Source organism: Thamnophis sirtalis, unplaced genomic scaffold, assembly GCF_051295495.1.
Source record: "Thamnophis sirtalis isolate CommonGarterSnake01/CBP01778 unplaced genomic scaffold, rThaSir2_p1.2 scaffold_8, whole genome shotgun sequence".
Classification (NCBI taxonomy): domain Eukaryota; kingdom Metazoa; phylum Chordata; class Lepidosauria; order Squamata; family Natricidae; genus Thamnophis; species Thamnophis sirtalis.
Genome location: NW_028261388.1, coordinates 34741657 through 34862193, shown reverse-complemented (window position 1 = coordinate 34862193; position 120537 = coordinate 34741657). Strand labels below are relative to the sequence as shown.

Below are 120537 nucleotides of genomic sequence, written 5' to 3'. Positions count from 1 at the left end.
AGAAAGAGAGAAAGAAAGAGAGAAAGAAAAAGAAAGAGAACTTATGATCACAATTGAGCCCAAAATTTTGGTTGCTAAGCAAGAGCATTGTTAAATGAGTTTCACCACATTTTACAAGTTGGCCACTCCCACTGGTCACATGACCACCAAGCCAAGCCCACAAAATAGGCCACACGTACAGAATAGGTTCTAAAAATTTTTGAAACCCACCACTGGTATATGTGTATGTTTGTGAGGGAGAGAAAAAATAATTAAGGTCATTGATCTAAAGATGAAAAACTTTAGATAAAAGACAAAAGTGTTTATTATCCATTTTGGGTTTCTTACAAGAACATCTTTTTGTGTAAGTTTGTGATATCTTAATGATATCTGTTGCAGTTTTGTGCTTTGTGGTAATATCTTACTGAGATTACTTCTTTCAATATCTACACAGGAATTATCATCTACTAAGAACAGTGAAGTAGTTACTAAATTTTACTGAGTTTACTAAGTTACTAGTTATTAAGGTTCTTGATAAATGACTATCAGACTTTGAAAACATGGTATCACTGGATCATGTTCAACAATTTTGTTGAATTAACATTAACTAAAAAGGTTTTTAAATTGGATTTTGAATAAATGTGCAATTAATTGTTACAGTTTTGAATTTTACTGTTACTATCTTCCTTCCATCATGCAAACTGCCCAGTCACATGACTCCTCAGCCACGCCCACCAAGCCACACCCACAGAACTGGTAATAAAAAATTTGAATTCCACCACTGGGTGGGGGGCTTGAGGATCAGTTTGTAGCACCAAGGGGGCGGTGGACTGAAAAAGTTTGAGAACCACTGTTGTAAATCATAGCTTATGACTAAGTCATTACAATTACATACTCTATATGTAATTAGTTACTGTGCATTTGAAACAACTTCATGCTGTGTAAAAAGCTAATCATTGACTGTTCAAGCTACATCCAATTACCAACCCCAACCCTGACTAGTATGGTTTAGGAAGATAGAGAAATACTATAATCTAAGTCCAGGGAGTTTTCTTCTCCAATCTGCTAAAAAGGAAATTTATCCAAGTTGTATTCATATAGTTCACATGGTAACCAAGCAGAGGTGGTATTCAGCCAGTTCTGACAGGTCCTGGAGAACTGGTAGTGGAAATTTTGAGTAGTTTGGAGAACAGGCAAATAGGCTGGGCCCACCCCCACTGCCTGCCAGCCGATCTTCTTTTGTTGCTCTGAACAGGAGAATGGAGCTGGAAAGCAGGTTAGTAGGGTGGGGAGGGAATGGGGATTTTGCAGTAACCTTCCCCTGCCATGCCCACAAAGCCATGCCCAAAAAACCACACCCACAGAACTGGTAGTAAAATTTTTTGAATCCCACCACTGTAACCAAGACATGGTATGGTTTCTTAAGTAAACTCACATTGACTGGCTTCAAACAATGAACCAACCAAACAAAACCAACCAAACTATAGCATTTAAAGTAAACTGTGAAATGTAACATCAGCTGCTGGAATTAAAGAGCTAAGGATAAGCAAGCACATCACAAAATTGGTGCTGAATTCCACCCTTTTTGTAAAATACTTGCATAAGAATAAAGTCATCTCTGCCTTCAAATGAGACTATTTAAGTAAGGCCTTGTCTCCCTTCTCCTTCTATACTTCGGATTATACCACCAGCTGGTTTATGAGTGGTGATGATGGCTATTAAAAGGTCTAAGAACTCCATCAGCCTCACTTCCTGAAAATGAGTTCTTCAGCTACAGGCATGACCTATTTAGAAGTGCTTAAGATACAATAATGATAAAATGTCAGCAGGCAGAATGAGTAATGACAACTTTGAAATTTATCTCAGATTGAAAAGGTTGGGGGATAATGGTACTTGTGCACAGTCTTTCAAAAACAGTCTTCTAGGCTGCCAAATAGGCTTGTACACTTAAAACCGTACTAGAGATTAGCCATATCTTTGCCTGTTTTTGAAAGCCATGAAGAATGCAACATTATTTTCCATTTGTAATGAAAGCATTTCTTTTGGTCTTGTTCTGTTGTCAATTTATTAGTGACTATCCAAACTGCAGCCTTTCTGATCAAAGGAACAATGGACCATTTTCACAAGCGAAAATGAAAAGTGCTTTTCAAATACAGAGCAAACTGTCAATCAGAAATTCAACAGGAGGCTTTACAAGAAGGATTTCAGCTGCTTGCTCACCACCTGGCCATTATTTCAGTATCATTTTCAAAATTTGCATAAAGATCCACAGGGATTGACTGCCCTGATTTCACAGCGAGTGAAGGACTAATTATTGTGATATACTGTAAAATCTGATGTACAAAGGTTCAATTCTTTGGATGCCTCTGTTTTTAGATCCAAAATACAAAAAAAGGTAGACAGCTGTTATATTTGCTATATAACCTATATATCACCTTAAATTCTTAACAAACTCTGAATTCAGTATGGAGAGGGGTATCAAACTCGTGGCATTACATGACTATTATGACTTTTTCTACCTTCACTAAATGGGGAGGGAGGGGGGTGCAGGCAGTGGACCACAGGTTTGACACCTCTGGTATAGAGCCTGTTTTTAGGTCATGCAGAGTTAAGGTCCTGTCACACTTCCCACTCGATTGTTTAGCCTGTTGCATTAAGAAGAATGCTTTCTGTTGTATTTGTGCGACCCAGTCCCTATAGTTTATAAATGATGTAAGCTATTGCATAAAACCAGATCATGGTGGTTCATTCTATGTATCATTAAGGAAACTATGTTTTAGCACATTGCATTCAGTATTTTGTTTCAGTTTACATATTGCTTTCTAAATTATAATGACTGAATTCTTGCAAGATGTTTAGTAAAGCAAAGCATTGTGAAACCAGCATTTGTGGGTCTCCCCCCCCTCAAAGGACCTGAAATATGACCTTTTATGTCTTCTTCTGCCCCATCACTTTTATACTTGTAAATACAGTAGTTACTGCGTTCTGTTGCTACACTGCTTTATTCAGCTTATTAAATTTTTAAAGATTGTTAATTTTTTATAAATATGGCAAGTATGAAGAAATCTCCAGTTTCATCTTTATTTACAGTAGAGCCCTAGAGTCCCACATGGATCATTTAGACATTCTTAGAAAGTAGTACTTCTAGCCAAGTATGTTGTTTAGAAATATGCCCATTAAGGTTGCGGAAACAGAAGTGATAAGAAGGGAAGAATTGTTTTTTTTTTTGCTGGAAGATTAGAAATGGGAATATCTTAGCATTTTGCTACATGAAAAAATCCACAATCACAAGCTCTCCTATAGTGGCCATTTTGTGATAACATCCATAACATGCTCTCAAGTTTAAAATTGGCTCATCTGCCCAAAAGTTAGAAAAATGTGCTTTAGTGTTAATTCATTCTAAGTAGATAAAGCTCACTACCTTTTGATAGAGGAAGTGTAGTCTGTCCATATAAAAAATAATGTAGGAACCTAAATAAATAAGTTCTTAATTGTTAACTAGGTGTTGGTTGGATTGAAAAAATATTTTCTCTTTTGAGTTTTAGTGGGGCAGATGTCTGTTTCAGAAAATGGAATCACATGTAATAAATATATAAGTTTTATGTGTTTTGAAAAAAATTATATCTCATATTTTGATGAAGTTTTTCACATTTGTGAATGGAGAAAAAATGAAGTAAAATAAACAAATACAACTCATAAACTAATCCTGGCAATCTACTCTGATAAAAATAGCCAAATCTGTGTCTTTTGACATAATTAAAGAGAAAATACATATTAGAGAAAATACATATTAGAGAAAATACTAAGCACTTCCAAGTAACTATGATAGTTTGTTACAATTGAGCATTTGACTGTATATCCCTGTAAGTTGATGAAGGGCTAAGATTTTTTTCTGCAAGTTTTTTCCTGTATGTTTTTTTAACTGTAATAATTTAATGAGTGCCTATGGTTAAGACATTTTCTCTTCTCCTGGAGAAATTCAGAAAAAAAATATTGATTTAATTCCTCTGCCCATACTTTTGATCAAGCATAGTATTTATTTGTCCAGCTCCTGTAAAGATGGCTATATACTTATCTTAGACAGAAAACAGAGCAAAAATATATAAATATATAAAAAAGGGAATAGAAAGTGAGGATCAATTGAGTATGGTAGTAAATTGCTACACTACAAATTGGGAAACCATGAAAGTCAGCTGGTGATGACTTTGCTCTCTTGCTGTTTCTTACAGTTCAGTCCACCTCCCAAGATTGTTCTTGTTGTGGAGAAAATAGAAGCATTATTATGTTGCCTGGAATGGTACAAAATAACACCAGAATATCAATCTAAACTTTGCACAACTTGAAGGTTGTATGCCAGTTGCAGCCTCTCCTGGATCAAGAGATCCTGTGCTCAGTCATTCAAGCCCTAGTCATCTCAAACTTGGATTATTGCAACATGCTCTGCATGGACCTATTCTTGAAGAACATTCAGAAGCTACAGGTGGTGTGGAATGTGGCAATGCAGGCAGTTCTTGGAGCCCAAAGGTAGCTCATGTAACACTTCTGCTCCCTGAGCTTCAGAGACTGCCAGCTTGTTTCCAGGTGCAATTAAAAGTATTGGTAATCACTTTTAAGTCTCCTTGTAGCATGGGCTATGTGAAACAGTGTCTCATCTCACTGGGATTTTACCCACCTCACCCGTGCTGGTAGAGGAGCTATGCTGTGAGCCCCATCAGCCAGAATATTCCAAATGGGCTCTTTCTCTGCCATTGTGCCCTTTGGAATACCTTGCCCCCTGGAGTAAAGGCTGGCTCCAACTCTCCTCATCTTCTGCAAGAACTAAAATACCTTGTTCTTGAGGGGTTTCACATGGGAGGTGGTTGATAGATTAATAACAGATCCCACCTCGCCTCCTCTCATCCTACTCCCTATCTCCCCATCTTTTAATTGGGGCTCAATAGTAGGATTTGGATTGTACTGTATTTTATTTATGTCTTTTAGGTTTTGTATACTTTTATTTTTTTAAGATTGTAAGCACCCAGAGTTACCCTGTGGTAAGGTGGGTGGCCAATAAATTTTACAAATAAATAATAATGTTAAAAATAATGGTTATTTGCAGTATTGTAATTCATTTCATTTACAGATATAAACATTTGATTGGATAGGAAGCAATTAGAAAGACTGTATACCAGCACAACAGTTGTTTGCGACTATGGAATCCTATACCATGCAACCTGTCATAGAAAGTTTTCTAGTCAACTTTCAAACTGTAGTAATGATGCAACTACTGTTCCAATGTCACTTGGATCTAGATACAGCTGACAGGCTGTCCCTAGTGCATGTTACTTCAACTGAAGAATAAACAGATGTAGAAGTAAAACTTTCAACAGCTGGCTCACTGACACTGTTTTAAAGTATAGTTTACAGTTTATAGCTATTGCTTTGCAATAGAGCAAGAATTTGCCCTACAGTTTGCCATCTATTGGGCTAATCTTTACATTTTCTATTCCTGCATGGTTTCTATCATGTGGTAAATTTTAATGTGATTTAATGGGTTTCTTTATACATACATATACACATACACATAAACACCAGTGGTGGGCTGCAGCCGGTAGGCCCTGGTACAGGCGTACCGGAGCCTGCCTGGAGCACCCAGTACCGTTCCGGTATGGTGCTCCGGAGGGCCCACCTGCCCGCCCGAGCTCCTCACCTGTGTTTTAAGCCTTTGGCACTTCCGCACACACACATGGCACGTACGGCACCTGCACGATGCTCCTCCGAGCAGCTGGAGCATCGCGGAGGTTTGCGGAGGCATGGCAAGCAGTATGATGCATGCGCATGTGGGTGACACCAGGCCCATTCCAACTGTACCGGTTGGAACGCGAACCAGAACCCACCACACACACACACACACACACACACACACAGCCTACTTAAAACAAAGTGAGTTCAGTTTTACAGAATTTAAAAACAATAAAAACATACTTTAAACAGTGACCATTAAGGGAACCCAATTATCCCTCCGTAGCCTGAAAAACTCAGAAGGCCCATCCACCCTTTTCAACCCAAAGCAGGAAGGAAATGCCAGGTTTTAAAATAATGCTTCAACACAGGCAAGGTGGAAGCCTTGTGGATCTCTGGGAGAAGTCAATTTTGAAACAGAGAAGAAAATTGTAAAGAATTTTCATTGTGTTATGTATATAGCAACCCACCCAACACCTAGTCTTCTTTCTAAACAACGATTTTGTATTCAGAGCACATAATAAAAGAACTAAACTCTTGGTGCTAATTCTTTATTTAGAAAGCAGTATGGTGTCATGAATAGATTTTACACAATCCAGACAACCACTAGAAGATTGTGGCACTGCTTTTGACACTATCTTGTGTCTAGAAAAGATAAATCTTATTACATTCTTTTCCAAGAGGCAGTGTTATTAAAAATAGACTATACTAGTCACAAGATGTATTATCAAGAGTCTTTATTATTTTTTGTTTTAACCTACCAGTTAAAGAAATATTTGCTTTTTTATATAACCAATGTGGATACTTCATGTCTTGATTTTAAATATCTTAAAACAAAATTCTATTCTGACCGGAAAAAGGTCCAAAGACATGAATCACAAGAAATATCTTATATATAATCTTTTTTTGATTTTAATTTGATTTTATTTAACATTTATAGGCCGCCCTTTTCCCTGAGGGGACTCAGGGCGGCTTACAATAGTAAGGGAAGGGGAGTGAAAGACAAAATACAGAAAAGAAAAAAAAATGTGAGATAACAAAAAGTACTAAAACACAACATTCACTCAGCATTCGGGAGGGGCAAGAAAATTTATCCCCAGGCCTGACGGGCTAGCCAGATCTTGAGGGCTGTGCGGAAGGCCTGGACTGTGGTCAGGGTACGGATCTCCACGGGGAGATTGTTCCATAGCGTCGGAGCAGCAACAGAGAAGGCTCTCCTCCGGGTGGTCGCCAGTCGGCACTGACTGGCGGATGGAATACGGAGGAGGCCCGCTCTATGCGATCTGATGGGACGCAGGGAGGTTATTGGCAGGAGGCGGTCTCTCAGATAGTCAGATCCACTACCATGGAGCGCTTTATGGGTGGTAAGTAAGACCTTGAATTGCACCCGGAGATCTACAGGCAGCCAGCGCAGCTCGCGGAGGATAGGTGTTATGTGGGCGAACCGAGGTGCGCCCACTATCACTCGCGCGGCCGCGTTCTGTACTAGCTGAAGTCTCCGGGTGCTCTTCAAGGGCAGCCCCATGTAGAGCACATTGCAGTATTCCAGCTTAGAGATCACAAGGGCTCGAGTGACTGTCGTGAGAGCCTCCCGATTCAGGTAGGGCCGCAACTGGCGCACCAGGCGAACCTGGGCAAATGCCCCCCTGGTCACAGCCGATAGATGGTGATCAAAACTCAGCTGTGGATCCAGGAGGACTCCCAAGTTGCGGACCCTATCTGAGGGGTAATCATTCTGAAACTGGCAGCTTTCATTAATTATATTGATTTATATAATACTTCCCATATCAAAGGAGAATAATCAGTTTGAGAAGTGCCTTAAGATTTTGAGTGGCCCTAATTCAGCAAAGATTTGAAGCCTTTGCTAAAACATAAAATGAAAATGGTATAGAAATCACTAGTTGTATTTTGTAATTTTGGCACTATAATTGCTGTTTATTTCTACATAAATCTAAGTCACATTAGACATTATTTTAGAAATATTGCACACTTCATTGTTTATGTACTTTAAAATTTTATATGCCTCATCTTATGAAGCATAACCCTGGTAGTTTGTAAATCGTAATAAAACAATGAAAAAGATAAAACCAACAGCACATCCCTCAGGCCTGATAAACAATGGTATGAGATCAGCTTCACCCTACCCTAAGACTACTGGGAAACCCCAGGATAGAGGCCTGTAGGAAGTGTTTCCCAAAGGGCAAGGGCTGCTATGGAGAAGGTGTGCTACCTAAGTCACCCTGGAGGGCAACATTTAAGAAAAAGGATCTGGAGAGTATATCCACTTTATTGGGCCTATAACCTTAAGAAAAGAGGATGCCTCAAATAAACTGATCTTGTGATATTCGTGGCTTTAAAGATGATAACCATCACTTTGCAACATATCTGCAAAAGAACTGGAAGCCTGTGTAACTCATATAATAGCACTGCAAGTATGATATACTCTAAACTGTGCACCACTGCATTATGAACCATTTGTAGTTTTCATATGGTCTTTAAAGGCAATTCTTCCAAAGCACATGGCAGGCATTTAACCTTTCCAGTCTAAAAACACCTATAATTGCGACATGAGATGGATCCGTGCAAAGCTCTCTTATCCATAACTGCCACCTGCTCCTTTAGTAGGAACCATGAGTTGAAGAAAATCCCCAAACTGTACACCATCTCTACCCAAAGGAGTTCAACTCCAGCAGAACTCAAGGACAATATCTCATCAGGCCAGGGATCAAAAACTCAGACAAACTCCTTTTTGCTAGGGTTGAGTTGAAGCTATTTTCTTCCCAACTAGTCTACAGGTAATGAATCAAAACCAGGACAAAGTTGCTTGGTTGATCAGGGATAGAAATGTATAACTGAGTATTATCAGTGTGATATCAATCCGTATCAGAAGATGACTTCTCCCAGTGGCCTCATGTAGATGTTAAAGAGGGGAAGTAACATTTTAAAACCCTGAGACAGCCCACATTGCAAAAGACCAGGATTTGGCCTTTTCTTCCTTCTCTGCACCAACAACATGGACCTCCCACAGAGAAGGAGAAGCCACTACAGAGCATTCTCCTCTGCCAATCCCAGAACTGATCCAGAAAAATATCATAATCAATGGTATCAAATGCCATTGAGAGATTCAGGGCAGCTAAGATGGATACAGCATCTTCTGCAGGTTACCAACAAGCATAACAACACTGTCTCAGTGGTGCAGCATGACCTAAACCCTGATTGAACAAAGTCTACACTGAGTTTGATATTTGGGTCATATAATTTATTATTTTTTACCATTGTGTTAATGGTACCTATGCTTCTCTAAACATGGTTATACTTTATCTGTTTCAGCCAGGATTGGATCAAGAATGATAGGACATAAAGTTAGTATTACCACAAATTCCATATCCTTATTTTGCACTGGTTCTAAATCTCCAGCAAACTGCTTTACAATAGTATATGCAGGAGGCCTTTTTATAGCAAACACAATTACCGACAGTATCTAATGTACTGTTATTCATTGTATTTATAGCTATTCCTGCTTTAATTCTATCCTTCTATGAGAAATGCAATATTATCATCAGATTTTCATTTGATAATATACATCCGGAAAAAAAGCAAAAAAGCAAAAAGAAAAGAGAACAGGTCACCCTGCCAAGGCCACAAAGAAAGATAATTAAATGTTAACACCCCCCCCCCCAAATTGTTTCTGAGTTTGGCCTTTGTCTGTGTTTATGATATTGAATCCGTATTTTTGGCCTTGCATATGATTAACCGTGGCAACTGCATTCCTTTGATCCTTTTAGATCATTCTGTAATTTTTAATTCCAGTAACTGAGAGTTCATCCAGATGGTAGATGCTAACAGAATTTAACGTGTAATTAGTCCCTCTTTTCCTCCTAAATGTTTTTGCCCAATTAAAAAGAGAAAATTAAAGACTTGGGAAAACAGGAGAGAGGGAAAGAGAGAGATATGATACACTAAACATATCATCTTACCTTCTACCCTATTAAATTCCACAATTAGTAATGGTGAAACACTGTAAGACCAAAGTCCAGAAGCATCCCGAGACTTTGGTAACACCTATTAGTAGTTACATAATTGTTGGTGGTTATTTTCTCAAGTATTTATGAGAGGAATACAGTCAGATACGGAACATGTTATCTCACTTTAAGATATGGGACTTTCCTATCAACAACTTGATCCTTGGATAAATAAATTTATTTATTTTCAAATGTATTGTATTTATGCACTGCATAATAATATTCAGTATTCACATATTAGTGACATATCAACTACAGTTACAAATCAGTGTCATTTTAATTATGCACACAAATTACCCTACCATCTCCAACTCTCAGCATGTAAAAGACATTACTGGTTAAATGACAAGATTATGAGTTGGAAATAAATGCAACCTGTCTTGCTGAAAATAGCTGCAACTTAAACTCTTTGGACAAGCTTTCAAAGAATCATTCATTCTTCAGAGTTAGAATTAAACAAACAGTTAAAATATCCTTTGATTCAAGCTCATATTGTTGTAAATACATGGATGTGGACAAGTGGCTTTCTTAATAGTGGTAGTAGTTTCTCACTGTCTACTTCCAGGGGGCTTTTTAATGGTTAATTCCGAAGTTCTATGCTTCCCTGGAAGCATTTATACAAATATTAACCAGGTGTAACTCTGCTAGCTGTTTAAAATTAGCCAATGGTGGGTTATGTTTCCACCTGCTATGCTCTGTTTTGGAGATTTAGCTCTGTTTATTTCTGGCCTCTTCCCAGTTTATTTGAACCACAGCAAAAAAAAATATTTTCTTAAGAGTTATTATAATGCTGCAGATCTAGTGATTAATCAAATTTCCTGCGGATGGATTTATGAAGGCAACAGCTGTCAAGAGCCAATGCAAAGGACAGAAACTAGGCTTCATTACAGAAGCAATGGACAGGAGCCAGCCACACATCACATGTGAAATGGATAGAACTTAGTTCATAACTAAGCATAGAAAAAAAATGAATTTTGGATAGTCATACACATGAGGCAAATAATTTGAATTATCATGGTGATCGCTCTATTCTTTTTATTTGTTAAGAGCCAAGGTGGCGCAGTGGTTAAATGCAGCACTGCAGGCTACTGCTAGATCAGCAGTTCAGCGGTTCAAATCTCACCGGCTCAGGGTTGACTCAGCCTTCCATCCTTCCGAGGTGGGTAAAATGAGGACCCAGATTGTTGCGGGCAATTTGCTGACTCTCTGTAAACCGCTTAGAGAGGGCTGAAAGCCCTATGAAGCGGTATATAAGTCTACTGCTATTTACTAAGATCTTATTAGAGCTTGGTATTTTCATTTCTAACTGTAAGTTTTCTAATTCTAGCCTCAGTTTGGATGAAGCTTGATCAAACACTTGCAGGGCTCAAGTACTTTTCTTTCACTCGTTCTGAAAGAGCTAAGCTCTTTAGGTGACTGTCTATATATGATAAGATTTACTGCATGCAGACAAAGATATAAAATAATCTGCCCTGGATTGAAATAAAGGATCTTTAATCTTTGTTTTTAGCTTTTGCTCTTGATAACTGTTGTCTTCATACATCAGAAAAAGGATACTTTTGAGGCAAAATGGCACAGAAACAAGAAATGTCTATAGCTCCAAATTGTTGGTTTTAGTTGGTTCATTAAAAACTTTACTGTCTGGCTCTGGAAAGTCCACAGTACAATGTATTGTATGTCTACAGAAATGTGTGCCTTTTGTTTGTGTATTGAGAGTTTTTTGTACAGGCTAACGGGAAGTTTCAAACACCAACAATAAAAAAGATGCCGCTATGTTATGTGGGATGCTGAGTCAAACCTAAAAGAAAGAAAAGCTTTCAATCAGGATGTTGTTGCTTGTTAACACTTTTCAAAACCCACAGCAGAATATTGCCTTTTTATACTGTTTGGTGGTCTGAAATGCAGTATGTGACTGTCAACACATTCTGGATAGTTTTGACAACCTAACCAAGATGGATTTCAACTTCAAAGTTATTTTCTGCTAGTAAAATAAAATGAATATTTAGCTTTCTTGTTCTGCTTTACTTTGCTTCATGTTAATTTACACTATAGATGGAAAAGCTGTGATTCTTTCACTGTTGGAGAACCACAATTCCCAGCCTTTTTAATTGAAGTCATGTCTAGTTAACATCTAGGTAACTTATCATATACATTTATAAGATAGCCCTGTGGTAGAATTATATCCGTTTTGTAACTTTATACGTTTTTATTTGCAAAGAATTTAAAAAGTCCACTATATTTCCAGTGGGAAAATAAGTTCTGATCGATCTTATTGATGTATGAATACTACGTTTCATACTAGAAAGACCGTGCTTTGTTTTTCTTATAACAATATTATAATTGCCTACAGCAATTGTGTGCAGCTGTTGATTGATAACTACAGATTAAAAAATCATTTAAATTATAAATAATAGAATCTAAAAGCTTGAGAAGGACTCTGAAGCAACTCCATAATTTGTGCCTGAAGTATAATTTCTGCTCTGACAATATACAAAAAGTAATAACTTAATATGAAAAGTAATCATTAAATCTCTTTAATCCATTTTATATGTACAAGTTTAGCAAATGTAGTTTTTGGACCACAGCCTTTGCACACTACTCAAAAATCTATTTTTGAGGGCACCATGGTATGCATCCCATTTGAACATGATAAGCACCCTCTATTAATCTCAATTATTCTTTGCTGTCCCTAATATTTTCTTAGTAAGAAACCCAATATAATGTGTCATCACTTGTGAAAACTCAAACTCTTCTACAGGGTTCAGTTTTTCAACTATTTACTTCTGTAAACACTTAACAAGCAGACTACTCATTTTTATTTGCCTGGCTAAAAATAGTTAACACTTCTTGTCTAGATAGGAACAGAATAACTAATTTAAGCTGCTTCCTTTGGAAGTTGTCACACGAGCAAGCTATTTGCAGTCACATCAGTGCTCCTAAACGCTAGACATTTTAACTTATTTTCATTCAAATAGGAATGGGCATTCAGTATGTGCATGAATGTAAAAGCATTTAAGGATCCTGTGAAATTCATTTCCATTAAATAGGATTCTAGCTGACGAATCATTTTACTTGAAAGGATATTGAAGAAGACACATTCCAAAATAGCTATTGACTCCACTTTGTTTCCAGACACAAAATTCAGTTCGTTCCTTACAACCTATTTAGTTCTTAACAGCCAATATGTCTGGGACACTGTTCTCACTTGAACCACCCCTTCACATTTGCCCAAGAGAGCCCTTAACAAGTTCTACTTCCTACAAAAAGGCAGCACTGGCTACTGAAGTCATTCCCATGACGGCATCTTATATTTGAAAATATCTTTTCTGAAAAATAATATTGATGATAAACATTTTATCTTTTCAGTTTATTTGTTTGTAAAATATATAGGCTGCCCATCTTACCTCAAGTAACTCTGGGTGGCTTACAATTATAGGCATAAAAATATTTTTCCTCAGCTACTTAATGTTTTAATGAAGTTGTTTGTTGCAGTGATCAGATGTTGAAGGCTTTTTGAATTACATTCAATAGATGGAGATTCCAACAGAAAAAAGTACAAGTTACCTGATAAAATATCTTCTTTTAATAGCCTTATAAAAGGAGAATCCCTTTTGGCGTTTAACATCTGCACATGTAGAAGAGTGTATACAACTTGTGATTTACCTCTTTTTAGGTATGCATATTTTTCTCCTGTGCATAAAACCTTAGTATTACGCCGAAAAAAACCATGACTTGACATGATGAAATGTTCTTCCAGATGATTGGTAGAAGTTGATGTTATCAACTGATTGGCAGGAGGTTTAATTGACTTTCCTAAACCATGCAATCCAAGGTGTGAATTTGGGAGTTTCCAAAAGATGCAGCCTGTGTGAATAAAATGCTGTCATTTTTCATCGTGATGTTAACAAGTATACTGGAGCCCAGGGGATTAAATGAAATAAAATCTCCAAATGAGTTAAGCAAGTTCAATTGCCTTCCTAACCTTAGTTTAGCTCCATGCTTTTCTCTCAATAATTAAGACAGAGCAGGTTAATATTATTTACTGAAGTTAAAACTAATCTGGCCAGCTAGTACAAATATTTCTGTGATGCTAATTTGAATTTTGATAGTGACTAACAAATTATTAGTAGTTTTAGTTTGCAATTTGTTTGGTGTGGGATCCTAGTAAATGTTACCCAGAGTGGGTAGTAAAACTGTTCAGTGCCCAAATATTCTCCCAGACTACTAAATATACTGTAGATGGCAAGAAGTGTATATCCATTTCATCCCTCCTTCCTCTCCCTCCTATAACGTATCACAGGACTATAAACCATCATGTACAAAATTTAGTATTTTGATGAGCCCTTTGCAGGATTATCTTGCAGTCCAAGTTTGTGTTTATGGGTAGGTTTATTTTATTTTTTTATTTTTTGCTTTTAATTTGATCAGCAATACATCTTTATATTTACTCTGTAAATTTTACATTGCTTAATAAAGAGTTAGAATCCAAACTAATTAATAAACCCCTCTCCTTAAAATGCCACATACTTTGAAATGTGCCTTCTTTCCCCACCCTCCCCAACTTCTTCTAGGACCAGCAGCCAAATTTAGAAACAAGGGAAACTATTGATGCCTTTTACGTCGCTATCATCAATGACCTTGGTGAAAGATGTATAAAAGCCAGGAACAGCAGAATCTCCTTAGTTGGTCCTTTTCTTGCCAGGGTAGGTATTAACCTCTCTTCTTTCTGAAGATATATGAGTATATTTTGAGCCTGGTACTCTATAAAGTTTGATTGGTACGATATGTTTTTCTGCTAAGATATAAAAGTTTAGTTTTGCTACCCACATAAACAGAGAATGTTGTTTTAGTAGCGCTGACCTACTGCCAATAATGTATAGATTGGATGCATTAAATGCTTAATGTTTTGAAAGGAGATTGGGATCTGTGTTGTATTAAAAATGGACTGATACATTTTTAGTCATATTTTCTATTTTTTCCAAATATCATTGGGAGTCATTCTGTGATACAGTTTAAACAGATTGTGTATTGAGATTAAGTCAGAGCTGAGCTGGAATCCTTTAGGAATAAATAGTTTAAACCAATTCTTATTGCAGGCAAGAAAATATTGATCATAGCAGTGATATACAGCTGTTTGTTGGGATTTTTCTTTGGTTTGTATTCTTCCTGTTTCTTTTCATAATACTCTTCTTTTTAACACTCCAATATTTTCATGTTATTTTCCTTTATTTTATTTTAAACAGTCAATACTAATTTGCGCCACCAGTTAGAATTTCATTTCTTCCTACTTTTAATATTACTTAATATTTCTGTCCAATGTTTGTTTATCCCAGGAATTACATCATATTGCCATGGTTTGTACAGCACATTATGAGAGCTTTCTGAAATTAGTCTAATACTTGAAGACTATGGAATATCTCAACAGGATGAGGAACCCTGTGTAGAAAGGATTGTTCCTATTATTTCCAATTTTAATAGCTGAAAATTCATAAAGATTACTCAGATGTTCTGTTTTGGGATAAAAATCTTGATACAGTAGTCCAGTGTTTCTCAACCTTGGCAACTTGAAGATGCTGGCTGGGGAATTCTGGGAGTTGAAGTCCGGATATCTTTAAGTTGCCAAGGTTGAGAAACACTGCAGTAGTCCTTATTAATGAACATATAAAAGAAACCCTGGAGAGATTTTTTTGTCACTGATAATATGAAATTACAAGCAGAGGTCAGTTGCATTCAATGTAGTTTTCAGTGAATGAGACATTTGTTGTACACAAAAGGAACTTCTTACCTTCCACTTTTTTTAACCAAGGCTTTTTAAAAAAATAAATAAATCTTATACATTTGTACAAAATGAGAGAATTATTCATTTGCATAATACCAAGAAGGTATTATGTCAGATGTATAAAAATCAAGAGCACAAATAAGAACTAACGCTGATTATTCTTTTGAATGTCTAGTTTTAAGAGGAATCAGGGATAGCTATTATCATCCTTCTGTTTAATTTATTTACAAAACATTAACATTAGCAACATCCAAAAAGTAATATAAAGGGCAAAAAGCATTTCTTAAATTTCTCACTCCTTATTCTTTCAAACCTAGTACATGTGGAGAATTGTATTTTAAAAGGCTTCAAAAGTTTTGCAAAAGTATCAGACCTATCAATTATTTAAAAACCACAAAGCATGGATATACAGGATAGAGTATACAGTATATGTACAGGATATATGTATAACTGTATATCTGACCTTATGGAAAAATCTGGAACAAATGCCTTTAATAAAGTAAGTTAGTAAGTTAAAGCATGCAAGTGAGACACAGTATTAATCTATAAAGTGTCATGGCTACTTTGGTTTCAGCTAAATTCATGTTATGAGCAAAGAGGATACTAGAACTTGTAAACATGGTTTTTGAGAAATCAATAATTATTCTGCGCAAGCCAAAAGTTTAATATAATAAATTTACTCATATTTGTTATATTTATAGGTGACCCTATACCAGGTTTGAGACAAGTTTAAGAGTCAGATTTAGGCAAGGCATAAGAGCCATATTGCACTTTTATATGTTTCAAGGCAGGAATTATATTGTAAAACCTTACATTTATGTTATTTATTTCCTATAGGAATACTATATAAAATACATAATTATAGAATAGGTGATGGTGGGTTGTAATAAAATGGACTCTGTTCCATTTTAGGTGGGAATGCAGTAAAGCCTCAAAATTTTGAGGAAAATCTTTGACAAAATAATAGCAATAACTAAACAATGAAGATGTTCATATCAAATTTAAACATATTATATACAGTATATTTGATGGATCTTACAAAGCAAAAATCATATTATTTCCTGCTTCTAGCAGCAAAGTTAATTTTCATGGCTATTGAAATATCTGCAACTATTTTTGCTTGAAAGATGATTTATTAAGATTTAATAAGATATCCATTTGTCTGAAGTGGTGTAGGGTTTCCTGCCTAGGCAGTGGGCTGGACAAGAATACCTTCAAGGTCCCTTCCAATTCTGCTATTCTATAGTCTGATCTATTGCTCAGCTTCAGAAGAGGAAATAATTGTACAGAAATTGGCAGAATTTTATCTTTTATAATAGCAAAATTAATACTCATCAAAATATGGAAAATTTAAATGAGATGATATAAGAATTTAGAAACTTTTATTTTGCATAACGAAACAATGTAATAATACCATTTTGAATGTTAGAAATTTTATTTAGTAAGTCTTCAAGTGACTCATAGTGGCTTTAGATCAGGTTCTTTTAATAAATAACAGCTTTCATTATTACTTTTATTTTTGAAATGTGCATAGCCCTAGTATTTATGTTTACTATAAAATAAACAAAAACTGAACAGTCTCCTGGCCTGCTTGTTTTGAAGATGAATGAATGAATGAATGAATAATGTGATCCTGTTGATACCAACATTCATTTATAATGGAGAAAAACCATATATTTAAAAGATTGCAGTATCACTTTTATTCAAATTCATAGTTAGAATCCAATTAGAGTTTCTAAATCCCAAGTTATCTTTAAATTCAAACTTTGAGGAAAAAATAAGCAATATGCCCTGTGACTAGTTCATTTTGTATCATAGGTCTTCTCATATTTGAGCATTCTCAGAACCTGTAACAGTTTATGGTCCTATTTAATCTGTTTCTCCTTTATGAGAAAATTCTAGCAAAATGTTACAAGATTTCTGTGTTCACTGCAAGAAGAAAGAAATGCTATACCTTGGTTTTTGTAATCCACTCAGAGAACAGTAATAATTATAAAATATAATGGTACATGAGCAATTATATACTAAATGTCACAATATATCCAAGGAATTTTTCCATTCACTCCATAAGAAATCTGAACAACAAAAGGTATTTGATTTTCTAAATTTCAGGTATGCAGTATTGTATTTGCTTCATCAATTTATATAACTGCTCACTTAATACAAAAGTGAGGGTTCTTTCATAATTACAGTGCAAAATAAATTAATTAAAATAAATTAATAAAAAAGACATACAATATATAAACATACCAAGAACAGGGAAAAAATTCATCCAATGGTCATTCTGTTGCATATTGACAATATCACCTCTGATAGAAAAGGCAGAAATAAAGGGTGAAATAGTAATGATCTAGAAAGCAAAACTCAAAAAACCCTTTAAATCATCCATGTATATTTTCTTTTATTTATTAAATTTATATAGCCAAATGTGACTCTAGGCAATATATTCCTATACTAGTAAGGTGTTTTGTTTTATATCAGAAGTTGTATTTGCTATCTGAAAATGTCATTTTACCCAGGACCAAGTGCCACTGAATTCACTGGGATCTAACCACAAATAAATCAGTTGAGATTGGATTTACAATTATTTAACATTTATTTGTTAATATTAATTGTTCTGAAAGGGATTTTTGTTCATTTATATATCAATATTTTCACTCCCAATTCTTTAGCATATTTCATAATGATTCCTTGTTTCAATAAGGGGAGTACTGATATCATTTTAAACAAAATGAAACCACCATGATGAGTGGCTCTAGTTTTCAGCCTAAGAAAATTCAAATTTGACTTTTAATGGCTATATTCTTTGTTGAATTTTTTTGACTTACTTTAAAAATGGTACTCCTTGAAACCCAAAAATCTTCCTCTGGTAATATATATATTCCTCTGGTAATTTATATATGAACAATATTCTGCCTGTTTCAGTTGTTTGTGACTAGTTGTTAGCTATGTTGCTGTCAATCTGCACAAATACTTCTGAACTAAATGGTCTGATTCAATAAGGCAACATTATGTGCCAAAATCAGCCCTCCTTAACTTCTATAACCTCCAGCTGGCAGAATTAGTAAGCAATTATAACAGTTGTAGTACCAACATATTTGGAGGCACTAGGATGTGTTGGGAGTAGAGCAGGAGTTGGAAGCTGAATTCTCCAGAGGGGAGGGAGGATATATCTCTTCAAGGTCAGCCAGATTATCACGTTATGGCACAATAGTGGGATATAAACAGCTTTAAAAAATTTATCAGCAAATAGTTATGTATTATGTACAAAATGGTGTCCATATCAGAAAGAATGTTTCCAGAAAAGATTGAGTCTGATCATTATTTTTCTAAAAATTTAATGTTGGGTGATATAGATTGAAAATGTTCCAAATGAATCATTTGAGCTTGAAAAAAGGAGACTTGAAATAATTTCAATAATCTGAATGTGTATAGAATCAATTATGTGCACAATCAAATCAGTACTACTAAACTATTGTGAGCAGTCCTATAGAAACCAGAGCAATAGAGACATTTAAAAAATAAATGAATGCATGTATTTGGAACTGGAGAACAATGTTACCTGTGGGCTTTAGAACTTGCATTTAATAATTTAATTACTCATTATTAAATTTATATTATTTTAGAAGTTTCCTTTTGCTGCAGAAAATGATCAGTGTGCTTCCAAATTTATTAATTAACTTGCTTAATGTATGGCCCACTTTTCCACTAAGAACACAATATAGTATTTGTGATAATACTCCAGTATTTTTCCATAATAATGATTCTGCAAAGTAAATTGGCTAAAAGATCAAGATTAGCCCAAGGCAACTGGTCAGATTCCTCAACTGGTTGTTGAGAAAGTGGCGGCCTCGCAACTCCAGCGGTCCTTGGATGAAGCCGATTATCTAGACTCCTTTCAGTCTGGATTCAGACCTGGCTACAGCACGGAAACCGCTTTGGTCGCACTGACCGATGATCTCTGGAGAGCCAGGGATGGAGGTCATTCCTCCATCCTAGTGCTTCTTGACCTCTCAGCAGCCTTTGATACCATCGACCATGGTATCCTTCTGCGACGGTTGCGAGAGGTGGGGGTGGGAGGCACCGTTTTTCGGTGGTTCTCCTACCTCTCGGACAGGTCACAGTCGGTGTTAGTGGGGGAGGAGGGGTTGACCCCTAGGCCCCTGAAATATGGGGTTCCTCAGGGTTCGGTCCTGTCCCCCCTGCTGTTTAATATCTACATGAAGCCACTGGGTGAGATCATTCGATGGCACGGGATAAAACACCATCAATATGCGGACGATACACAGCTGTATCTGTCCGCCCCGTGCCAACTCAGTGAAGCGGTTGACATGATGTGCCAGTGCCTGGAGGCTGTTAGGGTCTGGATGGGGGTCCACAAGCTTGTACTCAATTCAGACAAGACCGAGTGACTGTTGTGTTTCCCTCCCAAAAATTTGGTCAATATTCCATCACTCAGGCTGGGGGGTGAAAACCTACGCCCCTCAGACAGGGCTCGCAACTTGGGGGTCCTCCTGGATCCACAGCTGACCTTAGAACACCATTTGTCGGCTGTGACCAGGGGGGCATTTGCCCAGATTCGCCTGGTGCACCAGTTGCATCCCTACCTGGACCGGGAGGCGCTCGCAACAGTCACTCACGCCCTCGTGACCTCAAGACTGGACTACTGCAATGCACTCTACATGGGGCAGCCCTTGAAGAGTATTCGGAGACTTCAACTCGTCCAGAACGCAGCTGCGCGAGTGATTGTGGGTGCACCTCGGTACACCCACGTTACACCTATCCTCCGCGAGCTGCACTGGTTACGGATCAGTCTCCGGATATGCTTCAAGGTGCTAGTTGTAACTTATACAGCCCTTCATGGTATTGGATCTGGGTACTTGAGAGACCACCTGCTGCCAATTACCTCCAACAGACCCATTAGATCACACAGGGTTGGCCTCCTCCGGGTTCCATCTACTAGCCAATGCCATCTGGCTACTACCCGGGGGGAGGGCCTTCTCTGTGGCAGCTCCGGCCCTCTGGAACGAACTCCCCATAGGGATTCGGACCCTCACCTCTCTCCAGGCCTTCCGAAAAGCCGTCAAAACCTGGCTTTGCCGGCAGGCCTGGGGTTGATGAGTTCCCTCCCCTCTCGACTTGTATGGTTGCGTGACTCTTGCCTATTTTAATTATTTGTACTTCGTTTTATGTTCCCCTTTTTCCCCTTTTGAATTGTTCGCCGCCCTGAGTCCTTCCCAGAGAAGGGCGGCATACAAATAATAAAATTCAATTCAATTCAATTCCTTTTCTGAAAAGGAATTTGAATCTGGATATATCCAGCCTTAGTTCAATATTTTAATTTAAAATTGTTATTTCAAACAAGAAGCGTATTCCTTTTCTATGCTTTAGTGTCCTGCTACTTTAACAGGAATGATTTTTCTGATGCAAATATATTTCTTAAGCTCAAATATACAGATTTTCCCTTTATTTGTTCAGGGTCTATGTTTGGCTATGTTGGAAAATAGAAAATAGAATAGAATAACAGAAGGGACTCTGTTATTCTATTAAAAAGTTGAAAAGGTGTTACTACTTCTGTTTGGACTACTTTGAGTTTGTTATTTTATTTTTGTAGGCTAGCTTGCTTCATTTTTCTTTTGTGACCGTACTTCCTTCACTTTGCTTGCCAAGATGATGGACATGTCGGAGTTCGGGGAAGCTGCACCTTTCCTCCGAAAAAGTGAGAAGGAAATCATGGTGTTGCAGACAGTGGCCTTTGATGGTAAGATATAATGCGATTCTTCTGCCCATCATTTCTCCTAGACTGGTAAAGCACATACCTGATCGGACACAATATAATTGAAAGTTCTGATATAAAAGGTACATTGTAGGTCTGAACTTGGATTTTAGCCATTTTGCTGTCCAGATAAAAAGTTATTCTGGTTGAATCACAGAACCACACAAGTTATATCAGGCAATGTTTATAATAACAGGTGAGGACCAATTATTTGTTGGTTTGTTTTATATTTAAATAAACTATCCTCTTTGAAGAAACATTTGGATGGAAATTCTGGGAACTGAAGCCCACCCATCTTTAAATTGCCTTATTTGAATAGATTTTGTAGGCATTACTTGATCTATGATATGTGTTGAGCATTGAAAAAAGCAAGCAGCCTAAATACTGCTAAGAGAACATTGTATAATATACAGCTGTTGCTGTTATTTGACAATTTTAACTATTTAGCATGCTTGAATAATGACAAAAATGTCTTCCTTTTCAAGGAAAGAAGAAATGTTGGATCCCTGATGAAAAGAAAGCATATATTGAAGCAGAGATCAAAGAGAGTGGTGCTGGCAAAGTTACGGTAGAGACAACAGATGGGAAGGTAAGGAACATTCTCTGCTTGATAGGTCACAAGTGCAAGACCTACAAGACAGAGAAACAACAAGCCGCCATAAAGAGTTGGTCCAGAGACGCTTTAACAATAAGGTCAATTAGTCCAAGGCAAAAAAGAAATGGCACGTATAGCTGGAGATTGCCTTTATATTTCTATGCCTTTCTGCCTGTCCGTCCATCCATCCGTCCATCCATGCATCCATGCATCCATGCATCCATGCATCCATGCATCCATGCATCCATGCATCCATGCATCCATGCATCCATGCATCCACCATGCCTGGTGCCCTGACACGAGTGACCTCAAGCTGGCCATGCCCACCCTGGCCTGATGCAGCCCTTAATGAAATTGAGTTTGACACCCCTGAGATGGCTGTAGAAGAGTAATTATATAAAGATGGGCCATATCTTAATTGATTTATGTGCTTCAGTTTAAAGATGGATGGGTGGTCAAGTATAGGGGATTCCTGTTGTTGTGGAAGCAACCTTACATTTTTATGCTGCTATCTTTGGAGGGAATCAGGGTGGGCACATATGATTTATTTATGTAGAGACTCTGGGTCATACTTATCTTTCTAATCTTGGTTAAGCTACAGTACTTGTGACAGCTCTGAATATTCTCAGAGGCAATGAGCAATAAAATCTTAACTCTTTTATGTCACATGCATTAATACAAAGCAGCTGAGTATAAGTAGAGTATAATAAAAAGATCTGACTTTACAAAATGATAGAGGTAGATTTTGTAATTCTCTATACATTCTCTAAAAAGCATTGTAAACAATCGTAAAGATTTTCAGTAGTTAATAGCCACTTTAATGATTGTTCAGTTGTTTACCGGTTTTTAAATAAACATGCTTCTTTGCTCAATTTCATAGGTTTTTAAATTTTTCATGCATGAAATATGCTTTCCAGTGGTTGGAATTTAACTTTGAATATAACTTACAGTCTTCATGTCAGATGGCTTTTAATTTATTCTTAGATGGCCAGCATCATTATTAATATCTGAACACCTCAAATCTACTATTATCATTATTTGAATTTCTACACCATAGTTTATAAAACAAAATTACACACCTACCATTTACAATCAGCAATAATGTCTCATAATTTTTAAAATAAGAGACATTTTAATTTTCTATTTGATAATCATCCTAAGAGATATTGGTACAAGACTGTGCTGATCTGTTTAAATTTTAAGTTCCATTTGTTAATAATGTATACTTTGGAATAATCTTTAATAATGTCATTTTGTAGTGAGGCTACAATATCCACAAAGATAGAAAAATACAAAATTACTCACAACAGATGAATGGATTGCGAAGATAGTAGCACTTGCTGAAATGGTTAAATTGACCTGTTTATTAGGGGAGGAATATAACTACTTTTGTAAAAATACCAGAAACCTTTTATTGACTGTTCCTGAAAATGGTCAAAAATGAATTGGTGATTTTGGGAAAAGGATTGTTTAGGGAAAAAAGTTATGTGTTATGTGATTTGGGAGGGTGGGAATAGTAATAATTAAGTTTGTAACTGCTGCAAAGACCAGAATTCACTTGTTTAGATACTTTTCTTTCTCTTTTTTCATCCTATTGTTGATTTTTTTTCACTTTTTGTCCTATCATCCAGCCAGCCAGCTATCTGAAAATCTGTTCGGTATAATGGTTAAGGCACGAGGCAAAGACAACTGAGTGATCTTGTGTCAATCTCTTTTATCTCCGCCTTAAGAAAGAGGCAATGACAAACTACTTCTAAGAAAGCTTGTCTAGGCAATCTCCAAGAATCATACACAACTAAATGGAGGACAGAGATATACATAAATACCTTTCAAATTAATAATAATGGGAAATATAATGCATCCAATTTCTTTTTTTTTTGCAGACTCTTACTGTAAAAGAAGATGATGTTCAGCAGATGAACCCTCCAAAGTTTGACATGATGGAAGATATGGCTATGTTAACCCATTTAAATGAAGCTTCTGTGCTATATAATTTGTATAGACGCTACTCTAACTGGATGATTTATGTATGATTTCTTTACTTTGTCATCTTAAAATATGCTATTTGAATAACATATTTTTGTAGAAGAATGCCTTAATATTTTTTCCTAAAGAATTGTTCAGGAATTTTTTTATGAAATAATTTTTGTGATACATTCCTCTATTTCCTTAGCAATATTGTGAACTTTCTCTTTATCAGCCTATTTAAAGAACAACAATTTGGGGAAGGCTGTTTCTAAAATGGAAGAAAGCAAATACGTTAGGATCAGTAAAGTCAATGGATACTGTGTTTTGGGTCAAAGATATTAGAAAAGATTCTTCAATAAATAAATTACTTTTCATCACATCTTTTTATTCTGAAAAAATTCTAAAGAAAGAGAGGTGTGTGAATATGGCAATTGAATTACGACATTGTCTTAAAGCAAAGTTGTACAACCCACAATCAACAGTCCTGCAAAGTTCTTGCGGGCCCCATAACTCTCTCATCAGCTGGCTGTTGAAATTAAGCATATTAATAACTATAAAATTGTCTGAAGATTATTTAAAGTATGTTTAAAATGATGTTTCTTTATTTGGTTGCATAGATTTTTTTATATGTTGCATTTAACCCACCTTTATTATTTTTATAAATAAGTCAAAGTAATGAATATACCTAGTACTCCTTCCTGCTCCTTTTTCTCCCAAAGGTGAACTGGGCTAAGAGAGGTGGACTTCCCAAAGTCACCCAGATGCTTTAATGGCAAATGCAAAACAAGCTCACAGTCTCCTGGTTTCTAGCCTTTATTGGATCTAACTTAAAAATGTTGGAAGATTTATGTGTCTATTTTATTACATATCCTATTTTATATCCTTATTCCTTCTGTCACGAAGAGACAATATTCTTCTTATTAAAATTTTTGGTATCCATTCTTTTCATTTCTAGACTTACTCAGGCCTCTTCTGTGTGACAATAAATCCTTACAAATGGCTTCCTGTCTACAAAACAGAAGTAGTTTCTGCTTACAAAGGAAAGAGACGCTCAGAGGCTCCTCCCCACATCTTCTCCGTTGCAGATAATGCATATAATGATATGTTACGTAGTAAGTAAATCTATTTGATCACAACTCTTTAAAAAAGTTATGTGTATGCATAAATGTAGTCCCAAGTGTTCCCAGATTAGTTTGCTAACATTTAATGACAAATCACCAATATACAGCAGTACAGTTTTTAATTAATATAATGTAGGTGTACTGAACCTCTGCTGGACTTAATTCCTCAATTTTATTTTATTTTTTAAAAGTTGCACATAATGGAGTCAAAATTTCAACGGTGGCCTTTCTAGTGATGTCATCTTAATTCTGACCTACAGATATATATATATATATATATATATATATATATATATATATATATATATATATATATATATATATATATATATATGTGTGTGTGTGTGTGTGTGTGTGTGTGTGTGTGTGTGTGTGTGTGTGTGTGTGTGTGTGTGTGTGTGTGTGTGTGTGTGTGTGTGTGTGTGTGTGTCTGTCTGTCTATCTATATAAATAAATAAATAAAGAAAAGGCATATTCTATACTGGAAAGCATAGTCTGCTTTCTAAAATATTTTTAGGGCATAGAAGATATCTTATTTGGAATTACTTTTATTTATTTATTTGATTATCTATGGATTTTATATGCTTCTCCAATTAGACACATTTATGAGCAGTTATGAACATTTATATTCCATGATCCATTAATTAGAGTAAAACAAAGCTAAAAACATGGAGAAATTAACAGAAAAGCAAAACAATCCAATATAACAATAAATCCTCCTAGATCAGTATGATATCAATTCTTAGCACTATACCGTCAGGATCATTCAAGTATCCATTGATTCTCAAAACATTTTGGAACAGTGTGGTCTGAAAAGAATGGATTACATATTTCAAGGACTAAAAAGTGAGGATGATACAATGCCAACCCCTGGAGTTCTTGGTGTTAGCATCTCCTAGGTGTTAGGAGTAAACTCTTCAATAGATGTCATAAGGCAAGCATATCGATGTAAGGTCTTGCAGAGCCATAAAGAGAGTCAAAGAAAAATTATTGTATACAATTATATTTTTGATTACAATTATTTGGAAACCTGCTCGAAGCCATGCAACTTCTAAAGTACTGATGTCAGATGGTCAAACAAAATAGATGTCATTATAATTTGAGCCTGTCATTTTGGATCTTCAAAATCTTCAAAGGAGCCTGATGGCCAGCTGCAATAATCTAATTGTGATGAAGCCTCAGGCCATGGTGATAGATGGTGGCATTTCACCCAGTGAATTCATAGATATATTAAATTGGAGAGTGGGTTGATCCCTTAGGCATGCCACGATGTAAGGTAGTAGATAAAAAGTGAAGACTCTAGAAGTGTAGGAATTATGATTCTTAGCTTCACTCACATTTGGCACGTTAAATATATGTTGCCTTTAGTTGAGTTAACTTTAAATATCAAAATGATGTATGATTATCACCAGCTCAGATCTACCTCCTGCACTGCTGCAATGATAGATTGTGATTATCATAATCCAAGCTGGACCATATTGCACATTTTGTCACATCAGATTTCTTCCATCAGAGGGCAGTAGTGATGCATGCTTGACATCCGGGAGAGAATATTTGCACTGCTTTCAACATTTATGGATATTACCATACAAGGTTTACAGACTAATTTAAAGAGCAGTGTAGTACAAATGGATACTTTCTTTACTGACACTAGAAGGCATAATATACTAAATAATATGTTATACATTATAAAAATGTATGTTGAATAATATACACAAAAGCCAAACAATATCTGTAATTCTTCAGGCTCTAATAACATGTTTTACCAAAGTGTATAATTATCTCATATTTAAATATGGATTGTCTCTACTTTAAAAGTAGAGGACTATTTTTCTAAGGCAAAACTAATGGCTATTTTTCTAAGGCAACACTAAGGACTAGTTTGATTTAATCTCTTAAACTCAGTTATTTATTTAATAATATTTGTAGATCATCCCAATCCTTTCTTTTGAGTAATTTTTGTTGTTATTAAAAAAAAGCATAGTGAGAAGTCCTCAGGGACTCTAAATCAGTGGTTTTCAATCTGTGGTCCAAGACAAAACAGTTTGCCACCAGAAGCTGTGAATGCCCCAATACTGGAAGTCTTTAAGAAAATGTTAGATAGCCATTTGTCTGAAATGGTATAGGGTTTCCTGCCTAGGCAGGGGTTGGACTAGAAGACCTCCAAGGTATCTTCCAACTCTGCTATTGTATTGTACCATTGAGTTTCACAAAGGTTTGAAGAAATATTATGATTTAAATATTGGGGGTCCAAGACCACAAAAGATATTTAAAGGGGATCCCTGGTGAAGAAAAGGTTGAGAACCATTGCTCTAGATCAGCAATGGCTAATATTTTTTGGCTCGCATGCCATAAGGGGGGGAGCGCAGGGGGTCGTGCATGGGCATGCCACATCCATAATGCAACGTGCGACCCCCCCAGTGCACATGCGCGCATGAGAGGCACTCCCCCTATTTTTGTATGCTTTTTTCATGCATCCCCCCCCCTGGATGCCCTCTGGAGGTTTCAGGGACCTTCAGGAGGCTTCCATGAAGCTTCTGGAGGGCTTAAACTGGCCCTACGAGCAAATCAGAAGTGACTTCCGGTTTGCTCGTGGGTTGGTTTTAAGTCCTCCGGAGGCTTCAGGGAAGCCTCTTGAAGGTCCCAGAAGCCTCCGGAGGGCTTAAACCGACCTACGAAAAAACCAGAAGTCTGTTCCCGAACTTCCTTGCCCATACAGCCGGTTTTTTGCACTATGGAAGCTTCAGGGAAGCTCCTGAAGCCTCTGGAGGGCCTCCGGGGAGGGGGCGGGGGAGGCTCTTTTCGCTCTCTGCGGGCTCCTATAATACCTCTGGAGCCTGGAGAGGGCGAAAAATGGCTTTTAAAAATGCTGAACTCAGCTGACTAGCATGCGCATGCGTGCTGGCCAGCTGACAGGGCAACCCCTCGCATGCCCTGACAAATGGCTCCACGTGCCACCTGTGGCACGCGTGCCATAGATTCACCATCCCAGCTCTAGATGATTAACAACTAAGCGTAAAATACAGTTGAAGTACTCTTAAAAATGTTAGTTCTAAAAATTCCTATGACTAATGCATCCAGGCAAGAGCCAAAAGCATGTTGGAATAATATTTTTACTGATTTACTTATTTCTGAAATGAAATAACAGGTTGAATGAACCTCAGAGCTACACTTCTATACCATTGTTCTATGAAGTTAGAGGTATCTTTTAATGGTAATCTTAACAAGCCCTCTTTAGATTTTTGGACTTTGTGGGCAGATTCAATTCTAGTAAGGCTCTGTGCAATATATTTCACTGTTGAGCATTTGAGGCTTTGAAGGTAAAAGCAGTACTTTGAGCAGATCCACTGGGAACCTAGTAGTAAACAATACAATGACCTTAAAACTGGTGTGAGTCTGTACTGCTCTCCTCTCAGCAGCATGGTCTGCATACACTATCAACTGCAGTTTCTGAGTCATCTTCAAAGACACTTCAATGTACAGTGCATTACAATAATCCAACCAAGTAGTGATCAGGGATTGATCACCACTTGGTTGGATTAATGCAATGTACATGGAAGTGCCTTTGAAGAAGACTAGGGCATCCTAAATCAGATAATATTATAACTAGCGTGCAAGTCAGAGTTGGGCAAAGAACCCATAGCCACAGTTTCACTCCAACTGCTAGAACAAGAACTGAGTATCTAGGAGCACTCTCAAGTCGTGAAACACTTGCTTTGGAGAGAGAATTGCTCCTTTCAAACGACTATGTCTGTTATTGGATTTTCTAGTTATTTACTAATGAATAGCAACTCTTGGCATGATTTAAGTCATAAGAAGTGATTCTGGGCACCATAAACAATGAACAGTTCAATTGTACAATTATTCAGAATTTCAACTGAATATCTAGCTCAATCAGAGGTGGCAATATGTCACCAGGTGTCATCAGCATATTGTCATTTCACTCATTCCAAAGTGGTGGATGACATTTCCTAACAGTTTCATGTAAATGTTCAATAACATAACAGCCTTAAGCACTATGGGGCCCCACATTACTCATATTCTGAACTATCAGCAGAATCAGATACAAATGGAACAGAACAGGCTCTCTAATTTCCAAATTCTGTAGAATACCATAGTCAATTATACTGAATGCTGCTGACAACTACCATTCACTAGAAGAGGGTTATCAAACTGATATTGTCACGGTGGCGTCACATGACGTATCAGGACTCCCAGGCGTGGGCGTGGCCAGCGCGTGGCGCATCTGGCCCATGGGCTGGGAATTTGATATCCCTGTACTAGAACAACCAAAGCCATTTTTATTGATGACCAGGATGATACATTTTCCTGTAGGATTCTCTGTAGTAAATTCTTTGACAAAAATGCCCTAAAATATGTATTTTAAAAATAAGCATTCCCTAAGAATAATATAGGAGGAGGAAATGCTATTGTTTTTTTTTCTCTTCCTCATAGATCGAGAGAACCAATCAATGCTGATTACGTAAGTGACTCTTCTCAGATGCTTTATATTCATAAATTACTTTTGGTGATAGTTTCTGGAATTCTTAGCAGAATGTACAAATCTAACGGAACTTCATTTTGTTCTTGATTGCTAAACCTTTCCATTTGGGCATACAGTTAATTTTGCCCTTATTTTCTAAAACAAACCTTGGTTTGTATGAAAGCTTTTGATTGAGATTACCTTAAATCATAAATCTGGCACATTTCAAACAGATTGTTCTAGTATTCCTTCCTAACAAGCATGGACTGTAGATTTTAATGGCTCTTGTTTGAGAAGTACTTTTAGAACATATTAAAAACTATGTTGAGTTATGATCAGGTTTCTTTTATTCCAGTTCCTTAATTGCCTCAGGGCCCAGTTAAAAGCATCACATCAACAGCCTTTACCTGATACTGCTCATTAAAAACTTTTATTCAGTGGCACATTGGCTATGAGCTAGCATCATTACCATTATCCATGGAAAGTGTTATCCTCCATATTTGATACACTTTCCTTTTTTCTTTTATGTCTGGACTGCAGCTATAGGGATAACCATCAGATGGCAGCAGTGTTCCCAGTGTGTTTCTTTTCTGCCACATAGAGGTCATCTGGATTGTTGTAACCAAGTTCTGGTAGTCCCATTTTTCTGTAAACATTCATTGAAAGACCACTTTTTTTAAAGGGAAAGGTGGCTGAGTCTCATTACAAAAAGATTAATTTTTAAGTTGTATTTTCTTGTAAATTAAAATGTTGAGATGCTATCATCTTTCTTTTGTTTACAGTGGAGAATCTGGTGCTGGCAAAACTGTGAACACAAAACGTGTCATTCAGTATTTTGCTACCGTTGCAGCAATTGGTGAACCTGGGAAGAAAAATGTAAATACAAATAACATTTACTTTGTATAAACAATGACTAGACAATCACAAATAGCATGATAATTACCTATGATGCTTTAAAGAGATTCCAAGTGTAAAAAGACCATGAATCTTTTCTCCAGTAAGTTTAACTTATCTAAAAGTTTGCACCATTGTTACAATAGTTATGACTGAGCTTCAGGTGTATCTTATAGGTGTATTAAATATATTCTCTCTCTTTCTCTCTCTCTCCCTCCTTCTCTTATCCTTTTTCAAGAGGCAACTAGACTTTCTTCTTTTTCTTTGAAGATGTTTCGCTTCTCATCCAAGAACTTTCTTCACCTCTGACTGGATGGCAAGGAATGGAAGGACTGAAAAATACAAATCCTTCCATTCCCTACTATCCAGTCAGATGAAAAACAAGAATCTTAGAATTAAAATAATGATGTGTCACATATCAAAGTGAATTGTAAAAGAAATACCTAGTAAAATCACAACTGGAATGGATTGATTGATGAATATATGTTCTTGGTCTTCTCTTCAATTTTGTTTTTATGCTTTGTTTTAAACAGCAGCCAGCCACCAAGACCGGGGTAAGTTATCTATATTTGATTTTGTGCTATCAAACTGTTGTTAACTCTTAGTGACCATATAGTGACTGTGCAGGTAGTCATCTATATTACCAAAAGTTAATCCAAGCATTTTCTGAAGTTTTTAAGTCATGCATGCTTCAAACTGTATTAGTTTCCATGCATCCATTTATTGAATTATAACTGCAGTAACTGAAGTGGAACACATGATTCACAACCTTTCCATATTTGCTATATAATTCCTGTCCTTAGGAATATGTTACCTCCTGAGGTGAGATTGGCTCCCAGCCTCCTGACTTTTCGTAAGAGCCTTAAAACCTGATTCTGTCAGGTGGCTTGAGGTACTAATGGGGGAACTTTACACTGGAGGTGGCTGACTAATTAAAAGCTAATCCCATACCCTCCCCCAAGTATCTGGCTGCCCCTTCTTCATATTGTGTTAATGGTTTTATTTTGTTTCACTTATTTTATATTGGAAATTTTTAATATTTTAAAATGTTTAACATAATCTAATGTTATGTTGCAAGCCACCAAGAGTCATTTGAAATTAGACAGGTGGCAAAAAATTCTAATAAGTAAATAAATACAAAGTAAAATCTTAATTGCAGGGAAGGATGGAATTATTCTGTAATGCTAAACCAATATAATTTAGGACATCTGACCAAATACTTCAGTTTCTTCATTATAGAATAAACTGGCTGACCTTGGGACAGTTATTTCACTCTGTCCAAAAACTTTGTGAATATGAAATGGGAGAAAGATCTCCTATGTCAACTTGCTTGAGCTTCCAGAATAAAGGAATTTAAATTGGAAGGATTAGCAATTGTCCATGTGAAAGATATTCTGCAGTTCTGTCCATATCTTAACCCTGATTTAACTATTCTATCTGAATATCTGAACTTTCGTATATTCTTTGCATAGTGTTGCATTCTCTGGTTTATCAAGGTGAAGTCAGAAATTGGGTATATGGTTACATTCTAAAGGTACTTAAATTTTTTTGCATTGTAAGGGAACCCTGGAAGATCAAATCATCCAAGCCAACCCAGCTTTGGAAGCTTTTGGGAATGCCAAAACTCTGAGAAATGACAACTCTTCACGTTTTGTAAGTAGCATTTCTAACTGTGGAACATTACCATCTTGTATTATGTTCATAAAATAAAAGCAGAAATTGAATTACATTATAATCAGTTTTTAATAGTACTGTATTCTTTGATTAAGTTATTGGATGGTTTTTTACAAGTAATGTCAACAGCTGTTCTGCTGTTACTTATTGGAACATTTTGGCACAGAAATTGTACCGTCTTGGGATTTTAGCAACAACTTGGCAAGCTAAAGCATAAGCAAACAGGACTTGATTTATTCAGGTTTTCCTGCTATAAAAATGGCAGAAAAAAAGGTGTTTAGAAATGGTCCAGAGGGAATTCAAGTCAAGAATTTTATACATTAACTTTTCTAGTCCCGTCAAATCCAGCCAATGATTTTTTTTTCTTTTTATGACCCTATAATCCCTTTTATCAGGATGGAGTTGAAGCAAATGAATGGAGTGAGCGTTTACTGGCCAGATTCCCTCCCTGATGCCTACACAGAGTTTGCAGCAGATATTTTCTCTTTGATAGAGAAACATCTGTTGCTACCTAGGATTGAACTCTCTGCCTCCTAAGTGCGAGGCGAGCGTTTTCACCTCTAGGCCACTGCACCACTCAAATCTAGCCAGTGATAATTGTCCTAAATCAGAATACAGTACTAAAAGTTTCTGGTTCCTGCATAGGGAACCATTTCCTTTGGAAATATTTTTCTCTTTCTGTGCTCTATCTTTCCTCTTACCATTGCCAATACTGTTATGTGCTTGGAGGATATACTGTTTAATCAGAAACATACCCTAGTACCACAGAGTTTAAATATATGGAGTTGGCTCTCCCACAAATTCTATGCTTTATGGTCTTAGCAAACTCTGTCCAATTGATTTTCCTCCCCAGATGTTAATTTGTTAGACACCATTGAATGTGATACTATCTATATCCTTAATCACTATTGCCTGTATAGTTATAAAATACTGTCACATTAGAAAAGAACAGAACAGAAAAACAGAGTTGGAAGAGATCTTGGAGGTCTTCAAGTCCAACCCCATGCTTAGGCAGGAAATCCTATACCTTTTCAGACAAATGCTTGTCCAATCTCTTCATAAAAACTTTCACTCTTGGACCATTCACAACTTCTGGAGGCAAGTTGTTCCACTGATTAATTGTTCTAACTGTTGGGAAATGTCTCCTTAGTTCAAAGTTGCTTCTCTCTTTGATTAGTTTCTATCCATTGCTTCTTGTTCTGTCCTCAAGTGCTTTGGTAAATAGGTTGACTCCCACATGTTTGTGGCAAACCCCATAGATATTGAAACACTGCTATCATGTCACTCCTAGTCCTTTTGATTAAACTAGACATACCCAATTCTAGAAACCGTTCTTTATTTGTTTTAGCCTGCAGTCCACTAATTATCTTGGTTTATCATTATTAAAAGTGTAAGAGGGAAATATTTGATAATGCCATTTGCCCTCTTGGAATTAAATATATTAGACCATTTACACATTCCTGGCATAAATGTTTACTCTTTTTTTGCGAAGTTCCTAAATATACATAAACTGCTTACACGCGTACATTTTATACTTGTCTGAGAAGTGTGAAGGTAGTCCAAAGGAAACTTCTTCAAACAGATACCTTCCATTTGTGTTTGGACAACAATTTTAGAATTGGTTAACCTTGACCAAACTGGCTAGGGAACCTGAAGAATACAAGGTAGTTTTATGAACTTGTGGATAGAGAGGGATACTAGCCATATTTCACTGCCTTCCTCTAACATGTATTCACTGCCAACTGAATACACTTCTTATATCAACTAATGGTCCAAATTTTACATTAGTTTGGATGCTTATTAAATGAAAAGTTCTTTTTCCACTGAAATACTTGGCCCTTTGGATTATTTTCTACTAAAATCATTATTATTTACTGGAAAGGAAAAGGGACTTCCACATGTATTGCAAGTATCTTCCTGTTAATAGCGAGTAATATGAATTTTGATACTATTCTAACACAGGAAAAGCTATAAATTATAAAGTCATCAGATTTGGATTGCAAAAGCTTTATCGCCTTTTGAATCTTTGTAGTCCATATCAAGTATCGATACTAAATTAGAAAGATGGACAATATGCGAAAAATAGGAATACAGGTAGCTTTTCTAGATCAAGTAGCAGTAGCAGTGGGATATAACTTGCTGCCCAGCATACCTTTGGTGCAGTATTTATACAGTATTCTGGATTGCAAAAGCAGCAGGACCATCTAAAGTTTATAAATAAATAAATAAACAAATATGGTGTGTTTTTTTTACTGACTAGGTGATAACCCAGTATTGTCCAGGTATTTATTTATAAAGGAAAAATGTCCGGACTAAACATAATTTCTAATGTTGGATTTTCCCCCTCACCAAAGGAAGCCCCCTTGTGGAGTAGTGTGAAGTTCTTAGTATGGCAACTCCACTGCGTTGTACAATAGAAGCCATTGTACGGCAGTACAGTAGAAGCCATTTGAAGGCACAACAGACTGATTATAACAGAACACATACACCAAGAGACATTAGAGGCGCCTTACCCCCATATTATTTGTTTCGAGAGAGGAAGTCATCTGTGTACCAAGTTTGGTTGAAATTGCTCAAGGCCTTCCAGAATTATGCTGGAACATACACATACACAGCCACTTTTATATATATAGATAAAGCAAGTATAGCACAAGTATATAGCTTTGTAAGTGCTATGTAATATTCACTAAAGGATTCAGCAAATGTAATCTGATCACACTAAAACCAAACAGCATACTGTATTTGTTCTAATAATGGCTGCAAAGTTGCAGAAACCACACTAGACCCCAAATTCACACATTTTTTATAAAGGCTGATGTTCCAGACACTTGAAAAGTATCTATGCTGTTGTAAACTGATAATATATTTTAAGTCTCTGTTTGCATATATTGCATATAAAATGTGTGTCTTTCTAGGAGGAGGAGTTAGAATTAAAATGTGTATATTTTTGCACAGAGATCTAACTATCACATGTTCTTCAGCAGTCCAAAACAAGCAGGTTCCATGTCTATCAGTCATAGATTATTCATCTATCAAACTGTTTTAGAAAGTCTACTGACTTAGAATAGTTCCAAACCAGTGCTTCTCAGCACTTCAGGGAATGGCCATAGACTTGATGGTTGTCAGAGTTTTATTTTGAAAAAAAAAATATGTATTTTTTTTCTACAGTTGAGCTTGACTCCCAGTTACCTCCATGCATATTTGGTTCTCTTGACAACAATATGTCAAATATATTCTAGCTGCTCTATTCTTTTGAATTTTTTTAAAAAAATCACTAATCTAGCTAATCCCGATAGCAATGTACCTTGCTTTTTTTTGTATGTGAAGTTTTTCTATATTTAATGATAGTTCGGGACATGGAATGATATTTTTGCTATTTTCTGTTGATCAATTGCAGGGAAGGAGGTTGCACAGTCATTGGAACATTGCATGGGTTTCATGTTGAACAAAATCTCAAGCTAAAATAAGATAATCGTGGATATGTTTCAGACTATTTTACAATGTCTCTTGAAAAACATGCATATATTTTATCTAAAGATAAAAAGGGAACCATATTCAATGACTGTGGGAAGATATAATAGGACATAATAATATTGAGCGTCCTGCTGATGTTTCTCAGCAGAGGATATTCAATACCATATTGCTTCTGAGACTGGTGATTATAGTCATCATGATCAGCAAATGCTAAAATACAAATAGGAAAAATTATTTTAGATTAATATAAATACATTATGAAGTTCTAGACTTTTTCCATAACTGTTGACAATTGATTTTATAATTGGGTTTCACACTTCACAACTCAAGGTGATCAAAAGTAGCTCACTGAAAAGACTCATCAAACAAATCCCTTGTCAAAACAAAGCTAGACTATTTCACAGAGACCTAGTAGCAATAAATTCATGGCAGTGCTAAAAAAAATGACATAATCACAACAAGCATCTGTACAACCATAGAGCATTCAAAGCAGTTGCTCTCAGGCAGGGATTTATACAATGGAAAGTCTTATTTTCTACCCTAGGATAGGTAGTGCTGATTAGAGCTGATTGTGGTAATATTATTACTCAGAAGCAATTGCCTATTCCTGAATAGACCATTACTTTTAAGATGGTCTTCAGGCAATCAGGCAGTGGAAATAACAACGGTGGATTTAAAAGCTGTGTTTCTGTGTCAAAGTCAAAATTCTTGATTGTGATGTATCAGAAGCCCTGGAGATGGTTTTATCAAGATTTCTAAGTAGAGTTGGGAATATGCATGGAAAACTCTTTTTCTAACCATCATCACCATGACTTTCTTGAATGAAGATTCATCCTTCCATGGAGTCATGTTTCTTTAATTATGTATTGGGGAAACAATTTATCCCAGATCTTCTACCATTAAACTAGATTAATGAAACTTAACAATGAAACAAGACACTATTGAATATAAATTATATCTTATCACTTATTCTAAATAAACCATTGTGATTTATGCAATAAGCAATGATTTAAATAAACCATTGTGTAGCATAATGTTTGAATATTCCAAAGATTTATCATAACATCCAAACAGTGCAGATATCAAAGCAAGCTTATGGTAATTGGTGTACTACTATTGGTCCTATATATTGTCATTTTCAATGTTTTTAAATTTTATACAATAGGGTAAATTTATCAGAATCCATTTTGGGACTACAGGCAAGCTGTCATCTGCTGATATTGAAATCTGTAAGTAATATACTACTTGTTATAACTATAGGCTTTATATTTCACATAAAATTTTAGACCTATTTTTCATTTTAATTCTTCACTCTCCAACTAGATCTTTTAGAGAAATCCCGAGTTATTTTTCAACAACCAGGTGAAAGATGCTATCACATCTTCTATCAAATCTTGTCAGGAAAGAAAGCAGAGCTACAAGGTAATAAACAGCAAAACCATGCTTTGTTTGCATGAGTCAAAACTTTTCTAATGAAAAGTGAATGAATGAATAGAGGAACCGAGTAAGAAAAATATTAATATAAAATAACAGCCATTTCAATTAAATAATATCATTGCAATAAAAAGTAAACAGATAATCTGAAAAACTTTGAGTAGTTAAAATGATCATTTTCTCTCTCCAAAATGAAGAGCAATCAATAATCTATTGAAATAATACTAAAATTAATTTACAGTTATTGATTTTAAATGATTACTTTATCTCATTATTGGCCATATTAACCCACAGATTCTTAGTCTGCAGACTCTTACCTTATTCAGCACTTTAAAATAGCACATGATATGGAGCTCATGTTAGGTAACACTATATGTGTATAGAAGAGAAGAACTAAGTTTCTATGTCTAATTTGTATTTAGGGTAGAAGATTGCACACATGTATAACAGTGAAATCCTAGAATTACACTATTGGCCAAGGTAGACAGTACTGTCTACATGGATTCTAACAATATGAACATATATTCTTATGTATCTTAGTTCATGTCTTGTATAGGGATTCTGCATATAATTCTGGATGAATGGAAAACCAAACTATGATATTGATAATACTTCATATAATTTGAAAGATGATGTTCCATTTTTTTACTTACATCTGTATGTTTATGTGACTACATCTATTATTACACAAGCCCATTTTTGAATTTCAGTAGCTGGTCCTGTCTATCATGTAGTTTTATACCCTATTTATGCATAGGGATTTTGCATTTATTGGATTGCTAGTACTTCTTGTAATATGGGCAAAGCTTCCCTTTATACATGTCCTAAATTTCTGCTTGGCAAAAGCAGTAATAATCTCATTTTTGTTCTTGTCATCCAGGCTGAGTGGACCATCTGCTAAATCCTTAACCAGTTAGCCTTTACTATGGCCTAATTAAGGTAGATTAGAGGAACTGTTTCAAAGTGATTTTCAGCTAACAGGATTTGGATGGAAATATTCCACTGTGAAAATGTACCTTCCATGGTTAATTTATTCTTATGCTATACTTGCTGGCCATGATTGTTGTATGGATAAACTCCTGTCCACACAACAATTTTGCTATTACAATCAATTATTCACAGTCTGCATAGCTGTATATGTGGAATGGCAGAGAATTTACTAGAAGTAATAATTTTGTAGGAGATTCTAGTTGTTGACCACATTTTTTCATATATTAATAATTTTTTGAAACAATCCTTTTGTCCTTTGTCCTATTTTTTTTTTTTGGGGGGGGGGAGAGAGAAACAGGTGTGATATGTTTCTTGCCCTGATTTGGACATTTGAAATTGCATTGCTTTTCCCCATAACATCAAGACATTAGAATCAGCTGAAAACAATTTTGATGGACATTTGAAATATGAGAAGCTGTGTAAATGTCTTTGTTCTTTATTATTTGTAGCAGAATAAGGATCAGCAAGCACATCTGCCTATGCTGTTTGACTGAAAAGCTAAGCAGGGTGTAGGATATGAGTCTATTGATCATGTGGAGTTAATTGCATAAGTATAAGAATGCGTCATTAGATTGAACTATTCAGAGAGACTTGATTATCCAGGCAAATAAAATAAAACAATAAAGTAAAGTCAATTTATACTTTCAGAATGGCTTGGAATTCAATCTTTTTAATCTTGCTGAAAATGTGTTCATGTTATCACTATCACTATTATGTTAAATTAATCTCTTTCTGAAGGACTAGGAATGTCAATGAAAGTTCTGTATAGGAACCAGGTTAATATAAGCAAAGAAGTGGAATAAGCCATTTTATAGTGATTAAGTGTGGGTTTATATATTTTGCAACAAAGGTCTCTTTTGTTTCACTCTAATACTGTTGGACTGCATTGTTCTGTTCTTACGTGGAACAAATCCCATTGCATTGGTGGAACATATTCCTGTGTGGATATATGCAGGATTGCATAGTGATATAATTTTAAAATATAAATTGTACAGATTTGTGTAGATCTAATTTCCCAGCAACTTTGAATAAGCCTTGATGTATGAATTGCACTGTATTTTGACTCACAGGAGCCCAAATCTTCAGAGAATAAACAGTTTTTTTCTTTTCCTCATTTGCAGATATGTTATTGGTGTCAACAAACCCATATGACTATCACTTCTGTTCACAAGGTGTTGTTACTGTGGATAATTTAGATGATGGGGAAGAGCTGATGGCAACTGATGTAAGACTTGTTTTTTTTATTAAAGTACAAAAGGGCATAAGCTGTTCAGTGAGAACAACAGCAATTTCCTTATTTGAGTCAGTTCAAACCAATCCATATAAATTGTCTCACTGAACAGGATTGCTGAGCATAAATATGTAATGAATCCAAGATCAGTACATCAAAAGTCAGGGCAATTTTCAGTATGCAGAATGGTCTTAACAGTGAGTTACCCTTCCTGTATATTATTTCGGAACAGGACTCTACCAATAAACCAATGCTGTCTATTGACTTTCATAAATTGAGGTAAGAATGTAGTTCTGTTATATTAGGTCAACAGACTTCAAAGATCAGAATTTTGATTCTTATAGTGGTTAGCCAAAGCCAGCCAGTGTGTTTGCAAACAAGAGATGGAAATTTAGCAGTTTCCTGTCATTTCCTTGAAATGGGTATTTGGAGGCATGCTGCCCTCAGCATTGTGAAGATAATACTGAAACTATAGCCTTTGATAAACTTGTCCTACATACATTCATCCAACCTCATTTGAGAGCTATTTAAGTTATCAACAATAAAGTCTTTTAATAAATATATCCAAAATGTATTTATGGAGTCTGTTTTCCAATTTGAGCACTGTGCTCCCACTAGAATTTGCCTAATTGTCTTTTCCAAAGCATTTTGTTAAATGATGTGCTTCTTTTAAATACATTTTCCAAATCTGTTCCATCAGTATCAGGAAATAGAACATGAATAGGACTTTTCCAACAGTTTCAGCTTGAATTTTCAATACCAGAAGAAAGACAGTAACACCAGCAGTGCTCTAAGGCAACTTTGGAAAACAAAGCGGCATGTAGCTGAGGAGGCAAATAACAAAAGCATCTTTTTTTTTCTTTTTAAACATTTTAACAGCAAGCCATGGATATTTTGGGTTTTGTTGCGGATGAAAAATATGGTGCCTACAAACTCACTGGTGCAATTTTGCACTTTGGAGACATGAAATTTAAACAGAGACCCAGGGAAGAGCAGGCAGAAGCTGATGGCACAGAGAGTAAGTATTGTATTTTTTGTTTACCAACAGCGTTCCTTTTCTTGCTTTGTAATATTAGTGTTGGTTCCCCCCCTTTAATATTATTCACACATAGAAATCAAACTTTTTTGTGGGAATCTTATCTATAGATCAATATGCTGCCTTTGGGCACAATCAGAGCATATGATCCATGGGGGTAGATTGATGTATTATGCCAGAGAAAGAAAACAGCAGAGCTTTCAAAGACTGAAAGACATTAATTGCATAAAAAGTGGCCTGAATAATTTTCTCACTATTTGCTGAGCACTTAATAGAGATTGAACATTCTCACACTTAACTCCCCACCACTCCCAATTCAAAAGAGTCTAAGATTCCAATCATTCCTTAATTAGAGAAAAAGTAATAAGTAGATTTTTGAGTGTTGTTTTACCCATTATTTTGCAATGAGGACTCCAATACAATAGGCTCTTCTCCTGAGTAAGGCATATATGCTGTGAAGCCCTTGGATGACTTTCTTGTGCCATATATTGAAGCTGATTTTGAAAATTACTCATACAAAGTGTACATTCAAACCAGGCTGTTTTGCTTACAGTCATTTTTTACAAGGCATAATTACCCATGTAAAATATGCAGACTCTATGAAGACAATACACTATTCATACTGGGTAGGTAGTTTGTTCTATAATCACTTCAGAATCAGTTATTGCCCCCAATCAGTAGCTAATTCTTACATGATAATGTCTTCCAAACAATTCTCTAAATTATGATCTTATTGTGCCCATTCTCTACACTTTCAGAGTAATACCTGCAAAAAAAAACCTTGTATTCAATAGAATACACATTGAATTTCTGAGCGATCAGTTTCTCAGTGTCATGAAAGAACCTCTAGACATGCAAGTAATCAGATCATACTAATTAGTTACCTATGGTGAGAAGTCTAAAGATGCATGTGGTCCCCAAAAGCTCCAGTGTGGTCTTCAACATGACCTCTCCTATGTCAACTTTAATGTAACAGACGGAAGCTAATTAAATTAGGCCTGCATGATTCTTTGGATTAAATTTTGAAAAGTTACTGAGGGGGTGCAAATAGAGCAGCTGTCAGTGTCTAATTAAGAATCAACACCTTTAAAAAAATATCTCTCACTTTCTTTTTCTCTTGCTTTTGAACTGAAATGGACTCCTTGTGACTTTAGGGAAATCTGTCTATATATAACTAAAAACTCTCATTGTTGTCATCTTTAGCTTGGGAAAATGGTGCATCTTAGGGCAACAGTTTTTGAACCAAGATACGTCAAACAGGCTAAGTTACAGAATGTGTCCAAAATCTGGGGCCCATGATTTTCAAGAATCCACAGGTTTGGAGAGGTTGTGGCTGCTTCTGTGCTATTGGTTGTTGTGGTATTACCGCTGCGGTCACATGATCTTCATTGGCAACATTCCATAAGAGTTTCCCAGCAAGTTTTGCGATACCTCCCTCTTCGAACCCTCCCTTTGAACTGTTTGAACCCTATCTTTGCTTTCTTTTGCAATAATCATTTTACTTTTATATGCAGGCTTTTATATTTTATTGTTATATTTTGTTCTTTCTTTTCTCTTTTGCTGTCTCCAGATATTGCAATGTCTTCTACCCAGATTTTTTTTTGCCTTTCTTTTCAGCAACTGTTAAGTCTGGAGTGTTATGTAACTAGTGCTTGTCTGCCTGAATTCTAATGTCCCAGAGGATTTTAGCTTCTTAATTTTCTATTGCTTTGTTTTGTGATCCCACCAGTTCATGCTTGCAAGCTTATTATTACTATGGTTGATTGCAGTTTAGATTGGATTTGGCATCTTTATCCACTATTGAATTCTTCTGAGGACTTGGGATAGGTAGATGTTATTTGATGGTGTTAAATATATCATTGTAGGTTGTAAGTTGTTCCAAGTCAGCTGAATTTGCCATTTTAATTATTATTATTTCTTAGTCAAACCTACAGCTTTGATGTTTCCTAGTAGTATCCCATGCTATACTAACCAAATACAATTGTGTTTGGTTTTTAAATTTTTAAAAAATGCGACCCCCCCACCCACATGTGTGGTGGAGCTGACCTGGGCAATAGCTCATGTGCCCTCAGAGAGGGCTCCACTTGTCACCTGTGGCACGCATGCCATAGGTTCATCATCACAGTTATAGGGTATGGTAACTGAATCTTGAAAGCCTGCAAAAATCCCTTCTGCCCCTAAAAAGAATTGCTGTTGATGTTAGTTGCAAAGTCATGTCTGACCCATCGTGACCTCATGGACAACTCTCCTCCAGGCCTTCCAGTCCTATACCATCGTCTGGAGTCCATTCAAGCTCACGCCTACTGCTTCGGTGACTCCATCCAGCCACCTCATTCTCTGTCGTCCCCTTTTTCTTTTGCCCTCAATCTTTCCCAGCATTAGGCTCTTCTCCAGAGAGTCCTTCCTTCTCATTAAGTGGTCAAAGTATTTGAGTTTCATCTTCAGGATCTGGCCTTCTAAAGAGCAGTCAGGGTTGATCTCCTCTAGTACTGACCGGTTGATCACCTTGCAGTCCAAGGGACTCGCAGGAGTCTTCTCCAGCACCATAGTTCAAAGGTCTCAATTCTTTGGCCCTCAGCCTTTCTTATGGTCCAAATTTCACTGTTCCAATGTCCTATATGTCTTAAGATGTCCAGGCCAACACTAGCACAACATTGACTCTGTTCAGTATAAATAATAATGAGAACTTTTAAGAAAGTTTATCCATAATCACAAAGATGGGTGCCTTTTCACATAAATGTATGCACCTTTAAACACGGTTATATGCAGGAGTTCAGAAATTTGAACCTGAATAATTTTTTTCTCGAATTTCCACGAATGTCTCAATTAGAATAAAAATAAGCAGTTACAACATTGCTTTGCAGTAGATGGTTTTTCTTAACTATGGCTTACATTTGTATTTTTGTAAAATTAAATATTGTTCAATGTCTCATCTTTTGATATACCTGACAGTTGCAAATACTGCTTCAATACTTAAACTAAATATATTTCTATTCTCCAAAAGTGCTACTGTATATGAACTGCTTATTTATTTTCTTTTGTTTTATTATTATCCACCTTGCGTGTCATCTAGGTAGAAAGACACCATATTTTGAAATAATCATAATTATAAAGTTACAGTCTTTTTCTAGACAGCTAGAATTTCAGCTACTCTGCCATCAGTTCGTTTGGGGTTTTTTTTTTTTTTGCAAGAACTGTTGATCAGTCCTGTCTTCTTGGCCTCAGTATTATCATTCTTGGGTGACTGAGATTATACATTTTCTGAGCTGTAATGCTGACAAATCTGTGTTCTGCCAGGTGTCAAGATTTTTCTGTTGATGCAAATAAATGTCAACACATAACAATAACTAGACTTCCAAGTATTAGTACTGTATGCACGATAAACCTAAAGTAGCTTTAGGAAAAATATATGATGGAAATATTTTATTCTACTGCATGTTTAAACATTAAATGTAATTTTAGCTCACAGTGATCATCAGCTGAGCTAGTAGTTGTATTATGGCTAAATATCTGCTTGTATCATACACTTCACATTATTCCTCTTCTTTGGAATTCTGTTCTAGAATAACTTATAGAAAACAAACAAGCTATATTTGAAAAAATCAATCTAAACTTTTTTTAAAAAAATGTATCTTGCCTTTATTACTTTTACAAATAAGGCGGCAAACATACCCTTCCTTCTCCTATTTTACCCATTGAAATACTGTTTCTTTCAGGTGCTGACAAGGCTGCTTATCTAATTGGAGTGAATTCTTCTGATATGCTTAAGGGTTTGGTGCACCCAAGAGTGAAGGTTGGAAATGAGTATGTCACTAAAGGCCAAAGTGTAGAACAGGTGAGAAATCTTTAAAACCACATAATCCATCAAGACACCTCTGTCATATTCAGTTGATTCTTCTGTAAACAGGCATAGTATTACAAATATTTGTATTTTTATTCCTACTGCTACAATTTTCCAGTTTTTCCCATTCCACGACTATGGATTTTGAATGGTCTAGTCAGCACCTGAATATCATAGTGGATAATGATCACCAAACCAAGCCAAATTAACAAGATTTATTATAGAGTTTCAGGTTTCAATAAGGTTCATATTTGTCAAAATATCATAAGATTTTAAGCAAAACAATGTTTATCTCCATAACTGCAGTCCCTTAGTGTAAATTAGCCACAATGATTTTTTTTTTAAAAAAAAATATTTGATGGATACTTTGGTTCTATCTAAGTATCTTTCTGGGGAAGCTTAGAAATCTGCTGCTTACAGCTGCACACTAAACACTGTGTGGTAGAAATAAGACTGCAAATTTCTATCATTCTGAACACGAATACTGTACAGCACTCAAGCCTGCCTAACTCTAAAGAACAATAAACTATGGAACACATTTTAATGCAAATCTCAGTTCAGGAAAGAAATACATAGTTTGGGCACATGAAAGCAAAATTAGTTTGTGGCACTTCACACGTTATTTTTTCAAAGTGAGTCTGAAAAAAATATGTGGTTGTTTTAAGGCGCTTACTTATTAAAGTGAATGTGATTCTTAAATGCATTCAGACAGATATCCTTTTTCAGGCTCATAAAGCCTGGAATAGCAAAGATGTATGAAGCATCCTTGAATCATTTCAAAGCATTCACAGTCCTAGTAAACCAAGTCAATATTCCATATATATTGATGCCATGCCATACAGTTCAATTATTGACATTTTAATCATTTTACTGAGCAGTAGAAAAATGGGAGATTAACAAATATTGTATAGTTCTCAGAATGGGTCTGTTATGGCTTTTCCTCCTATGTTATCAGGGTATTCACTCAAAACTATTCAACAGCAGAAGCAATGAGTGTTAACTAATATGATAAAATTCATTACATTCTTCACTGTATACTCAGTCATTGTTTCTCATGTTTCCTTAGGTTACCTATTCTGTTGGAGCTTTAGCTAAGGCAGTATATGATCGAATGTTCAAGTGGCTTGTTACTCGCATAAATAAGACTTTGGACACTAAATTACCAAGACAATTCTTCATTGGAGTATTAGATATTGCTGGCTTTGAGATCTTTGATGTGAGTAATTGAAGCAAAAAATGTCCACAAAAGAGCATGTTAATTTAACATAGCAGACTTTATTCAAGTATTTTGTTTGGGAACTTTTATTGAAATAATTATTAGTGTCATATAGTCTACCCACTTATTAGGCAATAACTAGTCAGAAGATTTCTTTGTTAAAATAGTTTTCAGGAACCTTCAAAACCCTGTTTCACCACATGCCTTCCAGTTGTATTAGACTTAAACCCTCATAATATCCCGTGTGATTACTGAGTATTATGTTTAAAGTCCAACATTACTAGAAAGCATCAGATTGGTGAAGCTTGACTAGCACCTTGGAAAATTAGAAACACAACTAATATTAAAACCTTGATTGCTTCCTGGGATCACTGATCTAATGTAAAATTAATATTTATTTATTTAATTTATTTAATTTGTCAAACATCTATGAGATAATAGGTATAAGAATAAATGTGGACATGAACACAGGAAATGGGTACGAATAAATGGAGACAGTAGGACAGGGATGGTAGGCACACTGGTGTATACCATTATCACTACCACTATCACTACTATCATCTTTGTGAAACATGTCTGAATAAATAGCCTAGCAAACTTTGTTAATTAAACCAACGATTCTGTTTTTTTTAAAATGGCTACAATATTTATGCACATTAAAACAGATCATATATTTAAAGAAATTCAAGTTTTACCACAAGCCATACAGAAATTTTGTCTTAGTTACACTGTTTGATCCTAAACAATTTGTTTTCTCTCTGTGTGTGTGTCTTCCTGAAGTTTAATAGTTTTGAACAACTTTGCATTAATTTCACAAATGAAAAATTGCAACAGTTTTTCAATCATCACATGTTTGTCTTGGAGCAAGAAGAGTACAAAAAGGAAGGCATTGAGTGGGAGTTCATTGACTTTGGATTGGATCTACAGGCTTGCATTGATCTAATTGAAAAGGTACTAATAAATTCTTCTAAGTTCATGACTGTAAATTAATTTAAAAGGTTGAACTGGAGTTATACCTTTGACATCCCATTCCCCCCTAATAGTTGTAAGAAGTCTGCATAACCTTTGGGTTGGCAAGTTAAATGTACTTAAATGTGTTTACATTGTGGCCATCATGTTCTGATCTGATTACTAACAACAGGTAGTTTTATGGGTTGCAAAGCATATACCTCTGAGTATAAAAGTGCTTCAGTTTCTATCTATTCATTGAGACAAATATGTCAGCCCATCAAAGTATTTTGAAAGCAAAAACATCAATATTATGTCAGCAACTGGGATAAAATCTAACATCTTCACATGCTATGTCAACAAGTTTTATAACAGACGGAAAGAATAACAGATTAATGGTTATGAGAAAAAAAAACCCAAGTCTGTACCAGTAGCTGGCAATATACTTTGTATAGTTGGAAGAACAGACTCCTAAAGCAGTTCCCATTGATTGCGTTGGCTTAGTATTTTAGAACTGTGGTACAACTGGAAGGGACCAATCTGGGAAGGCTGTCATTGTTTATTTATTTTTCTATTTTTTTTTTGTTTACAGCCCATGGGCATCCTTTCTATTCTTGAAGAGGAATGCATGTTTCCAAAGGCTACTGATATGACCTTTAAAGCCAAACTTTATGACAACCACCTTGGCAAATCGCCCAATCTGCAGAAACCAAGGCCTGACAAAAGAAGGAAATATGAAGCACATTTTGAACTTCTGCACTATGCTGGAGTGGTAAGGTTTTCCTTCCTTCCTTCCTTCCTTCCTTCCTTCCTTCCTTCCTTCCTTCCTTCCTTCCTTCCTTCCTTCCTTCCTCCTTCCCTCCCTCCCTCCCTCCCTTTGCAGTTGGATACAGCATAGAAAGTTTCTCTTCTGTGGCATCACTTTTTGTAGATTTATATCCTAAGGGGAATTAAATGCCATGGAACAATGTAGCACAGTGGAATTGGAAGACGGGAAGAGTGGAAAAAATGTTTTTAGCAAAAAGAGAAGCTAGCATTTTGAAAAGGCTGGCATTTGAAGTGGAAATGTTTTGAATCTCCTTTTTGTACTAGAAATGTATATCTTAGAATTCAGCAAATAAGAATCAGGATACGACTTGTAGTACACTTTATGCTTGCTTCTTCTCACCTTTATATTGATAAAATTCATGCAATATAATGTATAATAAACACTTGGATAGGCAGGCCAGAAATATGCAACCTTGTGTGACAAAGCACACTTAACATTTTTGAGTAGGACTGGAGTTTGGTGTAGAATGTCAAGTTTTTTTTAAATAGGAGATTGACAGTTACAATGTTAATGGGTTGTTGAAGTTTTTTTTTTTAACCTCAAAGTGACATCACTGAGCTTTTATTTTTCAGCAAAAGTGTATGAAAAAGGCTCCAAGGACTGCAAAAAAGAGAGTCGTGCACACAAAAATACTGATTTATTAATATGTTAAACTAAAACCAGGCCAGCCACTTTGTGGTTTAGTATCTTCTATGCATCAGACCATTTTTTTTATTTTCATCTTCAAAAATATTAGGAAAAAAAAATCCTTTTAAAGAGGGTTAGTAGTCTAGTACAGAAGTATGCAGTATTTTGATCCAAAGTGGGCAAAACAGCTTTCATTCTGCCATTCACTCCTTAACTTTACCTGTTAGAAATAACTCCAACAGATGCTTCTACCATGCAGATGTTAGATTCAAGAAAATGCTTGATTAAGTCAGAATGATGTTATGAATGAAGTGAAGCATGCAGCAGCACTGCATTACTTTGGCCTCTCCATTTTCATTTGGAAAGAAAGAGATTGCCGATGTGGATCAAGAACTCACACATTGGAAGGTGGTGTTTATGGAGATACTCCCTGAATATTAAGGGCTCAATCACCAAAAAGTTACTGAAACTGAGGGGGGGGGGGAACAAACCAGGATGAAAGCTAATATTTGGTTAACCAAATAAAGTAAATCAGGTAAACTTAGTTAATGTGAAAAATGTCAAGCTGAAAATTAATATTTTATGGCAATTTGGGAAGATCTGAAGTCCACAGGCTCTACCATTTGGAGATACAAATAGCACAGCCCTCATTATGCTGAATTAAGTGTAACTTAGTGTAGAACATCTTTGTTATTAATTGAATGAGAGGAAATGAAAGGCTGGGAAGCCAGGCAGAAGAATGGCAAAATGAGTATTCTGGAGGTATGATGTGTTACTAAGTTCAATTATCCCAAACGTGCTTTTTCAAGAGGCAACTGGACTTTTTTGTTTTTGTTTTTGAAGATGTTTACCTTCTCAACCAAGAAGCTTCTTCAGCTCTGATGGGATGGTGGGAAATGGAAGGATTTCTACTCCTTGCAGACAGCTAGTTATTTGCATTCTTTTAGTGAGTCATTAAGGTCACTTGGAGGTTTTTCTGTGTCATTAGGGTCATCTGAGTGGTACAAATGAGTGTGGAGCCTTCTTGGAACTGTTGAAATGACTGTGTTGTAGTCTGGGGATAGATGATGTTGTAGCATCCCCCCTCTATTGATATAGGCTGTTCAATTTTGAGATAGATGGCCTCTTTAACCCCTCTTTCAAAGCTCAGTATGGCCTCAATGACTCTATAAAAGAATGTGAATAACCAGCTGTTTGCAAGGAATATAAATCCACCATCCAATCAAAACTGAAGAAGCTTCAACGAAAAGCCAGAAAGTCCAGTTGCCTCTTGAAAAAGCATATTTGGGACAACAATGACCTGGATGACTGAGAATCTCCATAGACGAGATCAATAGTCACCATTTAAAGACCGAAAAGCAAAATACCTTTTCCCATACACAGGTATTTCTTGACTTACAACAGTTCATTTAGTGATTATTCGAAGTTACAACGGCACTGAAAGAAGTGACTTATAACTACTTTTCATACTTAACAATTTTTACAGCATTCCAGGGTCACGTGATCACCTTTTTTTGACTTTCTGACAAGCAAAGTCAAGGAAGCTAAATTCACTTAACAACCATATTACTAACTTAAGAACTGCAGTGAGTCACTTAACAACTGTGGCAAGGAGGGTCATACAATGAGGCACAATTCTTTTAACAATAGTCTCATTTATTATCATAAATTTTGGGCTCAATTGTGGTTGTAGGTCGAGGACTACCTATACTTCATAGATCAAAACTAAATATAGAATTGATGTCAAGTAAAAAGAGAACAATTGGCTGGGTAGTTTAGTTTCTAGCTTGTTGGCTTTAAAATTCTTTTTGGTGCTTCTTTTAGGTGCCCTATAACATAGGTGGTTGGCTTGAGAAAAACAAAGACCCTCTCAATGAAACCGTGGTGGGTATTTTTCAAAAATCTTCCAACAAACTTCTGGCCAGCCTATTTGAAAATTATGTCAGCGCTGACAGTGGTAAGTGAAATAACCTTATATTTTATTTCTTGCATCACATATAGAAAATGTGGATAATAAATATATTAGCTTATGACCTTGGAATATTTGGCAGTGGCAAATGTTAGGCACATAAATATCTCTCTGGGGAGCAGAGTAAGAATCAATAATTCAAATTGTTGGTACCTCATTAAGTCTGTTTGCTGGCTCTGGTTGAATGATAATGATAAAGCAGATATTAAAGAGTACATTTCACAACTAAATATTGCCTATTAGGGCAGGAGCAGAAGCAGTGAGTTGGAATTAAAAGGAAGGAATTTCAGCGATATTTCCTCAACATATGCACTTTCAGTTAGAGGAGTAGGCTTCCACATGATTGGCCAATTCTCCTTCATTATAATCTTCAAATAAATACTGGATCTCAGAGATGCTCTAATTCAGGGTGTCAAACTTAAGGCTCATGGGCTGGATTCAGCCTGCGAAGTGCTTAAATCTTGCCCACGGATTTAACGGGCCTGAAAATAATAAAGGACTGGGCCGCAGTGTCTTTGGAAGTCAAAATGGGACATGCACCCCTGTTTTGGCTGGCAGAGTGCTGCAGGAGGATGTCTATTTCAGGGTTGAAATGAGAGGTTTGCTCACCCCACTCCTATCACTTATGATATTACTAGATTGGGTAATAAAATGTTTGCAAGAAAACAATCAAGCTTAGACAGCATCAAGGAACACACACAAACACACACACATACAAACACACAGAGAGAAAGAGTTTTGAAGAATGAACAATCTTCAAAATGTACATTCATATTTCTATAATGCAAAATAATCCATACAAAAGTGATATTTTGTAGTTCAGAGATATAAATCCTGTAGGTGTAGACATGTACTGTTGCAAACAAATTGGATGCAGATCTTTGTGTTATATAGGCAATTTTTTATATGAAAGAACAAAATAATATATATTTACTAACACAGAACTTGCATATACACACACACACAAATGTATCTATCTATCTATCTATCTATCTATCTATCTATCTATCTATCTATCATCTACCTACCTACCTACCTACCTACCTACCTACCTACCTACCTACCTACCTATGCACATACATGTTTGAATACACAGCTACATCTGTTTAATTTTGCCTTAGAGTAATCTCGAAGTCAGCCCTTACGTTTGGTAAAACATGGTTTATGGCTGACCATAATGGATACGAATAGCCATTGTGGCTCCTTTAACCAATCATGGTGATAACTTAGTATCACAACTCAGACACAGTAATTTATGGATGAGTCAACCAAGTGAAAATAAATTGTGCCTTGTTTTTTAGAACTGCATACAATTATTGTGCATGGGTCATTAGTTGACAATGGTTGTGTATATTATGAATATTAAAACGGCATTATAGGAATCCATTCTCAGTGGACACTAGCTATATGGTTCCAATAAAACAAAGCTGAGATAATTTATACACAGACACACATAAATAAGTTAAATAAGGATGTGCCTTTAGTTATAAAAATATTTTGTTCTAAAATATTGTACATTTGATAAGTAAAAAACAAAGTTGACTACTTTACAAATCTCTTGTTATGATTGATTATTTAATAGTTATTTATAGAAGCCAAATATCCACATATTTTACACCATAATTTCTCAAAACTGAAAAGACATCAATTACCCCAGTTAGCCCTATGATCAGAATAATTCCAATCAGGCACTGTCTATACAGTAACTCTTGGAGCCAAAGTTTTCATGGAAGATGAGTTCTGATTGACAGTTGACATAAATAATTGTTATCAATAGTTGATATCAATAGAAAAAACTCTAAATATATATTTTTTAAAAAGTTGATGTAATGGTTGCTCCTGGCCCAAGATTTGACTCTAGTTGAATAGAGGAAGTTCAAAAGAAGATTTGAAGATTTGCTGAAAATACCACAGAAAATACCACTGAACCCAAAGAAATTTGCTTGTTGTTTCTAAAATACTCCTAAACTTCTAAATCACCTAAAACACCTGTGGTTATATATTAGTGCTGTAATGAGAATTTAATTCTGTTTTTTTCTTTTATTTCAAGTTGATCAAAGTGGAGAGAAGAAACGCAAGAAAGGGGCTTCCTTTCAGACAGTGTCATCAATGCATAAAGTAATTTTACATACACTTTTTAAGTATAATACCTCATTTATTTTCTTTCACTGCTTCAGAAATAGTATATTTGAATTGTAACAGAACAATACTTAAAAATTCATTTTCCAAGTTCTGAATTTTCAGCATGTTCCCTTCAAAAAAGAACTATTTCTTTAAAAAATTATATAAATACTTAAATTTCCACAGGATTCATTGTTATTTTTCATGGCAACCAGTGGTTAGATTCCTCAGTGACCAAAGGCACTTCCCAGTCATCTAGATTCTTTTTCAAAGGTAGCTGGCATATCTGCTTTGGTAAAAGTAATTGGAGAGCATTTACCTTTTAGGAGTTCAGAATATAATCTGAATTAGCTCTGCTAATATATAATGCTAAACCATAATGTAAGGGTTTTTGAAATGCAAAACTACTTATGCAATAAGTGCAACATGCCATAATTACTTGTTTAGCAAACTATGTCCCAAAGGCCCCGGTAGATATACATATCTGAGAATCAGTGAGAGCTTATACTTCAAAACAAAGATTCAAATGTGGCCCATCTTCACAGAAGATATGAAAGATTCCTGCTTATGTTCTCTATATATTAGGTAATATTTTTGCCATTGATAAAATTTGTGGCTTAGCCCAAATTGTAGAAAATGTGCAATTCTGGATAAAAAAGTGCAATTTCTGCTTGTCACACTCAAATATATAAATAGAATAACTGCTAAATATCTGAAGATCACACTTTCAGGAATGAATATTCTGTGTTTAATTTTGTTTGTTTTTCTTTTCAGTGTTAGCATTTAATACAGAAGATAGGTCTTCCTTCAATGTATTTAATTCATTAAAATTATCAGATACCTCTGTTCAGAGCCAAATCTGTTACAGAAAAAAAAATCTGCAGGATCCTTTTGGCCCAGCAGTTCCCAATATGTGGTGTAAAAGAGCAGGAACAGACCTTGCCAGAAAGACCAGATTGCCTGATTGAACAACAAAAATATGGAAGGGGATGAGGGAACTGAAAAATAACTTAGTTTGCTTGTTTAGAATCATAGAATTATAGGGCTGGAAAGGAACGCGGATGGCTTCTAATCCAATTCTGCTCAAGGCAGGAGACTTCTACTATCCCAATCAAATTGGTTTCCATTTAAATAAATAATAGTTTAGAATAGAATAGAGCTGGAAGGGACTTTGGAAGTCTTCTAGTTCAGCCCCCTGCTCAAGCAGGAGAACCTATCCTATCCTATTTCAGATAAGTGACTGTCTAGTCTCTTTTTAAAAACCTCCAGTGATGGAACGCCCACGTTTTCTGAAGGCAAGCTATTCCACTGGTTTTGTCCTCACTGTTAGGAAGATTCTCCTTAATGCCAGGTTGCTTCTCTCTTTGGTTAGTTTCCAACTTGTGCCATCTTGAAAGTTTAAAATTGGATGATGTGGTGTACACGGTGTATAACCTTTTTCAGAATAAAGGCTGCATCCAATCTGTAAATAGTATGTAAAAGACCTTATGTCAAAAGGATTAAGAAGAAATTATAAATAAGTAGAAGGGACTAGGACAAAAATTTTCATTTCATTAAAATGTGATTTCATTTCATTAAAATGTGATTTCATTTCATTAAAATGTGAATGCACAGTTAACAACTTCAGCACCTCATATTTAATATGTTCTCCCTTCTGCTAGGCTAACAATTATAATTTGCATCTAATGGTGATTCTGGAACTACACATAGTATTTTTGGAAGAGACAGGCAATTATGAGGCCTCAGGTTGTGTGGTGTATACTAAACACAGTGTAATCCAAGACGGACATCACAACAATACACTTTCACTTTTAGAAAGCAACTGTTTCTAATTTTCTACAGTGGAAGAAATATTAGACTTGCATACACAAACCCAACACTCACCCAAACTCATTATGATATGAAATAACATTATTTTTTAGCATTATATCTAAATAATACCAAAATAAGAATACTTAATACTTAAGTAAAAACTTGAATAGACAGCAGAGAACTGAAGTATGCTTCATTTTAGGACCTCAGTTAGTATGGTAATTTATGATGTAACTCTTCCAAAAATAATTGCTTTTTTCAGTGAATTTGCTCACATGACATGGCCAAAGTAAGTGAGACGCAGTTTTTTGATTTAAATGTTTAAATGATTTAAAAGTTTCATGATATAAATGGCAATTTATACTCTCACTAATTCCACTGTTTAGATTTTATTTATTTATTCTCTCTGTATTTAGGAAAATTTAAACAAATTGATGACTAATTTACGATCTACATCTCCTCACTTTGTGCGATGCATTATTCCCAATGAAACAAAAACTCCAGGTAAAACTCTTTGAATATATTTTGTTTTTAATACTTAATTTAATGGGAAGAAATCCTGCTTTTAAGCATGCATATATAGGAATGCATTTATTATCCTATCGTTTCAGGGGCAATGGATGCTTTCCTTGTCCTCCATCAACTTCGCTGTAATGGCGTCTTGGAAGGAATCCGCATTTGTCGCAAAGGCTTTCCTAATAGAGTCATTTATGCTGACTTTAAACAAAGGTAATGTGAAAATCAATGGCACAGTCAAACTGTTACCTTTGCAGAACTGATATTTGTTCTTTAGTAGCAGCTCAGTAGATGCGGTTCTTCATTTATTCTGGCCAACAACTGGCCGGAATAAACTGTCTTTGAATAAAAAAATGGCAACATGAAAGATATATTTTAGAATATGCAACGATTCACATTCAAAGAAGACAAAAGGATGTTTTTGATTCCACAGAGTTAACTGCATTTGTAGCGCCCAAATTTTCCCAGAATTGCATACATCAGCATAAGCTGATTCCTCAGCTTTGCTGCCCTCAAATCTAACAGTCAGAATTTTCAGCCAGCATGGATAGTGGGCCAGAGTGGGTTAAAAATTCTGGCTAAAAATTCTCATCTCTGAAGAGCACCAGATTGAAAAAGATTGATGTAGACATATTGATTAGATGGACAAAGTGTCTGGATTCACTTAACATACTTAATCTGGCTACATTTTTGTGTCCACATAGTAATGAAATCGTAATCATACCCTATGAATTGTCACAATCTGCCAAATCACAAAAAACTAATCCAGGTTAAAACCAATCAAGTTATATAAATGTTTGAAATAAATAAACAAATACATTTAGTATGATGTGTAAATAAAGTACAATATCTACATTTTAAAAAAAAGCTTGTTCTGGAAAGGCAGATACTGTGAGGTATTAATAGACTTCCTGATTCCTAAATCAAGGAAAGAATTACACCATGGTTTGGAGTTTAATTTTATTTGTTTTTACCAGATACCGCATCCTGAATCCTTCTGCAATTCCAGAGGACAAGTTTGTGGACAGCAGAAAAGCTGCTGAAAAATTACTGGGCTCTTTGGATATTGATTGTAACCAGTACCGCTTTGGGCACACCAAGGTAAAGCAGTTCAGTTCATCCAGCAATGGAATAAATGAATAGACATGTTCCTTGTTAGTATCTGGATCAAAACTCTTTTAGAATGAAATAACTATTATAAGGGTTATAAGGGAGAGTTGAAATAAACCTTACTTTATGTTTTTTAAACATGTATCTCCTCATATACAGCCCCATTGATAAAGTCTGCCTGCATTATGTTTGGGCAGAAAAGTTTTATCTCAAGAAGGAAAGGAGAGATTTAAAATGTATTTACTACGAGATCCACAGCCTTGCTATCTACAGGTAGAGATTGAGATTTGAATCAATTGCATGAATCTTTTAATGCAAAAAAGGTTTGATCCTGTGGGTTTAATAGTCATCCTTGAAATCCTTCTACAGTGCTTTGCTTTGTCCCCCAACTCTGAAGAAACAGGCAACATTTCTCCATTTTTCTCTAGATTCTCTATTGGCTTCTTTGCACAGGCATAGTAGTTCCATTATAAATAGCTTACCAGAATGCTGTTATGGTTCAAATACATAAAGGAAGAAACATATCTAAAGTGCCTTGGGTAGCGATCAGCCACTATGTAATTTGGGTCCAAATGTTTTACTGTATCCAGGCTGACAATAAATACATAAAGAGAGAAGCATTTCTAAAGTGCCCTGGGTAGGAATCAGCTACATTTGGGTCCAAATGGCTTTATTGTATCTGGGCTGACAAATCAATCAGCACTCATATGTTTGAAAAAGACCATTTTTGGTATCAACTGAGACCATTTCTCCACTAGTGATATAGAGAATCTTCTAGCATTACCTGGTCATAATAATGATATAAAACCTGCCTTTTTTGTTATATGGCACAATGGTAGTTGAATTACTGTAGAAGCCTTTATAAATCACTAAGAGAGATCCTGCCTTAGGTTTGATTTAAAACTCCTGCTACTTGCCAACCTGATGTTTATACAGATAGGCAAAATGTTGTAATATTTATTTCCACTTCAATTTCCTAAATGTCTATTAAAACTTGAGCAGGATGTTTTTAAAACTTTCAGAAGTTTTCTTTTTTCTATGACAGAGGCTATTTATTTATTGTAGGCATGGAATTTGACAGGAAATCCAAAGTAGTAAATAACCTTTAAGTAGTCAAATACTAGATGGGCCACCTTCAATCTGGGACCCACAGCTTTCCAATGATTGCCTTTTCCTTGCACCAAAGCCAAAAGATTAACAACCCATCCACTTGTCAAAGGACCACAGCTGAAGAAAGATAGTGGCTATTACTATAATATTACTTGCCTTTGTTCCCATATAGCACTTGTGAAATCTAGCACTTTCTCTCCCTTCATGAATCTACCTCCTCTCCTGCTTACACCCACTTCTCTACTTAACACATAGATTTAAACACACTGCTAGGCTACAAGACGAGTTAATTATTAACTTGCTGCTCTTCCTGTCAACTGTAGTTTAGCTGGCATATTTTAATTAAGTTCCAGAAGAGACTAACTTTTGCACTAGAATAAAAAAAAACTATGACCTAGCTTTCCTTCTTCTAATATATGCATTTTTGGAAATTATATTACATCCTTCATAGAGTCCTAGAGTTGGAAGGGAAAAGCTGCTGTGTTGCATGTGTACTACTCCAAGAAGATATATTTTCATTGCTAGATTGACCACATTCTACATTGTCACATTGTCTTCTACATTGTGGAATATGGCTCAGTAACTAGAACAATTTCACTTCACAATGAGATATTGTGTTTACACTTATTTGTATATACATATTGTTATTATGTTTATACTTATTTGTATATACACATAAATATATCTATAATTTTGCTTCTGTAAGCAGTTGTAAGAATAAGCAGCACAGTTGGTAGCATAATCTGTCTCTATGTGTCTTAGTTTCTGTCCCAATTCTAAACCAATTTTAACACTTTTATGACATTTGTCCAACTAAGAATGCTGTTGCAGTATTCTCAGCCTTCTGTACCCAAGGGAAAATACCCTTAGCTCCGTCAACATCTTTTCATAGGAATTTCTAGCTCCCAATCATTTTACTATCTTTCTCTGAATTTATTCCAAGTCAGCTCAATAATAAAAATGAGGTCTGACCAAATCAAATTAATATGGAATTATTACGTCATGTGTTTTGGAGATCTTACTTCTTTTGATACAGTCTAAATTTACATCTTCCTTCCTTTCTTTGTTTTTTTACTTAATTTCTTTGTGAGGAAATTTATGGACAAGTCCCTTCAGTTTTCTTAGTAAGCTTTTTCAGAAGTAGTTTGTCACTGCCTCCTTCCTAGGGCTGAAAGAAAGTGACTAGGCAAGGTCACTCACAGACTCCCAGTTTCTAGCCTGATGCTTAACCACTATATCAAACAAATTTTATTCTAAGATATTTTTCAGGAGAAATATTATAAGCCAGAAGTCTCTTGTCCTAAAGCCGTACATTTATTTTTTGTTTCCAAAGTGAGTTCTTCATTTGTGTCTTAAATTTATTTTTTTACTTGCAGTATCATTTTTAGTTTATTTCCATCTAAAATAATGGCATATTATCTATCTCATTCAATTTTCTGTCATCTGCAAATTTGATAAATATTCCTCTATTTTTATATCTAAATCATTTGTAAAAATATTGAAGAATTGAAGACCCTGTCCTAAGTTATCTTAGTCAAAGCTTCAATGCCCAGTCCATCTTCAAGACAACTTTGTCTGTGGTCCCAGAATCCAAATCTCTCTTACAAATATAATTTCCATATCATAGTTCATTTATAGTATTTTCCTTTTCCTTTCCCTATCTTTTTCATAACCTGGAAAGATAGAATGGAATACTGTTCGAACCCTCAGTGTCTTTATCTTTTTCAAATGTCTGCTGAAAATTAAGTAGTGATTAAAAAAAATAGACCTAGCATTAGGACTAAACGTCAATTTTTATTAATGAAAAAGCCTAATGGAAAAAGGTATATTCTAAGCTCTATAGTATAGACTTATATTATCATTCACATTTGCTTTTACAACTTTTAATTTAAAGAAAAGTGAGATACATTTTTAATATTTCAAGAGTCAATAGTAATTTCAACTATTAAATTAACCACCTTTTGCACTGGATAATGCAATATCACTTCTTCTAAACTGACATTAAGATTTCATACTCTACTATTTTTATCTTGTTATCGCAGTGTGCTGATACAACTATTACTATGCCCTTATACTGTTGTGCTTTGTTACATCTCTGAAACTGATCTATGTGTCACCAATACATTGATTAAATTTATTTGACAAACTGATGGCATGTATCTCAGGTTTTTTTTAAAGCTGGTCTCCTAGGCCATCTGGAAGAAATGAGAGATGAGAGATTAGCCAAGATTTTAACACTAATTCAAGCAAGAGCCCGAGGCAAACTGATGCATACTGAGTTCCTGAAGATGCTAGAACGAAGGTATTATGCTATATACTCTTCACAACACTGTACACTGGGGACAAATTGTTATTTCTTTTTTTCCAAGTGATTATATTATGCAGCAATTTTCTTCAACCTGGCACCATCCAGATAATGCAGCTTCCAAATATACAAGCCAGCATCATTTTCACCATGTGGATTAGGAATTTGTAGTTTAAATTACATATGTGAAGGAAGTAGCTTGAGGAGGCAGTAGAAATTTCATTTGTGGAAAGAAACTTCAAAGTAGTTCATGTAATATCTGATATTTCGCAATTGTGAATAATGCCATGAAATGCCCGAAAAAATGTATTGTTTTTTCCTTCTTTCTCCATATTATTATCTTATGCAAACAAGGTTTTTTTTATGCTGACTCAGACCTGAATAAGATCCCTCCCCCACTTCTATTTCTACACTGGCATGTTCTGGGTATTTTTTTCTTCCTGTGCTCCACTGAAGACTACGAGTGAGACAGCCTTAAGTCATCCTTAGTTACAGCATTGTTAAAATAACCTCTCCTCCATTAGTCTAATATTATCCAAGGACAACCTCAAGGTTTATAAAACCTGTCAGGCTTTTCCATGACTGACTATGGAGGGAAGTAAGATAACTGCAGTAACTTGAAACATTGGCAATAAGGGCAAGATAATGACTTGCAATAGGCATACCAAATATCATCCTAGAATAACCGCCAGGAGACATTTGATATAGAATGGCACACTAAACAAAAAATTACATGGATTCAAGCACTATAATTCAGCAGTGGAGAAAGACCTAAATTTGGATCACTAAGAAGGAAAAATGGCTGCAGTTTTTCAAGATTACTTGATACTTTTGTTACATTTAAGTAAAGGCTCATATATTCTTGTTTTCTTATTTCAAAAGGTATTTATACAATATAAATAAAAATAATATGTATACATACTAATGGTAACTGTCACAGCTGTTTCTGATGCTGTGCAAAAAAAACCAGGTAACTGTACATATTGCTTTGAAAATGCAAAAGAAATGTAGAAATGGTGTACACAAAATGAAGCATACAATCTAGAAATAGGAATTATTAAAATATGTAGCATCACTATAATATTTAGTATATAAAAGAAAACAAATTATTAAGGCCTAAGCTCATGAGGGAAGATCCAAGAACAAGTACTAAAGTTGGCTCCATTTCAGATAACTCAAGACTTCCTTCCTTCCTTCCTTCCTTCCTTCCTTCCTTCCTTCCTTCCTTCCTTCCTTCCTTCCTTCCTTCCTCCCTCCCTCCCTCCCTCCCTCCCTCCCTTCCTCCCTGCCTGCCTTATTTCAGAGATGCCCTGCTTGTGATCCAGTGGAACATTCGAGCTTTCATGGTTGTGAAAAACTGGCCTTGGATGAAGCTATTTTTTAAGATCAAACCCCTCCTAAAATCAGCAGAGACTGAAAAGGAAATGGCTAATATGAAAGAAGAGTTCCTGAAATTGAAGGAGGCCTTAGAAAAATCAGAAGCCAGAAGGAAGGAGCTTGAAGAAAAGCAAGTTTCTCTTGTACAGGATAAGAATGACCTGCTCCTCCAGCTGCAAGCAGTAAGTAGATTAAAAATCAGTGTTAATTAATCCAACCCAAGCTTTGGTCCACCAAAGGAAGCTTGCTGTGAAACTGGTCCTGCTAAGTACAAACAGTGAAATCCAGGGGCACATAAAGCGGGGTATAGGACTGTTCTCCTCGTACCCTTCACTGGCCCCTTTTTGCCCCCAGGGTTCTGCCCCCATCCATTCACCTCTACCATTTCTCCTCAGTTGTTAGGACCCTAGCTGTTCACACCGGCCAATGGGACCCATCCTCTTTAGTCCCAGACCCAGGGGCAAAAAACTGTTCAACCCGGGCTTTTGGGCCCAGGTGACAGTTCACCGCCAGCCAATCGGAGGAAGGGAAGGGAGAAAGAGAGAGCGAGGGAGAAAGTGTTCCATGTGGGGTTTGTTTCTCCACCCAGTTGTCTCGGATCCAAGCTTGAAAATACTTTGCACAAGAAAGTTAAAATCATGACTTTCTACTTGTCACAATTCCTCAAACTACTTCTCTTACTTTTACGCCAAAGCTCTTAATATTATAATTACTTTAGTCATATAATATAACTACATTGTAAAACTGAATCATATACCCTTACATAGACAGATTCCTTTCTGGCAGTGTTTATCTTGTGTTATTCCTGTTTCGCCTATTAACAGCACAAAAGGTTTGAGGATTGCTCTGGTAGTTTGATTTATGTGCCAATTCCTAGAGGGAATGGGAATGTCATTTATAGAAGAAGGAAAAGGATCTATGGAGGATCCAGATCCCAATGCAGGAAGGATACAACCACAGGCACATGTTATTGCAGAGGTACATGTGCCACAAACGCCCAACAACCAAATGTTCAAAAGGGAAACACCTTTACAGCAGCACAATACATATACATATTACAATAGAACAAATGCCTATAACCGTGATGTCGAACCTATGGCATGTGTGCCACAGGTGGGATGCAGAGCCATTTGTCAGGGCGCATGAGGGTTGCCCTGTCAGCTGGCCAGTGTGCATGCACATGCTGGCCAACAGAATTCGGCCTTCTTTTGAGGCATTTTTCAACATCCAGAGGCTGAAGGCTCCGGAGCGTGAAAAACCAGCCCTACAGGCAAACTGGAAGTTCAGGAACGTACTTCCAGTTTGCTCATAGGGCTGGTTTTAGCTCTCCAGAGTATTCAGGGAAGGCTCCTGAAGGCTCTGAAGGACAAAAAATGGCCCTACGGACAAACTGGAAGTCACTTCCTGTTTGCTCGTATGGTCATTTTTTTTGCCCTCTGGAGGCTTCAGGGAAGCTTCCTGAAGGCCCCTAAAGTCTCCAGAGGGCTAAAACCAGCGCTACGAGCAAACCAGAAGTCCGTTCCTGAACTTCTGTTTGCTCGTAGGGCTGGTTTTTCGCACTCCGGAGGCTTTAGGGAACCTCCTGAAGCCTCTGGAGGGCCTCCGGGTGGTGAGAGTGGGGGAGGCTGTTTTCGCCCTCCGCAGACTCCTACAAAGCCTCTGGAGCCTGGGGAGGGTGAAAAAAGCATGCTAAAAGCTTGGAGGAGCGCTGGTCGTGCGTGCATGCGCACTAGGGTCATGCACATAGCATTATAGGTGTGGCACGCCTGCGCACGATCCCCCTGCGCTCCCCCGGCTTTTGGCATGCAAGCCAAAAAAGGTTCGTCATCACTGGCCTGTAACATCCGTTTAAAATAGCATCTATTTAAGTCTATCACAAGCTTTTAATACTTTCAATCTTAATTTACTCAAAAGTCCCCTTCTTTTCTTTGAGTACTTCTTTGGGTAACTACATTTTATATACTGTGAATCATAAAGAAAGAATAGATAAGTAGAATTGAAGGCTTGCCAAAAATGATTGATACATGCTCCATCTTATAAAAAATAAAATTAAATGTTTGACTGTCAGACATTTTACAGCAAGAGAAAATTGGAATGGACAATATGGTGTTTTTTTAAAAAAAATGCCTGAGATCAAATCAAATCTTTTATTGTTATTATTTGTTTCACTTGCTGCTGGGCAATATGGCTCCCCAAAGTTTATAGCTCAAGGAAGTAGAATTTTCTTTCCATTGATAAAAGGCTGCTATAAGAAAGTAGATACTAGAGAATAGTCAATTTCCTACAAGTAAACAAGTAATAATTCTGCATTTTTTCCTTTAACGCAAAAACAAAGATTGCAGAAGTGACATAAATCTATACAAAAAGGATATGCAAATTACAAAGGAGAAACATATTCAAACACATTGTAAATCTTTTACTCTATAAAATAGGGAAAACGTTTTTTTTTTAGTTTATCATATTTTTCAAGTATTTTTCACTATAAACTTAGCTTGCTTTATTTTTAAAAAATAAATATCCTAAAAAGGAGAAAAAAGAAGCAGTTAGTTTCAATAATTTGTTCATCTCAGGATGACAGCCTTCATTTTGCTCTGCATTAGTTAACATTACTTTACATGTAAATATATGAAGTGTAAAAATTTAAAAGCTAGAGTATAAATACTGATGTTTTTATACGTATTTCAGTCTCAGTCTCAGTTTCCATGGCAAATCAACAAAGAAAAGGAATGTTAAATTTGGGATATGTAGCATTTTATATACAGTTTGTTGGTGTGCTTTTGCACTGGCAAAGAAAAGAATGCATATTTTAAATGTTTATTATCTTGAACTTATATCTCAACTGACTGATTATTCTATTTATACAGGAAAAGCAATTTATGTCACATACTTTTTCACTTCATAAATCCTTTGTGATGAGACAAGTAATTTTGGTTGAGATATCACAGAAGCTGAAATATTGTACTGGCTGTTTGCTTATTGACCACTGAAAAATGGGTTGTAAAATCCAGTTGAACCTGTAGGTAACTTGCTTTATGACTTACATTTGTGATGGACAGGCTCCATTGTGGTCATAAGTGAGGACTACCTGTATTCACCTAAGAATAAATAGTGTTGAAAGTGGACTTACTTTTTATGGTATATGTATAGGATTCAGAAATAAAAATAGTAGTTCTGGGTTTAATAATCACCAGATGTAGTAAATTTAGATTAAAAAATCCACAATAAATAGAACCATCACTTGCTATTAGAGTTGAAAGTTTCTTTAGTTATTATTTATTTATAAAATTACTTCTACGGTGCCATTTCACACATACATCTCTGGGCACTGACACATGTAGAAACATTACAAAAAAGTCCAATATCAACAAAAGTGTTGCATGTCTAATTATTTTGTTCCAGTTTACTGACTACATGTATAGATTATCTGCACGATGATGCGACCCCAGGCTAGTTCTGTGCATCTTTTAATGGTGCACACATTGCTACTGTAACTGAATCTTGTAAACTTGCTGCTGGCTGTTCACTTTCTTGGTTATTTTCACATTTTCCAGATTTCTCTGGAAAGTTAAGTCTTCAAATACTGTCCAAATATGATATTTTGTGCCTGGTTATTTCTGCCTTGAATGAGAACTTCGAGTTGTTGTATTTGATGATTCATTTGTTTTCTTGGCTATCCACAATATCCCCAGGAGTCTGTTACAACTACTTCAATTCCAAACCATCAATATTTTTTCTATCCTACTTTTTCAAAGCACAACTTTCACTTCCATAAAGTATCATACGGAGATTATTCCTTACATGATTCTGATCTTTGTAGGCACAGAAACATGACAACATTTGAAAATCTTTTTCGAAGTCTTCATTGTGAACCTACCAAGTACAAGCCTGTAGCATATTTTCTGACTCCTGGTTTCTTTATTGCAGAGTAACCGTAAAAAGCAGAAACTAGCCACTATTTCAATATTTTTATTGTATAAGTTGCTGAACTTGTTGTCAGTATTTTTCTATTCTTTATGCTTACTCTTAGTCCCATTTTTCAGTGAACTTTGATTTTTATTACTAGAACTTCCATATAATACCTTTAAAATCAAAGAATGTTTTCCCTTAATGCCAACTTCAAGGTAAAAGCAGTGGAAGAGAGCGCTTGTCCATCTATCATGTCTAAAACTTCAACAATGTACCAGTGACATAGATTGTTACGACTAAAAAAAACCACAACAACTGACAGTTTGAACAAGTTTAATTTTGACCGCACAAAACCATATAGTCCAGTCCTTTCACTGTGTTAATAAAGAGCCAATTTAAAAGCAAAGTGTGAACACTTTTCATCTATCCAGACATCAATATCTACTGCTTAATATTTTCCCAAGAACTCAAAACAATCTTGTTTTTGCAATAATCCCTTGCATCTAGCATGGGTTTAGCGTAGCATGTAGTCTAGATTCCAATTTTGTGACTTAATACAAAAATGTATAGTTGATGACTGGTTATCTAAATAGGTTTTCTTGAGCCATTAATACAAGTCTCTGCAAATTCTGACAGGAGCAAGATACCCTTGCAGATGCAGAAGAACGATGTGATTTACTGATTAAATCTAAGATCCAGATGGAAGCCAAAGTTAAAGAACTGACTGAACGGGTAGAAGATGAAGAAGAGATGAACTCTGAGTTGACATCCAAGAAGAGAAAGCTGGAGGACGAATGTTCTGAGCTGAAGAAAGATATCGATGACCTTGAAATTACTTTGGCAAAAGTTGAGAAAGAAAAACATGCTACAGAAAATAAGGTACTTTTAATATTTAAAAACCAAAACCAAAAATCAACCTGATCTAACTGTATAATGGTTTTAAAAATGGGTTAAAAGTTACATATTAGAGTGAAATCATTCCTAACTTCACTGACATGCTGAAGAATCAGGAAAGGAATATTTGGATCGTGATGGATAGCTTAATGAAAATGCCAGACTAATGTTGGTCCCTTTGAAAAAAAGTAAATTTCAGAGTAAAATGAATCAAAATTAAAATGCCCACAGTTTGAACTGAAAGCTGCGGTTTCTCAGTGGGAAAAGGTTACAACAGTTGGAGATTTAAGACTAGAAAAAGAAAGGCATAGTGGGGGGAATGAATGCAATAGCATAACTTCATAAAATTGTAAATTGTGTAAAAGTAGACAGAAAAAACATTAAATCTTTACTGAGTCCAGTGAAATTGAATACTATAGATGTTTTTGATGACATATAGAGTTCAGTTATGGATTTTGCTAACTTAAGGTCTAATAATTTTTCAGGAAAAAGATATGGATGAGAGAATCTATATAAATTACATTATTTCCTTCTCTTATTTTGTCATCCTGATATCTACGCCTATAATTCTCTTATTTCCTGATTCACATGAAGAAATGCAGTATCTAAGTATTAGTTACACACACAAATACACAAACGAAAGCACCCATACACAAATGCACATGCACACACAAAAACATGTATTTAATTATGAAACCTAAACTAATGTAGATAAGATTTTCCATGCACAGACTGTCCTCTCCAGGTATTGGCCACATCCACAGTTGCCTGGAGATACATTATATGCTATGACATCTTGAGTGTTGAAAATGGCTATGCAGGTTATTTTGAACAATATATTTAATTACCTGGATATGGAACAATCTCTGCTCCAATACTCTAAGCCCAGGTTTATCAAACTGTGTTCTTCACTGTAAAAAATTGATAGAGTTCCAAGAGAAATTAAAACTCAATTGAACACAACCTGTTTTGGATCACTAGAGTTTTGCTCTTGATAAGGAATTCTAGATTTTTTTTTCAACAAATAGGTTTCACAAATGAAAACCCTTCATCCTTTCTTATTTGATGGCATTCTGTGATTCAATTTACATGAGGTCATACTCCAAAAAGGAGCAGCTTTCTTTCTTTTGCATGAATCAGAAGTATATTGTTTTCCACAAACAAGGATCAAAATGCATTTGAACTGCATTCACTCTGCAAGAAGTTTTGGACTTTTATACTTACTTCCATTTCATTTTTCAGGTTAAAAACCTAACAGAAGAAATGGCAGCACTAGATGAAACTATCAGCAAACTTACAAAAGAAAAGAAATCTTTACAGGAAGCTCATCAACAGGCCTTAGATGACCTGCAAGTAGAAGAAGATAAAGTCAATACTCTGAGCAAGGCTAAAGTAAAACTGGAGCAACAAGTTGATGATGTATGTTTGGTTGTTGTTCTTGATGATTTATTAGATATACCTTACCCAACTGGAGCCTTTAGATACAATGGAGTACAATGGAGTATATTGCCATATTGATTTGGAATGATGAGATCTTTCATCCAATAGTTCTTGGAGTCATTTAATTGAATAAAATTGGGCTTTTTAATTGATTGTCTGAGTGTTTGATGAGTAATAGCTTTGATTGTATTACCATGGATGTCAGACCCATTCTTTGTCATGAGAAAAATGAATTAAAGTAAACCAATTACTAAGCTTCTCAATTCAACTACAATGGCCTAAGGTGAAGCATGAACACACATGTTGATCCAATGATCACATCAGCCAGAAGTGATGGTTTACAAACTATAATGGCTAGATTCATACAGTATGCTAATCAAAACCAAATAATCCACATTATGTCTTAGCATGATGTACAGACTTTCTATACTTTATTATAACTTATGCAACTAAATGTAAGAAACTGTCAGAATTCATAACCCCTTGAAGCCTTGGTCTATCGAGTGTTCATTTATACCTTTTTATGTCTTAGCTTGAAGGCTCTCTGGAACAAGAAAAGAAAGTGAGGATGGATCTGGAAAGAGCCAAACGAAAACTGGAAGGAGACTTGAAACTGACTCAAGAAAGTGTCATGGATTTAGAGAATGATAAACTGCAACTGGAAGAAAAGTTAAAGAAGTAAGGTTATTTACAACTTTTAATAATTCAGTTTGATATGGTAACATAGAGAAAGGCAAGTTAATGCCTTTAATCACAATTTTTCCAGTTCTTGTTCCTCACAATTTGCCGTGCTGGATGGGACAGATGGAAGTTGAAATCCAAAACATCTAGAAGGGACGTGCCTTTTTGATATAAGCAATTTTGGGTTCCCTTCATATTTACTTATAAACAAGGAAACTAACTACCAATTATGTGAAAATAATTCCACATACCTAGACTTACAATATAAACTGCTGGGTACTTGGAGGTTCCCTGCACTTTTTGGTCCAGGGAAAGCAGCCAAAACGTGAAGGTTTGCCAGTCCCCCTGAGGTTTTGTCATATGTGCCTGGTGGGTATGTTTGACTAGTAAGTCACAACTTCCACATAAGAGAAGTGGATAGCTTGGGAAGGAAGTGTAGAGAATTGATAGCAAATAAGATTTTTAAAAAGAAAAGTCAGGGGAATATCCCTACCTACAAAGTTACCTTGGGAGCTTTTAAATTTTACACCTCAAGAATAAGAGGCAGCAAGACAAAACAAAGCTTCTGTGTTGTAGGGTTCTGGTTTTATTTTCCTCCCCTGATCTGCTACAGTTTCTTTTATTATAGCAAATTGGCTTTGGCAGCAGATCAAAATGCAGCACAAAGTATACTCACCAACTTCACCCGATATCAGAGTTATTAAAAGTACAATATCCATGGATTGCTTAGTTTGCAAATCGAGAAATAAGATAAGATTTTTTTAAAACTTTGCATTAACAACTAGGTTTAAAAAAAATCTTGATAAATAGCAGTAATGGTGGCCATTACTCCTGAAACTGCATTTCTGCTTAGAAAGCAATAAGACTATTCTGGTGAATCATTGTCTTATATTCCACCACCTCTAAACATCTACCGTATTGCATTAACAGGAAAGAATTTGAAATCAGTCAAATGAGCTCTAAGATTGAAGATGAACAGGCCATAGTGCTGCAGCTCCAGAAAAAGATAAAAGAGCTTCAGGTAAATAATGAGTGATTCTTACTTTTCTTCCACTGAGCTGGTAATTGTTTACAATTTATAAATCAACAGTGAATCTGAACAGCTTATGTAAAAACACAGTGCATTACACACAGAGAAAATAACCTGTAACTAGGGATATGCAGTAATAATAAACATTATTATTGTTGCTGTTATTTCTTAAATTGTACACTGCCATACTCCCAGAATCTCTTATCTATATAGATCAACCCAGGTAGATACCTCAATGACAAACTATCTGTAGACATGATAAGAATATAATCCCTAATATAGGCTCTTATGCATATTTGATTGGATTCACTCTTCATCTTCCCAGAGGTACTCCAGGGCATCTTTTCCATTGTGTCATCTTCAGGATCTCCTTGGAAAATAAAGGGCTGCAGCTTGGGATCAAAATGGTGTATCTTGATATAATTTCTGAACAGCTTTAGTACCAGTCAGTCTGAATTTCTGGCAATTAGAGGCATCCATGTATGAAATGTTTTGCTGGATGCCATTGGATTCTGCAGAAAACAGCCGGATCACATTTCTCCTCTCTAGTGCTGCTTCATAAATTGGGAGTCCAATTTATATAATTTGCTACATTTATGCTGTTCATAAATTCATGTCCTGTTGTTGGTCTAGATAATGCTTCTGAATGTGTTGTCTTCTCACAGCTAGAGGTTCCAACTACTACTTCATGAGTACATCTACTTTTCTTTTTAATCCATCTAATGTTGAAAGGGGTTTTGGATTTCATATGATTGGGATTCCTTATTTTATTCACTTTCTCTTCCTCTTTCATGAAAATATCTAGGTAATTAAATAAGAAGGTGGCACCTTCATAATGCTGATTGGCCTTATGCAGTCATTTCTACAGTTTGACTATAAAAACAAATCAGAAGCAGCTATCATTTCCTATGCTCAACATACATCCCTTCATCCACAGTTTAAACAAAAATGATAAATATGGTATAAATGATATCTATGACCGATGAGTCCCCATCTAATTCTTCATTTCAAACCTTTAGAACAGGAGATGCAAACTGGAGCAACAACTTTACTGATTTTTGTTTTTCAGAGAGTCTCTTCTGATTGTATGACTTTCTGCAATTTTGAAGCAGGAAATACGTTAATACTATAGGTAAAAAGTATCCAAATAGGTTTAATGTAGCCATTTTGGAAAGAAAGTCCTCCAAATACCTCCCCTAATATCAGGAAATCAGAAATTATAGCTTGTCCATTTATATAATTTGCAACTTTGGGGTTCCTCACAGATCTAAATAGTTCTCCATCACTCCTGCTTTAAAAGAAGTGCTTTTCAGTTCCTGTGAGGAAAATGAGAACAATACTCATTCCCTCCACAGTATGAATACCTATATACATCCTCTCCAACACACAGAAAACTTCATTGAGTTTTATTTTGCACTTTCAAAAAAACAAACTATTGATCACTTGAGAAAAACAGGTTTGAAATCTCCTTCCTGAACTGCAGGGGTCCAACTAATAGGCAGGACTTAGTTGCTGGTTTGGCAGTCATAAAAGAGTAGGTGAGACACTTGGAAAGAAAGATATATGAGAGAAAGTGAATTGGAGAGGGAGAAAAGATAAACTCAGCAAAATCAAAAACCTCTCTCTGAATACCCTTGATTGTAAGTATATAGCGGCTGGTGAGTTAAAGAATAAGATTGTATCTTGGAGGAAGACAACATGAACTATGTTGATATGTGACATCAACACTGAATTTGTACAGGAGCAAAGCTGTTCCAGGAATACAAATACTCCCCTTAGCTATTGATCTATGGAGGCTCCATGATCATCTTGGTTTAACAGCTGACAAAGTTAGTTTTCATTTCTCTTTGGAGGGGAGGTTATGGGAAGTGCCATTAATAATGCTGCAACTTGCTCATTGCCCAGAAGTAGAATATGTGACTAAGCCATTTTGACAGTTCTAGTTCAGAGTCAAAACATGGATAAGAACTACAAAAAGACTTTCTCTTTACCTTATAATTCATGCTTCTTTGAATTTTAAAGTGGCATAAGACACTCTAGATTTAAAAATATGTATTTACCACTTTCATCAAAGTTTGCTTTCATACACTGGGATTTTTGCATATCAAGTTGCCCTTAGAGTAATTCTATGCATAGTTAGAATAAACCCTGCAAAGTTCAGTAGTGTATTCCATATAATTTCAAATACAACTGCAGCCTGATGTCATGGGGAAATGGTACAAAACTACCTTTCCAGACAGGTGGAATCATAGTAAATTCACCACGTATTCAGAATACATATCAGACATTTATCATTTTAATGTCTCTATGGTTTTTCCTATCCAATTATAAGTTGAACTGCAACTCTTGTCATCCCAGTTATAATGCTGTCTGGGGATGAAAGAACTTAGGCTTCATTGTGCTATGGTAATTTTTGCTCTAAAATTAATATTCTAACTAATGCAGAATATTATTCTGCTTTTTCTGGTTCTCTTTTACACTGATAATTGATTTTGTGCTTTACGAATTAGGATAAAGGAGAAGATAAATTCAGAGGAAATTTCATAGATGGTGCTTGAACTTATTCTTTATGTATTCTGCCATTTTACTGTGCAGTCAGTGATCAGCAGCTTCCTAAGCTGTACACATATCAATAAATCCCAAGAAAGTACATTATGAAGGAGTCACCCCCTGGGGCTTTTTGATTAGTAGTGTACTGTCATGGCTAAGAGGGAGTCGTGCCCTTAATAGATTGTTGAAGGATTTCTCTTTCCTTTCAAGAAATTGTTCACCCAATCCCCCCCCCCCTAAGTTGGTACAGAATTTTGAAAGGCCTGAAACTCAGATTCATATTCAACTAGGTGAAGAGAGAACTTAATAAGGTTCAAAATTAAGTATACATTCAGGTTATATACAGTTTGTAGCACATCATATAAGTGGAATACATAAGTGTTTTTAATTTGTCTGATAGGCTCGTATAGAGGAGTTGGAGGAAGAACTGGAAGCTGAAAGGGCTGCCCGAGCGAAAGTGGAGAAGCAGCGATCAGATCTGGCCCGAGAACTAGAAGAACTGAGTGAGCGACTAGAGGAAGCTGGAGGTGCTACTTCAGCACAGCTGGAAATGAACAAGAAACGTGAGGCAGAGTTTCTCAAACTACGACGAGACCTTGAAGAAGCTACTTTGCATTACGAAGCTACTGCAGCTACCCTAAGGAAGAAGCATGCGGACAGCATGGCAGAGCTTGGGGAGCAAATTGACAATTTGCAGAGGGTCAAACAAAAACTGGAGAAAGAGAAAAGTGAGCTGAAGTTAGAGGTCGATGATCTATCATCTAACATGGAGCAGCTGGTCAAGGGAAAGGTAAAAGCAATTTAATATGAAAATTTGAATGGGGATCTATAGAAATATAGAGGCAGTAGATATAGAGATATAGATAGATAGTTGGTCTATCTTAAGTTGTAAGAACAGGTTCTTCTTTACTATGTTGAAGAGCTGGATAACTAGCTGTTCTCAGTTAGTGTGGCTATGATTTTCTCTCCATCCATAGTTCCCTCATAGTTTTATATATCCATTCTCATTAGATCTGCTATTATCGATTTATTGTATAATACTATTATATTATAGTAGCATTTCATCAATTCCAGGATTTTTTGGACTATCCATGTATGATTGGTTCCAGGAGCTCACTTATTGTCAGGTTGCCCTGGCTCCCCAACATCTGATATGGATCTTGTTAGCCCAAGTGTCATCTGAGCCAACATGACTCTCTTAGATTCCTATTTGAGATAGGCAGGTGAAGCGTTAGGAAGCCTTTGCCCAAGGACCTCTACTGGTAAGGTAAGTACCAACCAGGATTTCAACCTTGTCTCCCTTGTCAATGGTAGCACCCTAACCACCATGCTATCTAGCCTGTGTTTGTGTGTGTGTGTGTATGTGTGTGTGCGCATCTCACAAAGTGAGAGAGAATGTATTACCTTTTTTACTACCCAAAACTCTAATTTTAGATCTTACTTCAGTTTTCCTTTCTTTATAGACCTCCATTGTAATTTGTCACTAAATTAGTCACTGAACTGTTAGTTACTAAATAAAGCAGTCACTTAATGAGTATTAAAAATAGTGATTACAGACTGTTTTGATATTTTCTGAATTCATCTGCAGAAATTTTCAGCTAGTATCTTTTATGGACTTTGGCAGAAGTGGGTGACACATCATGCTGTTCAAACAAACCTTCCATTTTACTAGACTTTAATAATAAATGATGTGTGGAAGAATTGTAAAATATTACTTAGGGGTATTTTCTTTCTCCCAACTTCTGACAAGAGTTTCTAAAAGAATGTCTACAGCTCACAGAAGCATACTATTGTCCAAGTAACATATTTCATCTCATGAATTCAGTCAAATAATTCCAAATTATTATTAATTAAATGATTTATTTCATTTCATATGCCATCATATATTCCTATATGTTTGTTTTTGGGTAATATAATTCCAGTAAAATATTACTTATGAGAAGTAATAATTTGGTTGATACATAGATGAAGCAATTTCTTATTATATTCTGAGAAAAAACAAAAGGTTATCTTTGTAGATGAATATGTAAAAGTCTTGAAATTATATCATTAAAATATTTTAGCATTTTAAATATGTAGATTTTGACTAAGAATCAGCTGGTTTGTATTATATAATAACATTATTAAAAAAAATCCAGTCAGTTTCTCCCCCCCCCCCCTATTTATTAGTAGGCTATTTTAATTTCTTTCAGCCAAATTTAATAGTATCCTAGGTATATAAGTTCAGGACTGACTGAGTTATAGTTTCTATTTGGATTTCATTTATTTATTATTAAACTTATACGCCTCCCATCTCGCCAGAAGCAACTCTAGGCATCTGACAGACATTCCATTAAAATGCACCAGAAAACATTAAAAACAACAAATACATTCTTTTCCTGCGTACAATAAGTTTGTTCCATTGCTTTAGGGAAATGCAGAGAAACTCTGCCGTACTTTTGAAGATCATCTCAGTGAGGCCAAGACTAAAGTAGATGAAATGACCCGGGTGATAAATGATCTCACTGCGCAGAAAGGGAAGCTGCAAACTGAGAATGGTAAGTTATTGGACAGTTCTGTACAATTCTTATTATTGTGCTTTATCTTACTTATTTCTCAACACAAATCTGCCTCAACTTACATACCTCGATATCTCAGAAGAGGTTTTCCTAGAATTTGTTTTAAACCACTAGACACAATGATCATTTATGGGAGGTTTCATGGACTTTGATCTGAAGAAAAATTCTGTGCAGCTGTTGGAGACATTGGACACATCCCTCTTGACTGTAGACTATACTCTGCAGAAAGAGCGACTTATTTAGATTCTTATTTAAAAACTTTAAAAAAATACTAAGGCACCTGGGAGAAAATGTCTTACTTTTTGCAGGAAACATACCTGCATATCATTAATAAAACAGCACTCTTTGATATAGTCATTTCAAAAAGACAGAATATTTAGATCAGACTGAAATTAACTATAGGGATGATGACTTAGTATAAACACATCTTATTGTTTTCCTTATATCTACTTGTATATTTGTATTACTTTTATATTTTTGATATGTTCAAATGACTAAATCAATAAAAATTCTATTCTATTTGGTTCTTTTCTGTTCTGTTCTTTATTGCCTGGGTATCTTTTGTTTTATTTATTAATTAAATGTATATGCCATGCCTCTCTCTTACCTACCTTATCCTCTATGACAGTGTTTCTTAATTTAGCAATTTTAAGCAGTATTGACTACACACACACACACACACAAACATACACACACACATATACTGGCCAAGCAACTTAGGAATTTTGAAGTTGAGAAACCCTGCTCTATGCATTTATCAGTGGAGAAATGCTGAATTTGCAATCTAAACCCTAATACAGCAGAGTTCCTTGCAAATGCAAATACTCTTCAGAATTCTGGTTGAATGTGAGGAAAAGGCTAGGGACATTCATATTTTCTTCGTTGAAGCTCCTGTTTCACTGAGCATCTAAATAGATGCATGATATACCTTGTTTACCATATCCACTTGGCTATTAGACAAGTTTTTATTACAGTGTTCTTTTTTTAATACAAAAATATTATTCAAAATAAGAATGCACTGAATACGTGTCTTTCTTTAATGCCCATCAAATAGTTATATAAAGTCAAAAGCATTTGGCTCAGAGAAAGGTTTGCTTTTTGATCCTGCACACTGGTTTGTGAATGTATATATAGGTTTTTGAATAAAGATACCAAACAGAAATACTAAATTGGGCTTCCAGACCTTTATTTCTGTTTCTGCATGCAAAAATTATTTTGTTTTCAATACCTTTCTGCAATATTTTTTTTACTGTTCTTTAAGTATTCATACATGGTAGAAATCAATGGGGATGCATTTGTAATGAAACTGAATATCCTGACTAGCATAGCTACTACTTTATATGTACAATATGCATTAACCTAAAATTTCACGTTTATGCATCTTTTCAGTCCAACATCACATTGTTTTTTCCCCTCTCCTTTCTCTGTGACCAGAGGACCTCTTGGATTCCTAACATAACTCCAATTTTGGCAAAGTGTGAGCCAGCCTACAAATGTTTTGTACTATGAAACACACAATTTACTATATCAGACTATCCCATTCTCTCTGAAGGGCAATCTCGCCTTAGAATAATCTGAACTGATAGAGTATTTGCCTCAAGTACCAAAATATATTCCATTTTGCTTTCTTGTCAAAAAAGCATATGCTCATTATTGCTTTTGATACCTCTCTGGCAGGTGAATTTACAAGGCTGCTGGAAGAAAAAGAATCATTTATCAACCAACTTTCTCGAGGGAAATTGTCTTTCACTCAACAAATAGATGAACTTAAAAGGCAGCTAGAGGAAGAAACCAAGGTAATGATTTCATTAGGAATCCTGGCATGATTCTGAGACAGCCAGAGAAAATTTCTCATTTTAATGACGTACGGAATAGGTACGGAATCACATGTCTCATGACAGTGCAATGGAACTGCACTGATTGCATGACAGGGCAAATTGGTCCATTATTATTTTTTCATTTCTTTAAATCAAATCATTATTTGTCAAGATTTGCATAAATAGCAATAACATCTAGACTTATATACCACTTCACAGTACTTTATAGCCCTCTCTAAGCTGTTTACAAAGTCATTATATGGCCCCCAACAATCTGGGCCCTTATTTTACCCACCTCAGAAGGGTGGAAGGCTGAGTCAACCTTGAGCTAGTGAGAATCAAACTTCTAGCAGTTGGTAGAATTTGCCTGCAATACTTCATTCCTACCACTGCACCACCATGCCACTTAAAGTACAGAATGGGATTATAAATTCAGAATAAAGGTTTGATAGTTATTATGGATCAAGTAATAGAATGTAATTTATGAGAATTTCATATTTAAAAGGTAAAGAGTCCGAGGTGGCGCAGTGGTTAAATGCAGCACTGCAGGCTATTTCAGCTGACTGCAGTTCTGCAGTTCGGCTGTTCAAATCTCACCGGCTCAGGGTTGACTCAGCCTTCCATCCTTCCGAGGTGGGTAAAATGAGGACCCGGATTGTTGTTGGGGGCAATATGCTGACTCTGTAAACCGCTTAGAGAGGGCTGAAAGCCCTATGAAGCGGTATATAAGTCTAACTGCTATTGCTATTGCTACTGCTATTGCTAAAACCCAAAATTGAGAATCAATCACAGGAACTTGCTAGTTACAATTCCACTTGTAGCTCCTTTTTCTGCTACAAAATGTGCTGATTCCAGTTTTCTTATCTTGCAGTCCAAGAATGCTTTGGCCCATGCTCTGCAGGCTTCCCGCCATGATTGTGACCTCTTGCGTGAGCAGTTTGAGGAGGAACAAGAAACTAAGGCTGAGTTGCAAAGGGCACTTTCTAAAGGAAATGCAGAAGTAGCACAATGGAGAACTAAGTATGAAACAGATGCTATCCAAAGAACAGAAGAACTTGAAGAAGCTAAGTAAGAGACATCATAGTTACTGCTTAACTTTTCACTACAGGTAGTCCTCAGCTTACAACCACACTTGAGACAAGAGTTTATGTTGCTAAGTCAGACATTTGTTAAATGAGTTTTGCCTCATTTTTTGACCTTCCTTGCCATGTTTGTTAAGTGAATCACTGCAGTTGTTAAATTAGTTACACAGTTCTTAAGTGAATCTGACTTCTCCATCGACTTTGCTTGTTAGAAGGTCACAAAAGATGATCATAGGACTCCGGGACACTGCAACCATCACAAATATGAACCAGTTGTCATGCATCCGAATGTAAATCATGTGGCTATGGGGATGCTATAATGGTCATAAGTGTGAAAAATGGTCATTGTCACTTTTTTCAGTGCTGCTGTAACTTCAAATGGTCATTAAAGGAACTGTTGTAGGTTAAGGACTACTTGTATATTCTTTTTATAAACTGGTATGAATATGTGGAAAAGAAAAGTAGAACCTAGTGATGAAATTGTAGCAGAAATCTCAAAGCAGTTTTATGTAAATACTAGCTGATAGCCTGGCATTGGATAGCCAGGTATTTATTTATCCTAATCCATACATTTGTCCTCAAAAATAATCTCGGATCAAATGTAATTTCTAATGTTGGATTTTCCCCCTTATCAGAGGAAGCCCCCTTGTGGAGTACTGTGAATCTGTTACCATGGCAACTCCACTGCACTGTACAGTAGAAGCCATTTTATGGCAGTACAGTAGAAACCATTTTAAGGCCCAACAGGCTGTATCTTAACAGAACACACACACTGAGGGATGTTAGGGGTGTCTTACCCTCACAGTATTGTTTCCAGATAGTAAGTCATCCCCAAATTCTACATTGGCCAGGTGTTGCAAAAACACTCTGATGGTAGTGGAAACGAATTTTTGCCAATATGTAACAAACAAAGTTCATTAACTGAAAAGTAGATTGTCTGATTTTTGTAAAAGTCAGATGTTTTTTGAATGGGTTAATTTATTATGAATATCTGCTATCAGGAAAAAATTGGCAGCTCGTCTCCAGGAGGCAGAGGAAGCCATTGAGGCTGCCAATGCCAAATGCTCATCTCTGGAAAAGACAAAACACCGACTGCAGAATGAATTGGAGGACATAATGATTGACTTGGAAAAATCCAACTCAGCTGCAGGAGTTCTGGACAAGAAGCAGCGCAATTTTGACAGGATTATTGCAGAATGGAAACAGAAGTATGAAGAGTCCCAAGCAGAGCTTGAGAGTGCCCAGAAGGAATCTAGGAGCCTCAGTACAGAATTATTTAAACTGAAGAATGCATATGAAGAAAGCCTAGACAATACAGAGACCTTAAAAAGAGAAAACAAGAATCTTCAAGGTAGGTTATTCGTTACCAAAAGAATAACGAGAATAAGAATAAAAGAGCCGAAGTGGCGCAGTGGTTAGAGTGCAGCACTGCAGGCTACTTCAGCTGACTGCAGTTCTGCAATTCGGCTGTTCAAATCTCACCGGCTCAGGGTTGACTCAGCCTTCCATCCTTCCGAGGTGGGTAAAATGAGGACCCGGATTGTTGGGGGCAATATGCTGACTCTGTAAACCGCTTAGAGAGGGCTGAAAGCCCTATGAAGCGGTATATAAGTCTAACTGCTATTGCTATTGCTATTGCTATTGCTACCAAGGATACTGAAGGAAATCATGAATAATTTGTATAAGGAATTTGGAAGCCTTAAACCCAATTTGCCTACCTAAAAGGAAGATAAAAAACAAGTCTGGTGTCATAAAGTTCCAGTGTGATCTGGACTTATTTGTTTAGAACTTTACCCCTGAAGGACCAAAAAGAACTTTCATATCAGACGCTTTAACTTTCTTAACATCAGTAGAGTAACCCTAAAAAGTCTTAATTGCCATGGAATTTGCCAAACACTTTAAGTTCCTAGAATGGTAGAATAGACAGATATCTAATATAAAAACGTGAGTAGATGATACTCATATCTCAGAACAAAGGAACACAGCCACAGTGTCCATCCATAGTGGACCAGAATAGTAAAACATAGAAAAGCATGGCACAGAAGATAGGATTATTTTCACTGAAATAACCCAGTGTTAAACAATACCACGAAGTCTCTCTTTATATGTGAACCACAAAATCTGTGTACCATCATTTCAGAGATATTTCCTTACCTAAAGAGAAATAGAATGAACAAGGGCAAAAAAGCAGCAAGGGTAGGAGTGACTTCCAACTTCCTGGCAGCTTGACCACATCTGACCAGCATCTGGTGACCATGATGGGGCAGGTCTTCCTGGCTTCTGGAAAGTTAGGCTGGGACCTTTCTACTGAACCTCTGTGTGACAGCAATATTTAAACAACCACAAATTTGCTCATGGGAGTCATGGGGGTCCTGGATTTTGGACTCATTCTGTAACTTAGCCGATTTGAGGTGATTAGTTCCAAAATTGGTGCCCCTATGATCCACTGTTTCACCAAATTAAAGTTTACAGGCATAAAACTTTCAGTTGATCGTAGATAGATGGAACAAGCATATGAAGACAAAGGCATAGCATTTTTTGTCATGCTTCTGACCTAAGTCAGTTCATAATAAACATTCTTCAAAATAGCAGTATACTATTATTATATGATCAGTATTTCCTTATGGCTTATGTACTCTAATGATAGTATAGCACCCTCTTTTCATCAAAAATAACAGAATAATAATAATAATTCTTGGGTGTCATTTAGAAAACATATATAATTTCCATCTGTCAGTTTCAAAAAGCCACATTGCTTGGATCTGCACATATACTATGCCGCTCCATTATGACACCTTAGATTCTTAGAAGGAATTCAGTGTGTATGGGATCCAACACCAATTAAAGAACCAGGAACTCTAATTCCATATTTTTGTGTATATAATAATAGTAATAATTTATTTGATCAATGATCAGCCAAATGTTAAAAAATACAACACCAAAGTAAAATTGAATAGATGAGATAAAATATCAGGAATATATATGTGTGTGTGTGTGTGTGTTTAATTTGTGCTGATAAATAAATAAAGTGAGACTAGTATAGATCTATTTCAAGCTATTTACTAGTCTCCCTTTATTTATTTATTTATCAGCACAAATTAAAAAAAACACAAATATAACAAAGGCAACAGTAAAAATATTGGGTTTCTGTCATGATGGACTCTTGTGACGAGCTGATTGACAGATGATGGAAGCAGTTAGCTTCCTCCCATAATTGGGGCTTACCAGGGGTTGTAAAAATCTTATATATATATATATATATATATATATATATATATATATATATATATATATATATATATATATATATATATATATATATATATATATATATATATATATATAAAAATGTGACATACACTGGCATGCATTAATTATTTGCAAATATGAAACATTATAGACTGTGAAGTAAAAAAAAACATATAATCTAAAAACAAAATAGCTGGTATGTGTTAAATTGAAAGTGATAAAACTGAAGTGATTTTTTTTCTGTAACCAATTATGCTTTTTTATGATAACAATACAGAATTTGGCTACTGCACAGGTGATATACAGTTTCAAATCTTCTAGAAGTTGGTTCATATGGAATTGCCTGGTCTTCCTGTAAATTTATAGGGGCAAATTTATAGGAGTAAATTTAGGGGCAAAATATAAGTATACTTGATGTCTGTAGAATTTACAATGTAGTAATATATGTATTACAACAGAATAACAGAGTTGGAAGAGACTTTGGAGGTCTAGCTAGTCCAACCCCCTGCTCAAGCAGGAAACCCCCATACCACTTCAGACAAATGGTTGTCCAATCTCTTCTTAAATACTTCCAACTTCATAACTTCTGGAGGCAAGTTGTTCCACTGATTAATTGTTCTCTCAGAAAATTTCTCCTTAGTTCTAGCTTACTTCTCTCTTTGATTAGTTTCCATCCATTGCTTCTTGTCCTGCCTTCAGGTGCTTTGGAGAATAGATTGACTCCCTCTTCTTTGTGGCAACCTCTGAGATATTGGAAGAATACTATCATGTCACCCCTAGTCCTTCTTTTCTTTAAACTAGACATACCCAATTCCAGCAACCGTTCTTTATGTTTTAGCTTCCAGTCTCCTAATCATCTTTGTTGCTCTTCTCTGAACTCTTTCTAGAGTCTTAATGGAGTCAGTCATTGTGTCAGTCTCCTTCATGCCTCATGGGCAGGTATGCTCAGTTAAAAGGGTTTAGAGAATCAGTCTTGCAGCAGTGCAGATGGCAAGATCTTATGTCTGACTTTGAAAAAATACTATTTTCAGCTTGGGGAGAGTTAGATTTCGTAGATATCTTGCTGGTTCCCAAGTGCTCCTATTGTTCCAGTTTCCATCATACCCATTATTGGAATATGACGATTCTGATCCATGTATGCAAATCATCATCAAAAATAACAGTATGGTTATTCAAATATCTCATGTTTATCTGGAAGTTGTTTTAATTGACAGAGCTTGGAGATCCTTTTTATTCTGCCTTGTAGGAACTAATGATGCATTATAATATGTGCTCTATATAGGAATGCCATTGAAGAGTATCTGAAAGCTTTAATTGGCTCAAAATTCAATGGACTGTGTAGTTTTGTGCAAGTCCAAATTTGTGCATGTTTCACCTTTTTGCAGAAATCAGGCTGCTGATTTGCTTCTGGGGGCAATTCAAGGTGCTGGTTATTATCTTTAAAGCCCTACATGGCTTGGGATCAAGTTATTTGAAGGAGTGCCCTTCTCCAGTTACATCTACCCAGCCCACCAGTGCAGGAAGGCAAGGGATGTTAACAGGACCCACCTGTTAAGGAAATACATTGGGTGGGACCAAAAATAGAGCCTTTTCCTTCCTTCCCTGTGGAATATGATTCCTATGGAGATAAAATTGGCCCCCACCATGTTATTTCTTCAAAAGACCCTGATGACATAGTTCTGTCAGTGAACTTGGGGACCCTCAGTTGATCCAAAGCCAATCAAGCGGCTTATTTGATTTGCTTGCAGCCACAGAGGCAGGTGGGAAGGAGTTGGTTTTGGGAGAGGGGGTGTTCAATTTAATTCATTACTGTATGCCACCCAGAGTCACTGTGTGTAAATTGGACAGCCATATAAATTTGCTAAATAAAATAAACATTCAACATCTTTCAGCTTTGATGGCACACCAGCACAAAAGTGTACACATGAATGCACACAGACATTAGTTTAGAAGAAAAGGAGGGCCTTCAGATCCTTATTACTTCATCATTATTTTTAAAAATTCTTACAGAGGAAATTTCAGATCTAACTGATCAGGTCAGTGAAGGAAACAAGAACCTTCATGAACTAGAGAAAATGAAGAAGCAGACTGAGCAAGAAAAAGCAGAAGTCCAGCTAGCCCTGGAAGAAGCTGAGGTAAGATAAAGATTTCGGGGAAAAATGTCAAGAATATCTAAACTGGGTTGTAAATATTCAGAATTCTTTGCTGCCAGTAGTACAGTGGTGGAATTCAAATAATAACAATGCCCTAATGACCAGCTGGATAGGCGGGGCTCAGTGGTCATGTGACTGGGTGACCATGGTCAACTCAACATCACTCACATCGATGGGCGCTTCACCTTAGTTGTTACAATGTAATACGGGTTAATCAGAGAGGCAGTTTCTGTAAGCAGGGCAATAAAGATAAGGCTAGAAACAACACCAGAATGTTTCCTTCTTGCCTTTCTTACAGGATTATCCCTGTAAAGTGGGGAAAAAAAAGAGATTTCTTCCAACAACCAGTTCTCCGAACTGTTTAGAAAGTTTACAACCGGTTCTCCCAAATAGGTGCGAACTGGCTGAATCCCACCACTGCAGTAGTAGTTGTCTGATATTTGCTTCCCAAATCTTGGAGTCTTAATGTTGTGGAAATAAAGTCTTAAAATCAATGCTGAAAGAGTTAAGAGAACTCTGGGAACTTGAAAACAATTGTTCTGTATGAGAGATAATTTGTTGGGAAAGGTAAATTAGTAAAACAATTAAAGAGCAAATTAGCATAATTTTAAACTGACTTTGCATTTAACATGCAAATGGAATCAGCTGGGGGAGATGATAATTATCCAAATCAAAGAAGGCAGACTGAGGGACGCTCTGACTCTTTTACTACTCTGTTGTAATCTTGAGGGAAATCCTAGCCTTTGAATTCAGGAAATTCCTACTGCGTCCCCAGTGAAGTGTAGCTAATACCAGCTTCCAAGGAAATACTTTTCTTAAGACCTCATAAAGAGAAGAAAGGGCTAAATCTTCTCTTCCAACTGTTACAATCAGATAATCGTCAGTTGCATATCTAGAGAGAGCTACAATTTTAAAAGGATGGAAATGCAAATACATATTTCACATTATGTATGTAGATTGCCAATTTACTACTTCTGACTTGCTCTGAGGGCATATTCATAAATCCATACTTAGCCCTGGTTAATTTAGCCATGGTTTACCTAATTGATCCAGGCACAATATGCTGAATTATAAACTGAGCATGTACCCTGTGGTTCCCCATCATGCTAAACTATATTATGGTTGGCCAGTTTGCAATTGTATGTGTCATGTGAACAAAACATAGTCTACTAGCAAAGGTTGGAGTTTGGTCAATTTGCAAAAGAAGCACTGGATCAAAAGTAACTTTTTTACAATTGTGGGGCCTTTCTTGCTCTTGAAAATGGTGTTTTTATGTCTCATCCCAAAGTGAAAATAAACTTGAAAATCTTATTTACTTTGTACAATCTCTTGGGCAATCTGGAAAAGTGAAAATTGCTATAAAGCCTTGTAATTACAGTGCTATATAGATTCAGAAATAAATGCTTCTTGTTCTTTGGCTATAATCCAAATTTTCATATTACCCAATTGGCCAATAAGATATCTAATATTGTTGTAAATGTACAAGTTTGGAAAAATTGTTACATTTAAAAATCACATTCACTTGCCTTGGCTACAAATATCCAGGTGTTTTCTGCCCTTTAATTGTTGGAAATTTCCAGCCAAGACATGTTTTTCTGTGTTTTTGTGAAATGGTAATCATTTCATCTTTTGATATCTATGTTCTTCTGTGCTCTTAGGTATAATTTAATGTATCTGATTATCATCTGTTTACATAACAAGTTAAATGAATATGTTCAATAGCACTGTCATAAATTAAAATTTTAAAAATCATTTATTTATTTTAAAAGGGACATATACCATCTATTTAGCTAGCACTATTGGGAATGTACTGATACTGAAAATAAGCTCTGAATCAGCCACATGTATCATTTTATTAATCTGTCTTTCTTTTTTTTTAAAAAAAATTGCAGGCTATCTTATGTTTTGCAGGGATTTCCCCATCAAATAAAAAGGTTTTTGGTATTACAGCAGAGGAACAGCATGCTTGGTTCCACAGTTTTGAAGCAAACATATATGTATATGCATGTATATGCGTGTATATGTGTGTGTATATGTATATATGCATATAGTACAGTATATATGTATATTATATATGTATATTATATATGTATGTGTACTGTATAGTATACACAAGAGAGAGAGAGAGACAGAGACAGAGGCAGAGAGATTTTGATATAACATATGCAGCATAAATAGAATTGGATCTACCTAAGCACCATATATCCATTGGGTGATTTGAAAACTTTTCTTTGATAAAAGTCTAAAATCCAACCTGGCATGCTCATTAAAACAGCTATTCCATAAAACTACAAGGGAGATTTTTGTTTCTGTTTTCTAAGCAATTCATTATGCATTCATCCAATGCGAAGAACCCATTGTATGCCCTCAGAGTGTCTTTTTAGTGGCCTCTGATGACAGTTGTGAAAGTCTGCAGGAGACATCCAGAAACTGTAGATAGGTTTAACATAGTGAAAACACTGAAATAGGTTTAACATAGTGGGTTTTTTAAAAAAAACACTCCACTGCCCTGTTTAATCCACTATGTTAAACCTATTTCAGTGCTTACACTACAGTCCAGTACAGACTGTTTTCCCCAAACTGTTTATTGTGGTCCCTCACCATCAGAAGGTAAAGAAAAACTTTCTCAAAATTGCCCTTTGACTTTTGTATTGCCTGGTAAATTAGGTACATCTCAACCACCTGATACATATTCATACATACATCATGCTATTCCTTTCCAGAGTAAACATTATGCATTTCACAAAAAAGGGGGAAAAATTGGGAAGACAAAAAAAAAGTAAAAACAGCTGAGACTAATGAAAATCTATCTAGGGCTAGATTCTTACTTCCACCATGTTCATATATTAATTCCTACATTGTTTTTATTCCTCAATATTGTAGTCAATAACTTTTAAATTTAACAAATGAGGCCATGCAATAAAGTATTGCTATATATTACACATGTTTTTACAAATATAAATGTGTATGAGAGAATGAAGACTAGAGATTGTGTGTATGAACGCCTAATCAATCATAAACAAGTTTATCTGCAAATCCTTACATGAACAAAAAATGTTTTTTAAAATGTTTCCATTTGACAGATGACTAAAATCAGATAAGCACATGGGCTTTCATTAGCAATACTGTTGCTTACAACTTGTTGACTGAGTTGTACTAGAATAACAGCACCTGATAAGCATATCTACACACAGATTGAATCTGCTTCATTTTATAGAATCTCAATGTATAATATCTAGTCAGATGGCATAACACTATATAGAAAAACAAATGTTCAATCCACATGAAAGTTAAGAGGGAACTGAATGAATTATACTGATCCTTCTCCGGCAGAATGCTCTATTTTAAAAGCCAGTTTAAAAATGCAATGCACAACTAAATCAGAAAAACAATGTCATGAAAAATCAAGGAATTATTATTGCAGGGTTTTATATTTTTGCTTTCTGCTAAATAATTAACTTTAGCATTTATTTGGAATCTTGGTCAAGAAATTTAAAAGATTCTTAATAATTCTTAATTGCCTTCTGTTAAAGGAAAAATGTATTGATTAGTTGGCTGGTTATTGATGCATGAAAACCCATCTTGTTCATTATCGCTTTTTCCTGTCATTCCTCAGCAGATATTTTTCCATAGTACATTACCATGCAGTTTATTCATGCTAGATCTTAAAGTCAGCCATAAAAGCCTCCGTTTTAATATCTGCAACAAATATCAATGAGCAAATGGATAAAAAAATAAATAATCTGCCCATGCAAATTAAAAAGAAATGGAAACAATGCTATCAAGTTCACATAAAAATGCCCAGGCAAATATTTTAGTGCTATTATAAGAAGCTTTGATAGCCCGGAAGGAATTAACCTTCAACCCTACAACACACCTGTGTGTGCCTGCCATAGTTATTACATTATGATTGGAGGCTTAATCTAGACAGAACAAATGGTGTTTTACACATGTACTGCTAAGCCAAAATACATTTTGCTACCAGAAGGGGATATCAGATAATATCTGTTTTCATCCTGATAGCAAGCCAAGTTGTAGGGTCATTCAAAAGCAGTTAAATTATGCAATAAATTGCATGTACCTCTTGTCATCCTGGCAGTAAGAATAAAACAGTAGCAAACCAAATTACTAACAGATTGCTTCCTTTTTATGATATTCAGGATGAATTGCCCCTGATAGAAATTTCATTCTCTTTGATGGTAGTTTGATTTAATGATTAAGATATGGAGTCAGAAAAGAAAAATATGAGTTCCAGGCCTGCCTTAGGCAAGTAATCAGCTGGGTGACATTGGACCAGTTGCTTTCTTTCAGCTCTTGAAAGAAGGCAGTGGCAAACCACTTTTTGAAAACAGAAAACTTCAAGGACTGGTCCATAAAGTCACCTGGACTCAACACAAACTCTAAGGCCTCTGTAAACAAACAAACAAATCAGGTAGGATCAGTGATGACAAGATTATCTGCTCCAAGTAACCCTTGCATGTAAAAATGTTGTTGCAAACTGGTGTTAATGCTGATAAAGAATATCAATAGTTAGAAATCTTCTGTCTGTGCTTTTTGGTATTATCATAATGATTGCTCTGCAACTGAACAGAATATTGGATTGTGCCTTTCAGCTACCACAGCATATGGTGTGGTGATTTTTTTTCTTTTTTAAAAGATAGTTAACCTTAATTTATATTGTACATCCTTATTTAGGGAGCTCTGGAACATGAAGAAAGCAAAACATTACGCTTTCAACTGGAACTTTCCCAAATTAAAGCAGACTTTGAACGAAAATTGGCAGAAAAAGAGGAGGAAATTGATAACTTCAGGTACAGTATGGCAAACTTTTACACAACCTGTCATATCCAAACTAAAACTGGATTGATACTAACTGTAAACAATACATGGAATTTTGGCTTAAAATTTGTCTCTTAAGTACTGCTTAGGAGTTCATTATTGAAAGTGCTCAATATATGGGCAGTTTTGGACAATCCTACCAGTATCTTTCGATGTTGATATTGGCTGTGGCAGGGGAAAATGTTTGTATCAGGACAGCCTTCACATTATGACTCTACATGTATTGGCTTTTACATAGGATTTCTCAGTGTTCTAGCTTTCCTAGAGTCCAATATCAGTTCATCATTGCTGATATTTGTCTATACCACCATGAACAGGTGATGTCATTTGACATTCTCCAATATGGGAGGTTATTTGGAATAATTTCCTGTTGAAAAAGAGATTACTATGACTTAAGATGACTGACTGTCCCTATTAATTTTAACTATGTCTGGATCCAGGCTGCAAAATTGTACACAAAGAGTAAATAGCAGACATAAAGGCAGTTCCAATACTTTGTTTCCAAGTAGTGTTTAACTGGATTTTTGCCATCCAGATCTAATAATGCTAGTGCAGTAGAATCTAAAAATTAGTTTGCAAGATGGGTGAACCGGTCAGATTTGTGTATTCATTCAAATAATTTTAAATTGTGTGTGTGTGTGTGTGTGTGTGTGTGTTTGTGTTCCAGTTCGAAAATTCTGGTTAGTATTTTTAAAGAACACTGAACAGATTTCTAGCTGAATACAATATCTTATTTACGTTTTCCTAGTCTTGAGAGAACTGGGTTTTCTCTTCTTGACATTTATTGTTAAAGTTGGCTAGACTGTCTGTTAAAGACTAACAGCTGTAATTTTGCAATACAAATATAAATGAACTTATAGAGATTCATACCCAAATATTTTAGAGCTACACAGTCAAAACCCTCTGAACATATTTCTTTCTTCATGTTTCTTTTTTATCAGTAATTATTACACACACACACACAACACACTTATTTGTTTAGGAATAATAATACAATAATTAGAGAAAAGAAAGAAACAACAGAAAAAGCTAGAAGTGCAATCAATAAAAAATAGAAAAAGGTAATAAAATTATAATTATGGGTCTGGTTTTGGAGAAAAAGAACCATGAAAGAGATTATGCTGCCAGTCTAGATCCAATGAAGTTTATCAATAAGAACTACTATAGTTACAAGTGATCTATATTTCTTAACCATCACAAGATTTTTTTCATAGTTGCTCTGCCAGTAACACATTATGCAGAAGAGGGCAATTTACTTCAGCTTATGAATCTGCTGAACCATCTGTCCATGCTGTCTTAATTTGCAAGAATGTTGTTAAGACTGATTGATAATTACTGTCTGCACAATATGTTGACAAAAGATGTATTAATAAACAAAAGGAAATAAACAAGGAAAAACTGGAATCACTTTTTAAGAATTAAGAATTAAGCCAGACTGTCTTTTGTCTGATAGACAAACAAAAATATAACAGTCTTCCTGATAGTTTTAAAAAAAATGCTTGAAGATTACTTGGGATGAAAGGTGTGTATGTAAAAAAGAATATTATTTCAAAAATAGGAGAAACCAGCAGCGTACAATAGACACACTTCAGTCTACCTTGGATGCTGAAGCTAAAAGCAGAAGTGAGGCTGTCAGGCTGAAGAAAAAGATGGAAGGTGACCTCAATGAAATGGAAATCCAGCTGAGCCATGCTAACCGGCATGCTTCTGAAGCAACTAAGGCCACACGCATCCTCCAGGCTCAAATAAAGGTATTCTCTGAATATTGTTAATGAAATCTGTATATCATTACAACAACAGCAGCATAACTCCAACAGATGCAGATAGTAGCATATAGTACTAAATTTCAAGTTTGGTGTTGTAAGGAAATTTTCGAATTGCCAATCCATGGCCAGGTATAGTTTCCCCCCCCCCCCCCGTCATTCTAAAATAAGACAGTAAATCGCCTGGATAAAATAACATGTATGAGAAGATTGTTGGGTGTGTGTGTAGGAGGAGGGGGTTTATAAAAAATTTCACCAGCCAGACTACTTGGCCTTTTCCACATATTTCATAAATTGCATTTTATAGTACAATGGCAAACATAGTTTAGAGACTGTACATTTGCTTTGATATTTATCAGTATTTTTCTCTAGTGAATGTGCAACTTGAAGAGTCTTAAGAAGCTCTATCTTTCTCATACAATTAATGCATTTTCAAGTCATTGTATGATATTCAAATTAGTATGCAATTTATAACAGGATGTAGTAGTTCATATCCTTTCCCTCCATTTTAATTTTTCCTCTCTCTACTTCCTTAGATACAATGGTCAGAATAGGCACAAGGAAAGGAATTATATAAGCATGCACCTGTCTTTGTATGTATGTACATATATGCCAGAATTTCAAAGTTCTTAGCTAAATAAGAAGATTCAGGTCTCTTTAGCTTGTTTGGAAGTAAATCAGACCTTTCCATGCATTTGTTAAAAAATATTTATTTTACTCTGAAGAGAAAAAGATAGAAAACTAGATGGAAGTAGGGCACCAACATATTTAAAAGTGGTAGAGTACTTTGAATGTAATCTCACAGTGTTTCTTTTTATATTTTTAATGAGAGATGTGCCTACCAAAACACACAAGCTTGTGTTATTTATTAAGTAAGTGGAGAAAAGAGACAGAAGGGAGTTATAATTATCACTGTAGATGGCATATTCTGCTCACCTGTGAGAAGAAAACCCTAAGAAAAATCAAAATCTTTGGAGAATTGTACTTCTCAAGAAGCAGACATGGAAGCAACCAATATTTTAAAAACCACAATTTAAAATCGGTCATAGTTCTCTAAATGATAATTATGTAGATCAAGTTGCCTGGCTACTGAAGTTACAGCTACTCTAAAATAATAAGAGGAAACTCTAAATGTATTTACATAATATTTGCTGATTTCAGCAAAAACAAAACACAATTAAGCCTAGGTGTGAATAAAGACATCAGGAATTCCACAGCTGTAGTTAGAGACAGATAGACAGATATATGTGAGATTTCATCTTCTTTCAGGAACTGCAAGTGCAGCTTGATGATTCAACACATCTTAATGAGGATTTCAAAGAGCAATTGGCAGTCACTGATCGACGTAATACTCTTCTCCAATCTGAGCTGGATGAGCTGAGGGCTGTGCTGGACCAGACAGAACGTAGTCGTAAATTGGCAGAACAAGAATTATTAGAAGCCACTGAACGTGTCAACCTTCTGCACACCCAGGTTGGCTGGCTTGCCTGTTCTAGTATTCTTTTCTCTGTCTCCTGGTGGATAATAAATCCAACATTTCCCATAAAGGAATGATTTCTTTGTGTTTCCTTGTTGTGGACCAACATATAGGAAATAATGGATTTATTCACCAGGGTTTCTTTCTGTGTGAAGAGGGTGGTGGTGGAATAAAATATATATTACAAACTGACCAATATTTTAAATTTTATCTTTTGGCCTCTAGGTCAAAGAAAATTGGCTTCCTACACTTATGTGAGCAATCATTTCTTTAAAAACCCTTGTGCTTAAGGGAATATTTACCCATCCATTACTTGCTTGTTTTCTGTTGGGTATTTTTCCATCCAAATTTTAAGGCTCTTCTGTGCTGTGAGAGCTTTGGAGAATATCCAGATAATTTCAAGTACAAGAATTATGTACCTCATTTAAGTTCTTTTAAATCCCACTATTTCCATAAAAGTCCATGTCATAGCTCTTTCTTGTGGAAATAATGGGACTTCCAAGAGTATCATCTTGGGTAGATTACTTCCTGCTGTTCTCTAAATTATAGATTGGCATATCAGCCAATATTGGTGATCTTTTTGCAAACTAGATACAAGAAAGAAGCCTTATAATATCATGCTTTCTAGAGGGTTTTTTCCTCTCTCTCGCTTGCATAAAACATAGAACCCATTTTATTGAGAGATGAGAGATTTCTTAATCAGGTTCCAGAAGTATAGAAAACCAGGGTCCATACGTATAGAAAATATATTGTCTTATTAAGATGCATCTCATAAACAACTCCAAGATTCTTTGTTGTTTTTGTCTGGCAAATACTCAGAATTCCTCATTCAATTTATACTCACATCATTCTTAACTCATGGTTGACTTCTTCTATCTCAGATTCTAGTTGCTCAAGAAGGATCTGATATGGAAGATTCTACTTTGAACCAGAAATTGATTTATTTTTCACTAGTGTGTCTCTTGGAAATAATATGAATTATTCTACCAGGAATATGAATGAATAAGCCTATTGTTATACTTTATCTTATTCACGCTAGTCCCAGTGCTACAAAAGATCCTGTCCTCCTAATGAACATTCCTTTTCCCTTTGAAATAAAAGAATACAAGCCTAATCAACCAGAAGAAGAAGCTGGAGACTGATGTTACTCAAATACAAACTGAGGTGGAAGAAGCTATACAGGAATGCAGGAATGCTGAAGAAAAGGCCAAAAAAGCAATCACTGATGTAAGTAATTTTTTCCTATTTTTTTCATTTTATCCTAAATTATTGCTTTGTTATACTACTTATTTAGAACAGTATTATCTATGATCAGATGTGAAAATTTATCTAGAGCTTTAAATTCCTATGTCCATTAAGTCACAAAAACAAAAAGACTCATTTTGGTGTTGTAGAAGATACCATTTCACATCTCTATGTTATTTCAGGCAGCAATGATGGCTGAAGAACTTAAGAAAGAGCAGGACACCAGTGCTCACTTGGAGCGCATGAAAAAGAATATGGAACAGACTATCAAAGATTTACAGAAGAGACTTGATGAAGCAGAACAAATTGCCCTCAAAGGGGGCAAGAAGCAGATTCAGAAGCTGGAATCAAGGGTATTTTTCTTTGAATTCAAATCAAGTGATAGTTTCCTACTTAAAAAATGTGTACTTAGAGCTTAGTTCTGGCTGAGTTAATATTGTTATTTAGTATACTTTAATTTAAGAGTACCAAGTGTGTCTTTAAAAAGATAGAAAATAATATAAATCAATAATTATTATATTTGACCATCCTTTTAGTTAATTTTTAAAGCAGATATAGGCCTTGCTATTACATTAGAACCAATCCTGAATTCCAAGAACTGATTTTCCCAAAACATCTTCCAAGCAGATTCTGTAGAATGTCTATCCATCAGCCTTGGGGCCAAACCTTCTACACATGTGGGACCACAGTGGGGCAAGTCCCCCTCTAGGGCATCCAAGAGCAAAAAAATATTCTCCCTTTCATTGTGAACTTCCTATATTTTTACTTATTTCATTAAAGTAGAGCTTATGGATATATGTGCAAATACAATCATAACTTTCTAGAATATGAAACTAAATTCTTGCACCAACTTCTCCTGTATGTTGCATATATATATATATATATATATATATATATATATATATATATATATATATATATATATATATATATATATATATATATATATATATATATATATATATATATATATACACACACACACACATACACACACTCTATCTCTGCCAATGTCCCATGCTTTAATGGGTCAGATTTTTAGCTCGTTTTCTTTTTGCCTATCTTGATCTCAAATCTGCTGTGCAGTCTCCTTCCTTCCACCTTCCACATTGGCTGGGCTGTGCATGGATTCTCTAGTATTTTAATTCAAGAAAAAACTAGTGTATCTCTTCCTCAACTTAGTCCTCTATTTCCATATCATTTTCAAGGATCCTGTTTCTTGCCTCCTATAATTTAGCTATATAGCTGCCTTGTGCCAACATTTTTGCAAATCACTGGGTTGCACAGGTCCATAATCTCATGGACTAATATATATTTAATATATATATTAAATTCCTGAATTACAAACTCAACGACACATAACCCATTGGCTTCATATACGTTACTATAAAATGTGGCTTACAAATCACAACATATAGCTTACATCCTGTGCTTCTCACCCCATTTGTAGGAACAACATTCAGAATAAAGTAATTGAATTGCATTATAATCTTTTAATTAAAAAAGGACTGGATATCTGAGGGACATTTGTCTCCAATATTTTTTCCCTGACTGATATATCCCAGCAGAATGAATATACTCCAGGTCTCTTCTAATACTAAGGAAAAAAAATGCCTTCTCTAACACAGCCCAGCCTTCTGGAACAGCATCGTGCCAGAGACAAGGACTGTATTCTTTCTGTTAAGGTTATAAAAATATCTGAAAAGCCTGATAGGATCCTAGGTTTAAATATACAATTGTTCGGCTAGGCCCCTATTTTGTTTGATTTGAGTTATTTATAGCATTGCTGTAGACTGGACAGCAACTGGACAGCAATGCCCAGTTTGGTTTGGTTTGATATTATACCTGTTTTTATGAATTTTCCAGTTTTGTACACAGCTCAGACTCCACTGGACAGCTAATAAATAAAATATGACAATGGGAGTACAAGGCCTCTGGAACCTTTAAAACTCTTTCTATCTATCAGAAAATAGGCTGAAACCATACCACTAAAACATGAATCAATATAACTGAATGTTAGCAATACAGAATTTAGGTAAAAATGTTCAACTAAGAATGGAAAAGGGAACATCAGTTTTCTGAGAGATGAACTGACATTCTTCCCATTCCAAAAACTTTCAATAAGCTTTTAAAATGGCAAAAATGTATCCCCTCTGATGACATCATAGACTAATTGGAAGATTATCAGTAATCAGGAGAATGCGTTACATCTACAATCTACGCAAATTTGTTCATCTTGAGTTCAGTGTTATGGTAAATACGATCTAATAATATTTTTGTATTGGTGCAGATTCGTGAGCTAGAAAATGATCTAGAGGTAGAAGTTCGTCGAAATACTGAGTCCCAGAAAGGAGTCCGCAAATATGAGAGGCGCATCAAGGAATTGACTTACCAGGTAATTCTAGTGATCTTAAGTGATCTTAAAGTGATTTTTAAGTGATCTTAAAATATTGCAGTAAAATAAAACATTTTTTCCAGATACTATACACTCAGGTACAGTATATAAAGCAACATTTCTTAAGAAATTCACATACCACAATAGAGGTTTATTTATTACTATTAACATTACTATAACATAATAAAATTTATGTTATTAATCTTTGCTAAATAATTTAGTGTAACTTCTGTTAACTTTCAAGAATGGAAAACAGAAATAATTAATAATATCAGTTATAAGATAGAGTAAACATTAGGAGTCCATGATTGTTATGTTGGAAGATGGCATACTTCTTTCTATATTAAGTGTGAAGACTTTTGCTTACAAACTATTAAATTTAATAGTTCCTTAATATAGCCAATTCTAGATTGGAATAAAAGTAGTCCTGAAAAAGTAAAGCTAAAGCTCTAACTGATAACTATGGCCTATAGTTATTGTCCCACCAAAGGGTATCAGTGTTAAATATCATCTTCAGTTACAGCAGATGATGAAAAATGTACTTGCGTCCTTCATTTTAAAACAAAACAAAACAAAACATGTAATTAAAGTGTTCAAGAGCATATGATAAGGCCACTAGTTTCTTCCCATGTGAACAATGGTGATATTTTGATTAATTTAGATAGATACTTTATGTTTGTATTTTATTGCTTCCTGGAAAGAAAGAGGACTACCATTTTTTTTTATATTCCAGTGTGGTAGAAACTGTGATTTTTCACCTATTCATTCCTTACCTCTCATTTGTTGATATGATAAACACAACAATCCAATGAATGTCATCCTGAGCTATCTGTAGAAATGACAAAATGACGTGTAATAAAAATAAAGAGTTATATCTTAAGAAACAACATTTTGGACTTTCAGTAAAGCAAACTGCTTTACCTGTTAGGTTAGCATTTGTGCATAACTCATGGTTGCTGACGTTAATTCTTTATTTAATAAAAGGCAGAAGAAGACAAAAAGAATTTGACAAGAATGCAGGAGCTAATTGATAAATTGCAACTGAAAGTAAAAAGCTACAAGCACCAAGCAGAAGAAGCTGTAAGTAATCATTATTGCACATTTAGTTTTTATTTCCCCACCTAAGTTTTATTACATTGCATTTTTCTATCTTTTTATGGTATTTCCAAAAATCCTGGAATTTTCCTAGATTGTCTTATACTGCCTTCTTTTGTTCCAATGGAGCCATTTTGGTTGAAGAAGTGCCTGAACTTTGGAAATATAGGAAATTACAATTATTGGAATGTGTACTATTGTACACAAATACAATTTCATCCTTCAGAATTGAAAGTCTGTGACACATTATGAGATGGAATAATCCATCTTAGCAGTGGTGGGTTTCAAAAAATTTTGGAACCTCTTCTGTAGGTGTGGCCTACTTTCCGGGTCCACTGGTGGAACCTCTTCTAACCGGTTCGGTAGATTTGACGAACCGGTTCTACCGAATAGGTGCGAACTGGTAGGAACCCACCTCTGCATCTTAGCATGATAAGTAAAAGAGGTCACTCTATTTTCTGTTTATGCCTCAGTAGAGGGTGATAGATCTTGCTTATTACCCTGCAGAACAGAAACAAAGCAATATGCGTGTTTACTGAAAGCTGAAATCCCATGAAGTGGTTGCATACACAACTTGCACACAAGATTTTCTCAAAGATAGACCTTACCGCAATGCATTCAGGTTAAATTATGTTATTTCCTGGGTGTTATTTTTGCTGAGTCACAAATCCACTTATGTGTGTGCATTTACACAAACAAACGCACCACTATTTCAATCATTGTTTCCCTGTTCTGTGGGTGCTGTTTAGTTCAAAGGAACAGCTGTGAAAAATAAGGATAAAAGGAATTCCTCCCTTGAAAACTAAAAAGCAAAAAGATGTAACTGAGAAAGTAAATGATGAATCCATTTTCATGCAAATGAATACAAGTATAATAGAAAATAAAGTTTTGTAATAGATTTGAAAAAGATTATATTAGTTTCATTAGATTAGACTCTGATAATATTTAAATGTAATTTAAATATAATAATGCAACACCTGAATAGGGCAAGTTCAAAAGCTATATATAGTGACTACAAGAGTGAAATATTAAACTTTCGAAATAAATTTAGTCTGTTCATAATAATGCTGGATCTGCATTCCATTCTGTACTTTAATGATGACAATTTTTATACTTCAAAAAGTAATAATTTCCTGTACATTTATAAAACCTGTATAATTCTGTTGCTTGCTGATCTGTGTTAATTCTGCACTTTGATATTTGCCATTTAATTATTCAGCTCAGAAATCTTGATTTAATCATGGTTTATTAAATGAACCACATATGTTTAGCCTTATGCACCATGCTAAGCTATAAAGGAGAAATGTACAACCAGAACCATATGTAGCCCCCAAATGATACCCAGACATATCAAAATAGAAATAGAAATTAGCAAATTATATTTTTAAAGGAGGAAAAGGTTTTATATATGATTCAGTGGTATCTACAAGAGGTTAAAAAAGAAAAAGCTTTTGACATTATTTCAGGTACAAAAAGGCCAGAGCTTCAATTATGCACCTGTGACTGTCATCCTGACTTATTTTTGTTCCCCTCGTAGACACCATATATATGACTGGAGGTCAGAAGTTATTTTTTTAAAAAATTCTAATGACATTTAAAAGCAAATGAAATAATGTCAAATGTGGGGATTATCCTATTAAGACCAGTGGTGAGTTGCAAGTGGTATGCCCTGATACGGGCATACTGGAATCTGCCCGGGTACCGTTCCAGTACAGTGCTCTGGAGGGCCCACCCGCCCGCCTGAGCTCCTTACCTGTCCTTTAAGCCTTTGCCGCTTATTCTACGCATATGGTGTGTACAGCGCCTGTATGATGCTCTGCCGAGCAGCTGGAGTATCGCGCAGGCTTGCAGAGGCATCACAGGCAGGTACGATGCATGCGCGTGCTGCACACTTCCATGTGGGCGATGCCGGGCCCATTCCAACCATACCAGTTGGAACGGGATCCAGAACCCACCACTGATTAAGACCCATTATTCCTATTAAAAAAAACTTTTTTTATAAACTACAATGGTTAGATTTATGCCAAGCCAAAACCAAACAAGCCAATTATGAAATACAACTCAATGTGTTTGTCTGTTATTCTTAAATTATCCTGGAAGAGACTCATTACAACAAATGTTGAAAGTCCTCTTTAGAACATTTGTTATTTTTTCCTGTTGTAAATTTTTTTGAATTTTGCTAGGCCATCTCTTCTCCAATTGAAGGCCTGAAATCAATATTCCTGACTTCCTAAAAAGTCCCTCTTTAGCAATTTCATAGATTGGTATAAATAAAACTGCTTTCCAGCAGAATATCATTAAATATTTAACAATGAAGTACAGCAGCTTTTTCCAGCTTAGTACTTTTTAAGGTAAGGTGACCAGATTTTCAGATTGGTTGACCGTGGGGGGGGGGGGGGGAGAGGCACTTGATTAAAAATTTTATACGGAGCAACAAAAATTTTCATACAACACAAAAATAGTATTGTAATTTTTTTTTAATTTCAACATAACTACAATTTACAAATATAAATTGTAACTGTTGCAAAACATCAAAATTTTGATCACGTGACCATGAGGATGCTGCAACGATCGCTAAGTGTGAAAATGGTCGCTAAGTGTGAAAAATGGTCATCAGTCACTTTGGTCACTATACCACCTTTCTTGCCACAGTTCTTAAGTGAATAACTGCAGCTGATAAGTTAGTAACATAAGTGAATCTGGTTTCCTCATTTGACTTTGTCAAAAGGTTATTATATGATCCTAGGACACTGAAACCATCATAAATACGAATCTGTTGCCAAACATCAAAATTTTGATTGCGTGACCATGAGGATGCTGCAATGGTCGCTAAGTTTGAAAAATGGTCATCAGTCACTTTTTTCAATGCCATTGTAACTTTGGTCACTAAGCCCATTATACCACCTTTCTTGCCACAGTTCTTAAGTGAATAACTGCAGCTGGTATTTTGTATTTTGGATAGAATCTTTTTTTAAATAGTCTAAGACAATTTTAAAAAAGAATCCACACAGAATAAAGTATTTTAAAAAATCCTATGCACAATAAATAAAATATTATTTTAAAATACATTAAAAAAATAAAAGAAAAAACCCATCTCACTTACCAGCAGGCAAGCACATATAATGTTCAGACTGTAAAACTCCTAGGAATATTTTTTTTAACCTGAAATATTGCTTCACACTGACCTACCAGAATTATCTAATTACCTAATTCTGGCAGGTTGACCAAAAGATCTTATCTATAATCAGTAGATTAGAATTAATGATAATAATTACAATAAGGATATAGTAAGCATCAGAAAAAATGCCCCCCCCCCCCCGCTGCTGATTTCCCCTTCTGCACCATTTTTTTTGTAAGCGCCAAATTTCCAAAATTAGGTTTGATTCATGACCAAATCAGTTTGCGGCCAAAGTTATGGAACGAATTATGGTTGTGACCAGAGGTTCTACTGTATTCATGCCTTTACATACTCTATACCACCTCAAAATGTTGCACAGCCTTCATAAGTTTCTAATACAGATAAAATTAAATACAACATCAAAACCATAAAAAAGTAAAATTAACCTGGCAGGAAAATCCTATGCCTGTCTTGCTATTATTACTGACACACTTGCTGCAGTATTTGATAGCTAAAAGAAAAAAAAATTGTTAAAGTGTGTATTATGTTCACTCCCATGTCTTGTCTGCTGCGTTGATTTTGAATTCATTAAAAGAGCTTATTTTACATCAAATCCCTCTCATATTATTCTCCTATATTCAATAAACCCTAAGAGTCAGCATACTATACATGAAATTCCTGTAACTGTATATTTAGTAAATTGTGGAGCTGAGTTTATCCAATTAACTCAGTTTTTGGACTTGAGTAATCACATACAGTAAAGGAAATAAAAATATTTGGAATGAAGTGTAGTTGGGTATTTGTGATTAAGGGTGTCATGCAGAAACAATTATAGTTTTGATCAGGAAAATACCCTTAAAAAACCCTTTTGTTCTTTCAGGGTTTTTTTTTAACCTTGCTTTGGGAACAAAAACCATTCTTGCTACTACAGATATTTGCAGATATCAATTCAATGATTTTTCCATGGCACATCATAGTGTTACACATATTGTTTTGAATAAAAAAACAGCACCTGCACATTTTAAAAAACCTACGTTATTTTAAAATACATTAAAAAAATAAAAGAAAAAAACCCAGCTCACTTACCAGCAGGCAAGTCAATCCAGAATGATATAGATGTTAATACAAAGAACTGAGCAAATTAAAATGGTGAAATAGTCCCAGGGAAATATTTCTCAAAGAAAATGAGGAGCGGGCGGCATACAAATTCTAATAAACTTGAATAAACACCATTTTTCCCCACACGAGCTGACCTCCAACCTCCGTGCCCCTCCCCTCCGGAAAATCCAGGAAGTAACACTCGCGACCTCTCTAGCCAAGTGTTTCCTGCAGCTCTATGGTACTTGGTCATTTTTTCTTATAAAATAAGGTAAAAGGGGCGTGGGGGGAGGTTCCGTTTTGTTGCTTTAAGGTTTTAATATCTTCACTGAAAGTACTGAGACAGAGAGAGAGGTTAGTTAGACAGAGTGTCTTTTGTCTTCCCCCGGTTAGGATTTCTTAAACAAATCCACTGGGCTTTCAATATGAAGCCAGAAAATCGGGACTTTTTAAAAACGGCCTGGGACACGGGACAAATTGTTATAAAGCGTGATTATCCCGCTGAAATCGGGACATCTGGTCACCTTATTTTAAGGATGTTGGATTACAATTTCCATAAACTCCTGGCCAGTAGATACAATAGAATTTTCAGTTCAATATATTTGAAAGGCAGTTTGCTATATATAAATGTTATTTTTCTCACCTGTATGTTTCAAAGGACCTTTGCTTCTTAATTGTCAAAGTCAAATATTGTTACAACCTTATATATATACATATATATTTGTATTTCCCCAACAGGAAGCTCAAGCTAATCAATACCTTACAAAATATAGGAAACAGCAGCATGAGCTGGATGATGCCGAAGAACGAGCTGAGATTGCTGAATCTCAGGTTAATAAGCTCAGGACCAAGTCAAGAGACATTGGCATGAAAAAGGTATGAAGTGGAAGAAAATGATTCTGCTAGAATCTCTAAAAGGATAGTAAGGGAGAGGAACAAGGATAGGCAGAGTATCTAGAATCTGCCACTGAAATTAACTTTTTCCAAGGTGAAATTCATTCCTGATTCTCCTCTGCCTGGTCCCTTTAGAGGAGAAGGCCATTCCTGTCAGATGGGATGAGAACTGGGATTTAAAAATGGAGCATTGGGCCACTAAATTAGACTTTTCCATCTAGGTATCTTGAGTAAAAAAAAACCCATCATTTGTTATTTCTCAACCAGTCTGCAGTATTTTCCTAATGCATCTTGAAAAACATTATGATTGGAAATACTATGCTATGCTAAGACTAGGCTGGAATGAATAATGACCCACTCTTTCTGCTCTCGCTGAGCTAAAAGCATTATACACTACACGAGTATCATTTGAAATAAAGTGCTGTTGAGAAACAGAAACCAAAAGGTATTATTTCAGTCTGGACTACTAGTATTTAAAAAAGTACCCACCATGTATTAGTCACCCATGCTTTGCCATGTAATTGTACTTTTAAAATGACTGTAATTAATATTACAATTAATAACTAAAGATGCAATCTAGGACTATTTAAAACAATTTGGGAGTTGAGAAAGGATTTTTTAAAATTCAAATTTGTGCCACAAAACAGCTTTAAAAGTGGTTGTTAATACTGTAGTTGATTTTAATATATGGGCAATTAAATTTCATGTTATCTTGTTTTATCATGTTATTTTCTCCGATGGTGGTGGAGATTGACAAAAAGAAATTATTCACTGACTTTACCAATGGAAGCTCTGAAAAGAACAGTGGAGACTAAAAAAGAGGCCTATAGTGGCATATTGCATAATCATTGGCTGTTGTCATGGTCACTATTCTGAGAGCTCCCCAGAAGGCCAGTGGAGAACATAAACATGCCTTCAGTCTGTAGAAATAACAAAAGCTCACAACCTCACACACTATCTCCCCCATATAATAGATAGAGCAGACCCACTGCAAACTTCCCATCTCTTCAGATTATATGCGTGCCTACATATCCTGTTGCTTCCTTTTTTAAGTAGTTACAAATATTACAATAAAATCACAGCTTGGTGTTATAATATAGGGAGGATGTGCAAAATCGAGCAATTTTGGGAAACTTGGAGGCGGTTAACCTTTTTCCAATTCAAAATGTAAAAAAAGTAACATGCAGATTATTTAACCTGTCTGTCTGTCTTTCCCTCTCTATCTTGCCACTTTTCCCAAAAATATTACTCTGTTTCCCTGAAAATAAGATCTTCCTAGATAATAAGCCCAATCGGGCTTTTGAATGCATGCACTAAACTAAGCCCTCCCCTGAAAATAAGCCCTCACCGAAAATATTCTAACACAGCAGCAGCCATGAGGTGACCATGCTCGCTGCCTCCTGCACCTCAAAAATAATAAGACCTCCCCGAAAATAAGGCCAAGTGCTTATTTCAGGGGTCAAAAGAAAATAAGACCCTGTCTTATTTTCAGGGAAACACAGTACTCAATCATGATACCGTGAAAAGACCAACATTCTGGTCTCATGAAGGCCAAATGAATACCCATAAGAATCATGTGAGGGCAATTATGTTATTATTCTGCTTCTGATTTTTAACTATTCCAGAAAATATTATAACGTGAAATTCATATATGTTATTGGAGGAAATATACACTAAAAAGTTTTGTGAATCAGACCTTAAACCAAAGATTTGATGTTTGTAGGTGCCCAATTCAATTTTGCATGTCAAGATGCCATCCTTATTTTAACACGAACCACTTCTGGGAAGACGCAAAAAGACACTGAATGACAAATCTCAATGTGACACTAATTCATAAAGTTGTGCTTGTTAGCAATATTCTATTTGAAAGATTAGAAGGGTTTCACTTCTCAAATGGTTTGCTTTCCATAATCTAATTGTAAATAGGTGCCAGAATTAATGGAAGGCAGGTCAGTAATTTGAGTTAAGCAACTGTACCAGTGAAGACAATTATAGACAACACAAGTTGGTTACACAGTTGTGTTGCATCAGAAACTCTCAGAATCGAGCAGCTAGACTGTGAGGAAGAGGACAAGCATAGATGTAAGACACAGTTATTCTACTGCACATTGTGGGCAACAGTGCAATATGACTGGTGTAGAAAGAAGTGGGTATTAATGACAGCAGAGGAAGCAGGCAGCTGATATGAAGGAAATAGCTTTACAATTGAACAATTGTATGAACGATTGATGGCGAACCTTTTTTGGCTCACGAGCCATAAAGGGGGGAGCACAGGGGAGTTGTATGCTGGCGTACCGCATCCATAATGCAATGCGCGACCTCCCCCAGTGCACATGCCTCCATGAGAAGCGCTCCCCCCCCATTTTTTGCATGCTTTTTTCGCCCTCCTCAGGCTCCAGAGGCTTTATAGGAGCCTGGGGAGGGTGAAAACAGCCTCCCCTGCCCCCTCCAGAGACCCTCCGGAGGCTTCAGGGACCTTCCAGAGGCTTCCCTGAAGCCTCTGGAAGGCTTAAACCAACCCTCGTTTTTAGTCCTCCGGAGGCTTCAGGGAAGCCTCCTGAAGGTCCCTGAAGCCTCTGGAGGGCTTAAACCGACTATATGAGCAAACCGGAAGTCCGTTCCTGAACTTCTGGTTTGCCCATAGGGTCATTTTCTTGCACTTTGGAGGCTTCAGGGAAGTTCCTAAAGCCTCCGAAGAGGCTCGGGGGTGGGGGAGGCTCTTTTCACCCTCCTCAGGCTCCCATAAAGCCTGGGAAGGGTGAAAAATGGCTTTAAAAAAGACTGAACTCATCTGGCCAGCGCACATGCCAATGCCTCATGTACCCTGACAAATGGCTCCGCATGTCACCTGTGGCACATGTGCCATAGGTTCACCATCCCAGCATATGGGGAACCTTTTGACAACAAGGCTGTAATGGCAGATTGGATGGCTGCAGATCTTTGTAGAGTTAAGTTCATTAGCTGGAGAAGCTTTGGCAAATATGGGCAGTGGTAAATATTGGTAGGCAGTGAAGCTGGTGAGGCTGACTGTCATACAGGTATCTTTCTTTACTGAATAAATGTTTTAAGCAACAGCAGAGGAATATTGGCAATACTTGTTCCCAATTCTTAAGCAGAATGCTTATACAAAAAGGCCCATTCATAGTCTAAGCCTCTTTCCCAGAAGAAGAAAGCATTTGAAGGAAAGGCTCATTCCTAATCTTGTCTCTGTTCTTGAAGCATTATGTATTGGAGCTTTGTTTTCTTAAAAGCAGTAAGGATTTTAAGCAAAGTTCAATTTTGACTTGTTTCCCTATTCTTAAAAGCAGTGAACCTTTTGGCATAAAACCTATTGTTAGACTTATACCTATTCACTCAGTGCTGAGTTTAATATTTAGAAATTGTAACATTGGCACAAGTCTCACATGAGTTAAACCTTATGGCCAAATTCAAAAAAAGATGACAGTGAAAGGTGGTATTTGAGACATACCCCAAACTATTATGGTGCTTACACTGTCAGAACTGCAAAATGTGCATTCCAAAAGTCTATTTAAATCAGATATCAATTTGCAGTGGAGTGAAGATATGCTGTCACTCACATTATCTTCATATCTAGCTGTGTTATCCCAACAGCTAACTTTAAGAAACACCAGCTACATTGTCACTTCATAAGAACATAGGAATGATGGGCTGTTGAAATATTGAGTGCTGTCCTGATCACCCATTTACAGGTAATGCTGGCTAGAAAGTCCTTCAAGTATTCCTGACTGATCCTGACTTGCAGTAGGTAGAGAACACAAAGTAGGGATCATTTCCTGCCTTCTCAAAGTGATCCCATACAATTCCATTTCCTCATTTCCTGAGTCAGTCTGATGTCTACAACTTTGTTGCTCCTCCAAGCCAAAGGTTCAGTGGAAGAAATCGTGCAGTACCCCTTAATTGAGGAGACCTTGGAGTATATGTACATGTTGTGCATGTCTGCATCCCTATGAGTTGGTGTTGACTTTCGGCATCTGGTAATCCCTGCAGTTTCATTGGCAAGATTTTCAGAAGTGATTTGCCATTGCTTCCTTCTAGAGCTGAGAGAGAAGCTGAGAGAGACTGGGCCAAGGTCACCCAACTTCGTTTCACACCAGGCAGGACTAGTATTCCAATAAAGAATCTTTGTAGCTCAGGGTTGAAATGAGAGTTCCTTGGTGCTTTCTGAGCTTGGTTGTTTCCATGTAGACATTTCATTATCTAAACTAGGTAACACCATCAGTGCTAGTAATCCAGTAGTAATTACTAGTTTGGGTAATGAAATGTCAGCAAGAAATGTCAGCAAGCTCAGAGAGCACCAAGGATCCCTCAGGACTAGTATTCACAATCACTTCATTTCTAGTCTAATGCTTTAAGTACATACCAGACTGGCTCTGAAGAAGACTAAATGACATGAAATTTCTCTCCTGAATATCAGCTATGTCCTCCTCTCTCATGAGGAGAAAATTCTACTTCCTGTTTGCTGCATTTGCTGCTACTGACACAGAGAGAACCATCATGCTCTTCTGATGCTTCTTAGTACATTTCTACTGTACCACATTGAAACTAGTCTATCAGGAGGGAAGAGTGAAGGGATGCTTTGAGAGTATGGAAAGCAAGTTACTCCTTACTCTCCTTACTCTCCCCTTCTATAACCTCTGTCTTATTAATATGCAAGTTATATTAATATGCAAGTATGCGTTGCTTGAGAAACATTTTTTTTAAACCCAAGGAGAATGAAGGGGAATTAAAGATGCAATTGAGTGACTGAAACAAGTGCAGAAAGATTGAATATGGAACTTAAAAGCAGGCATTAATATTCCATAGAGAAGACACATAAAGTTTAGATAAGGATAAAAGTACATGAGTATGAAAAAGGGAAAGAAAATCGCCCTCAAGGGCAGAAGAAAATAAGAGTGGAATGGTCTTGCTTGCACAAAGAACAGCAACATGTCCCTTCATGAATATTTTGATAGGCAAGAGCTGACAAACTCTCCTCATATCGTTAGCAGTGCATTGCACCGCTTAACCCCCTCTCAGTTGCCCTGAGGACACATGCAAAAAGTCACTCAAAGTAGCAATCATTGTAGGATATAGAAAGCACCATCAGCACAATTTAATTTGGATGCAAACTTTAGATAGTCAAATGTAGAAAATCTTCAGGAAAACCATTTGGACCCTGGCTAATGAAACAGAAAGGATTCTGGGAAGAAAAAACCAGTAACTAATCGGAGTGCAAGTAACTTCCATTCTTACTCCAATTTCTCCTTTACTGTAAATTTTGACCTGGCATTTCGTGATATTGTATCAATGCAACAGAGTTAGGAAGGATCATAAAATGAAAGAAGTTAACTGTCATACATCCTTGTTTTACTTTTAGGCAGGCAAACTTTAGGAAAGTGACAGAAAAGTGGTTAAAAAAGGGAGTGCAGTTACTCCAGTATATTCCAGATAGTGAATATTTCATTTCTCTTGCATATAAATCCATCATAGCAATATAAACATCGCTAAAGATGACTGATACATTTTTTAAAATGATTTAGGAACCAAAATATTAGTTCAGGTTACCATGAATTATTATATAAATATCAGATTAGGGAAATACAAAAGAAGAACTCAAGCTGAAGCTATTACAAATATTGTAACTAGGCAGCTTTTTGCAATGGAGGCAGTTTTATCAAACAATTACTTTACAACCCTTGATATAAACATGTCATTACCCCACAGTATTTACTAAGACTGTATTACTATTCTTCTCCTCATCCTTCCTAGTACCTATCTCTTCCCACTTATGTCTATAACAATGTTGCTTGTATCTTTACAATTTATATTGCTTTATTGTTTCCTAGTATGATTTGATTGCTTATTAGTATCCTATGACTATCACTAAGTGTTGTATCTTATGATTCTTGAGGAATATAATTTATTTTTTTCTTTATGTACACTGAGAGCATATGCACCAAAGACAAATTCTTTGTGTGTCCCATCACACTTGGCCAATAAAGAATTCTTATTCTATTCACAGTGTGGTTGCTGTACGATGGTAAACTGGTTTTCCTTTTCAGATATTCTTTATTAACTGTAATAAAATTCATGTTTTAATTTTTTAAAAAGTGCCCCAGACAATGATTTGTGGATAAAGTTATGTGTGTCTAAGACTTCAGACAAATGGATGCCATCATGTGCTTCAAGAACTCTAAATATGTTCTAAAAAGTGCTAAGATAATCAATGAACTGAAGCAGACAGACCACAGGTTTCTCACTAAACAGCAGTTGCTCACAATCCAGTGATAAATCCTTCAGGCACAGACAGATGTCCTTAATGCTCTCTACCTCTCTGTGAGCAGATAGAGTTGGATGTCACTGGTTACTAAACAATTATGCACAGAGCAAGTTACATTTCTTAAATATACATGTTTTCTTATGCCAAAGTGTTTTCCACAAAAGGAACCAACCAAGGCTACTAGCCTTTGCAATAGTTCGTAGTGCAAATCAGCTCATATGTGCCCAAACAGAAGCCATATTTCTTTATGGCTTCAAAATGCCACTAGTATGGAAATAAAAACTTTGTTTTCATTTTTAATAGAAAATTCTGTATATATTTACCCATAAGGAAATTTATCTAAGTTTAACAGGGATACTCTCATAGTATTCGTATAAAAAAAATTCTGTTTTAAGAATTTGTGTAGGATACATACAGGATCATTGGGCCATCTGACTATTATGCTCAACACTTGCAGGCAGAAGCTTTCAGGTTCTAAAACATTTTTTTTACTTTAGCTGCCTAAACAGAGAATAAGGATTTTCTAAATGTAATCTACTGCATCACATTCCTTTCCTATTGTTCTTTCCTTACAATGGTAATTTCTATTGCATCTAAATGGTACTGTCATGTTTTATGATATTTCAGGTTCACGATGAAGAATAAATATACTTTCCTTGAATAACTGATGGTTGGAATGGTGTTCACAAAGAGAACACTCATCAATACTGAAGCAGAAGAAAAGTGATTTTTAATTAATAAAAATCAATGTCTATACTGCTGTTGTCCTTGCTTTATTATAAAAATACATTTTTCAAGGCTTGACGTAAAAATGTTTTGTTCTGTTCATTATTTTGCATGTTGTGATTCATTTAAAATTTTGCAGAAAAAGGGCATACTTCAGTAGAGAATATTTTTTGAGTAATCCCTGCTGAAATTAATGGAAATTGCTCAGCAGCTGTGCTTTCTTTCAAGTTCTTGCCTCTTTACTAGCCTTATGAATCACATCACCATTTATGAACAAACCAGAGGTGATCACACAGCTTAAGGTCATGGTGATTAAAAGCAAAAAATGTTTCAGAAAATAGAAAGCAAACTAAATGAACCTGAATCAAGCCCGCATTTTGGTAAAGTAAATATTTTAAGAATAATCATGCATACAGATAGATTCCACAAGAAGAATGATTAAAGTGCAATCTTAAGTAATGTTCAATTGCATAAATGACCTCAAGTACTACAGTAGTTAAAATATGTTCTGATATTGTATTCCAGTGGGATATATCTCCAAGATTCTCAACATTTTGTTCAGCAGAGCTTCAGATCTTCTCTGACTGGTAATAAATAAGCCAGTAACTAGAAGAGAAACATCAGGAAATGGCTCATCAGTGTTACTAATTTTATCATATGAGAAAATGCTAGATATTTCTTCCTTTCATGTCACTTCAATTAAGACCTTTGAACGGAAAGGGACATAATAATTTAGGATGGTAGTCAAATATGTAGGTCCTTCTTACAATACACGTGGATATTACAAATATGCTACCACTATAATTTCTTGTTCTGGAAGGTTGCATTATTCTTAACTTTGCGTCATCATCATTTGTATCTTTTTTAAATTTAATAATAATCCAACTTTCCATTTCCTGGCTTTGTTCCCTCAACACTATTAAACCCAGGAATCTATAATAATTAATGGGTTTGGGCTGCAACAAACATGCTAACTGTATTAAAAAATCATTATTTGGGAAATATAGCATTTTTATTTGTTTTGTCCAAAAATATATGATATTTCATGAACCCATGATTGCTACTGAAAATCTATCACATTGTCAGCCCTTCTTCTTTGACCAGGCAAGTAGTAGTTGATTGGAAACAAAAGAAGCAAGGGAGCTCTGGAGAGTTTGATTCAGATTTTTAATTCTCACACATTTGCCCGATACCACAACAGTCACTCATTTCTCAATTTTTCATTACTCCAAAAACATGCTATAGAAAAACAAAAGCATAAACATCCCTTGCAAGCTAAATGTAATTTTAGTAAGAGAAAAAAGTAACAACAAAAGAAGACACCTCCAATCTGCACAAATTCTAACAGAGGTCAAAAGAAAACCTGTGAAAGTAAACAATAATAGGGAAGAACATTCACAAGTGAATCAGAGCACATGAACAGCATTTAGACTATTATATAGGCAATTCTGGATTGCACAAATAAATCAGCAAACTTTACTTTCCTTCTTCATCTATGCCAGGCACAAAGGGGGTGTTTCTAAATAGACTCTGTCAGGCTGAAGGAGATCACAGTCACTTCCATAAGCCCAGAATTTTTCAGAAGAAAGAATTTTCTGTCTTCACCACAGTTGATCTAGATATCAGTGGAACTCTTCGAAGGCAAGCTAGCCGCATTGCACAACAATACATCTCCATAGTTCTCATGGGAATTATGAATGCAAGTAATAGTTATGAATACAAGAGGCATCCAGAGTTATCCAGTGATTACCTCTTGAGGACTGAGTGTAAAAAAATGCCACCTCAGTTTTAAATATCCAAATGCCTCTCGTACAATGGCTATAATAGCTTGGAGATCCCTTTAAGTCATATTAATCACTGTTGTTCTTATTGTACTATTATTGTTATATTACTAGTTATATTTCACCATTTTTTTAAAAAAGTGAAAAGGGAATGCTCCAAACACACTATTATGACAATAATTGGAATCCTTCTGCCCATAGACCTGTGAAGGATCCTTGATGTACATATAGCGCATAGTACTTCCTATTAAGGAAATTGGGTTCAATTTCCTCCAAGCCCAGGATGCGAATGAAAGTGAAGTTCAAAGCAAATCCTATTTAACAGAAGTCCCAAATGATATCCTCGTTTTCCCCACCTTGATAACATCAATCAGGTAAAGCTTATTTAGTAGGCACATATCTTGATTATCATTCAAGAATAAATATCACTCCAGTCCTTTTTTCACAGACATAGTACTGTAATGCTACATAGGATACATGGTGTTCAGGGGGCTTTCTTCTGGCTGGTTGGGACTGGTCTAGCTCCTTCTGAGTCCTTGTGGTAGTTGTAATCTTTTTAAATTTTAGGATTATGGCTGTATCTCTTTAGTCTTGATGTTTATTTACTTTTGGAATACATAAGATTATTTTAATTATAGTATAAGAAGCACTAGGTGTTTTGTCCATGTTAGCATCATCGTTTGCAATGCTTATAGGAAACATATCAGTGTTCCCACAACAAAAGTAACTAGAAAAAATTAGCTGAGCCTGTATATGATAACCTGATTTACTACCGGTTCTGAGGGTGTGGCTTGATAGGCTTGGCTTGGAGGGTGTGTCGTGGCTTGGTGGGCAAGGCAGCTGAAGAATACTGCAAAATCTCCATGCCTTCCCCACTCATGGGGGAAGGATATTGTAAAATCTCCATTTCCACCACTCTCCAGGAGAAGGATATTGTAAAATCCCCATTCCCTCTTCACCCCACTAACCTGCTTTCCAGCTTTTTTCTCCTGTGCAGGGCAACAGAAGAAGACCCAGCTGATCAGCTGGTACTCCAGAGGCAGCAAATAGATGGGGGCAGGCCAGTTAGAGGTGGTATTTGCCAGTTCTCCAAATACAGTTCTCAAAATTTCTGCTACCAGTTCGCCAGAGCCAGTCACAAGTGGATGAACACCACCTCTGATGATGACATGTTTGGGGGTATTTTAATTCTGCCAAGGTCACTTGAAAGTCCACTAATCTCTTGTTGGTGTTCTCAAATTTAAACTCTTCCCTGGCCCAGCTAAATAAGATGTAAGAACAGAACCTGTTAGTGAATTCTGAATACAATAAATGACAAAAGTATACCCCTGTCACAGAGCTTTATTTTCTTGTAATGAACTGAATTGGCATGAATGTGCAATCTATTCGCTACAAAGAATGGCATTTTTCATTATCCCGGTTTTGTATTAAGACACGTACTATAATATTAGCTTTAGCATTTTAGCGGTACTTTCTCACTCAAAGTTATACCCTTCACATTGACAACATAGGCACACAATGGCAAAGATTTCAATGCTTTATTCTTAGTAATTGACAGAGTAATTAAAGTTTTAAGCGGTGAAAGTGTTCTCAATACTTCTAAAAAGACTGGGAAAAGATGAGCACCTCATCTCCAGTTTTTAGCTGAGCTTATATCAACCTTTTTCAAACAAAAAGAGTTTTTGAGAGAATTAATTCAAACTTTGAATCTGCAATAATTGTAAGTTTCTTCATTACAATTTACCTAGCTGGGGTTCGTAGAACAAAAGTTGCATGCATTGTTCTGCTACTAGCCAGAAATTCTACAAAAAGAAAAAAAAAAAAGGCCTGCTGTTAGGATCAGCATAATAGGACCCTATGTTCAACTTAATAAATGTCTCAGAACTCCCACACTGGAAAAATGTGTTGAATTATGTGGTTCTGTACAATTGATTGACATATTGCACTAAGCCATTAAATGTGCTTTACAAATCACAATGGCTGGGTGCCTATGGTACCCAGTGTCAAACCACAATAAAACCTCATGATGCATGATGCCCAGTCAATGCTAACAAAAACATCTATTTCTTTCTGGTGTTTTGAAAACTTAAGAGCAAAATATTGGTCTGGTAGAAAAGAAATTTAAAACCAGTACTTGAATATATGTTTTAAAGAACAAGTAGTATATTGCAACAATCATCTAAAATTTAAGAAATAACTATTTCCCTGGGTGTTTTTACTACTTACTATTAAATATACCATTGCAGCTTTTTCATTTATTTTTAAAGATAGAACAAAAATTATGTTGGACCAAAAAGAACTGGATTCAGATATATCTAGCTGTAAGAATCACTTGCATCCGTTTCAGTTACTATTGCTTTCATGCTAATCTCTCTCAGAGAGGAATTGAGCATAATACCAGGAGACTGTTGGAAGGCAGATGAGATATAAACAAACAAGCAGGTAGTGTTTGAAAATGGACCATCTTCTGGTGAATTTTATGCTTGGGGAAAGTACTGCAAAATTTAGGTGTTTGAGAATAACTATGTCATTAGTAATTTATTATTATTCTGTTTAGATGCCTCAAAAAAGATATATTTCACAGGAATTGGCAGAGCTAATAAAAGTATTGTACTTAAATACTATACGAAGTACAGTGTAAATATGCTTGGTGGAATGCTGAAAGAAAGAGGCTATAAAGAAAAATGCATATAAGAGAGTAAGTGCAGCAAAGCCTGAGGAGTAGAGACATATTATATAATATGTATAGGGAGAAAAAGATACTGGAAAGAATGTGGCCAGAACAGCAATATTTTGCTTTGCTTTATTTACATTTGAGAATGCTATGTAAGCTACAGCATAGGTGTTTTTCTTATACTGTATTTTGTTTCCTGCTGGCCATTTATTGTAATATGTATTTATTCTGTATTGTTTTGATTGTTTTATTGTTTGATGTTTTTATGATATACCGCAGTCACTGGTTGAGATGGGCAGCTAGAGAAATTACATAAATGAAACAAATAAAAATAAACTAAGTTTAAAAAAAAGAAAGAAAATGCAAAGCTATTTTGATGGGTTTTTAAAAAAAATACTTTTAAAAGATTTTAAAAGAAGAACATTAAGGGAAGACTATCAGCAGAAGGAACAGAATTAAGAAAGTTTAATTTGAAAGGTTTGCTATTAAAATGGACGGGGAAAACTAAAAAAAATTACTTAGAGATTACTACAGGAATTATAGTCATATGTCAAAGATAGGAACTAAAGTTGTAATAATTGTTAGTCATCCAAAAAAATAGACAGAAGTGAGATGCCGTTGAAAAATTTGAAACTGAAAAACAGTTAAGGTATGAGTGTAGTTTGACTACAAAGGGGCTGTTCGACTTCTTCACTGAGTGTGTGAAGGCTATATTTGTGATTGACAATTAAAGATGCTACTATTGTTCTTTATACAAAGAAAAATGTAATTCTGGAACGGAAAAACTACGGAGGTATTAGTTTGTTATGTGTCTAGAACACTGTTGGTTATAATCCTTATTAAAATGGTTCAAGAGGAGAAAATGAGCAAAATTTAGGGTTTTATTATATATTTTATATTTATATTTTATTTATATATTTTATTAATAAAATATTTTATGCAAGAGAGAAGAGCATGTGCCAGAGTTTTCCTCTTTAGCAGATCACTAAAAATGGTTGATTATGAGAAAATGAGGGTTTTTTTGTGTTTTAGAGCAGCAGCAACTGGTGGTTTTATGTTGCTGCAGAGATTCTCCCCTTTCGGGGTCTTTGTGTGGGTCAGACGGGGGCAGAAATTCTGACTTGGGGTACACTTCAGCCTCATGGTGCGGGGCTTTGATCGAAGGCTGGAGGGAAGTGCTGCTGGTGGCAAAGATCAGGACAGCCTTGTTCCAGGGGCATCAAGGCCTGGAACTGGCTGACCATCTTCAGCCCACTGAGCCTCCAGGTGCCAGTACCTGGCCTTGATCTCCTGCAGGTCTTCCCTCTGCTTGGAAAGTCTATGCTCGTAGCCCTCAGTGAGGTGCTTCTGCTGAGCTTCCTTCTTGGTCAGATCTAATTTGAACTGAGCTGTTTTGCCAACTCTTTCTCATGGTGGCTGCTTAGCTCCAACAACTGCTTCCTATTGGGGCCCTAAGGAGCAGGGCGGGCAGGCAAGGAGTGGCTGGGAGGGGAGGGGTGAGTAGAGGCTGGCGAGGCACCCCTCGATGTGAGTGACACCAAGTTGGTCACGCCCACCCAGTCTCATGACCATCTAGCAACTCCCTCCCATCCAGCCATTAGGCAGATCATATTAGTGGTCTGTGGGAATTAAAATTATGAATTTAGTGGTCCCTGAGGTCCAAAAGGTTGGGAACCCCTGATTTAAAGAACCTGTATGCTAAAGTAAATAGGTTTGATAGTACATTTTGCATGAACATGGTATTGATTCTGGAATATGATGAAAGTAAAACATCTGAGAATAAATGAAAAGCTTAGCAAATGTCATTTGATCACTTAATGTATTTATAGATCAATGTATAATAAATGGTTCTGATGACATAAGAACAATCTGGGTTTGAAATTGGAAAGTATATCTTTGTACAAAGATGATGCTAGGCTGTTGACTGAAAACTCCAATAGCTTTGCAAAGAATGTTATGTAGCTTGTATGCAAAAATAATCTATCAGCAATCAAGGTACTTATGCTTGATATGTTTGAAAAAAATGATGGTAAATTATGAAAAATTAAAGCAAGTAGATAAATTTGTGTACCTTGAAAGAATTCATGATGGGGGAAAAAAGAAGGGAATATTGTAACAACTGATATCACTAATAGAAACTTAGTGGAAAGTCTGTGGTCTGGTGGGAAGGATGGCTATTTGTAAGAAGCAATTGCGGCTGGGTCTAAAAGCAATTTGTTATATGGAAATGAACATTAAATATGTCAGGAGAAATGGTAAGTTGAATGTAGTAGGTTAATTAGTTGATTCTGTTTCTATCAATAATCAGCATAAAACAGGATGCAATATAATAAAAGCACCCATGCTATGATAGTATTCTCAAACAGAAATACAATAAAATATCAGATTATTAAAAAATCAGATTATTTATCTATAAAGCTATTTCCAAAATATGTTATAAATATTTCTTGAACATAAAGCAACAAAACAGTAATTTAAGCATGTACTATAACATATAACAAATTTAAAATACTATGGTTCAGTTTCTATAATTTGACAAGCAATTAAGCAGTTACTGCCTATTGGACCCTGCAGGCAATATAACAATATTTAGAGACGTTCAGGGGAACTATACTTTTTTGATGAAACAACAAATCCTGAACATATAATGAGTCTGGTTGCCTTGGGTGATTTATTATTAGAGGCTTTATACAACATGCATGAATATCCTATAAAAGAGTCAGGAATGGACTAAATCACTATATACAGGTAATCCTCACTTAACATGTATTTGTTCTGCCCGTTTTGAAGTTACATTGCCACTGGAAAAAAATGGACTTGCAATCAATTCTTGAATTTATGACTATCACAATGTCTGATAACCAGATGACAAACATTTGAGTCAGCTCATATTTACAACTGCCCCTGTGCTGCGCCCTCTGTTGCCCCATATGACCTTATTGTTTTTCCTGTCTCCCTTTCACTATACTCATCATCCTGGACATCCTAGGGAGGTACCATGGTTCTGAGACTTTTTGCCACATGGGTTTTGGGGCTGCTTGCACCTTCCCTATCCTCCCTCACTGCAGCAACCACTCCCAACTCTGCCATGCCTCACTGGCCATCCACACACCCTCCCCCCGCCTGTCGGTGCCTGTACTGCATTTCACTAGTCATCCACATGCCCTGATGCCAGTGGTGGGTTTCAAACTTTTTAGAATCTTCTGTAGGTGTGGCCTGCTTTCCGGGAGTGGCTTGCCAGCCATGTGACTGGGTGGGAGTGGCTTGCCAGCCATGTGACTGGGTGGGCATGGCCAACTTGTAAAATGTGGTGAAACTCACTTAACAACGCTCTTGCTTAGCAACCAAAATGTTGGCTCAGGAACTCTGCCATTGAAGCGTGCAAGTCTTAAAACTGTCAGGTTATAAGACCCTTGCACCCCAAACCCTTTAGAAAAAAACCCAGGGGTGTTCAAACTTGACAGCTTTAAGACTTATGGACTTCAACTCCCAGAATTCCTCCTCTCCCTCTTCATCTTGATGATGTGCGGATGGGCGGGGGGAGGGAGCTGGAACCAGTTCTAAATAGCATGGTAGATTTGTGGAACCTCTTCTATAGAAGAGGTTAGAACTGGCAGGAACCCACCTCTGCCTGATGCACCTTTCCCCAGCCCATGTGCACTTTCACTGTGCTTCACTAGTCACTCAAACCCACTTGTACACCCTCTCTCAGCCCATCTAAACTTGGACGGCACCAGACACCCATGCACCCTTGCATGGTTGACAGCAACCATTTACCTGTCTGTTGGTCTGCTTGCAAGCCACCTGGGAATTGGAAGTTCCTACTGGCTTCTCCACTGATTGTTGTTGTTGGAAGCCAACTGTAAGGTATGTGGAAGCCTCAACTTAATGACCCACAATGATTCATTTAACAGCAGCAACAAGGACTGTAGGGATTGCTGATGCTAAGTGGTGTGGTCCTATGACATCATGCTTTGTGACTTCACTGCTTAGGGATAGAAATCTCAGTCCCATTTACCAGTGTTAATCCATAACTACCGGCAAACAGTATATAGAAAAATCTTAGTTCCTTCCGGAGTAGACCAGCTTTTCATAATTCCTATCTGAACAAGGAGAAGACTTGAGATAGCCCACAAGTGCTAGAGACAGTTGCTCCTTGCAAGGAGACTACAAGACAGCAGTCTCCGGGGGAATGGTGTGTGTGTGTGTGGTGGGGGTTGTTAGAGCTATGGAAGAGGGGGGAAATCATATACTTCCCTATTTTTTCAGTTTGAGTTAGTTTTTATCTTTGTAATTATAATTTTTAATAAGACAATATAGTAAAAAAGAAAATTTAAGAGAAAACAGCCCCACAGAATAAATGTTTCATTGGTGTATATACTATTACACGCCAATAATTGTTATTTATAGTACAGTTTAAATTTTAATTAAAGAATAGCACACAAGACACATTAAGGCGCCTAAAAATATTTCTCAGGGGTTTAAAGCATAAGAACTCTGTTTCTGCATGATTTTATATGTATGTCATACAAAAAGCCTTTGGACTTTTGCAATAAATATTTTAATTGTTGCTAAAATATACAAAACTCCCTGAAAGCTATAAAAGGCTTGAATAGCCAACACAGAGTTTTGTTCATTCTGTATAACTTTATCTAAGTAGGCATTCCAGTTTTCTGCAGGATAGAAAAATATACCCCAACATTTAAACAACTGCTCCTGGCACAACTCATTGTGATGAAATGTTGTGCCAGGAAATGAAATGACTCACTGAAGGAGAATGCCCAAAGAATATTAAAAAGATATTTTCGTTCTGGGAAACTAAAAAATGATAGAAAATTAAAACAACTCCACCTGAATAGTGTTGAATTAGATTAGGGGGCATGACTATATTTCAAGATTGATGCCAGCCCTTCAAGTTTGGCAAGGTCAAGAAGTAGGAATCCTTAGGATTCTTGGGACATGCTCGGGATATACATACTTAGGGTATGATAATAGAATCTGGGAAGCCTGGTTTCCAGCATTCATTGGAGTTGAGGAAGGGGAAAAATGAGTTTAAAAGAAACTTTGCAAACAAGGAAAATCCTAGTGTAGTGTACTGTGATCTGTTTTTAAAAAATCCTTAAAAAGTAATTATTGCATTTTATCCTTGCAATGATCACATAAGAGATAAGAGACTAAAATAAAGTCCATTTCTTCTTTAATTTATTAATGCATCATGACACTATTTTATGCCAACAATGGTAGAGACTCGTAATAGAAACACATTAGTATGGATGTTTAAAGAAATGTACTGTTGTAAACGTCATATAGGCTGTATTTCTAAGTCAGCCTTGCCCTCCATTTTCTCAGCCTCCATCCCACTAACATTGAAATATAAACCTGCATTTTTACTGATGTCTGATCCACAACAAATGATCCAGTTATATTCTTCAATGATTATAGAATTCCTCATAGACTAACTTTGGAAAATTCCTTCTCTCCTCATTATTCTTCCTTTATCACAACAGAACATATGCATTCTTGACAGCAGTATATAAAGCACGTTTGGGCACAAGTACTAACTAATATAAGTTATTCCCGTAGTATTAAATGTGCAACCATTCACTTTGCTTGATGGTAACTGAATACTACTGATGTATTTAGTTATATTATAACAGCAGCTGCTGCCACTCAGCCCTTATATATACCCTAAGGAATTTCTTTATGAGAGAGAGCTGCAGAATTTTTATACTTAGGTTTTTGATCCAGCAGCCAATCCTGTTTGGAGCAATGGCAGCACACATTTCTTCCAGTGAATTGCTTTTGTCATTTCTAGAAGAATGAAACCAAGAGGGATGCAGTCTTCTGTCAATTGCTTGGTACATTTTGACAAACTAAAAGGCAATATGCATCTGGAAAGCATTTAGGAAAACATGATGGCAAGCATCTTCTGCTAGAATCATTATTCTGAATATGTACTGTCAATTTAATGATGAGCTTTGAATGCCATTGAGTACATAATGGGTGTTTTAATATGGCATATGATGGAGATTCAGTCTCTTTATCTGAACACAGGTCAGCTTTGAGACAGAAGATTAGTGGCTCATTGTCATTGTAATGGGTATTGCGCAATTAGTATCAGGGTAGAGTCACTTCTAAGGCTTGAAGGATTGTGTGTGTGTGTGTGTGTTTGTGTGAGTGATGTATATCAAGGATCAAGGTATAGATGGGGGGAAGCTTTTAGAAACCAACTGGAACTGCTTTCCATTATTAGCTGTTTCAGGATTCTCATATTATTCTATTTTATTCCCATATTTACTGTATTTCATTTTTTATTATTGTTCTTAGGTCTATATTAAAATAAATACCAATACTCTAATCAGGTAATGAAAATTATGTCAAATGTAATTGCTTTGATGATGCTTTATTTTTCTAATTTTAAAAGCAATTTCATATGAAGGGCACAAGGGAGTTTCAATGTATGTACCCTGTGTCCCTGAAAATAAGACCTCCCCAGATAATAAGGCCAATTGAGCTTTTGAGCGCATGCGCTAAAATAAACCCTCCCCAAAAATATTGCAACACAGCAGCATCCATGAGGTGACCACATTCACCACCTCCTGCACCTCAAAAATAATAAGACTTACCCGAAAATAAGGCCAAGTGCTTATTTCGGGGGGTCAAAAGAAAATAAGACCCTGTGTTATTTTCAGGGAACCATGGTACTCATTCTTGGATCACAACTAGAGCAGCTGATGAAATGTTTAGGTCCTTTTGGTTTGTTTTGGTTCAAAGGCAGCCTTGAGACGCCATAGCTACTTCCATAGTGCCATCATTTCCTCTCCCCCAAAAGCAATTTGAAAATAATGTGCAATCGTATTCATTAACATGGGCATGAGTATGTGTATGAGTGCACTGTCCTAATCTGAAGAAACAAAATTCTTCCATCCCTGTTCATTATACAACAGAAATAAATTATACAAAATATATACAGGTTAGTAGGAAAATAGTCTTGGAAAATGACATGAAGAAAAACATATAACCATTTGAAAAATGATATAGATATAGACTAGCTTATTGTCACATCCCACATTCTGCTAATTTTACATGATTTGGATGTGTATGATTCTATTCTATAAATGACATTGTTCACAAAACAAAAAAATGTAGAAGATAAACCTGGACAAATTCCAATATGAGCCGAGGTGGCGCAGTGGTTAAATGCAGCACTGCAGGCTACTTCAGCTGACTGCAGTTCTGCAGTTCGGCTGTTCAAATCTCACCGGCTCAAGGTTGACTCAGCCTTCCATCCTTCCGAGGTGGGTAAAATGAGGACCCGGATTGTTGGGGGCAATATGCTGACTCTGTAAACTGCTTAGAGAGGGCTGAAAGCCCTATGAAGCGGTATATAAGTCTAACTGCTATTGCTATTGCTATTGCTTTTAGTCAAAAAATGGCACTTTGCATTGTGAATTCTCTGCACACATTTTGTTCATAAATCTGCTCTGGAGATCTTTGTCTTGTGGAAGAGGTGCATTTTTAGAAGGAGCAAGGGAGGTAACATGGCAAAGCCTTGCACCAGTACAATCCAAGCTCCATTCCTTGTGTAAATCTACCATGCCATTCTACAACAATATGTTAAGGGCAGAGTTGATTAGACAATTTTGTCAAAATTGCAGTTAGGAACAGATGCCTCTTTATACAAGAGGCAGATGGAATCTGTGGCATTAATGGTGTCTGTTGGTAGATGAAGAGTATTTGATTTCATCCATTGTTAAGTGCTTCTCATAGTGATGTGAAGTTCTGATCATACAAAGCAAGCTTGAGAGAGTCTTATTATAGTAGCCTCTAACAGCTATTGTGAGACCTCTGCTGTTTTCCTAATGAATATGTTGAGGATCTGGTAGAAAAACTGCCCACTCATCAAACCATTGTTAACCATGCCTACTTGTGTATCAGAGCAAACATTTCTTTGTCAGGAGAGGACAAATATTTCAGAGGCTTTCTAAAGTGGAATTCTGAAATGAACAACTACGAATGTGATACTGTTGGAGAAAAAATTGATTTCTCAACCATGAGTCATGTAGGTAGAAATAAATTACACTTCATAAGAGAAAGTTTGTTTGGCAATGGACACGTGCACTTTATCAGGAAAGCCTTAAATTAAACTGGAATGGGAAGGAAGGTTCAAAGAATCATGAAGATAGCCTTGAAGGCAATATTCAGAAGCCATTACAGAAACAAGGATAGAAACATTCCTTAGGCTCTGGGAAAGGAGATAGTGTTAGGGAAAGATCCAGGCTAGTTTCTCTCTGACCCAATGGGATATAATAAGAGAGAGAGAGAAGGTGAAAAACAATCAGGTTTGCAAGATGCTGTTACTTATAGCAGGGTCCCCAACCTGTGGGACATGAGGGATTTGCAACTAGGCTATGAAAATAGTATTAGGGAGTGTATGTGTGTGCATGCTCACTTGCGCAAGGACTGGGTGAGCATGTGCACATTCTTCATTTAAGTGAGCGGAAGGCACGCATGCACGCCACTTGCACAAATGGACCTGGCATGTGCACATGCTTGCCACTTGCTCACGCGGAATCATTCCCTCTCCCCCTCTCCCGTCGGTCTTCAAAACCGGAAATTTGGGGGAACTCTGACATAGCCTATCTCAACTAAATACAGTTCTAATCTAATCCATTTCCTATGATCTAGCTTAAAGACTGACAAACCCAGAGGCATAGATTCAAGTGGCAGAATGCTGAAGATTAGGAATAAAGTTATCTGTATACTACTAAAACTCTCAATGTTTTTATCTGTTTGTCTGTTTGTACTTCAAGCCAAATTGTGCATTGAATCAAGGTGCCTAAATTCCACTATCAAAGAATGCATTAAAAATACAGGATCATGTACAGGTGAAACTCGAAAAATTAGAATATCATGCAAAAGTTCATTTATTTCCGTAATGCAACTTAAAAGGTGAAACTAATATATGAGATAAGACTCATTACATGCAAAGCAAGATAGTTCAAGCCATGATTTGTCATAATTGTGATGATTATGGCATACAGCTCATGAAAACCCCAAATCCACCATCTCAGAAATTTAGAATATTACATGCAATCAATAAAACAAGGATTGTACATAAAACAATATCGGACCTCTGAAAAGTATAAGCATGCATATGTACTCAGTACCTGTAGAATTCATGTGGAATTGAAATTTCCACAATGTTCAGTCCAGTTTTATTTGCAAAGTTATGGCTGTTTACTGGTTTGGGTAGTGTCAATCCCTTACAGTTCTGCATGGAAAAGTCAAGGAAGTAATAATGGTATACGAAGAAGACAAAAACTGCTGTATGTTTTCTTTGCATTAATGTTCTATACTTTTAGATAGGAAAAATAAAATGTATAGGTACAGAACTGAGGAGACCTGACTTGGCAATAATGCATATGAAAAAGAATTTAGAAGTAGACGACCTACTTTTATTTGAAATGGACAAAGCAAAATGGTCAGTAAAATCTTTTGGGCTGCCTTAACAAAAACTGTGTCCAGACCATGGGTTTGAATATTCTGTAATACTATGTACCACATAATACTATATCCAGTGGCTGATGTGGAGTAATCATAGCAGGTTTATAGGAAAAAATTGGTAAGGACAGTGAAAGCTAAACAGTTATGAGAAATGAGAAATAGTCAGAAGAGCCAGATATTGAGGTGGTCTAGAAATATCTAACAAGTAGTCATGGACAGGAGAGGGTGATCTTGTTCTCTGTTGAAACTAAAATGGAACAAGGAACAATAGGATAACATTGAAAGAAGAATCAGGATGACTATTACGATGATGTTTTTGACAATGAG

General features: G+C 35.9%; 1 protein-coding gene across 1 annotated transcript; it reads left to right on the top strand.

The window, feature by feature from the left end:
- Nucleotides 1–21115: 21115 nt before the first annotated feature.
- On the top strand, nucleotides 21116–106278 carry MYH15 (myosin heavy chain 15). Its single transcript, XM_087721433.1, has 42 exons — nucleotides 21116–21262; nucleotides 21763–21866; nucleotides 23756–23899; nucleotides 24796–24952; nucleotides 29417–29444; nucleotides 30227–30320; nucleotides 30872–30892; nucleotides 31899–31991; nucleotides 36652–36715; nucleotides 36810–36908; nucleotides 39032–39135; nucleotides 40021–40159; nucleotides 43894–44012; nucleotides 45085–45234; nucleotides 46015–46185; nucleotides 46775–46954; nucleotides 49463–49595; nucleotides 51658–51725; nucleotides 53957–54044; nucleotides 54152–54269; nucleotides 55034–55157; nucleotides 58442–58578; nucleotides 59885–60140; nucleotides 64501–64743; nucleotides 66001–66177; nucleotides 66731–66876; nucleotides 67810–67900; nucleotides 70860–71249; nucleotides 72870–72996; nucleotides 74695–74813; nucleotides 75706–75902; nucleotides 76918–77267; nucleotides 81176–81300; nucleotides 86014–86129; nucleotides 87716–87908; nucleotides 89190–89393; nucleotides 90499–90624; nucleotides 90825–90995; nucleotides 92933–93037; nucleotides 94022–94117; nucleotides 99087–99224; nucleotides 106150–106278. Exons 1-42 carry the CDS (start codon nucleotides 21172–21174, stop codon nucleotides 106165–106167), a joined length of 5814 nt encoding a protein of 1937 aa, XP_087577559.1. The 5' UTR covers nucleotides 21116–21171; the 3' UTR covers nucleotides 106168–106278.
- The last annotated feature ends 14259 nt before the right edge of the window (nucleotides 106279–120537 follow it).

What these genes read in the sequence shown, in the direction of transcription:
- MYH15 (XM_087721433.1), top strand. Translation starts at nt 21,172, where the DNA reads ATGATGGACATGTCGGAGTTCGGGGAAGCTGCACCTTTCCTCCGAAAA. An exon ending in AGCCAGCCACCAAGACCGGG is followed by an intron (nt 30,893 to 31,898) that starts GTAAGTTATCTA and finishes TTGCATTGTAAG; the next exon opens with GGAACCCTGGAAGATCAAAT. An exon ending in CCAAAAAAGCAATCACTGAT is followed by an intron (nt 90,625 to 90,824) that starts GTAAGTAATTTT and finishes ATGTTATTTCAG; the next exon opens with GCAGCAATGATGGCTGAAGA.